We start from the raw sequence: 144,179 nt of genomic DNA, 5'->3' as shown, positions 1-144,179 counted from the left end.
CGGGCAAACAGGCCCAACCCCCATTCTTACACTAGCACACGCCAATGGCATGTACCAGATTCTCAGCAGGCTCTGCTCACACTTACTGGCCTGAGGCCAAACAACACGACACGTTATGGAACACAAAGCCTTCACTATCTCATCCTGGAATATCCAATGCCTGAGGTCATCTGCCTTTGGCCTAAAGAGCAGGAACCTGGACTTCACCAAAGAAATTGGTAATACAGACATTGTCATCCTGCAAGAAACCTGGTATAGAGGAGACGGACCCACTGGTTGCCCTCTAGGTTACAGAGAGCTGGTAGTCCCATCCACCAAACTACTAGGTGAGAAACAGGGAAGGGACTCAGGGGGTATGCTAATTTGGTATAGAGCAGACCTAACTCACTCCATGAAATGAATCAAAACAGGAACATTTTACATTTGGCTAGAAATTCAAAAGGAAACTATCTTAACAGAGAAAAATGTCCTCCTGTGTGCTACCAATATCCCCCCACTCCCCATACTTTAATGAAGACAGCTTCTCCATCCTGGAGGGGGAAATCAATCATTTCCAGGCCCAGGGACATGTACTAGTCTGTGGTGACCTAAATGCCAGAACCGGACAAGAACCTGACACCCTCAGCACACAGGGGTACAAACACCTGCCTGGAGGTGACAGCATTCCCTCCCCCATATGCCCCCCTAAGCACAACTATGACAACATAACCAACAAAAACGGGTCACAACTCCTGCAGCTCTGTCGCACGCTGGGTATGTACATAGTCAATGGTAGGCTTCGAGGGGACTCCTATGCCAGGTACACCTATATCTCATCTCTTGTAGTAGTACTGTAGACTACTTTATCACTAACCTCAACCCAGAGTCTCTCAGAGAGTTCACAGTCAGCCCACTGACACCCCTAACAGACCACATCAAAATCACAGTCTACTTGAACAGAGCAATACTCAATTCTGAGGCATCAAAGCCAAAGGAACTAACATTAAGAAATGCTATAGATGGGAGGAATGCAGTTTGTAAACCTACCAAAAAATAATTAGGCAACAACAAATTCAATCCCTTTTAGACAATTTCCTGGGTAAAATGTTCCACTATAATAGTGAAGGTGTAAACTTGGCAGTAGAAAATCTTAATAGTATATTTGACCTCTCAGCTTCCCTATCAAATCTAAAAATCTTAAATAGAAAACCGAAGAAAATGAACAACAATGACAAATGGTTTGATGAAGAATGCAAAAATCTAAGAAAGAAATTGAGAAACCTGTCCAACCAAAAACATAGAGACCCGGAAAACCTGAGTCTATGCCTTCACTATGGTGAATCACTAAAACAATACAGAAATACGCTACGGAAAAAGAAGGAACAGCAAGTCAGAAATCAGCTCAATGTAATTGAAGAATCCATAGACTCGAACCACTTCTGGAAAACACTAAACACTAAACAAACAACACAAATAATTATCTATCCAAAATGGAGATGTATGGGTAAACCACTTCTCCAATCTTTTCGGCTCTATAACAAAGAACAAAAACATATACATGATCAAATACAAATCTTAGAATCAACTATTAAAGACTACCAGAACCCACTGGATTCTCCAATTACCTTGAATGAGCTACATGACAAAATAAAAACCCTCCAACCAAAAAAGGCATGTGGTGTTGATGGTATCCTTAAAACCGCTTCGGGCTTGGGGGCAGTATTTTCACGTCCAGATGAAAAGCGTCCCCAAAGTAAACTGCCTGCTTCTCAGGCCCAGAAGCTAGAATATGCATGGAGTGGCAGGGTAGCCTAGTGGTTAGAGAGTTGGACTAGTAACCGGTTGCAAGTTCAAACCCCAGAGCTGACAAGGTACAAGTCTGTCGTTCTGCCCCTGAACAGGCAGTTAACTTCTTTGGGATAGGGGGCAGCATTTTAACTTTTTGGATGAATACTGTGCCCAGAGTGAACTGCCTCCTACTCAGTCCCAGATGCTAATATATTATTAGTAATATTGGATAGAAAACTGTTTGAATAATGTCTGTGTGTATAACAGAACTCATATGGCAGGCAAAAACCTGAGGCAAAATCCAAACAGGAAGTGGGAAATCTGAGGTTTGTAGTTTTTGAACTCAGCCCCTATCAAATTCACAGTGGGATATGGGTTATTTTGCACTTCCTAAGGCTTCCACTAGATGTCAACCGTCTTTAGAACGTTGTTTCAGGCTTCTCCTGTGAAGGGGGCGGGATGGGAGCTGTTTGACTAAAGGGTCTGCCAGCAGCCTCGTTCTCAGTCACACACATTTCACATGAGAGGTATCTCTCGTTCCATTGCTTTTCTACAGACAATAGAATTCTCCGGTTGGAACATTGAACATTTATGATAAAAACATCCTAAAGATTGATTCTATACTTCGTTTGACAACTTTCTTCGACCTGTAATATAACTTTTTGAACTTTTCGTCCGACTGGACCCGAACGTGATTTTGGATTTGTTTTTCCAAACGCCCGAACAAAAGAAGCTATTTGGACATAAATGGACATAAATTATAGACATTATCGAACAAAACAAGCATTTATTGTGGAACTGCGATTCCTGGGAGTGCATTCTGATGAAGATCATCAAAGGTAAGTGAATATTTATAATGCTATTTATGACTAATGTTGACTACCCAACATGCCAGATATTTCTCTGGCTGGTTTGGGCTCTGAGCGCCTTTCTCAGATTATGCTTTTTCCGTAGTTTAAAAAAAATCTGACACAGCGGTTGCATTAAGGAGAAGTTAATCTAAAGTTCCATGCATAACACTTGAATTTTCATCAACATTTATAATGAGTATTTCTGTGAATTCATGTGGCTCTCTGCAATATCACTGCATGATTTGGAACTACTGAACATAACACGTTAATGTAAAATAAGATTTTTGGATATAAATATGAACTTTACCGAACAAATCATACATGTATTGTATAACATGAAGTCCTATGAGTGTCATCTGATGAAGATCATCAAAGGTTAGTGATTCATTTTCTGTCTATTTCTGCTTTTTGTGACTCCTCTCTTTGGCTGGAAAAAATGGCTGGGTTTTTCTGTGACTTGGTGGTGACCTAACAATCGTTTGTGGAGCTTTCGCTGTAAAGCATTTTTGAAATCAGACACTGTGGATGGATTAATGAGAATTGTATCTTTAAAATGGTGCCTAATAGTTGTATGTTTGAGATTTCTGTTGATTTGTATTTGGCGCCTTGCAATTTCATTGGCTGTTGGGCGAGGGGTTCCGCTAGCGGAACGGAGTTCCTATACTCTTAAAAAACAACAAATCCAGAATTGATTAAAAACATCTTGGGACAGGACATCATAATCCTACTGGAAACATGGTGTCGTGGAGACATAGATACGCAGTGTCCCTCAGGCTATAGAGAAAGTTTACTAACATCAATCAAACATAAAAATGTTAAACGGGGCCGAGACTCAGGTGGAGTCATCATTTGGCTTAAGCAGGACTTAGCACGGAATTAAAAAAGGTACCAGTCACATTTGGCTAAAACCTAAAAGGTACAATCTATTGTGACAATGAAATATACATATGTGCAGCTTATTATGATGATCAGTTTTTTGACAATCTCCATACAGAAATCATTCAATTTCAGGCAGAGGGTAAAGTGCTTCTTTGTGGAGATTTCAATGCAAGAACAGGTTCTGAGCCTGACTACACTGATGCAGGAGGTAACCACCACATTTGGACACCCCTCCGTGTACAGTAGCCCTATTATAAATAATAGAAACAGTCCTGACCAAATACTGAACAAAAATGGGAAGGAGTTAATGGTAGAATCAGAGGGGACTCTTTAGGTCAGTTTACTTACTGCTTAGCGCTTGGACAAGTGTAGTCGATTATGCCATCACTGACATTGACCCCTCCTCCATTAGTGCATTCACTGTCCGACCACAGACACCATTGTCAGATCACAGTCAGATCAATGTGTTTCTGAAGAAATGAACCGGAAATGTTCATTTATTAAGAACAGCCCAATAAACTCTACAACATAAACCAATCTTACAGATGGGCTCCAAACAGTGCAGAGCGATTCATTGAAACATTAAACTCAAATGAAATGATGAACTCTATACAGTTTTTCAATAACTCACAATACCAAAACAATAACGATGGTGTCAATTCGGCTACTCAAAACATCAACTTCATATTCCAAAAAGCTGCATCGAAAGCGAAGTTGAGAAAATCAAAGAAATGCAACAGCAGAAACAAAAAACTAAATATTTCTGAAAAATGGTTTGATAATGAATGTAAAACAATTAGAAAACACCTAAGACAAAGGTCAAATGAAAAACATAAGCAGCAAAACAACCCAGAGCTACGATATGAATACTTTGAAGCTCTAAAACAATATAAACATACACTGAAACGCAAGAAATTGAATCATACCAACAAGACACTTGATGAAATTGAAAACGCAATTGACCAAAATCAGTTCTTGTCACGTTCGTCATAGTGAGGAGACCAAGGCGCAGCGTCATATGAATACATCTTCTTTAATTAACGAAGAACACTAAACAAACTAACAAAATAACAAAAACGAACGTGAAGCTAATACAACGAGTGCTGACATGCAACTACACAGAGACAATAACCCACAAAACCAAAATGGCAAATGGCAACCTAAATAGGATCCCCAATCAGAGACAACGAAAAACAGCTGTCTCTGATTGGGAACCAATTCAGGCCACCATAGACCGACAATAAACCTAGACTAACAAACACCCCTAGACATACAAAAACCCTAGACAGGACAAACAAGCATACCCACCCTCGTCACACCCTGACCTGACCAAAATAATACATAAAACATAGATAACTAAGGTCAGGGCGTGACAGTTCTGGGACATGTGGAACAATTTAAGCACGACAGAGCCACAATAATTAGCCATACAATATGTAAGAATCTGGAAAACTTATTTTGATAATCTATACAAAAAGACTTACAACAGAACCAATTAGAAATGAAAGAAAAATTGAACATCCTTGAATCAGTAATTAAAAACTACCAAAATCCATTAGATTAACCAATAACCCAACAAGAACTAAATGAAAACCTCAAATCTATAAAAATCAACATCCCGCACTTCAGCCTCCTGGAGTGGGCCAGCCACCACCAGCCTGAGGAGAGACACATGGTATGAGGGGTTAATACGGTAATTAGTGGGTAGCTGTAACCTATAACATACCTCCTTCACTCTCCTCAGGACTTTAAACGGCCCCACAAACTGCAGACCCAGCTTCCGGAAGGGCAGACGGAAGGGCAGGTTTCGGGTCGAGAGCCAGACCCTCTCCCCTGGTGCAAACACCGGGGCCTCACTGCGGTGACGGTCTGCGGACGTGGGCGGCCTCCCAGGTTTCCTCCGCGCGCCGGAACCAATTGTCCACCGCAGGAGCCTCGGTCTGACTCTGATGCCAATGAGCAAGAACCAGCTGATACCCTAATACACATTGAAAGGGAGATAGGTTAGTGGAGGAGTGGCATAGCGAGTTCTGGGCCATCTCTGCCCAGGGCACGAACTTCGCCCACTCCTCCGGCCGGTCCTGGCAATAACACTGCAGAAACCTACCCACATCCTGGTTAACTCTCTCCACCTGCCCATTACTCTCGGGGTGAAAACCTGAGGTAAGGCTGACCGAGACCCCCAGACGTTCCATGAACGCCTTCCAGACCCTTGATGTGAACTAGGGACCCCGATCAGACACTATATCCTCAGGCACCCCATAGTGCCGGAAAACGTGTGTAAACAGGGTCTGCAGTTTGTAAGGACGTAGGGAGACAGGGCAAAGGGAGGAGACAACAGGACTTAGAAAAATGATCCACAATGACCAGGATCGTGGTGTTACCCTGTGAAGGTGGAAGACGGCGGTTGTGGAACAGGTAAGGGTTGTAACTTACCTCTGGGCAGGTGTCTAGGAGCCTTGCACTGGGAGCACACTGAGCAGGAGGAAACATAAATCCTCACGTCCTTAGCTGAAGTGGGCCACCAGTACCTCCCATCAAGACAGCGCACCGTCCGACCTATCCCAGGATGACCAGAGGAGGGTGACGTGTGGTTCCAATAGATCAGTCGGGCGTGGACAGCAGACGGAACGTACAGACGCCCAGCTGGACACTGAGGGGGAGAGGGCTCTGCACGTGATGCCCGCTCAATGTCCACGTCCAGCTCCCACACTACCGGCGCCACCAAACAAGAAGCTGAGAATATGGGAATGGGATCCATGGACCGCTCCATGGACCGCTCCTCTGTGTCATACAGCCAGGACAATGCGTCTGCATTAACGTTCTGGGAGCCTGGTCTGTAAGAGAGGGTAAACACAAAACGGGTGAATAACATGGCCCACCTTTCCTGACGAGAATTCAGTCTCCTCGCCTCCCGGATGTACTCCAGATTGCGATGGTCAGTCCAGATGAGAAAAGGGTGTTTAGCCCCCTCAAGCCAATGTCTCCACGCCTTCAAGGCTTTTACGACAGCCAACAGCTCCCGGTCCCCCACATCATAGTTTCACTCCGCCGGGCTGAGCTTCTTCGGAAAGAAGGCACAGGGGTGGAGCTTCAGTGGCGTACCCGAGCGCTGAGAGAGCACTGCTCCTATCCCAGCTTTGGATGCGTCCACCTCCACTATGAATGGCAAAGAGGGATCCGGATGAGCCAACACAGGAACCGAGTTAAACAGAGCCTTCAGGTGCCTAAAAGCCCTGTTCGCCTCAGCAGACCACTGCAAGCACACCGGGCCCCGCTTTAGCAGTAAGGTAATGGGTGCAGCAACCTGACCAAAACCCTGGATAAACCTCCGGTTGTAGTTGGCAAACCCTATGAATCTCTGCACCTCCTTTACCGTGGTGGGAGTCGGCCAATTATGCATGGCTGCAATGCGGTCGCTCTCCATCTCCACTCCTGACGTGGCAATCCAATGCCCTAGGAAGGAGATGGATTGTTGGAAGAACAAGCATTTCTCAGCCTTGACATATAGATCATGCTCCAACAGGCGACCAAGCACTTTGCGCACCAGGGACACATGCTCGGCGCGTGAAGCAGAGTACAGTATATCAGGATATCATCTATATACACCCTGTCCATGCAGGTCTCTGAAAATCTTGTCTACAAATGATTGGAAGACTGATGGAGCATTCATCAACCCATATGGCATGACGAGGTACACATAATGACCTGAGGTGGTGCTAAATTCCGTCTTCCACTCGTCTCCCTTTGGAATACGCAGCAGATTGTACACACTCCTGAGATCCATTTCAGTGAAGAAGCGTTCCCCGTGCATTGACTCAATCGCTGTAGTGATAAGAGGTAGCGGGTCTCTCCGTGATGCGCACGGTGGAGATCTGATCCGGAAATTCCACCATATCTCACCGTGATTTTATTGAGACCTCGATAATCAATGTACGGGCGCAAACCACCATCCTTCTTCTTCACAAAAAATAAACTCGAGAAGACAAGTGAAATGGAAGGCTGAATGTACCCCTGACGCAGGGATTCGGGGACATATGTCTCCATAGCCACCGTCTCCACTTGTGACAGGGGATACACGTGACTCCTGGGAAATGCAGCGTCTACCAGGAGATCTATCGCACAATCCCCCCGTCAATGGGGTGGTAATTGAGTCGCCTTATTTTTACAGAAGGCGAGAGCCAAATCGGCATATTCTGGGGGAATGCGCACGGTGGAGACCTGGTCTGGACTTTCCACCGTAGTAGCACCAACGGAAACCCCTAAACACCTACCTGAGCACTCTCGCGACCACCCCGTGAGAGCCCTCTGTGGCCAAGAAACAGTGGGGTTATGACAAGCTAATCAGGGTAGGCCTAGCACCACAGAATACGCAGGAGAATCAATAAGGAAAATAATCATATTTTCCTTGTGACCCCCCTGCGTTACCATACACAAAGGAGCGGTGGCCTCCCTGATAAACCCTGACCCTAATGGTCGACTATCTAAGGCATGAACGGGGAAAGGCATATCCACAGGAACAATGGGGATCCCTAAACTATGAGCTAAACTTTTATTAATGAAATTCCAAGCCGTGCCTGAATCTACAAGCGCCTTATACTGGGAGCGCGGGGAAAAATCTGGAAAGGTGACAGAGACAAACATATGTGCAACAGAGGGCTCTGGATGAGAATGGTGCCTACTCACCTGGGGTAACGCCAGAGTGCCCTGCCTGCTGCCTTAATTCCCAGAGGAACCAACCCGGCACCGACCAGCAGTGTGACCTCTGCGACCACATATGGTGCTCGAGCGGGAACCCCCTCCGGTCTCCCTGTGCACCATCCCTCCTAACTCCATGGGTACAGGAGAGAGGGTGCGGGAGGATCGAACAACCAGACCCCGATCTAGACATCCACAAGTAGTCAGCATGTTGTCCAGCCGGATGGACAGGTCCACCAGCTGGTCGAAGGTGAGGGTGGTGTCTCTGCAGGCCAGCTCCCGACAGACGTCCTCGCGTAGTCTACAGCGGTAATGGTCAGGGCCCTGTCGCTCCATCCAACGCCGGCAGCCAGGGTCCTAAACTCCAGAGCAAACTCCTGTGCGCTCCTCGTCTCCTGCCTCAGATGGGTGGGTGGTCGAACACTGTCCTGAAATGGCGGGTGAACTCCTCAAAATGGTCCACCACCGCATCCTCTTCTCCACACACAGCCCTGGCCCACTCCAGGGCTTTCCCGGGGAGGCACGAAACGAGGGCGTAACTCTTCTCACGGTCCGATGATGCTGGGTGGACCGTGGCCAGATATAAGCTTAGTTTGAGGAGAAAACCCTGGCAGCCGGCAGTATCTCCGTCGTACCCCTTAGGCAGAGACAAATGGATCCTGCTGGGTTCAGGCGGGGAAAGGGAGCTGAGGGGAGACCCCGGTTGTGCTGGTGGAGGCGCTGGCAAAACTCCCTGTCTCTCCCAGCGGTCCATATTCTGGACAACGCAATCCATGGTGGCACTCAGATTGTCAATCATCTCCGTGTGTTCCATGAAGCTCTCCTCCACCGCCATGGTCGGGGTACCTTCTCCTGCTGACTTCATTATTTGGTCAGAGATTCGTGTGGATAGGTGGCAGGGAAGTCAGGCACAGGAGAATCAAACTGAGTGTAATGGAGTATTTAATAACAAATAAACAAATATACTCCAAACACTAAATGTAATAATAAATAAAGTGGGTACGAGGACCCGTCGCGCACCAATACAAAAACCAACACAACACTGAATAACAAACAATCTCTGACAAAGACATGAGGGGAAACAGAGGGTTAATTACACAACAGGTAATGAATGGGATTGAAACCAGGTGTGTAGGAAGACAAGACAAAACCAATGGAAAATGAAAAATGGATCAATGATGGCTAGAAGATCGGTGACGTCGACTGCCGAGCACCGCCTGAACAAGGAGCGGCTTCAACTTCATAAGAAGTCGTGACAAAATTGTTCAACATGGTTTTAACTTCTGGCTACTTTCCTGGTGTCTGGAACCAGGGGCTCATCTCCCCTATCCACAAAAGTGGAGACAAATCAGACCCCAATAATTACAGGGGAATTTGCGTAAACAGCAACTTGGGAAAGGTTTTCTGTGGCATTATGAATTCAAGAATTCAAACCTTTCTTCAAGAAAAAAATGTAATAAGTAAATGTCAAATTGCCTTTCTCCCTAACCATCGCACTACTGACCATATATACACCTTACACACACTAATTAATAAACACGTCCAACAAAAAAAGAGGGCAAAATCTTTGCTTGCTTTATTGACTTTAAAAAATAATTTGATTCTATTTGGCACGAAGGGCTATTCTACAAAATTCTCCAAAGTGGGCTTGGTGGTAAGCTGTATGACTTAATAAAATGTATGTACACAGAAAACAAGTGTGCAATAAAAATCCAAAACCAAAGAACATAATTATTTTCACAACGTCAAGGTGTGAGACAAGGCTGCAGTTTGAGTCCAAATCTTTTCAATATTTATATCAATGAATTAGCAGACATGTTGGACCATTCTCCAGCCCCAGGACTCACACTATTTGACACAGAGGTAAAATACCTGCTATATGCTGATGACTTGGTACTTCTATCACCAACCAAAGAAGGTCTTCAACAGAACCTTAATATTCTAGAGCAATATTGCCATAATTGGGCCATAGCAGTAAAAAAAAAAAAAATGAAAATCATGATTTTCCAGAAAAAACCTAGATGTCAGAAACACAAATTCACCCTGAACAACACCATAATTGAAGACACTAAAAATGACACCTACCTTGGTCTGACCATATCTGGATCGGGAAACTTTAATATGGCAGTGAATGCACTCAAAGAAAAAGCCCGCAGAGCATTGTATGCAATAAAAATGAAATTATTAAAATCAACATCCCAATTAGAATTTGGACCAAAATATTTGACAGTGTAATCCTACCAATAGCTCTTTACGGAAGAAAGGTTTGGGGGCCACTCAATAAACTGGACTTTAAAATGTGGGACAAACATTCAATTGAAGCCCTACATGCAGAATTCTGTCAGAAAATTCTACAAGTCCAGAGAAATACACCAACTAATGCATGTAGGGCAGAATTGGGCCGTTTTCCAGTAATAATGAAAATACAGAAAAGATCATCAAAATGTTGGCTACATCTAAATTCAAGTCCAAGTTCAAGTCTGCAATTTAAAGCACTTCAAACCCAAGAGCTGAGGCCAGAAACTAACCCTCTCAGTCAGCTGGTGTTGGACCTAACGAACCAGGCGGACACCAGCACTGCTTCAAAAGAAAGAATTCCAATAAACAAAATCATGAACCAATCAAAGGACTCATATTTACAACCTTGGAAAAACGAAACAAAATCTCAAAGCCGACTAAATTGCTATCTGACCCTAAACAGAGAATATATGAATTGGATGATTATCTCTACTCTGTCAGAGATACGAAGCATAGACAGATCCTTACCAAGTACAGGCTGAGTGACCACCAATTGTCAATAGAAACCGGCAGACATAAAAAGACATAGCTACCCAAAGAGATCACTGCACAATAGGGGAGGTAGAAACAGAGATGCACTTTCTCCTTTACTGTGATAAATATTCCTCACAAAGAGATTCATTATTCACAGATATGACTACATTTATTCAAAATTTTAACTTATTAAACCCAGAGGAAAAACTAAAAATACTCATGGGCGAAGGAGCAATGGCTCCTCTTGCAGCCAAATATGTATTTGCCTGCCATAGCCTGAGGGACACTAAATAATAACATCTGCATAGTAAGCAGTAACTTACTTATTATTACAATTATTGTTATTACTATTATTACTATCATTTTCCATATTTATATTTTGATATTTATTACATTTCTACTATTGACTGTTACCATTTTATTGTTATTATTTTTGTATTTAATTTTGTATTCTTGTTTACTACCATTTTATATTATTATTTGTTATTGTTTATAATTTTATTACAATGTACATTGTATACATTGTTGCTTTGGCAATATTGACACAATGTTTTTCATGACAATAAAGCAGATTGAATATGAATTTGAGAGAGAGAGATAGAGATGAGGAGAGAGAGAGAGAGAGAGAGAGAGAGAGAGAGAGAGAGAGAGAGAGAGAGAGAGAGATGAGGAGAGAGAGAGATGAGGAGAGAGAGAGAGAGAGAGAGATGAGGATGAGGAGAGAGAAAGAGAGAGAGAGATGAGGAGAGAGAGAGAGAGAGAGAGAGAGAGAGATGAGGAGATAGAGAGATAGATGAGGAGAGAGAGAGAGAGAGATGAGGAGAGAGAGAGAGAGAGAGATGAGGAGATGGAGAGAGAGAGAGAGATGAGGAGATAGAGAGAGAGATGAGGAGAGAGATGAGTAGACAGAGAGAGAGATGGTGAATCACTAAAACAATACAGAAATACACTACGGAAAAAAAAGGAACAGCACGTCAGAAATGAGCTCAATGTAATTGAAGAATCCATAGACCAACCACTTCTGGGAAAATTGGAAAACACTAAACAAACAACAACACGAAGAATTATCTATCCAAAATGGAGATGTATTGGTAAACCACTTGTCCAATCTTTTTGGCTCTATAACAAAGAATAAAGAGAAAAAACATATACAGGATCAAATGCAAATCTTAGAATCAACTATTAAAGACCAGAACCCACTGGATTCTCCAATTACCTTGAATGAGCTACAGGACAAAATAAAAACACTCCAACCCAAAAAGGCATGTGGTGTTGATGGTATCCTTAATGAAATGATCAAATATACAGACAACAAATTCCAATTGGCTATACTAAAACTCTTTATCATCCTTAGATCTGGCATCTTCCCCAATATTTGGAACCAAGGACTGATCACCCCAATCCACAAAAGTGGAGACAAATTTGACCCCAATAACTAGCAATTTGACCCCAATAATATGCGTCAACAGTAACCTTGGGAAAATCCTCTGCATTATCATTAACAACAGACTCGTACATTTCCTCAATGAAAACAAGGTACTGAGCAAATGTCAAATTGGCTTTTGATCAATTTACCGTACACCCTAATTGACAATCAAACAAACCAAAACAAAGGCAAAGTCTTCTCATGCTTTGTTGATTTCAAAACAGCCTTTGACTCAATTTGGCATGAGGGTCTGCTATACAAATTGATGGAAAGTGATGTTGGTGGTAAAACATACAACATTATAAAATCCATGTACACAAACAACAATTGTGCGGTTAAAATTGGCAAAAAACACACACATTTCTTCCCACAGGGCCGTGGGGTGAGACAGGGATGCAGCTTAAGCCCCACCCTCTTCAACATATATATCAACAAATTGGTGTGGGCACTGGAAAAGTCTGCAGCACCAGGCCTCACCCTACTAGAATCTGAAGTCAAATGTCTACTGTTTGCTGATGATCTGGTGCTTCTGTCACCAACCAAGGAGGGCCTACAGCAGCACCTAGATATTCTGCACAGATTCTGCCAGACCTGGGCCCTGACAGTAAATCTCAGTAAGACCAAAATAATGGTGTTCCAAAATAGGTCCAGTCGCCAGGACCACAAATACAAATTCCATCTAGACACCATTGCCCTAGAGCACACAAACAAACTCTACATACCTTGGCCTAAACATCAGCGCCACAGGTAACTTACACAAAGCTGTGAACGATCTGAGAGACAAGGCAAGAAGGGCATTCTATGCCGTCAAAAGGAACATAAAATTCAATGTACAATGTAGAACACCAAATAATGCATGCAGAGCAGAATTAGGCCGATACCCACTAATTATCCAAATCCAGAAAAGAGCCGTTAAATTCTACAACCACCTAAAAGGAAGCGATTCCCAAACCTTCCATAACATCACCTACAGAGAGATTAACCTGGAGAAGAGTCCCCTAAGCAAGCCTGTCCTGGGGCTCTGTTCACAAACACAAACACAAACACACCCCACAGAGCCCCAGGACAGCAGCACAATTAGACCCAATCAAATCATGAGAAAACAAAAAGATAATTACTTGACACATTGGAAAGAATTAACAAAAAAACAGAGCAAACTAGAATGCTATTTGGCCCTAAACAGAGAGTACACCGTGGCAGAATACCTGACCACTGTGACTGACCCAAACTTAAGGAAAGCTTTGACTATGTACAGACTCAGTGAGCATAACCTTGCCATTGAGAAAGGCCGCCGTAGGCAGACATGGCTCTCAAGAGAAGACAGGTTATGTGCACACTGCCCACAAAATGAGGTGGAAACTGAGCTGCACTTCCTAACCTCCTGTCCAATATATGACCATATTAGAGACACATGTTTCCCACAGATTACACAGATCCACAAAGAATTTGAAAACAACCCCAATTTTGATAAACTCCCATATCTACTGGGTGAAATTCCACAGTGTGCCATCACAGCAGCAAGATTTGTGACCTGTTGCCACAAGAAAAGGGCAACCCGTGAAGAACAAACACCATTGTAAATACAACCACTATTTATGCTTGTTTATTTTCCCTTGTGTACATTAACCATTTGTACATTGTTACAACACTGTGTATATATATATATACACCTCTCAATTCAATTCAATTCAATTCAAGGGGCTTTATTGGCATGGGAAACATGTGTTAACATTGCCAAAGCAAGTGAGGTAGATAATATACTAAAGTGAAATAAACAATAAAAAATAACAGTAAACATTACACATACAGTAGTTTCTAAACAATAAAGACATAACAAATGTCATATTATATATATATATATATTCAATTGAATTGAATATATATAATATAATACAATAAAGACATTACAAATGTCATATTATATATATATTCAATTGAATTTAATATATATATGACATTGGTAATTACAAATTGAATATATATATGTAGTATGACATTTGTAATGTCTTTATTGTTTTGAAACTGTATGTACTGTATGTGTAATGTCTACTGTTATTTTTTATTGTTTATTTCACCCATTTACCTCCTCTAGATTGTAAATTGAGTCGTCACCAGCTGATATCTTATCAATAGAGATATTCATATCCTTCTCCTGATTCTCCTTAACTGAGGCCACAGACCCCTGACTCCCTTCTACCACATCCCTTTCAACACTCCCCACTTGCACCCCATCACTCGTACCAGGCATTTCCTCCACTACCTGGGAGATTACCTGAACCCCCTCCTGTACCCCAGCACTCGAACTGGCTCTTCAGATCCATCCTTACCTTCTACAACAATATTTTTCTGCTGCATAACATTTCCCTCTGGTACAAGTTGCAACTCCGTGGCCTCAACACAGACAACTTGTTCCTCAGAAACGGGTGCTTGTGGCTGCTCTACCGTTGTCTGGCCCACCTCTCCCTACGTCAGTGGGCGCAGGCGTTACGAGGACCACCTGCGCCCCTCCCTCTACCTTCTCCCTTTTCAGGCAAGCATGTCGCTTATGACCAACATCCCCACACTCAAAACACCGTTGACTACCCGTACTAGCATAAGCCATATACATTCTATTGTCATACATGATTTTAAACGATAACTCCAAAGTCTGCTCCGGTGAGTCCAAAAACATAAACACCTGTCACCAAAACGACATCACCTGTTTCAAAGCAGGATGTTTGCAACCCAACGGGACAATCTTAATTGAACTTGAGAACTTCCCAAACCGCAATTACTCGCGCTCCAATAGCTCACTTGGAATAAACTGCGGTACATTTGAAATCGTTACCCTTGTTGATGGAGAATAAAACGGCGTAACTTGAATAAACATTTCTTTAAGAAGTACGCCACGCTCAATCATCCGATCAACCAGACACTCTTCTTTAAGAAGTACGCCACGCTCAATCATCCGATCTACAAGACACTCTTCTTTAAGAAGTACGCCATGCTCAACCATCCGATCAACCAGACACTCTTCTTTAAGAAGTACGCCATGCTCAACCATCCGATCAACCAGACACTCTCCTTCAAGAAAAACCACCATCGCTTTATTCATCCGTGACGCATAAGCAACATTTTCATATCCTACCTTCTCTCCTACAGCGACCAGAAACTCCTCCACAGTGACAGTAGCTTCAGTAACACACCTAAATCCGTGCCGAAGTGACAGGGATGGCGTCCCCATGTGGGTCGCCATCCCTGCCAAAACCAGGGTAATTTCGACACGAAAAACCATATACTTAATTCTATCACAACAACTAAATAAAAATAATGATAACCTTAATCATGCAGAGGAAGAAAAAAAAGATGGCACCAAGAAAAGGAAACGTAAAAAAATATATATATATCTAACTCTACCCAACACTCGCACTCACTCACACAATTCCCAGCATGCACCAAACACTCCCAGCATGCAGAGAGAGAGAGAGAGAGAGAGAGAGAGAGAGAGAGAGAGAGAGAGAGAGAGATGATGAGATAGAGAGAGAGAGAGAGAGAGATGATGAGATAAAGAGGAAGAGAGAGAGAGATGAGGAGAGAGAGGGAGAGAGGGAGATGAGGAGAGAGAGGGAGAGAGAGAGATGAGGAGAGAGAGAGAGAGAGATGAGGAGAGATGAGGAGAGAGAGGGAGAGAGAGAGATGAGGAGATAGAAAGAGAGAGATGAGGAGAGAGAGAGAGAGAGAGAGAGAGAGAGAGATGAGGAGAGAGAGGGAGAGGGAGAGAGAGAGAGATGAGGAGATAGAAAGAGAGAGATGAGGAGAGAGAGAGATGAGGAGAGAGAGGGAGAGAGAGAGAGATGAGGCGAGAGAGGGAGAGAGAGAGATGAGGAGAGAGAGGGAGAGGAGAGAGAGAGAGAGAGAGAGATGAGGAGAGAGAGGGAGAGGGAGAGAGATGAGGAGATAGAAAGAGAGAGATGAGGAGAGAGAGAGAGAGAGAGAGAGAGAGAGAGAGAGAGAGAGAGAGAGAGAGATGAGGAGAGAGAGGGAGAAGGAGAGAGAGATAGATGAGGAGATAGAAAGAGAGAGATGAGGAGAGAGAGAGAGAGAGAGAGAGAGATGAGGAGAGAGAGGGAGAGAGAGAGAGCCTCATCTAGAAGGGAGCTTCTGTAGAGATAGAACACAGAAACAGAACTGACACCTTCCTTCAGGATATTGAGGGGATAAAACATAAATATAAACGTGTGTGTGTGTGTGTGTGCGTGCGTGCATTGATGCATGCATGCGCGCCTGCAACTTTTGGAATGTTACAGAAAAGGGTTTCTGAATGTTTCCATCATTGTAATGCATAGAAATGTTGAGTGAGCAATCCAAAACAAAATAGTAAAATAACTGTTCCTATTCGTTTAAAAAGCCGAGGCATCCCAATTTGAACAACCTGACACTGAAGTGAACATACATCAACCTACACAAACACATCCACGATTGAGCACACACTACATATGATCACACACACACTCCCACACACTCCCACAAGCACTCATGGCTAATCTCACATTTTCTCTGCCAAGTCTTCCTCCATCTTTCTCCTTGGCTTGTGAAGTAATTGCAGCATGTATTGAAAAGGAGGGCTGGGAGGGGGATGGAGGTGGATGGAGAAAATCTATTTCCCAATACTATCTAACTGCAGCTTTCCACCAATGGACTGGCGTTCCTGGTACTGACTGTGTCCCATTGATTCCTTCCCTGACATCATCTGAAAATCTATGAGCATAAAGGACAGCCAGAAGAAGTACAAACCACATAATGTTCTTATACACTCGCTCCAGAGGACTCTGTCTCACCCACTCTCTCTTCTCTGGCTTATTCCTCTCCCTTCCTATTCACTTCAGCCCTACCCCCCTCTAAGTTGTACCACGGGAGGGATGGATGGAGGGTTGGAAGAGAGGAGTGGACGATGGAGGAGCTTGGAGAGAAGGAGAGGGTCATTGGGGAGAGTCTGTATGGATAACTCTGTGCCGGTTGTGACAATGCATTATACAGTATAGAGCGAAGCCCTCTCCATGTTCACATCACATCCTGTCACCGAGGAATAACTCACTGCCCTCAGTGGAAACATAGCATGAAATAATGGTTCACATGTTCATGGTCTGATGACGATTAGAGCATTTTCAGAACTGCATCACTCACAGTAAATCTCCTCTTTATCCTGAAATGCTCAGCCTATTCAACATTTGCGAGACAACATTTGCTGGACTGATCTTTATGGCCTGCACTCACCTAAACTGATTTGTTCTGTGCCAGACAGCTCACTGCATAAACTTGTGTGTGGGAGAGGGGAGGCTATTCTTTTCTACCTGCCCATCAGGCCTATACTAAGGCTAATCTCTGAAAAAACGATACTTTTTTCTGAGCAACGTCAGAACAACTTCTATCACAGTCTAGAGTCAAATAATCAATGCAGTAAGAGAAAAAAACAATCAACCTTCTTGGAAATTGTCACCACCATGTTCCAAGAGGCTTTATAAACATTGGCGTGTCAATCAGACCCAATACTATTGATCGTCTTTACCACTCGTGGCACCAGATAATGATGATTATTTCCTGACTGTAGGCTGCCTCTGAAGCACTATAGGGAAACATAAAGAGCACTTAAATATTTATGAGTGTGTGGGGCAGGTGGTGGTGGAATACCTCTGGATCTAGATGGTCAACACACATTTAAATCAGGTATATTGTACCATTACAGCCTTTGTCAAAGGGTCTGGGGTTAGCTTGATCCAAGAAAATGTTCATTATTATATTTTCAGACCACAGCTAGTGTATGAAAGAAAGGATCATTGGTACAGGGAAGGGATGCAGACAGACAGGCAGACAGACAGACAGACAGACAGACAGGCAGACAGACAGGCAGGCAGGTAGACAGACAGACAGACAGACAGACAGACAGACAGACAGACAGACAGACAGACAGACAGACAGACAGACAGACAGACAGACAGACAGACAGACAGACAGGCAGACAGGCAGGTAGACAGTCCTCGGATCAGCCACATATCGTCTGCCTTTCCTCTCTGCCGCCACCACTAATTAGTCACAGCTGAGTTCATACGGAGGCGTCTGCAACGGAGACCAGGGAGCGCAATGCAAATATCGCTAGCTCGTTCACACTCACCACACTCAACAGACATTCCTGCAGTGTTGCTTCTGACTGTATCTCATATAAGGTCATCCGAAACATCATTTCAAAACATACAACAACATATTCATAACTTTACAGGCAATCTCATAGAATAACATGAAGATGCATGAGACAGCAGTAAATGTTCATTTGCTGACATGATGCGGCACCATAGCAGGTGTCCATAAGTCACCAGTCAGGAGTAGTAGTGATGTGTAGTCACTCTGTACTCCACTCTCAGCCACTGTTATCAGCCAATGGCAATCGTGATTTGAAAAATCTTCCTCTGTGTGTGTGTGTAACAGTATAACTTTAGACCGTCCCCTCGCCCATACCCGGGCGCGAACCAGGGACCCTCTGCACACATCAACAACAGTAACCCACAAAGCATCGTTACCCATTGCTCCACAAAAGCCACGGCCCTTGCAGAGCAAGGGGAACTACTACTTCAAGGTCTCAGAGCAAGTGACGTCACCGATTCAAACACTATTTAGCGCGCACCGCTAACTAAGCTAGCAGTTTCACATCTGTTACATATATATTCAATTGAATATATATAATATAATACAATAAAGACATAACAAATGTCATATTATATATATTCAATTGAATTTAATATATATAATATGACATTGGTAATTGCAAATTGAATATATATATATAGCATGACATTTGTAATGTCTTTATTGTTTTGAAACTGCATGTACTGTATGTGTAATGTCTACTGTTATTTTTTATTGTTTATTTCACTTTTCTATATTATCTACCTCACTTGCAGAGCAAGGGGAACCACTACTTCAACCACTACTTCAAGGTCTCAGAGCAAGTGACGTCACTGATTGAAATGCTATTTAGCGCGCACCGCTAACTAAGCTAGCAGTTTCACATCCGTTACATGTGTGTGTGTGTGTGTGTGTGTGTGTGTGTGTGTGTGTGTGTGTGTGTGTGTGTGTGTGTGTGTGTGTGTGTGTGTGTGTGTGTGTGTGTGTGTGTGTGTGTGTGTGTGTGTGTGTGTGTGTGTGTGTGTGTGTGTGTGTGTGTGTGTAACTGGTAGCCGGACTGGTTCTGTGTCGAAACCTGTGTCAAGGTGTGGTACAACCCTATGAGCACACGCAACTCCAAAGTCACCTCTCCCAATGAAAGGGTACTACACAGCCCCACCAAGCTATGATTCCAACCAGTTAAAGTCCATACACCACATAAGTGGCATTGCTAACAGCAACCACATGGTGAACTTGTTCAGTTTCCATGTTCAGAATTGGATCAGATCTCTATTTCTATACCCTACCTGCCTGCCTGCACACCAGGTCCTGTGATGAGATGTGTTCTGACACCCTCAACATGCCCACAACATAAGGTGACTTCCTCCATAAAACAGTTATTGAGAAGTTGGCTTCTTGCCACACACATAAACACAAGTAAACAATCTGAGACATCACTGAAGTGCCCTGTGGTTAACAAACATGTCAGAGATGCTGCACAGCACAGTGCCACAGCTGTGTCCAAACAACCAGCCACGTCCTCTGGCTCCTCAAAGACAACACGTCTGTGTCAAGAAAATGACAACCTAGCGCACTTGTCATTTATCGCTACAAGCAGGGAGTTTAGAGTCTGGACTGTCTTGGGTCATGTTGAGCTGTCTAAAAAAGGAATAGACCAGCTTTAGGTTAGTTAGGGAAGGAACAGGGTGTACACAAATAGTTATGGAGGAGAGAGAGGGAGAGGGTGAGGGTAGAGGGAGAGGAAAAGGGAGAATGTAGAGGGAGAGGGTATAGGGAGAGGGTAAATAGAGGGAGAAAGAGAGGGGAGAGGGAGAGGGGAGATAGAGGGAGAGGGTAGAGGGAGAGGGAAGGGTAGAGGGAGAGGGAGGGGGTAGATAGAGGGTGAGGGTAGAGGGAGAGGGTAGATAGAGGGTGAGAGTAGAGGGAGAGGGAGAGGGAGAGGGAGAATGAGAGGGAGAGGGAAGAGGGAAGTGGGAAGAGGGTTGAGGGAAGAGGGAAGAGGGAAGAGGGAAGAGGGTTGAGGGAAGAGGGTAGAGGGTTGAGGGAAGAGGGTAGAGGGTTGAGGGAAGAGGGAGGAGGGTGGAGGGAAGAGGGAAGAGGGTGGTGGGAAGAGGGAAGAGGGAAGAGGGTGGAGGGTAGAGGGTTGAGGGAAGAGGGAAGAGGGAAGAGGGAAGAGGGAAGAGGGTAGAGGGTTGAGGGAAGAGGGAAGAGGGAAAAGGGAAGAGGGAAGAGGGAGGAGGGTGGAGGGAAGAGGGTAGAGGGTTGAGGGAAGAGGGAGGAGGGTGGAGGGAAGAGGGTAGAGGGTTGAGGGAAGAGGGTAGAGGGTTGAGGGAAGAGGGAAGAGGGTGGAGGGAAGAGGGTAGAGGGTTGAGGGAAGAGGGTGGGGGTGGAGGGAAGAGGGTGGAGGGAAGAGGGTGGAGGGAAGAGGGAAGAGGGAAGATGGAAGAGGGAAGAGGGAAGAGGGTGGAGGGAAGAGGGTGGAGGGAAGAGGGTAGAGGGTGGAGGGAAGAGGGAGGAGGGTGGAGGGAAGAGGGAAGAGGGTGGAGGGAAGAGGGAAGAGGGAAGAGGGAAGAGGGTAGAGGGAGAGGGGCTCAAGAGCAAGCAACACATGGTGGTATCAGCTCCCTGCTACAGGCCTTCGGAGAGATGAAAGCTAGAATGGAGAAAGTGTCAAGGAGAGATAGAGGGGAGAGAGAGCTAGTCAGGACAGCGAAAGGGGAAAGACAGTGCTGAACACAGAGGAAGAAGGAAGGGGAGGGGCCAGGGACAGAGACTGGTGTAAAGAGAAGATCCTGTTTTCTCCCTTGATACAGTACACACACTAAATAGTCTTCGCAAGGGATTTCTGAGACAGACCCTTTCCTTTGTTCAGTTAATAGGCAGGCCACTCTAAATGGGCAGTTTTTCAACCCTCTGACACAAAGACACTTTTTCATGACTCCTCAGCACCATCGTTTTGCTGCTCTTCTTCCTCACATACCTCAGACAGAGGCCCCTCTGTGTGCTGATCTCCCACAGAACATGGACACTGAGAAAACTCTCTCACACAGCTTACCACGGCCAGCTCCACTGTCTCTGCCCCTGAACACCCTTAAACACTGCCAGGCAACACACAGATACTCACCGACAGGGAACAATGAGACACAACAGGCTCCTTCCCTGGGTCTTCCCTGGGTCTTCGCTATATCTTCCCTGGGTCTTCCCTGGGTCTTCCCTATATCTTCCCTGGGTCTTCCCTGGGTCTTCCCTATATCTTCCCTGGGTCTTCCCTGGGTCTTCCCTAGGTCTTCCCTGGGTCTTCCCTGGGTCTTCCCTATATCTTCCCTGGGTCTTCCCTGGGTCTTCCCTATATCTTCCCTGGGTCTTCCCTGGGTCTTCCCTAGGTCTTCCCTGGGTCTTCCCTGGGTCTTCCCTATATCTTCCCTGGGTCTTCCCTGGGTCTTCCCTATATCTTCCCTAGGTCTTCCCTGGGTCTTCCCTGGGTCTTCCCTATATCTTCCCTGGGTCTTCCCTGGGTCTTCCCTAGGTCTTCCCTGGGAGTTTGTGAGGCATTCAATGGTCAAATAATTGTCAGTCATAATGCCCAATAGCTGAAGTCAACACTTATCCTCATAAAGGTTTGCTTGTAAAGAAACAAATCAATAACACAAAATGATATCCTGAGCCTGACAGTTAAAGGGTTTCAACTGTTTAGAAAAGACTTGTGTTGACCAAAGCGTTATTCTTCAGAGCCATCATATACATTGTAATGAGGTTGATCCGGGCCCTATTTCGTGACAGTCTCCATTCCACAACAGTATTCCTATGTGAGTAACTGCTCCTACTTAAAGTGGTATACACATTGCCAACTGGAGAAGATCCTCAGGCCTTTTGGCTCACATTGGAGGTGAGTTGAGTCTGTTATCTAATAGTAATTTCCGCAGGTGGTTTTGTGCTTCACTGTTTTTTCACTCACTACATTCCCTCATGCAAACAGGAAATTGGTTATCTCAAGACAGACATGAAATATCGTGTCTTATGGTGTTTTTTCATGATTACTTGAATCCGGTTGCATATTAACATGAGACCAATTGGCATGCCAGTAATTCATATGTTTCCAAAAGGTATCCGATCCACTAACAAATCAAATCTGATGATGTATACACAACGGTACACATTAATGCATCCATGTGGAACTTATTCTAACTCTGACATGATGATGTTTTCGGTGTGTAGGTTAGGCACCATATAGCTCCTTCATAGACCTGTCTGCCGGCTTTTGACAGATCAATCTCCCTCCCAGCAGCCAGACGTCCCCTGGGCCTCCCTCGCCTTATATCTAGCCTCTGCCTGCTTCACACTTCACTCACACTCTGACACTGACGCATCACATTGCACCACACACCACACGGAACCACACGGAACCACACTGCACCACACCACACCGGCTGCTCAATCACACAGCTCCCCTGGACCCATAGAGAACCTCCACACACACACACACACACACACACACACACACACACACACACACACACACACACACACACACACACACACACACACACACACACACACACACACACACACACACACACATAGCTGATCATCACATTTTGGAATTCTCACAGTCAAGGATGTGGAGATAGACAGATGCTGTGTATGACTCCCTCTTCAACATTCTCTCCGCTCTGTGGATCGCACCGTTCCTGGGCCTCCCTCAAGCCCATTCATGCCCTCAGCCAGCATATCAATACATGTACAAGCAATTTGTCTTCCCTCCTCGGAAATTGGGTAAATTCCATCCTCCCCTTCCCTCTGGGTATGAGAACTGCATAACCATTAGTTGTGGTATTTTTGTTTTTTAAGTGGAGCATGTGTTTGTTCTGTCTTTAATGTGTTACACTGTGTCTTCATTGGATTATCACTGTTTCAACTCAGCAGCTCTGACTGCAGGGATCTCAATCTGTGAAACTCAGCCTTTCTCAGCCACAACGTCAACACTATCTGTAATCCACTAGCCATTTCTATGTCCTAAACTGGGGCATGCTAAGTCTCTGCTGCTGGACACTTTCCCGCCTTGCTTCTCCACAGGGACTTTTCATCCCCTGCGATGCCTGGTGGTAACGTAGCGATGGGATTAGGAGAGACCCAGAGCGTGTCTCAGTCTGCAACCAGGGACGACCATAGTCCTATGACCTGCTAACCCCGCAGTCATTGTCCTGCTTCCCAGAGACCCATTCCAGGTGCCAGGCAATAGAGAAGATGCTTTCCCAAGAATGAAACAGACTGACTGAAATAGTTCCTTCCCTCTCTGCACCCCCACCACCACACAAAAAAACTCAACTCTGAAAGGGACACCATCTCCCCTTATTTCACACACACTCTCTCTCTCTTTTAAAGAGCGGCAACAGGAGTGTCCTGCTCTTTCTCTCTCTTTCAAAACTAAATTCTCCTCTTTTTTGAGGTGGTTGGGGGGCTGGTGGGAGGACAGTTGTTTTGTCTCGCTCCATTTGCTGATTTACATCTCCACAGCTTCTCTATCAAAGTGCCTATTGTGACGACTGACCTATGAACATTTCAGAGGACACTGGGGGCCGCACTCCTTTGACAGGCCAGCCAACACACACACACACACACACTCACACAAATATAAACTCTTCTAAGCCCTGTTCTAACACACAAACACACACACACACAGAATCCCACAGACCATCTCTCTTTCTGCTCTTCTCCCTTCACATCCAGAGACCAGAGACTCCAGAAGGGAGGGAGGGGGACGGTTCCTCCTGGAATTAAGGAGAGAGAGCCATTTGCACACCAATTGTTTTTCCTTCTCTCTGAGCCAGGAATGAGAGAAAGACCACCTCTCTCTCACCCTGGGGCCACCGCCCCCCTCCTCCTCCTCCTCCTCCTCCCTCCCTCCCTCCTTCCCTCCTCCTCTGTGAAATCAGTGTGAATGGAGAGCCACATTCAGAGGGGATGAATGGGATGGGGTGGGAATGGGTGGGGGGTCACTCTGACCCCCACAGCCCTCCAATGCCAGAGCCACATGTGCAGCATATTAACATATGAAGCCCTGTCACTGCTCTGTCCACCCTCCCAACTGACCCCATTTACATTCAGACACACACACAGTGAGTGTTTGGGTCACGCACTATACGGTTATATCAGCATAAAGCATAAAGCTCTAAGCTCCAGTACAAACCCTTATAGAGTGTTGCTGCCCAAAAAGAGGAGTGGACGTGTGAGCTGGAGGGACACAGAGGGTGATTGGGGCCAGGGGCAGGCAACAGGGACGCACCAGAAACCGGCAGAAAACAGAATTAGTCCCACAATGGCAATAAAAGACGAGGATTCCACCACCGGAATAAAAATAGGAACCCCTCTGCAATCACCAAATCAGAAAACCATTGAGTTGTAGTTAAGCAAATTGGAAAAACAAGTGCAAAAATGTGAGGAGAGGGCCAAAGAAAACGTACCTTGGGCCTGGGCTGCACAGGGACCTTTTTTAGACTGTTTTTCCTGTTAGAGTTTCCCTCTTCGAGACAGTGCGTCACGTACAGACATTAACCCTTCGTTGGCTACGCACCACACTTCCCTGTGGAGAAACCCATAGTCCCCGTTCTCAGAGTGGATCTGTCTTTACATGATCTTCTGGATCCAATGTGTTTGGACAGAACCTCCACAGAACACTCATCAGGCTGTAATGCATTTCACGGCAGATGTGTTTATTATCATATTACAGCTTGTGGTTTGGGTCAGGTTGTGGTTTGGGTCAGGTTGTGGTTGTGGTTTGGGTCAGGTTGTGGTTTGGGTCAGGTTGTGGTTTGGGTCAGGTTGTGGTTTGGGTCAGCTTGTGGTTTGCATCAGGTTGTGGTTGGGGTCAGCTTGTGATTTGGGTCAGGTTGTGGTTTGGGTCAGGTTGTGGTTTGGGTCAGCTTGTGGTTTGGGTCAGGTTGTGGTTTGGGTCAGGTTGTGGTTTGGGTCAGCTTGTGGTTTGCATCAGGTTGTGGTTGGGGTCAGCTTGTGGTTTGGGTCAGGTTGTGGTTTGGGTCAGGTTGTGGTTTGGGTCAGCTTGTGGTTTGGGTCAGGTTGTGGTTTGGGTCAGGTTGTGGTTTGGGTCAGCTTGTGGTTTGGGTCAGGTTGTGGTTTGGGTCAGCTTGTGGTTTGGGTCAGGTTGTGGTTTGGGTCAGCTTGTGGTTTGGGTCAGGTTGTGTTTTGGGTCAGCTTGTGGTTTGGGTCAGCTTGTGGTTTGGGTCAGGTTGTGGTTTGGGTCAGCTTGTGGTTTGGGTCAGGTTGTGGTTTGGGTCAGCTTGTGGTTTGGGTCAGCTTGTGGTTTGGGTCAGGTTGTGGTTTGGGTCAGCTTGTGGTTTGGGTCAGGTTGTGTTTTGGGTCAGCTTGTGGTTTGGGTCAGCTTGTGGTTTGGGTCAGGTTGTGGTTTGGGTCAGCTTGTGGTTTGGGTCAGGTTGTGGTTTGGGTCAGCTTGTGGTTTGGGTCAGCTTGTGGTTTGGGTCAGCTTGTGGTTTGGGTCAGCTTGTGGTTTGGGTCAGGTTGTGGTTTGGGTCAGCTTGTGGTTTGGGTCAGGTTGTGGTTTGGGTCAGGTTGTGGTTTGAGTCAGGTTGTGGTTTGGGTCAGCTTGTGGTTTGGGTCAGCTTGTGGTTTGGGTCAGGTTGTGGTTTGGGTCAGGTTGTGGTTTGGGTCAGCTTGTGGTTTGGGTCAGGTTGTGGTTTGGGTCAGGTTGTGGTTTGGGTCAGCTTGTGGTTTGCATCAGGGTTGTGGTTGGGGTCAGCTTGTGATTTGGGTCAGGTTGTGGTTTGGGTCAGGTTGTGGTTTGGGTCAGCTTGTGGTTTGGGTCAGGTTGTGGTTTGGGTCAGGTTGTGGTTTGGGTCAGCTTGTGGTTTGCATCAGGTTGTGGTTGGGGTCAGCTTGTGGTTTGGGTCAGGTTGTGGTTTGGGTCAGGTTGTGGTTTGGGTCAGCTTGTGGTTTGGGTCAGGTTGTGGTTTGGGTCAGCTTGTGGTTTGGGTCAGGTTGTGGTTTGGGTCAGCTTGTGGTTTGGGTCAGGTTGTGTTTTGGGTCAGCTTGTGGTTTGGGTCAGCTTGTGGTTTGGGTCAGGTTGTGGTTTGGGTCAGCTTGTGGTTTGGGTCAGGTTGTGGTTGGGGTCAGCTTGTGGTTTGGGTCAGCTTGTGGTTTGGGTCAGGTTGTGGTTTGGGTCAGCTTGTGGTTTGGGTCAGGTTGTGTTTTGGGTCAGCTTGTGGTTTGGGTCAGCTTGTGGTTTGGGTCAGGTTGTGGTTTGGGTCAGCTTGTGGTTTGGGTCAGGTTGTGGTTTGGGTCAGCTTGTGGTTTTGGTCAGCTTGTGGTTTGGGTCAGGTTGTGGTTTGGGTCAGCTTGTGGTTTGGGTCAGCTTGTGGTTTGGGTCAGGTTGTGGTTTGGGTCAGCTTGTGGTTTGCATCAGGTTGTGGTTGAGGTCAGCTTGTGGTTTGGGTCAGGTTGTGGTTTGGGTCAGGTTGTGGTTTGGGTCAGGTTGTGGTTTGGGTCAGGTTGTGGTTTGGGTCAGGTTGTGGTTTGAGTCAGGTTGTGGTTTGGGTCAGCTTGTGGTTTGGGTCAGGTTGTGGTTTGGGTCAGGTTGTGGTTTGGGTCAGCTTGTGGTTTGGGTCAGGTTGTGGTTTGGGTCAGGTTGTGGTTTGGGTCAGGTTGTGGTTTGGGTCGGGTTGTGGTTTGGGTCAGCTTGTGGTATGCATCAGGTTGTGGTTGGGGTCAGCTTGTGGTTTGGGTCAGGTTGTGGTTTGGGTCAGGTTGTGGTTTGGGTCAGCTTGTGGTTTGGGTCAGGTTGTGGTTTGGGTCAGGTTGTGGTTTGGGTCAGCTTGTGGTTTGCATCAGGTTGTGGTTGGGGTCAGCTTGTGGTTTGGGTCAGGTTGTGGTTTGGGTCAGGTTGTGGTTTGGGTCAGCTTGTGGTTTGGGTCAGGTTGTGGTTTGGGTCAGGTTATGGTTTGGGTCAGCTTGTGGTTTGGGTCAGGTTGTGGTTTGGGTCAGCTTGTGGTTTGGGTCAGGTTGTGGTTTGGGTCAGCTTGTGTTTTGGGTCAGCTTGTGGTTTGAGGCAGCTTGCGGTTTGGGTCAGGTTGTGGTTTGGGTCAGCTTGTGGTTTGGGTCAGGTTGTGGTTTGGGTCAGCTTGTGGTTTGGGTCAGCTTGTGGTTTGGGTCAGGTTGTGGTTTGGGTCAGCTTGTGGTATGGGTCAGGTTGTGGTTTGGGTCAGCTTGTGGTTTGGGTCAGGTTGTGGTTTGGGTCAGCTTGTGGTTTGCATCAGGTTGTGGTTGAGGTCAGCTTGTGGTTTGGGTCAGGTTGTGGTTTGGGTCAGGTTGTGGTTTGGGTCAGCTTGTGGTTTGGGTCAGGTTGTGGTTTGGGTCAGGTTGTGGTTTGAGTCAGGTTGTGGTTTGGGTCAGCTTGTGGTTTGGGTCAGGTTGTGGTTTGAGTCAGGTTGTGGTTTGGGTCAGGTTGTGGTTTGGGTCAGCTTGTGGTTTGGGTCAGGTTGTGGTTTGGGTCAGCTTGTGGTTTGGGTCAGGTTGTGGTTTGGGTCAGGTTGTGGTTTGGGTCAGCTTGTGGTTTGCATCAGGTTGTGGTTGGGGTCAGCTTGTGGTTTGGGTCAGGTTGTGGTTTGGGTCAGCTTGTGGTTTGGGTCAGGTTGTGGTTTGGGTCAGCTTGTGGTTTGGGTCAGGTTGTGTTTTGGGTCAGCTTGTGGTTTGGGTCAGCTTGTGGTTTGGGTCAGGTTGTGGTTTGGGTCAGCTTGTGGTTTGGGTCAGGTTGTGGTTGGGGTCAGCTTGTGGTTTGGGTCAGCTTGTGGTTTGGGTCAGGTTGTGGTTTGGGTCAGCTTGTGGTTTGGGTCAGGTTGTGTTTTGGGTCAGCTTGTGGTTTGGGTCAGCTTGTGGTTTGGGTCAGGTTGTGGTTTGGGTCAGCTTGTGGTATGGGTCAGGTTGTGGTTTGGGTCAGCTTGTGGTTTTGGTCAGCTTGTGGTTTGCATCAGGTTGTGGTTGAGGTCAGCTTGTGGTTTGGGTCAGGTTGTGGTTTGGGTCAGGTTGTGGTTTGGGTCAGGTTGTGGTTTGGGTCAGGTTGTGGTTTGAGTCAGGTTGTGGTTTGGGTCAGCTTGTGGTTTGGGTCAGGTTGTGGTTTGGGTCAGGTTGTGGTTTGGGTCAGCTTGTGGTTTGGGTCAGGTTGTGGTTTGGGTCAGGTTGTGGTTTGGGTCAGGTTGTGGTTTGGGTCGGGTTGTGGTTTGGGTCAGCTTGTGGTATGCATCAGGTTGTGGTTGGGGTCAGCTTGTGGTTTGGGTCAGGTTGTGGTTTGGGTCAGCTTGTGGTTTGGGTCAGGTTGTGGTTTGGGTCAGGTTGTGGTTTGGGTCAGCTTGTGGTTTGCATCAGGTTGTGGTTGGGGTCAGCTTGTGGTTTGGGTCAGGTTGTGGTTTGGGTCAGGTTGTGGTTTGGGTCAGCTTGTGGTTTGGGTCAGGTTGTGGTTTGGGTCAGGTTATGGTTTGGGTCAGCTTGTGGTTTGGGTCAGGTTGTGGTTTGGGTCAGCTTGTGGTTTGGGTCAGGTTGTGGTTTGGGTCAGCTTGTGTTTTGGGTCAGCTTGTGGTTTGGGTCAGCTTGTGGTTTGGGTCAGGTTGTGGTTTGGGTCAGCTTGTGGTTTGGGTCAGGTTGTGGTTTGGGTCAGCTTGTGGTTTGGGTCAGCTTGTGGTTTGGGTCAGGTTGTGGTTTGGGTCAGCTTGTGGTATGGGTCAGCTTGTGGTTTGGGTCAGCTTGTGGTTTGGGTCAGGTTGTGGTTTGGGTCAGCTTGTGGTTTGCATCAGGTTGTGGTTTGGGTCAGCTTGTGGTTTGCATCAGGTTGTGGTTGGGGTCAGCTTATGGTTTGGGTCAGGTTGTGGTTTGGGTCAGGTTGTGGTTTGGGTCAGCTTGTGGTTTGGGTCAGGTTGTGGTTTGGGTCAGGTTGTGGTTTGGGTCAGCTTGTGGTTTGCATCAGGTTGTGGTTGGGGTCAGCTTGTGGTTTGGGTCAGGTTGTGGTTTGGGTCAGGTTGTGGTTTGGGTCAGCTTGTGGTTTGGGTCAGGTTGTGGTTTGGGTCAGCTTGTGGTTTGGGTCAGGTTGTGGTTTGGGTCAGCTTGTGGTTTGGGTCAGCTTGTGGTTTGGGTCAGGTTGTGGTTTGGGTCAGCTTGTGGTTTGGGTCAGGTTGTGGTTTGGGTCAGGTTGTGTTTTGGGTCAGCTTGTGGTTTGGGTCAGCTTGTGGTTTGGGTCAGGTTGTGGTTTGGGTCAGCTTGTGGTTTGGGTCAGGTTGTGGTTTGGGTCAGCTTGTGGTTTGGGTCAGCTTGTGGTTTGGGTCAGGTTGTGTTTTGGGTCAGCTTGTGGTTTGGGTCAGCTTGTGGTTTGGGTCAGGTTGTGGTTTGGGTCAGCTTGTGGTTTGGGTCAGGTTGTGGTTTGGGTCAGCTTGTGGTTTGGGTCAGCTTGTGGTTTGGGTCAGGTTGTGGTTTGGGTCAGCTTGTGGTTTGGGTCAGGTTGTGTTTTGGGTCAGCTTGTGGTTTGGGTCAGCTTGTGGTTTGGGTCAGGTTGTGGTTTGGGTCAGCTTGTGGTTTGGGTCAGCTTGTGGTTTGGGTCAGCTTGTGGTTTGGGTCAGCTTGTGGTTTGGGTCAGCTTGTGGTTTGGGTCAGGTTGTGGCGTGATAATTCATGATTGGATTGAAGATTCATTTCTAGCAATACAGTAAACAGATTGCACAACAGGGCATTCTCAGTTGTGGAAGAGCAAGGCAATGCATCCATGCCATAAGGTATGAAGAGTGTACTATATTTACACAACCAGGTCTACATCCTCTTTAAAGGGGGGAAGGGGGGTGGGGGTAAACCTTAAACATCCAGTAAACCTTAATTAGGACCACCCAATGGCTGGCCCAGTGTCATTGGATAATTACGTTTGTTTATATGTTTTTGTTTGGTATGGAGCTGAATGGAGTGAGACAGCAGGAGCGATAGAGGGAGGGAGAAAGGGAGGAAAGGAGAGAGAGAGGGGGCAGGAGAGAGTGAGAGAGGGATTGGAGAAAGAGCAAGAAGGAGAGCAAGAATGGGAGGTGTTCGCCTGCTCTCCTATCCTCTCTCTTTCTCTTTCCCTCTCTCACTTGTTCTCTCTCCCTCTCTCAGCCGCCCCTTTCATCCTATCCCTCTCTCCCTCTCTCAGCCGCCCCTTTCATCCTATCCCTCTCTCCCTCTCTCAGCCGCCCCTTTCATCCTATCCCTCTCTCCCTCTCTCAGCCGCCCCTTTCATCCTATCCCTCTCTCCCTCTCTCAGCCGCCCCTTTCATCCTCTCCCTCTCTCCCTCTCTCACCCTTTCATCCTATCCCTCTCTCCCTCTCTCCCAGAATGGAGGAACTGAGTCTGACCTAAGCACAAACAAGGAACCTCAGGCCAGAGCCACGACTGGAAAGTTTCCCCACAGGCAAGGCAGAATACATTTTTTTACAAAAAAGGAGGACAACAAGCTTTTTCCCCCTCATTCAGTTCAACATTTTGTTCTCCTCAAACATACATGCACGCACAAACAGGATAGCATGCACATGCACAAACACACACTCTAACACACACACACACACAGACGACAACACATGTAATCACACGCACCCTCCATTGCTTCCCTGGTGGGTTTAGCTGTAGTGATGTAGTGTGTGTTGAGAGAGAGAGGCCAGCTCAGGCTCTCATAAGGTTTGGTGTGGCTGTCTGTGGTTATGCCTGTTGAGTCCCTCTGACCACCACATGATGAATCACATCCCTGCTCCGTCCAAATAACATAAAACACAGCCCAGCCAGACCTGCTGCCACTCTGCACAGCCGACACAATAGAAACAACTGTCCTCTTCACTTTGTATACACAGAGATTCATTTTAACAACCCAAGCCCAAGCTCTGTACAAAGGCAGTGAGGGAAGAAAGGGGCAACAATCCACAGAGAAGAGGAGAGGAAAAAGCAGAAGTGAAAGTGTGTGATGTCAGAGCCTCTCTTGATCTCCCGTTCTGTTTCATGCCCTTGGCCAGGTCCGATTCGTGTCCCCCAGATATCTCTGCACACGCCCCAGTAGGCTTGTTAGAGCAGCTCAGTGAACATGCTACATTCTGGCCCCACAAGCCACGGCTAAAACAACAACAAGAAACAAACCCATGAGGACAAACAACAAAATGAGACATTACCAAGTCTTTTTGTTTTTTTCATACTTTTCGTGGTGTTTTTGAAAGTTCTGACCTTTCCTATTTGAATCAAAAGGTAAAAGACAAAACATTACTGACCGTTGAATCAGCCCCTCTCTCTCTCTCTCTCTCTCTCTCTCTCTCTCTCTCTCTCTCTCTCTCTCTCTCTCTCTCTCTCTCTCTCTCTCTCTCTCTCTCTCTCTCTCTCTCGCTCTCTGTCTGATACACCAAGCCCAAGAGGAGCACAGAGAGGAGTGAATTACAGGGCTGAGTAAGGATGAGTAACTTCAGAAAGCATAATGAGATGCCCCCTGAAGAGTGTCCATCAGGCCTGTGGAAGGGGAAGTCTGCCCTACTGTAAGCCACAGTAGCTTGCCACCTTCCTGTTTGCCAATTTGGGAAAAGTGAAAGCAGGATCAGTGAGGGTGAAATAAGCACTAAAAAAGGGGTTGTGCCATCTCAGTGACTAAAAGCAGAAATTTCTCCAGACTGAACTCCGGTCCCACAATGATTTAAGCATTACCTCTAATTGCTCATTCTAATAGACCCCCAGGGACCCAGCGAAGCCAATCACATCACAGCTCACGCTGTCGAGTGGAGAGCAACACACATTTCAGTGAACAGAGAGGGAGGGGGGAAATAAAAGGCAGAAAACAGAGAAAAGGAGAGAGTCATTCACCAAAGGGGTAAATTCCGGTTTCCATGACACCTTGGTAGAGTTTAGGTGCATGGAACGGTGAGTTACCCCCTGTCTCAGCCACTTGGTAGAGTTTAGGTGCATGGAACGGTGAGTTACCCTGTCTCAGCCCCTAGAGCCACAGTCACATGCCCTGGAGGAGCGGAACAGCACTTGGCAGAGCACATCCAGGGGAAAGATGCTCCACAGGCAGAGACTCTAAAATTAGCCCCAGTGTGGGGTACAGGAGCAGGGGACGTGGGTGGGAGAGCGGGGGTGGAGGGGGTGGTGACAGCACACATCTCTGCACACTCTGCACACTCACCAGGCTGTGTCAAATTAAACTGCTCAGCTCACACTTCATAAACACACAACGCTTAACACACAAAACACAGGCTACGCATGCACACATAACATACATTCACCAGCAGACACACACATGTCTACACTTACACACCACCCACACCATTAAGTGATTTACACATTATGAGATCATTTGGAGCCTGAGCTCCTTTCATGAATGGCCCAGTGTCACTACGGAGCATATGTGTCCCAGTGTCCCACTTAGACTCCTGCAGAGCAGAGCGAGGAGCCCAACCTGCTGTTGTGTGTGTTGGAGCAGAGGGCAGACGGGTAGAATCAGATTATAGAGCTGTCTGACCTCTCTCGAGGGCCGCTTACCGTGGCCTGTGCCCAGGGCCAGCACAGAAAGAGTTTGTTGTCGGTATTAGGAGCTAAACGGCTTAACGGTTAACAGACGTGCTTCTGGAGAGTCCAGCACACAGTCTTGACTCGCTGCCAGAATCTCTGAGCCAAGGCGATTCAAGGGCTGTACACAGAGGGAAAGGGGAGGAAACAGAGAGAGAGGGAGGGGGGAGAAATGGATGGAATAGGAATTTGACCATAAAATGTAGATCCAGGTGTGTGAGGATGAAAACATTATATTTGACTGCCTGCTGAAGTTTTTAAGTTTACCCAAAAAACAAGCTGGCCTAATGCTTGAACCATACAGTTTGAGAAGAACTGGGCACAATTCAATCCAAATCTGTAACTGGGTTGTGGAATTAAGAACAGAATTCCTCCTGTAAAAGCAATAACTATGTATAAAAACATTTCCATACATGCCTCCTCCTGTACTCCCTGTTCACCCACGACTGTGTGGCCATACATGCCTCCTCCTGTACTCCCTGTTCACCCACGACTGCGTGGCCATACATGCCTCCTCCTGTACTCCCTGTTCACCCACGACTGCGTGGCCATACATGCCTCCTCCTGTACTCCCTGTTCACCCACGACTGCGTGGCCATACATGCCTCCTCCTGTACTCCCTGTTCACCCACGACTGCGTGGCCATACATGCCTCCTCCTGTACTCCCTGTTCACCCACGACTGCGTGGCCATACATGCCTCCTCCTGTACTCCCTGTTCACCCACGACTGCGTGGCCATACATGCCTCCTCCTGTACTCCCTGTTCACCCACGACTGCGTGGCCATACATGCCTCCTCCTGTACTCCCTGTTCACCCACGACTGCGTGGCCATACATGCCTCCTCCTGTACTCCCTGTTCACCCACGACTGCGTGGCCATACATGCCTCCTCCTGTACTCCCTGTTCACCCACGACTGCGTGGCCACGCACGCCTCCAACTCAATCATCAAGTTTGCAGACGACACTACAGTGGTAGGCTTGATTACCAACAACAACGAGACGGCCTACAGGGAGGAGGTGAGGGCCCTCAGAGTGTGGTGTCAGGAAAATAACCTCACACTCAACATCAACAAAACAAAGGAGATGATTGTGGACTTCAGGAAACAGCAGAGGGAGCACCCCCCTATCCACATCGACGGGACAGTAGTGGAGAAGGTAGTCAATTTTAAGTTCCTCGGCGTACACATCAAGGACAAACTGAATTGGTCCACCCACACAGACAGCGTCATGAAGAAGGCGCAGCAGCGCCTCTTCAACCTCAGGAGGCTGAAGAAATTCGGCTTGTCACCAAAAGCACTCACAAACTTTTACAGATGCAAAATCGAGAGCATCCCGTCGGGCTGTATCACCGCCTGGTACGGCAACTGCTCCGCCCACAACCGTAAGGCTCTCCAGAGGGTAGTGAGGTCTGCAAAACGCATCACCGGGGCAAACTACCTGCCCTTCAGGACACCTACACCACCCGATGACACAGGAAGGCATAAAGATCATCAAGGACAACAACCACCTGAGCCACTGCCTGTTCACCCCGTTATCATCCAGAAGGCGAGGTCAGTACAGGTGCATCAAAGCAGGGGCCGAGAGACTGAAAAACAGCTTCTATCTCAGAGCCATCAGACTGTTAAACAGCCACCACTAACATTGAGTGGCTGCTGCCAACATACTGACTCAACTGCAGCCACTTTAATAATGGAAAAATTGTTGTAAAAATGTATCACTAGCCACTTTAAACAATGCCACTTAATATAATGTTTACATACCCTACATTACTCATCTCATATGTATATGTATATACTGTACTCTATATCATCTACTGCATCTTGCCATCTTTATGTAATACATGTATCACTAGCCACTTTAAACAATGCTACTTAATATAATGTTTACATACCCTACATTACTCATCTCATATGTATATGTATATACTGTACTCTATATCATCTACTGCATCTTGCCATCTTTATGTAATACATGTATCACTAGCCACTTTAAACAATGCTACTTAATATAATGTTTACATACCCTACATTACTCATCTCATATGTATATACTGTACTCTATACCATCTACTGCATCTTGCCTATGCCGTTCTGTACCATCACTCAATCATGTATTTTTATATACATATTCTTCACCCCTTTACACTTGTGTGCATAAGTTAGTTGATTTGATTTAAATTCACACTGAAAAAACTTGAGACTATAAGGTTCTATCTACAAAAAGATGATTCTGAGATAAGTGGCTTTAAAGTTCTTTAAATGTTGTTCTTAATTCCACAATGTTTATCTCGTATTCATTTGAACTTATTAACATTAATTGGGTTATTTAGAGTACTATATAGGTAGAGAACATTGAACAGAAAAGGGCTTTGTCAAAAACGAAATTTCTTCTTGTGGTGTAAAAATTATATATATATTTTTTGGTTTCTGGGTTTGATTGAACTGAGCCCAATGTCTGTCTTCAACAGGGATCAATCATCTACTAGCCTCTTTAGTTCCAGCCCTGTGTATTGTAAAGCAGCTTTGTATCGCCTGTGCATCATCACAGCTAACATATAACCTTCCATAAACATCACTGTGAAGTTTTGCACTCTTGTGGCATCATTGACCACTTCCTGCTGTGCCCTGTGACCAGACTGTCGTGTGTGTCACTTACTCCACTGACTTCCTGTGCCGTTTCTCCTCTTCCTGTCTAGGTCTCTGTAGGTTCAAATAAATATTACAGGTATTACAGACTGGGCCAGGTAGAGGTTGAAAATATCAATGCAGACCAGTTGGTCAGCGCATGCTCTGAGAACGCGTCCTGGTAATCCATCTGGCCCTGCATGTTAACCTGTTTAAAAGTCTTACTCACATTGGCTACGGAGAGCGGGATCACACAGTCATCCGGAACAGCTGGTGCTCTCATACATGGTTCAATGTTGCTTGCCTCGAAGCGAGCATAGAAGATATTTAGCTCGTCTGGGAGGCTTGCATCACTGGGCAGCTTGCGGTTGGGTTTCCCTTAGTAATCCGTAATAGTTTGCAAGCCTCATCCACATCTGACAAGCGTCAGAGCCAGTGTATTAGGATTCAATTTCATTCCAGTATTGAAACTTTGCTTGTTTGATGGTTTGTTGAAGGGAGTAGCGGGATTTCGCTTCCGGATTATTGTCCCGCTCCTTGAAAGCATCAACTCTAGACTTTAGCTCAGTGTGGTTGTTGCCTGTAATCCATGGCTTCTGGTTGGGATTTGTATGTACGGTCACTGTGGGGACAACGTTGTTGATGCACTTATTAATGAAGCCGCTGCCTGATGTGGTAAACTCATCAATGCCATCGGATGAATTCTGAACATATTCCAGTCTGTGCTAGCGAAACAGTCCTGTAGCTTAGCATCCGCTTCAGCGGACCACTTCCGTATTGAACACGTCACTGGTACTTCCTGTTTGAGCAGGAATTAGGAGAACAGAGTTATGCTCAGATTTGCCAAATGGAAGAAGAGAGAGAGCTTTGTATGCATCTCTGTGTGTGGAGTGAAGGTGATCTAGAGTTTTTTCGCCTCTAGTTGCACATGATTGACGGATTTCCTGCATTAAAATCACCGGCCACTATGAGCGTCGCCTCTGGATGAGCGTTTTCTTGTTTGCTTATGGCCTTATTTAGCTCATTGAGTGTGGTCTTAGTGTCAGCATTAGTTTGTGGTGGTAAATAGACAGCCACAAAAAATATAGATGAAAACTCTCTTGGTAAATAGTGTGGTCTACAGCTTTACATGAGGTATTCGAAACTGGTTTCTCTTGTGGGTTGCTCTGGATGGGAGTGTCTGCTGGATGACTGAATGTAATGTACCTTTTGAGCAGCTTCACTGCAGGTAGATTTGTAAGTTTTAAAATTAAATCAAATAAAAACTCAGGCTAGCAGAACCTAGATACTTCTTTAATCAGAGATTGCGCACCAGCTGTTGTTAACAAAGAGACACACCCAATGTTCCCTCAAATGTTTTCATCACTGAGAAAATTTCAGGTCTGCTGACCACAAACTTGAACGTTGTGAAAATTCTGTGCAACTTCCGGCGTGCTTTTACTGTGAACATTTAGGCTGTACGCGCTTTAAGTTAGCCTACTTGACCATTGTTAAAACTATGGGGCTATTTGATCATAATGAAGGCCTACCCGAGTGGCTTACCACCAAAAACAATGGAGAAATGCCTCATTATTACCATACCATTATTACAATCAGACAAATTATGCTACCCTCTGCCTATTGGCTACTTAGCTTATTCAAGCCTGTCTTAAAATAGAACATCGCCGCTTTATGACAAAAAAAGTTACTTACCTGACTTGCTTTTCAAAGATGTCGAGAAATGCAAACGTTTTGTACCCTTGTGGGAAGGAATCACTCCCCCATTGCTGACTACAAATGATCTATAACTGAGCTAATAACTCACTAACTAGCAAAGAATATGAACACATGTACACACGTCGCTACATGTAGCTTTCGATTTTATCTCAAAACCAGGACATCTACACACCACTGCTGATACTGTAAAAACAGTCCAGTTCAAAGTGAATGGCACAGATCCATAAATGGCAATGGACTATTTGCATATAGGCCTAGTGCAGCTCTGATTGGTTATGGCGCACCGTGAAGAGTATGTGCCTGAGTCTGCCTGTCAATGCAGTAAAATCATTCTCCGGTGCGTTCTGCCGACAACAAAATCTCTTGCATAGTTCATTTTGTTTTAGTATGTTGCATTGAAAGTGGCTTATATTGGGCTGATTCGATCACAATTCCCACAGTAAAAAGAAACATTGATAGTGTTAACTAACGTGGAAAACTCTAGATAATTGAGTGAAGTTCAATCTCGTGCTTCTCTGAGCACGTACTCAGTTTAGAGGGAACATTGGGCACACCCTACCCCCCCTGAGTTTACTCGACGTTGTCGTTCTGTCCTGCTGACGTATAGAAAGACCAGCTAGATTTATATTTTCCATGTCCTTCTTCAGCCACGACTCTGTGAAACATGGGATATTACAGTTCTTCAGATCACGTTGATAGGATAGTCTGGAACGGAGCTCGTCCAGTTGTATGGCGAGAAGGAGAGAGAGAGAGCACACTGCTCATAGGGGACAGGCAGCTGGGTTCACAGACAGTAGCAGTTCCTCTTCTGTGTGGATTAATCCTATTTCTCAGGGGGGACTTTAAAACTACAGGCTTGGAGTATACTTACTCTCATAGCATTACATCAGAGTCAATATTTTAGAAGTATCTTTGTTACTATTGGTGCTGAGCTGGGTACTCTAAACAAAGTTAACATGTGTACACAAACTAAACTAAATGCAAACCACGGCCACAGATTAAGTTGAACCACTACAAACACACTGTCAACTCTGCACACAAACGAAGATAAAAAGACCTACAGTAATCCTCACATGGGCCCTAGATTTCCCTAATCTCCTGCTTTTGTTGTTGCTGGAGCCCAGAGGAGGGTGTGACAGGGTCAGGGGTGAAAGTTAAGAGCATGGAGGGAGGGAGGGAGGGAGGGAGGGAGGGAGGGAGGGAGGGAGGGAGGGAGGGAGGGAGGGAGGGAGGGAGGGAGGGAGGGAGGGATGAAGTTTCAGAGTGGGCCATGCCTTTGGCTGGAACCCTGTTTCCCCCATGCCCTCTGGAAACACAAACAATTCTTTGACTCCCAGAGGTCAAGGGTCAATGTGGGAACTTCCAGCAGTGTAACACATATCCCTTTTCTAGAGCTCCTCAAATATACACACACACACACACACACACAGAAACCCTAATGCATGTGAAACTGGGTGTTTTTGCAACATTAATTTAGTTTCATGCTGATTTACTTTCAATTCATTGACCTGAGTGGATGACGAAAGAGCATGCTTTATTCCTGGGTCTTGCAGTAACTTCTGTCCTGCTCCCCACCCTGAGCAGCATTGTGGTAGAAACATCCCCTGTATGCAGATGGACAGGAACCAGAAGAGGTACAAAGAGCAGAGGCAAAAGCAGAGCGAGTAAGAGAGTTTCTCTGACGTATGTCTTCACCTAGTTACTGCCTCCGTCCACACCCACTCTCTCCGTCTCCGCCCACACCCACACTACCTTCCACAGGCTGAGGTGTGAAGATTCTCCCCCTCCAGCCAAATACCTGTAGGATTATAAAGGCAGACCTTGAAACAGGCCTGGCCAATTGAGCCGTGGCTCTGTGTTAAAACAACAGCCAAACCAGAGCAGAAATTCCCTTGCTTTATGTCAGAGGAGACTGTGGGAGATGAAGTTGCACTAGCATGTCTTCTCCTCTGTGACCCTGGGGGGTGATAGGTGGAGAACACTGGCCTGCATTGTTTTCCCATCCCTCCAACCGCCTGCCTCCCCCTCCCAGTACCTCACTCAGCTGAAGATGAAGTTAACTCTTGCCTGCGGTCACTCCACCTCGCTGGAACCCAATCCCTCTCTCCTTTGTGTCTCCTGGGCCAGTCAGCAAGAGGTTAATGCTGTGCTGCAGTCTCTGCCTGCCTGCCTGCCTGCCTGCCTGCCTGCCTGCCTGCCTGCCTGCCTGCCTGCATGGGTGATTCATTACCATAAGGCCTGAATACTGTAGATCAAAAACATAATGAAAAGCTATAGGTGGGCAATTCCAGTGTTATGGATGTGACATTTGCACACAAAATAAGAAACAAAATGCCTCACAGAATTGAGTTATCAAGCATAATTTAAAATTATATGTATATTTGTAGAAATGGCTAGGTAGTTGGTGGGGTGCGTGCTAATAGCGTTTCAATTGGTGACGTCACTCGCTCTGAGACCTTGAAGTAGTTGTTTCCCTCTGCAAGGGCCATGGCTTTTGTGGATTGATGGGTAACAGTGCTTCGAGGGTGACTGTTGTCGATGTGTGCAGAGGGTCCCTGGTTCGAGCCCAGGTAGGGGTGAGGGTAGGGGTGAGGAGAGGGACAACATTCTAACTAATACCAGTAACGGGACACCAAAACTGGACAGATATTTTTGGGAGCAAAATTCTGTGAATCTCAAAGTCTTGGTACTGTAATGGATGTGACATTCTCAGTTATGGATGTGATGCTGTGAAAAAGGATGTGTTGATATATTAAATATTTCTTCACCAAACTTCATAATAATACTTTTCTTGTCATCTGAAAATGCAGTGTACCTCAAAGAACCAAGAAATCACCAGTATCTTGAATGGTTATTGCGTAGGCTATCAAAGTGGTCCTGTCTTAAACAACCATAAATTCACAAATGTGCTAAAAAAAATGCATTTAGAATTCTGTATTTGAACATCTCTATTTTCAATGTGAATTAGAGGGCTGCATACCTCAACAATTACAGAAATATTTGCACTTTCATATTAACACTAGAGGAACATTTCATTCTAGATCATTAATGACAGATGTTTTCTTTAAAATATTCAATGGTATTATCAATCACCTACTGAGTAACACAATAAGCATACAAAAAATCCAACTCAATTCAACATTTTTTTATGAGCTCCTGCTTTGTGTTAATCTCACACCCTTTAATCTGACAGTACAGGCTCTATGAAATGGTACCTCCTCCCCATTGTCCACTAAAGGACACAGGGACTTGACAACTTGACCTGCAGCCACCCAAGCCTTGACGTCCTTGGCTGGCAAGATGTACACACATCCTGTGTGGTCGTTTCTCCTCAAGGACTGAATTTCAACAGCATCAGAGTCAGTCTTTATCTGTTACCAGTCCCACAAACTGCATTTGTAAAGTATTCAGACCCCTTTACTTTTTCCACATTTTAGTACGATATAGCCTTCTTATAAAAGATATATATTTTTAAATGTTCCTCATCAATCTGCACACAATACCCCGTAATGACAAAGCGAAAACGTTTTTTAGATATTATTATTTACTTATTTACATAAGTATTCAGACCCTTTGCTATGAGACTCGAAATTGAGCTCAGGTGCATCCTGTTTCCATTGCTCATCCTTAAGTGGTTTCTACAACTTGTTTGGAGTCCACCTGTGGTAAATTCAATTGATTGGACATGATTTGGAAAGGAACACACCTGTCTATTAGGTCCCAGAGTTCACAGGGCATGTCAGAGTAAAAACCAAGCCATGAGGTTGAAGGAATTGTCCGTAGAGCTCCGAGACAGGACTGTGTCGAGGCACAGATCTGGGGAAGGGTACCAAAAATGTCTGCAGCATTGAAGGTCCCCAAGAACACAGTGGCCTCCATCCTTCTTAAATGGAAGAAGTTTGGAACCACCAAGACTCTTCCTAGAGCTGGCCACCCGGCCAAACTGAGCAATCAGGGAAGGACCTTGGTCAGGGAGGTGACCAAGAACCTGATGGTCACTTTGACAGAGCTCCAGAGTTCCTCTGTGGAGATGGGAGAGCCTTCCAGAAAGACAACCATCTCTGCAGCACTCCAACAATCAGGCCTTTATGGTAGAGTGGCTAGACGGAAGCCACTCCTCAGTCAAAGGCACATAACAGCCCGTTTGGAGTTACCTGTTGTATTCGGCGTATGTGACAAATACAATTTGATATGATTTGATGAAACCAAGATGAAACACTTTGACCTGAATTCCAAGCGTCACGTACGGAGGAAACATGGCACCATCTCTATGGTGAAACATGGTGGTGGCAGCATCATGCTGTGGGGATGTTTTTCAGCAAGCAGGGACTGGGAGACTAGTCAGGATCGAGGGAAAGATGAACAGAACAAAGTACAGAGAGATCAGACACGAGATATATGTGGCATGGTCTACAGACAATCACGGATTACAAAGGGAAAACTAACCACGTCGCAGACACAGATAAACACCTTCTTTGTCCGCTTTGAGGATAACACAACACCGAGGTGGCCTGCTCCCAAGGACTGTGGGCTCTCATTCTCCGTGGCCAACATGAGTAAGACATTTAATCATGTTAACCCTTGAAAGGCTGCCGGTCCAGATGGAATCCCTAGCTGTGTCCTCAGAGCATGCGCAGACCAGCTGGCTGGTGTGTTTACGGACATATTCAGTCTCTCCCTATCCCAGTCTGCTGTCCCCACTTGCTTCAAGATGTCCACCATTGTTCCTGTACCCAAGAAAGCAAAGGTAACTGAACTAAATGACTATCACCCCGTAGCACTCACGTCTGTCATCATGAAGTGCTTTGAGAGGCTAGTTAAGGATCATATCACCTCTACCTTACCTGACACGTAGACCCACTTCTATTTACATACCGCCCCAAAAGATCCACAGACAATGCATTCGCCATCGCACTGCCCTATTCCATCTGGACAAGAATGGGATGCTGTTCATTGACTATAGCTCAGCCTTCAACACCATAGTATCCTCCAAGCTCATCAGTAAGCCCGGGGCCCTGGGTCTGAACCCCGCCCTGTGCAACTGGGTCCTGGACTTCCTGATGGGCTGCCCTCAGATGGTGAAGGTAGCAAACAACACCTCAACTTTGCTGATTCTCAACACAGGGGACAGACAAGTGTGTGTGGTCAGCCCCCTCCTGTACTCCCTGTTCACCCATGACTGTGTGGCCACGCATGCCTCCAACTCAATCATCAAGTTCGCAGATGACACAACAGTTGTAGGCCTGACTAGCAACAATTCTAAGACAGCCTACAGGGAGGAGGTGAGGGCCCTGGCAGAGTGGTGCCAGGAAAATAACCGCTCCCTCAACGTCAACAAAATGAAGGAGCTGATCGTGGACTTCAGGAAACAGCAGAGAGAGCACACCCCCATCCACATCGACATGACCACAGTAGAGATGGTGAAAAGCTTCAAGTTCCTTGGCGTACCCATCACCAACGATCTGAAATGGTCCACCCACACAGACAGTGTGGTGAAGAAGGTGCAACAGCGTCTCTTCAACCTCAGGAGTCTGAAGAAATTCGGCATTGCCCCTAAGACCCTCACAAACTTTTACAGATGCACAATTGAGTGCATCCTGTCGGGCTGTATCACCACCTGGTACGGCAACTGCATTGCCCACAACCGCAGGGCTCTCCAGAGGGTGAGCCCAACACATCCCTCCAGAGGGTCCAGAGGGTCCAGAGGGTCCAGAGGGTCCAGAGGGCCCAACACATCACCCCTGCACACTGCCTGCCCTCCAGGACACATACAGCACCCGATGTCATAGGAAGGCCAAAAAGATCATCAAGGACATCAACCACCTGAGCCACGGCCTGTTCACCCTGCTACCATCCAGAAGGCGAGGTCAGTACAGGTGCATCAAAGCTGGGACTGAGAGACTGACAAACAGCTTCTATCTCAAGGCCATCAAACTGTTAAATAGCCATCACTAGCCGGCAACCACCCGGTTACTCAACCCTGCACCTTAGAGGGTGCTGCCCTTTATGCATAGACATGGGATCACTGGTCACTTTAATAATGTTTACATGTATTCTTTTCTACTGTATTTTAGTCAATTCCATTCCGACACTGCTCATCCTAATATTTATATATTTCTTAACTCTATTCTTTTACTTTAGATTTGTGTGCATTGTTATGAATTGTTAGATATTACTGCACTGTTGGAGCTAGAAACACAAGCATTTCACTACACCCGCAATAACATCTGCTAAATATGTGTATGTGACTAATAAAATTTGATTTGATCCTTGATGAAAACCTGCTCCAGAGATTTCAGGTCCTCAGACTGGGGCGAAGGTTCACCTTCCAACAGAACAACGACCCTAAGCATACAGCCAAGACAACGAAAGAGTGGCTTCGGGACAAGTCTCTGAATGTACATGAGCGGCCCAGCCAGAGCCCAGACTTGAACCCGATCAAACATCTCTGGAGAAACCTGAAAATAGCTGTGCAGCGACGCTCCCCATCCAACCTGACAGAGCTTGAGAGGATCTGCAGAGAAGAATGGGAGAAACTCCCCAAATACAGGTGTTCCAAGCTTGTAGCGTCATACCCAAGAAGACTCAAGGCTGTAATCGCTGCCAAAGATGCTTCAACAAAGTACTGAGTAAAGGGTCTGAATACTTATGTAAATGTGATTTTTCAGGGTTTTTTTTCTTTATCAATTTACAAAAATGTCTGAAAACCTGTTTTGTGTAGCCGTTATGGGGTATTGTATGTAGATTGACGAGATTTTATTTTAATTTGACACATTTTCTAATAAGGCTGTAACATAACAAAATGTGGAAAGAGTCAAGGGGTCTGAATACTTTCCGAATACACTGTACACTGAGTATACAAACCCCATTTGCCCTCAGAACAGCCTCAATTAGTCTGGGCATGGACTCAACAAGGTGTCATAAGCATTCCACAGGGATGCTGTCCCATGTTGACTCCAATGCTTCCCACAGTTGTGTCAAGTTGGCTGAATGTCCTTCAGATGGTTGATCATTCTTGATACACACGGGAAACTGTTGAGCGTGAGAAACCCAGCAGCGTTGCAGTTCTTGACACAAATCGGTGCGCCAGGCACCTACTATCATACCCCGTTCAAAGGCACTTCAATCTCAAAATGTCTCAATTCTCTCTAGGCTTAAAAATCCTTCTTTAACCTGTCTCCTCCCCTTCATCTACACAAATGTTAAGTGGATTTAACAGGTGACATCAACAACGGAACATGGATTTCAGCTGGATTCACCTAGTCAGTGCTTGTCATGGAAAGCAGGTGTTCTTAATGTTTTGTATACTCAGTGTGTACCTCTAACCCTAGACTCAAGGATTGATACACCTATTTCCTTCCCTTGTTAATTTGAGCTATCTGGACTCATTCCTCACTCATCCTTTATCATCCTTTATCATCCTTTATCATCTGTATCATCTTGATGTCTTTCCTAGGCAGGGTTACATTTCTTCATTTTCGTTAAGTGAAATGGCAACAAACAAAAAAAGAGATTAGAACGAATACTGACAAAGAGAGAAAGGAAACCAGTTAAACATCACTTAAGCCTTTGATGAAAGTTAGCTTTGCACAGAAACTTTGATTGCCATCATACTCGAAACATGTCCACAATATCAACCTTTCCTCAAAAACATTACAAATGTGACACTGCCTGTCCAAATCAGCTTTCTATCGTTACTAGATTGTAGAATTCTGTATTACGTGTAAACGTGTTTGATATTGTTTCATTCATCTTCAGACATGGTCAGAAACACAGGGGGACAGATGTGAGTACCAAAACAAGTTCTGTGAGCCATTGCCAAAAGCTATGAAATCTGGTTGCCTGAAAATAGTTATTTTGAGACGTTGTATCCTACTTTGTAGTAACAATTACATTCAATTTAGCAAATATAAAGGCCAAATGCAGTCTTTACTTAAGTCTTAAGTCTGATTGCTCTTAAGTCTTTACAAAATACACACATTGAAGGTAAATATGAAAGTAGTTTAATTAGGAAAAAAGCTATTTCGTTTTTTCATGCTCAGCTTGACCTTACCATGGAATTGCTGAGGTGCTAGCTGCAAAATATGGTTTATTTTTTGTTTAATTGGTGTGCACTGACATGCTTTTTAGTGTAAGCTATCTGTATGTCTTTGTGGTCTGTCTATGTATATATTTGTGTACGTGTGTGTTTGTACCCATAGGCACGTGTGTTTTGTGTTTCCCTGCACACATGTGTGACTGTTTGTGATAGTGTGTACAGAGGGAGCATGTCTCTTTGTCTTGTCCCAAGTGCTAAGGGGCAGAGCAGAGGAGCAGGCCTGGCCATTGACTCATAAATCACAGGAGAGGATGGAGAGTAACAGCTCAAATTAAGATAAAACCTCCTTAATTATCACCTAAACAGCCTGGCGTATCCTCTCTCCCCAGGCTATCTGTCACACACCCAGCAGGCCCAGGCACCAGGGGACAGGTTGCACTGCTCCAACAGACAGAGTGGAGGGAGCTGAACCCACACACACATGCACACGCACACACACATTCTGGGAAAACAAGACTGCACACTAGTGTATAAACACACAATGTCAATACACAATGACAAACAGGAGTAATACATGAACACACAAACTCATAAGGACTAACAAACATACACCAGAGTCAAAAACACAATTGTAAAGAGACTCACGGGAATAAAGAGAATTTAAAACAATCTTTCCCGTTCTGATTTTGCTGTCAGTCAACAAAACAAGTCGTAAATCATCCCCCATTACCTCTCCCCTGCCTACATCCACACCCCCTTTCTCTCTCTGCTTATTCACCCTGCTAATTATCATTAGCCTAATGACTTCTCAATGGCCCTCACTCCTCTCCTTCTTCAAAGAATATCTCTACCTTGCCCTCCTCTCTCTCTCTCTCTCTCTCTCTCTCTCTCTCTCTCTCTCTCTCTCTCTCTCTCTCAATTTGTGTCCTGAGAAGTCCTTAAATTCCAAGCGACTGCCCCTTGTCACAAACACACACACACACACACAAACACGCACACTTAGGCTCCTCTCCCGCTCCCTAGGGATTCCTAATGGAATAGTAGATTGAGAAGTTAGGTGGGCTGGGCCTACTCCTGCTCAGGGCTGGACAAGATCAGTGAAGTGTGGGTGCGTATGTGTGCGCGTGTGCGTGCAAGCAAGAGAGAGAGAGGAAGGGTGAGGGAGGGAGGGATAGGGAGGGAGAGAGCGAGAGAGAGAGAGAGAGAGAGAGAGAGAGAGGGAGAGAGAGAGAGAGAGAGAGAGAGAGAGGGAGGGAGGGAGGGAGGGAGGGAGGGAGGGAGGGAGGGAGGGAGGGAGGGAGGGAGGGAGGGAGGGAGGGAGGGAGGGAGCATTCATCCTTCTCGTTTTTTTCTCTTGGAGGGAGAGTATTGATTTTATATTAGGTCTGAGCTGCCATCTGGCTGCTTTTTATTTCTCTGTTTTTACAAAGCAATTGAGTAAGAGAGAGGGAGCGAGAGAGAGAGAAGAAGAGAGAGAGTGAAAGCAACAGAGTTTAACTCGTTATGAGTTAAATAAAAACAGTGTGGCTGAAACAGAGAAGAATACAGTGTGTGTGTGTGTGTGTGTGTGTGTGTGTGTGTGTGTGTGTGTGTGTGTGTGTGTGTGTGTGTGTGTGTGTGTGTGTGTGTGTGTGTGTGTGTGTGTGTGCAACTAGCTCTCACAGTCTCACTTCAGAATTAGACATTCATTCATGTTTCTCAAACATCAAATTTCAAAGTTGTTGCAAATGTCAAATTTCGAAGTGTTTCAGGTTAAGTTAAGGCATTAACTCCAAAGTCTTACTGTTAGGCATTAATGCCTAATGGTTAAGGCAGGTGTTCCCAAACATTTTTGGCCCACTACCACATTTTGATAACTGAAAATGTTCGCGACCCCAAGCTTGTGAAAAAAATGATGTAATTAACAGCCAATGTTAACTTTGTATTTGGGGCTCTGGCAGTCCATTGAAAAACATTCTAACAGTATTTCTGATTGTCTTCTCAACTCATCATCACAGTCAATTAAAATAAGTCTGATAATGTATCTCATCTCACCACCACTAATGAGATGGGTGTGCTTGATGCATGTCGTGTCATAGCTTCTCTTGGTCAGGGGGCGGACTTGAACCCGATCAAACATCTCTGGAGAGACCTGAAAACAGCTGTGCAGCGACGCTCCCCATCCAACCTGACAGAGCTTGAGAGGATCTGCAGAGAAGAATGGGAGAAGCTCCCCAAATACAGGTGTGCCGGGCTTATGGCATCATACCTAAGAAGACTCGAGGCTGTAATCGCTGCCAAAGGTGCTTCAACAAAATACAGAGTAAAGGGTCTGAATACTTATGTGAATGTGATATTTCACATTTTTGTTTTAAACCTGTGTTTGTTTTGTCATTATAGGGTTTTGTGTGTAGATTGATGAGGGGGAAAAAACTTTGATTTTAGAATAAGGCTGTAACGTAACAAACTGTGGAAAAAGTCAAGGGGTCTGAAAACCTTCTGAATGCACTGTATGTTTATCCCCATTTTCTTCCGTTTTCTTCCCTTTTATAAAACGTTTTCCAACAGAATCGGCCAAATGAATACACCCCTGATTACACGCAAACAGTTCACTTTCATAGCCACATACAAACAGCTTGTTGTATTCCTTCTCGCATCTACGCACTCTCCTCCTCTCACCTTTTCTCTTCGCTTGTGGACTTCAATGCACAACACATCAGCTGTATGTGACCAGGCAAAAAAAACTTTCCAAGACAAACCTTCATATCATAACCACTACACACAGCCTACATCGTTGTCACCATATTAGCTAAAGTAATGTCATAGTCAACATAACTAATAGAACTAACGCGTTAGTAAACTCGCTACAATCATGCAGTACAGTGTACAGTCAGTAAGCAGTTTAGCAGTTACACCTGCAGGCCCCGGTTGCAATAAATTATTAAAACCTAAAGCTTACCTTGACTTGGAATAGTTCCAGTGTTGGATAGTCATGGCCAGCTAGATAACATAGCAATAACATAGCATCCCTCTGTTTGAGCCAGATGTTTGAGTATGTTAAACTAGCTACATAGTTGTATTTGCTAGCTGTGAAAGTGAATGTTTAAACAATGACTCTCTCTCTCTCTCTCTCTCTCTCTCTCTCTCTCTCTCTCTCTCTCTCTCTCAATTTAAGAAATGCAGTGCTAGCTAGTTGTAGTTGTTGGGTAGATAACATGTCTGTTCATGCTGCAAGAGCTCTGATAGGTTGGAGGATGTCCTCCGGAAGTTGTCATAAGTAATGTGTAAGTCTTTGGAAGGGGGTGAGAACCATGAGCCTCCTAGGTTTTGTATTAAAGTCAGTGTATCCAGAGGAAGACAGAAGCTAGCTATTTGTTGACGTGAATATATTTTGTATAGTTTTATCTAAAAGGTTAACTTTTTAAATGTTTCACTTTTATTTTTTTATCAAATTCACTGAGAACGATGGTCCTCCCCTTCCTCCTCTGAGGAGCCTCCACTGCTGTAATATCGTATAGCTTTGAAATCATGACATTACGTACTTTTGAGAATAATAGCCACGTTTCTCTCCATATACACTGACTTTGAGAAGGGATTGCGTGATGATTATCTTAGCAACTGCTTGACGCAGCATGACAACGTGAATGCGATTGATCGACAGTCTGCTGTGTGGGGTGTTATACATTCCTTCACCCTGGGCTAAAGAGGCAGACAAATAGGAAAAATGGGCTCTGTTAAATGACACATTTCTCGAGTTAGGAATATCGCAAAAATATGATCGATGGCTCATTCGAGAGAAGTCATCTTCCCGCATTATGACATTGGCCAGTATTGAAATCTAACATGTATGATAGATGTTTTCATGATCTAAAAGTTGTTTTCCTATTTACTTCCAGTGTAGTGAGAGAGACTTTATCATGGTGCTAGGTCCTACCAGACGGATTTCTGCCTGCTTGAACACCAATAACTCAAACACACATGAAAACATGAAATGACCCAGGGAATCAATAGATAATGACTCTGAGATGCACAAAAACAATTTAACATTCAAAATGGGTGAACCTTTCCTTTAAGGTTAGGGATAGGCTTAAAACAAAAATAACTTTCTATCACCGTACTCAAACTTCCAACCTTTGGATTCAGAGGCAGCTGCTTACACCCATCCACCATCCCTGTCCACAACACCCTAACAAAACTGAAACCTACTTGAAGGTAACAGTGCTCACTCTTGCCCCTAGTGGCAGGTTTCCACGTCTTCTTCCGACGTCCTCAGATATGGATGGAAGTCGAATACTTACTTGTGTCACAGGTGACCTGTATATGTGTGTGTGTGTGTGTGTGTGTGTGTGTGTGTGTGTGTCTGTGTGTGTGTGTGTGTCTGTGTGTGTGTGTGTGTGTGTGTGTGTATGTGTGTGTGTGTGTGTGTGTGTGTGTGTGTGTGTGTGTGTGTGTGTGTGTGTGTGGATGGACAGGGAGACAGAATCCCTCTCTAAAACTACAAAGAGTTGAATTTTCAAAGGAGGGGCTCAGAACCCCGTCCATCCCCGCTCTCCCTCCATCCATACCTACAAAGAAAGAGACCCTTCCCTAGGGAACACCCTGAGTCCTAGTCAGTCAGGAATCCAGATTTTTCTCTACCAAACCTCTCTATCTCTCTACTTGAGGAACAGGGTAAACAAACAGCAAGCATGCAGCCTGGTCTCATTCTTTCTTATAATTTATTGATCCGTTCAATTGATGTGTGATCGTCTGATGACAAATATTTAACATCCTGCTCCATTATTGATTAGATATACCTCAGAGTGAATGAGAAGTTCACACGGAAGCTTTGTTGTTTGAGTTAGGATTCAGCTAGTATTTCACCATACCATCCACTGGCACTGGCCAGAAACCTGAAGACTACACACACGTTTGTACCGTCGATGATTTAGCCTTGGCGATTGGAAAGCAGATAATCAAGATCAAAGCTAAGCATAAACCAACAGAATTATGGTAATTATGGCACGTTTCTTAAAGTCAGAGTCTTTTAGACTGTGCTAAGTTAGTAAGTTAGTGATCGGTTTGAGCAGACTATTGGTGTGTGGGTGCTGTCCCAGCAGTGAAGGAGTGTATCGGAGTCTAAGAGCGGGGTCCTGAGCCAGCTCGGAGGCGAGGAGCTGAGGTGGTGGCAACGGCAGTGCAGTGATTAATGGTAGGGGACACGCCCCACTAATTGTGGTCCCTGACACAGGCACACGTCCCCCTGACACAGGCACACGTGGTGTAATGCTCAATTACCGTCCCCTGGTACCCTGTGTGCTGTGGTAGAAGGATCAGCTAAGGAGAGATCACATAGGATATCATCATACAACCACAGTGAGACAGAGGACACAGCAGAGGAATAAGCTCTTACACACTTGGCTAACATCAATCTAAGTTGGTCCCTCCGCGACGGCAGAGAGCTTCGGCAGGGAGAGAAAGGCTATATATAGAGGGAAGAGAGAAATGTAAAAACACATACGGTAAGGGCAAAGAGAGTAGAGCATGAAGATAGGCAGAAACTGCTTCTCCAATATAAATCCCTGATCACACTTGTAGGTGATGTCATGGTGACATCATGGTGACGTTGGCTCGCTAAGCTCATGCGCAGAAACACATCATCGGGTATAACGGTTGTCTCGCGCCAAACTGTGAGAGCAGACAGGTGGAAGCAGTCATGAATCCCCTTTATAGGGGAATCCAGGCAGCCACCTCCCTCAGCCCAACCATAGGAGGATAGTTTTTTAACATAACCTTTATTTAACCAGGCAAGTCAGCTAAGAACAAATTCTTATTTACATGACGGCCTACACCGGTTAAACCCAGACAACGCTGGGCCAATTGTGCACCGCCCTATGGGACTCCTAATAACAGCCAGCTGTGATACAGCCTGGATTTGAACCAGGGTGTCTGTAGTGACACCTCTTGCACTGAGATGCAGTTCCTTAGACCGCTGTGTCACTAGGAGGTATAGACCACAGAGGAAAACACTCCTCAGAGCGCTGGACTACTGCCACCTGTTACTAGCTGGTGAAATCTGGAATTCTGGCCTAAGAATATTGTACTTTCAATCTTCTGCCTCAATGTTCTCTGCTGTTGCACTTTTACTTGTCTATTTACTTTGGATCTGAGATGACATTGTGTGTTACAAAGTCCTTATTAAGCCTAGCTATATTCTTTATACTGTGTCTTAAGACTCTAAACTTTACACTAATGTACCCCAACCAGGGCCAGCCCGCTCGTTAGGCAAGATAAGGAAGCCGCCTATGGCGGCAGATTGACGAGGGCGGCATTTTCTGAGTTAAACAGACCAAGACGCACCTCCAACAACAATTAAATCCTCACATAACACTGCCCCAAAACAATGACAAATTCTTTCTCAACTATTGTCATATGGGCTTTTTAGGTGAGCACTGATTCCGCCTGTAATAAACAGTACCCATCTTGTCAAAGGCAGTGCCACAAAATATTTATCTTGTCCATTCCCAGCGCACCTCTTCATGGTGACTTGGTCTTTTACCAAATAGGGCTATCTTCTGTATACCACCCTTACCTTGTCACAACACAACTGATTGGCTCAAAGCATTAAGAAGCAAAGAAATTCCACAAATTAACTTTTAACAAGGCACACCTGTTAATTGAAATGCATTCCAGGTGACTACCTCAGTAAGCTGGTTGAGAGAATGCAAAGCTGTCATCAAGCAAAGGGTGGCTACTTTGAAGAGCCTCAAATATGAAATATATTTTGATTTGTTTAACACTTTTTTGGTTACTACATGATTCCATATGTGTTATTTCCTAGTTTTTATGCCTTCACTATTATTCTACAATGTAGAAAATAGTCAAAATGAACAAAAACCCTTAAATGAGTTGGTGAGTCAAAACTTTTGACTTGTACAGTTTATTTTTTACCATTCCACATATTTCGCTCCATTACCATGGGCCAGTTCTCCCAAATTAAGGTGCCACCAAACTCCTGTGCCTACCAGATAGATGGGCATTCCTAAAATGTTATTTCAGGTGACACTGTAAGCTATACTTCAGTAAGCATGGACCGACACTGATGCCTTTTGGACATCTTTTTTTGCAGACGTCTATGTTTAGCTCAGATTTGATCCGGTCTGGGCCAGCCTTTATTGGCCCAAACATAGATGTCTATAAATGACGTATTTTCAACTTTAATTCAGAACCGAAAATTTACCTGATTTTAACATCCTGAAAATACGTATTTTCAAAGTCTGGAAAATACTTATTTTCACCTTTCATTCAGAACCTAAATTGAACCTAACTTCAATGTCTGGAAAAAATTGGTATTTTCAATGTCTTTTCAACATCCTTTTGCTTACTGGGACAATTCTAGTGGGGGAAGCAATTCTTTTGTCTAGCCTAGGGTGGCAGAATGGCCAGGACTGGCCCTGACCCCAACTCTTCATCCCCGTTGTGCGTGCGCGTGCGTGCATGTGTGTATGGCTATCAGAACATTCCAGTGCCGTACCTTGGTCCCTCCAAAACCCCATCTTCCTCAGTCAAGCCATTCAAGGCTGTGCCCCCCTCCGTACCTCTCTGGCCCCCCAGTCCCCCGTGTGCCTCCCACAGAAAGTCCACAATGCTGTTCAAACAATAGACCAAGGGACAAAGAGCACATTTACACAAGTGGAGCTTTCTTGAAAGCAAAAATGCACTGTTTGGAAAAAGTCCAAACCTCTCTCCTGAAAAACCAGAGCCCCCTCGCCCCTCGACCTCCCCTCCAGCAAATCCCTCTGCAAAAAACCCACTGGTGTGCCATTCCAATGATGTGGGAGCCAAATGTACGACGCCAAGCCCCAGCCCACCCCCCCAAATCCACATGCACCCAAATCAGCCAAACCCCATCTTTCCAGGACAAAGGCCCTTTAGAGCCCCAGCGTATGCGAGTGCTCTGGTGGATGCCATAGTGACTTAAAGACAGTGGAGGCCTCTGAGAGGACGACTCTTTCTCCTCCCCCCAATCTCCCTCCATTTTCTTTCTCTCCCTCTCTCCCTGTTCCTCTGCCCTCTCTCCCTGTTCCTCTGCCCTCTACCTTGGTCACTTTCATTTTTATCTATATACATCCGCTCTCCCTCTCCCTCTCCCTCTCTCTCTCTCTCTCTCTCACTCTCTCTTTCCTTCTCTCACTCTCTCTCTATTTCTCTTTCCTCAGTGGTCAAGAATTTGTCAGGCATTGGAAGGTTAAAAAGTTGGGAGAAGAGAGAGGAGAGGGAGAAGGGAGCCAGGGAGGGTAAACTTATGTCAACACAGTGGTATTTTCCCAAAGATGCATATAGCCTCTAAACAAATAAGATGTATTTATAGGAGTGCATGGAGAGCTGCCTGAGAGGAGAGCGTTTGGCTCTGGTCTGTGGACATGGCCCCTTGGCTTCATGGATGGTCTTCATGGCTAGTGAAATTGTTATTCTTTAGATGCGTGTTGGCTGGGAAACACAGGAGTTCTCAGGCTACCACACAGCATTCTCTCCCTCCCAAGATGGCCGCTTCGCAGCCAGACCATTGAAGGAAACCTATACATCTTGACATCAGCCAACATCCCAAGCCCCTCTCCCACAGTGTCCCACAGGGCTAACGTCATTGAGACATGAGGCATGTTCTAGGCTGCTGTGTTTCCCTCATCTACCATCAGCTGGTTACATGTAATGTATTGCAGTTTGTGTTTAAATTCATGAAATGTGTTGTAATATTAACCTTGGCATTTAGGGGCCATCACAACGATAGACCACAGAGTTTCTAAATCCAAAGGTGCAACATTGCAAGACTTCCGGGAATGCTTGCAAAACAGACCAAGCAGACCAGGTCGGGCTTTGGGGTTTGAGAAGTCAATGAGAGAAGTGAAAAAGCATTAATTAGTTGTTAATTTTCTCTAAATCTAAATGCACAACCTAGACCGGAGACAATGTCTTAAGTAGTTGAACATGTTATTACTCCAACCTTGTGAAAGTCGCAAACTGACATGTTTTCATTTTTGTCAAAAAACAACTTTATCGAAGTAGTGCCTTTGATTTGACGGGCTGCACATGCACCGTTCGGCGCGAGACCCGATGATGTGTTTCTGAGCATGAGCTTAGCTAGCCAACGTTGCCATGATATCGACTTCAAGTGGGATCGGGATTTCTACTGGAGAAGCAGTTTCTGCCTATCTTCATATTGACTTCTCCTGGAGGGACAGCCTGGGCAGTGACCTTCTCCTGTATTGCCACCCAAGGACAGGAGAGACAGGTAAACCAGACATACAGACAGACAGACAGACAGACAGACAGACAGACAGACAGACAGACAGACAGACAGACAGACAGACAGACAGACAGACAGACAGACAGACAGACAGACAGACAGACAGACAGACAGACAGACAGACAGACAGACAGACAGAGGTACAGTAAGGTGAGACAGGTAAACCAGACAGACAGTCACAGTAAGGAGAGACAGATAAACCAGACAGACAGGTACTATAAGGAGAGACAGGTAAACCAGACAGACAGTCACAGTAAGGAGAGACAGGTAAACCAGACAGACAGGTACAGTCAGGAGAGACAGGTAAACCAGACAGTCAGACAGCTACAGTGAGGAGAGACAGGTAAACCAGACAGTCAGACAGGTACAGTAAGGAGAGACAAGTAAACCAGACAGACAGACAGGTACAGTAAGGAGAGACAAGTAAACCAGACAGACAGACAGACAGCAAGGAGAGACAGGTAAATCAGACAGACAGACAGACAGGTACAGCAAGGAGAGACAGGTAAACCAGACAGACAGATACAGTAAGGAGAGACAAGTAAACCAGACAGACAGGTACAGTCAGGAGAGACAGGTAAACCAGACAGACAGACAGACAGATACAGTCAGGAGAGACAGGTAAACCAGACAGACAGACAGATACAGTCAGGAGATACAGGTAAACCAGACAGACAGGTACAGTCAGGAGAGACAGGTAAACCAGACAGACAGACAGGTACAGTCAGGAGAGACAGGTAAACCAGACAGTCAGACAGGTACAGCAAGGAGAGACAGGTAAACCAGACAGACAGGGACAGTAAGGTAAGACAGGTAAACCAGACAGACAGGTACAGTAAGGTGAGACAGGTCTGAAACAGGTCTGCTGGCTGGCACACACAGACAGAGATGACAGAGAAAATCCCGCATCTTGGTATGAAGCAACATTGTTCAAGGTTTAGTCAACAACAGAGAAGCTTGAAATGCTGTGTATTCAGTAAGCAGTCACCCAACCCTGACGAATAGGGTTGGACATATCAAGCATCAGACGTCAACAATACTGCCAAATACCAGTCAAACCAGTATCATCAAGAGCTGACGGGCGATCCTTGTCTTAAAGACACACACCTCTGAAGATGCTCAAGGTTGAGTTGTCCCCTATTTTACACTAGTCCAAAAAATACCAAAAGAAGTTTAAGTAAGCCTTGGGCTGTATTGGGACACGCAACAGTGCATTCGGAAAGTATCTAGAGCCTTTCACCATTTCCACATTTTGTTACATTACAACCTTAATCAAAAAAATAATGTTTTTTAAAATCCTCATCAATCTACACACAATACCCCATAATGACGAAGCAAAAACAATTTTCCAGAAATTTTTGCAAATGTATTTTTTGGGGAAATATCAAGGATGTTAGATCAGGTTCAAGTCCGGTCTCTGGCTGGGACAGTCAAGGTCATTCAGAGACCTGTTTCCGAAGCCACTCCTGCGTTGTCTTGGCTGTGTGCTTAGGATCGTTGTACTATTGGAAGGTGAACCTTTACCACGGTCCTGAGCACTCTGGAGCAGGTTTTCATCTAGGATCTCTCTGTAGCTTGCTCCGTTCATCTTTCCCCCATCCTTACTAGTCTCCCAGTCCCTGCAGCTGAAAACATCCCACAGCATGATGCTGCCATCACCATGCTTCACCGTAGGGATGGTGCCAGGTTTCCTCCAGACGTGACGCTTGGCATTCAGGCCAAAGAGTTCAATCTTGGTTTCATAAGGCCAGAGAATCTTGTTTCTCATGGTCTGAGAGTCCTTTAGCTGCCTTTTGGCAAACTCCAAACGGGCTGTGATGTGCCTTTTACTGAGTGGCTTCCATCTGGCCACTCTATCATAAAAGCCTGATTGTTGGAGTGCTGTAGAGATGGTTGACCTTCTGGAAGGTTCTTCCATCTCCACAGAGGAACTCTGGAGCTCTGTCAGAGTGACCAGCAGGTTCTTGGTCACCTCCCTGATCAAGGTCCTTCTCCCCCGATTGCTCAGTTTGGCCGGGCGGCCAGCTCTAGCAAGAGTCTTGGTGGTTCCAAACTTCTCCCATTTAAGAACGATGGAGGACACTGTGTTCTTCAGTGCTGTAGTGCTGCAGAAATGTTTTGGTACCCTTCCCCAGATCTGTGCCTCGACACAATCCTGTATTGGAGCTCTAGGTACAATTCCTTCGGCCTCATGGCTTGGTTTTTGCTCTGACATGCACTGTCAACTGTGACTTTTATATAGACAGGTGTGTGCCTTTCCAAATCATGTCCAATCAATTGAATTTACCACAGGTGGACTCCAATCAAGTTGTAGAAAACACTTAAGGATGATCAATGGAAACAGGATGCACCTGAGCTCAATTTTGAGTGTCATAGCAAAGGGTCTGTAAATAAGGTATTTCTGTTTTTCATGTTTAATAAATTAGCAATTTAATAAATTGTCTAAAAAACAGTTTTTGCTTCATCATTATGGGGTATTGTGTGTAGATTGATGAGGGAAAACCTTTATTTAATCCATTATAGAACAAGTGAAATGGTCTGAATGTGTATGTGGATTGACACTGCTAAAAATAATACATAAGCCACATGCACAATAACACATGAACGCATTAAATGTCAATCTCAACCAAACACTGATCAATATCTCCACATCACATCTATCCGTGTGTGTGTGTGTGTGTGTGTGTGTGTGTGTGTGTGTGTGTGTGTGTGTATACGTTCGAGCACAGTTCACATTCGTATACATTCGAGGACAGTTCACAGTCACACATATTTTTAGGCTGTATGCAGGCAGTGTTGGTGTACATGTATGCATTCTTCCCAGTACATAAGCTGTATAAGACTGATACAGTGTGTGTGTGTGTGTGTGTGTGTGTGTGTGTGTGTGTGTGTGTGTGTGTGTGTGTGTGTGTGTGTGTGTGTGTGTGTGTGTGTGTGTGTGTGTGTGTGTGTGTGTCTCCCAGGCAGGACGATGGTGGGGATGCTGGCTGATCACTAGCCCTGTTAGACAGCATTGACGTCTCCACCTCCCTCAAGGCTGGCACACTGGGGAGCTATTGATTACCATTAACCATCCATGTAGATGGCCCATAAAGAGCAGGTGAGTGAGAGTGAGCTGGGGGGGGGGGGGACAGGCAATGAGGTGGGCCTTTAAAAAATGCTGAGAGGAGAGAGAGGAAGACTATTATTACTAGTATATAATATCTTCATGACAGTTTACTTTGTGTTGTTTTATGCTGCTGATTTAGACTACAGAGTATACAACCTCCCCAGACAAACTTGTCACAATTAATATTTTTGTGATATATATATATATATATATATATATACAGGTATATATAGATATGAGATATCTTCAGAGTATAGCAATATTTCCATTATTATATTATTATACAGTTTTAAATGTTATTTTCATTCATAAATTGCGACTTTGTTATTATGACAGACAAATATAAGGGCACAACATTAATAAAAGCAAGCAATCGTAAAATTCACCATTAACGTCATATTTATTGTTATTTAGTTACTCAATAAAACATATACAGATATATACAATATGCAGGAAAACAGACGACTGCACTTTACATATTATTAAAAAAAGAAAACAAAAAGAAACCGTTGGTAAGATGCCGTCACAGGCCTCCATCTATTGTTTCACAAATTCAAATTCAACAGAAGCTTTATTTAAAGGTTACAAGATTGCCTAACACACAGCAAATGTTCTCTTATTTTACATGTGCAATACCAATATTCCTTTTTTCAATTCCCTTATTAAATGGTTCCTTGACCTCCCCTACAGTTTACATTGGCTGTATTGTATAACTGTGTTGGAGCCCAAGCTAAATAAAAGAGAAAATGAGTGAAAGAGAGGAATTTGTATTCAGGAATCCCTTTTTGCAGATACCCACACCAAAAATAAACTATTTCTCTCTCCATCTCCCTCCCACTCTTCCTCCCCCTGTTTCAGGGTCCAGACCAGTTCTATTGGACCAGGAGGATGGCCTGGTGAGGTTGTGAGGTACAGTGTCTCAAAAGGTCCAAATCTCATCAGGTTCCTGTGTCTCTGGGTAACAATGGGGTTCCAGGTCTGAGGGAGAGGTCCTGGTGAGAGGGCTGCTCTCCTCTCCCTGTACCCCTGAGAGCCATGGGAGGGAGGAAGGGCTGGTTCACACACATATCCTCCAAACTCTGGCTGACAAAGATGACCAGAGTCCCTCAACGGGTGAATATGGGTCAGGGTGGTTCTGCTTGAGGCCATACCCAAGCCATGTCCCAGTGATCTATACACTAGGCTGGGGGCAGGCTTGGTGGGTGGTACCACCTCCAACCCACAGAGAGAACCACGGCTAGGAGGTCACTGAGTACAGGTACAGGGTACAGCTGGTGAGGATGGGGTATTAATCACAGAGCTCCGAAATACTAAGAGACAACTTTCATGTCTAAAGAATGTAACAGAACAGAGACTCAACACTGCTATCCCAATACAGCCAAGGACATTTTGTCTTTCTGTTTTCTCAGTTTGAGTTTTTTCCTTTCCTCCATTGACATTTCTCCTGTTTTCTTCAAAAAACAACAAAAAACCAAAAGGATGATTTGAGGTTTTCCCAGATGTGGGCACCACTGAATAGAGCCCAAGCTGTATAGTCCAGCGATGCATGAGTGAGTGTGTATGTGTTTGTGCCCAAAAGTGTGTGTGAGTGTGTGTGAGCATGAGTGTGTATGTGTTGATCTGTGTGTATGATTGTGTATATGTCCTTCTCTCCCTGAACAGGCGAGAGCCAATGTAGACGCCTCATCATCAATACCTTTACATCATCAATACCTTTACATCATCCTCATTATCAATACCTTTACGTCATCATCAATACCTTTATGTCATCCTCATCATCAATACCTTTATATCATCCTCATCATTGCTGTCGTCTTCATTATCATCTGCCTCTGACTCTCTCCACCCCCTCCCCCCTCTCTCTCTCTTTCTTCTGATCTTCCCTCCATCTCCTGGGCTGCCCTGGTTGTGTTCAGGTCAGGGCAGCCACGAAGGTCCCAAAGCGGTTGGAGATGTCGGAGTGCAGGGAGCGCCAAGAGGAGACGGGCCCCCCTCGGCCCTTACTGTCCCCCAGCTCATCTGTGCAGTGGACGGACAGGCACTGCAGGTGGCTCCCCCCATTGCCCCCTCCGGGCCCCGGGGCCCCCACCCCTACTCCAGCCTTACTCTGAGACAGCTCTGACTCTGCACAGGAGAAACAAACACAGAGAGAGGAGAGGGTTAGTGAGTGGGCCAGCACTGAGGAACATTAAGGATACATTCATTCATCCTCAACAACCAAAATAAACATCTTCAGTCAATATGTCAACACTAGAATTAATCATAAATTAGATCCTAATTCTCATCCCACTCAAAATCGGTGCAGTAAAATGACCTCAACAACCCCTCTCCTTCTCCCTCTCCCACCCCCATCCTGCAGGCTGGAAAACGACAACGCTCTAAACCCATCCCCCACCTTCTCCTTGCCTATGAGGACCACGCACACACACACACACACGCACACACACACACACACACACACACTGTCAGTCCCGGTCACCCGTGCAAATGGGGAGCACTCCTCCCTAACCTCTGGTCATGAGGTCAGAGGGCTGTGAGGAGGCTGACCTTTAACTCTGCATGACCTAATTTACGGGTATAATGACCCTGCTGCAGAATCGACCCCACGTCACCAAGGTGTCAAACCCATATTAAATGGAACCAAGCTTCCAGAAAATCCATATATAGGTTTATCGAAGGTTGTATAAAAATCAGCCGTGCAATTCTAGAGGGACATGGGGAACGCTGCCGGTTGAGATGCATAATCCATCCTCTGAGTCAAATCGCATGTGTTGTGTAAGAAAACATTTGCGAGAGGTAGATTGACGAGGACAGAAAGTGCTAGCCTAAATTATACGCATCTGCCATGATATAGACCAGCAGCATTCTGAGAGAGTAGGAGGGGCAGGAAGGAGAGAAGGGCAAGGAGTTAGAGGTAGAGATGACGGGAGAGAGAGGTTGTCAGACTCTTACTATCGCTGGTTTCAGTAAGCCCCATTGGTGACTGCAGCATTGCATCATGCGTTTGGGGTCTGCCTCCAAGCATGCTCTGAGCATTCTAAAAAAAGAGTGCGTGAACATGGTGGATACCTGCTGTAAAAATCAATCAGGCTATTCCCATCTGTCCTTAGCACTCAAAACACTGTTCTGCTGTGTTCCTCAGCCCCAGGTTGTTACTACTGCTTTGAGTGGGAGCGTAGCCGCAGAGACAGACAAGCTCTAAATAGCTCAGACATGCTGAGGTACAGGCGTCAGAGACAGGAGACTATGATACACACTCTGCTCTAGGCACAGGGCCTGTACATCACACCATCACTACTCTGATCTGCCCACCTCACTACTCAACAAAGTGACAGAACAGAGAGAGAAGAAGAGAAAAGATACTCTGACCTCAAAACAGTCTCTGTGTCACACTTTCCTTTATTATCGCTACTCTGTCTTCCCAAATGCTTTTTTGTTTTTCTCACTCTCTCTGTATATATTTCTCCCTTCCTTTACTTCCCTGGAGCAACTATGACATGGTGTTAACAACACACAGCCAGAGAAACAAGGCCAGGTCAGGACAGAGAGTGAAGGAGGCAGGGTGGACAGGCTAGGGCCGGGAAGGCAGGGAGGTAGTGAGGCAGCCTTGCCCCCCAGCCTGTCTGGGCAGCGACCACTGGAATGGAAAAGCGGAGGGATTTGGTAAAAGGTCACGCAGCCAAGCTCCCGCCGCTCCCGCATCTCTCTCCCTCCTCCTCCGCACAAATCACCCAAGGACTCTGGAGTCTAAGCGGAGCGACGGTGGGGGAGAGAGGAAGGCAGAGGGGGAGGGGACGGGTGTGTGGAGTTGTGGGTGTGGGGATTAGTGGTGATGGTGGCAAGAGCCAGCGTTTGCCAGAGGGCCCTGCCATACACCTCTGCATGGCTGACACCCACACTCAGTGAGCCTGGACCACAACCCCCTCTCCAAGTGCTTCCACCTACCCCCCACCCCCATCCCCAGCACTGTGCCCTCCAGCACCCGCCGACAGCCCATGGTAGCTGGGCACAGCAGGGTCCACACCGGCCTGAATAGGCAGCCAAGCGTTCCCCTGGCTCTCTGCTGACACACAGCAATCTGACAACACAGCCACAAAACACACCGCCAACCACCGCCACTGCTGCCATATCCACACCAGCCCTCAGCTGCCGCTCCACACACAGTCTGCACGGTCCCAAAACAGACAGACATGGCCCCCAGCCTCATACATGCAAGGACAAGGACTGTAAACACACAGTCAAAAGCATCCACTCCCACTGTCCCAGAGCCATGCTCAGACGTGTGCTCATGTGACCACGTTACTTTATTTATCAAAATAAAAACATTAGCATTACCAATGATACTTTCACATAAACAATCATTTACAATGTAGTGATTGCCACCAGTTTCCTAGTTACATTTTTTAAATATTTTTATAATCAAAACACTGTACCTCTCAAATTGTATTATTACAAGCAGAAAAACATTTTCCTTGAAAAAATACAAAGCTCTCCATTTAAGGAGTAAGCCAGTCAATTGTAGTGTATCTGTGGATATTTCTAGGTAATACCCTGGGAGCCGAGAGAGATGGAATTTTGGTGGAAAATCTACACGCTACACTTAAATGTTAAGCATTATCCACGGCACCATATTTGTTCAAAAGTGGAAACGGCAGTGTGAAATTCTACATCACACAGGCCTAAATCCCAAATCACCGTGACATTTTACAAGCTGTGGAATCTCTTTTCAATAAAACCTTGTTAAGGCTGTTCAATGACTCGCATTATTTTGCCATGCAGCGTACTGTTCATATCCACAGTGATATCTCAGTGATAGGCTATTCATCTCAGAGAACAAGTGCTTAGCATCACACAGGGCGAATACCCAATAAAGAAGAAAACAATAATATCACAACCAACTAAGCTGAACCACAAATACAGTTAAATATCCCTAACCATATTACACCTCAAAAAAGGTAACCATGGCAATTCAAACGCTTCGTTTTTTAATCCACCTCTATTCCTCTCCTCTTTCTAAACGTGTGTGATTTACAGTGGGACTCCTCCACGTAGGCTTATAGAGCCGTCACACAGACACACAGACACAGCTCGTGACGATATACACAGATGAACAACGCTTTCCACTAGCGTGCTGTGAAGAGAACACACACACACACACACAGCACACTGCTCTGTTTCGGTTTTTCTGTCTGGCTGACACCAATATGTCGGATGCTGACGGCCTGAATCTAGTGCACGTCTCTAAGTCTGTAAACAACACTGGGAAGGAATCCTTGTTTGAACGACAATAAATGTCATATTCTCACAATCTAACTATAATTGTCAACCTAAACATTTTATTCAACGATTAATGTAAACTGATGAAGCTAATGGTAATTATTATGTTGTAAATGCAGTTAAAAATGAAGTGTTATGATAGTTAAATGCACATTGTGTACCAAGTCCCTGTGCAGATGTGTGCATTAGAAACAAAGTATATACTAAATAAGACTATGTATATGTGTGTCTTGGTGTTCGCTGGTCTCTCTTTCGGAGCCAGAGAATTTCACAGTGGCGTCACATTGATTTCCGAGGTCCATTCTATCCCAAGCTATACCTCTATGACGACACTTCACCTTTAACCCTGTGCTCCCCGGGGCTCGGCCTTACCCTCACCGAACACAAACCAGCTCTCTGGTGAAAACACCTAGAGGCCTCTGCTCCTATGACAGTGAGTGAATTCAGATCAGATTCCTGTAGCATAACAACCATAGAATTAGACATTAGAAGACACATTTCATGTGATCACTATGATAGGATCACTATGATAAAAAACTAACACTAAGGACATGAGAGAAGATTCTAAGTTCGGGAGCACAATGCACAGATACAAAGTCTGTTTTTTCGACAATCTAAGGAGTGATGGTAAAGAACACAGAAAAACGATGTAACATTTCTGTTATCATAGAGCATACTTTAAAGGTTAGTCATTTAGGTCTTTAACACGTTTCCTTGAAGGATCATGGTACCTAAGAGCAGGACATGTGATCCGGCGCCTCTCTACTGCACTAAGCAGACCGACCAGCAGAGCAAGGCTTCACATTAAATCACAATCACCAAAATATATATACAAAATCATTAAGTTATCTGCTTTCAACTAGCTTGGTGAGGGGCTACAGGAATCCCTGTGCGAGGAATACGGGAACTACTGGAGGTATGACCCAGGTATCTGATGGTGGCCTGGGGGTTGGTAGTTGGTGTGGGGGAGTATGGCATGGGAGGCCTTCTCCGACCCCCACTCAACCCCACTGCCACAGGTTGACCTTTCCCCTCAGAGAAGGGTGGATATGGAGGGGGCACATTTCTCAAGCGAGGGCACAGGGGTTATTTTGGTTTGAATTTCCTCTCTGTTCCCTGGCCTGCAACAAGAAGGAAAAAAACTTGCCCAGGCAGGCAGGCCTTGGCCCGGTCGCTCCTCCTCACCCCTTCTCTAGTAAACTCTCTCCCTTCAGCCATCCCCTCGTACACACACACCTCCCCCTCAGGCTGCAAGACGCGCTTAGGAAACTAGACACAAAAGGGAACACGGGAAGTGATTTAGTACCTCCTGCATAAATCAAAACCATGTCCAGGACCTGTCATCCATGTCATCCAAGTAGGTGACATATTGATCTACGTCTCGCTCTCTATTTTGTTTCAGTCCGTCACTACACACTCTGTGTATGTATTTTTGGCCCATTTGGAAACCCCAACCACTCATGAAAACAGTGGAAATGTAGGGATTAGGAGCATCTGCTAGGGAGACGCTAGGAGAGGAGGGGGGTCGGAATGGGTTTAGGGGGCTGACTTGCTCAGCCACAACCCTTAACATATAATCCCTATTTCAGCTAGTCCTCAATGTGGGAAGGTAGCTGGTCAATTCAAGGAATCTTACACTTTCATGTTTTTGTGATAGAAATAGTTTAACACTTGAAATCAAATGACTGAATATAATTGACTGAAATAATAATTATCCTGTTATTAATTAATTAATTGACCCTTGATTGAAGAAAATAAAGATTTACTTGGAAATGTACATATAATGTCTTCAAAATAATTAGCACTGGTTGCACAATTATTATTTTTTATGTCAAATATAATCAATCCTTTTCCATTTCCAAGATAACAACACAAAGTTGAAAAAACACAATGTTAAAACTGTAAATAAAATATAATTATAATTATTGAGTTAAAGGTGATATTGCTGTGTGGTATAATGACAGTATTAAGCTTTAGTGATGACAGTTCCACTGTTGAAAAGACTCAAATGTGCTGTTTAAAAAAATCCAAACCATTGTTTCTAACATCCGAGGATCTAAACTGCCCTAAAAAAAGAAATAAGGAAGGTCCAGAGGATGGAATTGTGGAGAAAATGTAAGACTTATTTTCTCTCTTTCTCTCTTTACAGTGAGGCAAACGACAGCCATTACCATCTTGCTCGACCTCGCAAGTCGAAACCTAAGATGTTCCCAGAAAAAAAGAGAAACTTCTTTCCATCTCTCTCGCTTTCGCTAGTACTCGATCAGTCTCTCCTCTTCTCTCCCAAGAGAAACAGCTCTGGTGTCATAACTCATTTGTCAATTTTTCAATACGAATTAAAGAAATCTGATGACTACCTGTATGCCAAATAATATAACTGCTGCTGGCGTTATGACAACACCTCCACACACACGCACGCACGCACACACACACACACACACACACACACACACACACACACACACACACACACACACACACACACACACACACACACACACACACACACACACACACACACACACACACACACACACACACACACACACACAAAGCCTAGTAGCTTTAGCATGGTACACCTCTGCTGAACAGAGGGAGTGTTAAGGATTATAATCTATTTAATTGATAAAGACAACTTGCATTTCTCACAAACTATGTTAAAATCATCTCTACGGGGATTGTTGGTAGCTACATGTAAAAATATATCTCATTTTCTACAGGAATAGTAGATGCCTTGTTTTTTCCAGTCCCTCTGGGCACTGGCTTATTAAGACACTGGACATTAGGAAACGTGTCACATACATCCAGGCAACCGGAGCCTCCGGTGCCCCCCCCCCCCCCCCCCCCCACCCTGCATCTCCCAGACAAACTCAGCCCTCCATTCCAAGGGGAATATTCACACCCACCCACACACACACACACACACACACACACACACACACACACATACACACACACACCCACACACACACACCCACACACACACACCCACACACACACACCCACACCCACACACACACCCACACACACACACACACACACACACACACACACACACACACACACACACACACACACACACACAAGTTTGATTTTATTTCAGCGCTCTTCCCCAGGGAAAACAAAACACTGCTATTTTGAAGAGTCAGAAATCCAGCTAGCAAAAGGCATGGAACCTTTTTCATCCTTTTCTCTCTACATCAGTCACAAAGACATTTTTTAACACGCCTCCTTTGACTGTCACTGGTGGTAAATGTATTGCAAAGGCCTCAGCATTCAGTGGATACACACATACACAGTAACATCTAGACAATCAAAACTACAAGCAGAACTACAAGCAGAAACCATGTAATGTTCTGTTATGAGCTGCAATATCTATAAGACAGGCGACTACACACTTTTCCACAGCTTAACTATGCTACTACTGCACTCAGCTGGGCCGGTGTTATACATGCTAGCAGTTCATCAGTAGTAGTGATAATTACAAATGTATTGGGGTCTCCTGTGGATGTACTACATACTAGCGGGGATTGTACTTCAAGCAGGCCAAACTGACGTAAAGCAGGCCAAACTGACGTAAAGCAGGCCAAACGGACGTAAAGCTAAAATAAGTTGTGATGAACCCTGACATAACTTGTCAGATAATTTTATCATACTGTGATGAATTCTCAGAGCTGGAACTGAGAGAGGTGTGACTACCAGCAACTATTTCCATTTCACTACAAGTCAGAGAGTCTATTCCAGCATACACCTGAGCAAAGGTCTGAAACCACAAGCCTGTGACCAAGTCTGCATAAATCAAACATGATGTCACACTATCAAGTTTCCATGTCTTCATCACACACACATACACCTCTGGTCCCTCCAGCTGCTAAACCCACACTATCGAGTTTCCATGTCTTCATCACACATACATACACCTCTGGTCCCTCCTGCTGATAAACCCACACTATCGAGTTTCCATGTCTTCATCACACACACATACACCTCTGGTCCCTCCTGCTGATAAACCCACACTATCGAGTTTCCATGTCTTCATCACACACACATACACCTCTGGTCCCTCCAGCTGATAAACCCATTTACATGCGTCTCATATTTGTCTTAGCCCCGGTAACTGTTGATGGGGGGGGGGGGGGGGGGGGGGTAAGGAAGAACAAACACACTTACATGGTGAAAGCAGTCCTAATGCCCACTGATTCATGCTGATAGTGTAGGAATTGTGTGACATTCCTTCAACCCTAGGGATCAATTCACAAAGGGAGACAGAAATTACTTTATGAAGAGACATAAGAAAATAAATGCATAAAAATGAGGAAAGGTCCAACTTAAAATATCTCAAAGTCTGCACTTTTGTGCCGTTTGCGGCTATAGCTATAATATGTTCCTCACAAAAGACACGACACACACACCTCACTAGCCTTCTGTATTCTCACTAGCCTTCTGTTTCCTCACTAGCCTTCTCTATCCTCAGTAGCCTCTCTGTATCTGTCAATAACCAAGTTAACTCACAGAAGGTGCCAGAGGATGAATTGGCACTTTTGAGAACAATATTACCAGGGCTAATTGCTATGATTATGATAATGATTATTATTACTGCAGTATGGGAGAGTGCAGAGAACACTATGCTGCCTGGGTGTGTGTTGTTATGGAAGTCAATACGCAACGCCTTGCAAGGAGGGATCTGGAACATGGACTGCCCCAAGCTGTTTTCTCCTCATTCAAACAAATGTCAATCACATCTATTTTCTGCTTTAAGAAAGGAAAAAAGGGAAATAAAAATTACTCATGTGATTTATGAGTTGTCGCTGGAATGAAATGTCAATACAATAAGTATGATTTTAACAAACGAAGAGAGGTGGGAAGGTGGGGTGGTCATATACGAATATTCTCCTTTCTTCCTAGGTCTCTTTAGGTGGCATGTCTGTTGCACTGGATTAAATTGCCTCCTAATCAGGGTGTCTAAGCATGAAAAGTCCCCTCTCTACCCACTGCTCTCCTACACATGCCAACAGCAAGCCAGCGCATGCTCTACCTAATAGTCACTCCCACCACCACTAGAACAGTCACTCTGATGCATGAGACACCGTATTAATCCAGAGGACAGATCCTGGCACAGTATGTACAAAGTGATAACACACACCGTAAATAACTTTCCCTGTGTGGTCAAACCGGAAGCAAAAACTCCAAAAAAGAAAACCAACTGAATCATTTCCTAGGGCGACAAGTTGCTTGTTATCAAGAGTGTGCACGTCTTTCAGAACAAACCGTCAAGTCCTGGCTATAATATCAGGAGCAGAGAAGGAGGGACGAAGAGGGTACAAAAAGACGAGATAGAGAAAAGGAGATGAAAAAGGAGGGGGAAATGCATTCTCATAATTTTGCTGAAAACGCAACCAAGTACCTTCATTCACATATAGACCCACTGGCATACGGAGGCCATACAGTATATGGGCCTCATGCCTACACTAGACATGACTATGTCTTAGTGAATAGCTTTGGCTGAATTGCAGTTTATCACACAGACAGAATAAGCAACGGACGGGTCCAATGGGGGAAGTTACTGACAAACACATCAGTCTCTAAACAACCACAGTGGAAACTCATACAGGGAGAGCTGAGACACACAGGGTAAACAGACATCAACACAGAAAATACAACACAACACACTCCCAAACAGGCAAGCTGGACTCTCATTATTTATGCTCAATCTCATATTTTTCTTTAACAGTATTGTTTAATGCAACAATATTATAAAATGCCATATACATATGAGGCACTTCTGGCACCACATTCTGGCCTGAAAACATCCCCCACTACCTCCATTAACAATATATATGAGAATACAGTCTGTTCTGTGATCCCAACTCCTGCACTGGCTGAGACCTCACCTATAGTCACAGAGCCCCAAACACCACAGCTCCTGTCCTCCCCATGCCACTACCACCCGCGTACCCCTGCTATAGACACAGGGAGGCCTATTGCCAAATGTCACTTCAACCATCCCCCTCCCCAAATAAACAGAGGCCCATAACCCACCTGTCTCAATTGGGCAGTTAAACTCAACTTCCCGTAAAAACACTGAATGCAGTCTATAAAGCGCCCAAGTAACACAATCACTCAGGACTCCCACTATTAAAGCTGTTCCCAGGATGTAAGGACCTACGCAGCACCCCCCCCCCCCCCCCCCCCCCCCCCCCCCCCCCAGCTTCAGGACACTGTGATGGGGTATAGGACAGGTGCATGAAGACAGATGCCACAATATTAAACTAAATTGGTTTTAGTGGTGCACTACACCTACACGGGTGTCATATGATCAACTCCAAGGGTGACATAGAGAAATGTGCAAAATGCAGAAAGAAACGTAACTTCAATACAAACAAAACCTATGATCAGACCATGTGTGTGTTAAGCAAAATGTGCTGTGTATTCAATTGAAATGTGTGATCTTAAAAGTTTTTATTGATTAGCCACATCATGCAGGAATTATAGAAAGGAACCATGATGAAATTGTGTGAAAAAAAGTGTTATTTAAAAATAATTGTAGACCAGCTATCATTAGCATTATAACATTATTATTATTATTACTACTATTATATAGGATAACTATAAGTTATCTTGTGAACTATACTGAGAACCTTGATAACTAACAAGACAATTCGAAAAAAATTATAATAATTAACTCTTAGGCTCAGGCAATGACCATTAGTGTTCACCTGTTAACCAGCTGGTGGACTTGCAACAAGACATCAATAACAAACATAAATAGATTCCACAACTTAAAAAATACTGACATATTCCTACATTCATCAATATTTTTCTTTCACTTCTACGGAGCTCAAGTTCAAATTTCTATGACAGGGTCATCAAACTCATTCCACAAAGGGTCGAGTGTCTGCGTTTTTGTTTTGTTTTTTTAAGACCTAGACAACCAGGTGAGGGGAATTCCTTACGAATTAGTGACCTTATTTTGTCAATCGTATACAAGGGTGGAGCGAAAACCCGCAAACACTCGGCCCTACACGGAATAAGTTTGACACGTGTGTTCTATGAAGACCAGAATCCTGGTCTTTAGGTATTTTACAAGAGAATATAACTGTTCATCGATTGTGCCTATAGGGGTAATATTTACTAGCCTACTGAATATGTGCAACTAAAACCATAAGGCCCTATTTATCTTTATCTGAAGTGTAGCGTTTCGTTGAATGCATAGGATTTCGCGCGTCTCTTGAAAAACATCCAATTCAATCTCAAAATCCAGCAACACACCTCAACCCTTTTTCATCTTTGCCGTCTGCAGCACTCAAATGAGAAACTGTCAAGATCCGTGATTTGTGCTAACTAGCTATCGATCGAGCCGAGCAGCATGGGTTTTGTGCTTGCAAGGAGCTGAATTGAGGAAGGAAAAAAATGTGCGGAGATAGGAGAGACGAGAGAGAAATACTTTAACAAAATCGAAGTGGCTGTTGCTGTGCATTTTCTGAAGAATAAGTGCGCCTTGCTAAGACATGTGGATCTTGAAAAAATGAACTATGGACAAGGCGAGAATGTGTCTGCCTGGTCTGGTTGACTGCTCTGCCTCCTAAACAATGCGTTATGACTCCAGATTCCGTGCCCTGCGCCCCCCTCTCCTCTCAGCTCCCGCAGTTAGCCAGAACAAAGGGATAGTGAATACGCGCTGGGGGCTACCTATTCACAAGAGAGTTTTGGTGTCTCGTCTCTGGCGGTAGCGATTTAATAACGTCTTACTGCGACCTACCGCCTTTTGCAGCACTGACTGACTATCATTTCATTCTTGCTATAGATTTTCAAATGTCTATAGAAAAAAAGTGGCCTCAGAAAAGAATATCGAGACACAAAAGACATTACAATTGCACAGAAAAATATTGCGACATAAAATACGACATAAATCAGCAATATTGAATTCATAATTTAAATATTTATTTGAAGTAGGTTTTGATTGATGAAGGAGCAGTCAATAAAAAGTAACTTCAGCACTGGATTGAATTGAAGGGGGAAAAAAGTGCTTTAAAAAAAATAATCCAAGTCCCTGTTGTAGCTATAGCACAGTCCTAATATAAACAATAATAGGAAATAATAATAGGTCATAATAATAATAATAATTGTTATTATTATTTTAAATGCATGTTATTTCATTTCCTATTTATGAAATAAAACAAACCAGATGCCTTATGCATGACCGGTAATCCAAAAACAGGATAACATTTTTTGTGTTGTTAATGTCAAACCTTGATTGACAGGATTTCAAACCGCTTACGTAAAATGTTTAAAGTGCCAGCCAGCGTCTCTAATCACACTATACCAATTTCAACAAGCACTTAAAATTAAAGGCGACAACAGTTTTGTGGCATAGGCTACTAGAATACTAGAATTTACATTTGTTCGTGAAAAAAATACGCATTTGTATCTCACGACCAACCATTTTATTCCTGAACCATGTTGGCGAAAAAGTGGTTGGCAATAGTCTACAATAAAACCAAAAGTTTTAAACAAATTAGAAAAAGTGAATGACGCATCCATTATTATTATAGTATTATTTTCTATTAGTATCATATTATCATGTTCAATGAAAATCTGTTCTTCGAGGACACATCATATTTAAGAGAGAAAAAAGGTTCGAAATAAAATAGATTTTATTTATTTATTTATTTATTTTACCTTTATTTAACCAGGTAGGCAAGTTGAGAACAAGTTCTCATTTACAATTGCGACCTGGCCAAGATAAAGCAAAGCAGTTCGACAGATAAAACGACACAGAGTTACACATGGAGTAAAAACAAACATACAGTCAATAATGCAGTATAAACAAATCTATATACAATGTGAGCAAATGAGGTGAGAAGGGAGGTAAAGGCAAAAAAAGGCCATGATGGCAAAGTAAATACAGTATAGCAAGTAAAATACTGGAATGGTAGTTTTGCAATGGAAGAATGTGCAAAGTAGAAATAAAAAAATAATGGGGTGCAAAGGAGCAAAATAAATAAATAAATAAAAATTAAATACAGTTGGGAAAGAGGTAGTTGTTTGGGCTAAATTTTAGGTGGGCTATGTACAGGTGCAGTAATCTGTGAGCTGCTCTGACAGTTGGTGCTTAAAGCTAGTGAGGGAGATAAGTGTTTCCAGTTTCAGAGATTTTTGTAGTTCGTTCCAGTCATTGGCAGCAGAGAACTGGAAGGAGAGGCGGCCAAAGAAAGAATTGGTCTTGGGGGTGACTAGAGAAGATAGGCTACTCTTGTTTATAGTAATATCACTCTTCTTCATATATCCTGACAATGCTGCCCTTTCCAATAGTAGGCTAATCTAAAATCAATCCACTTTCTCCAATCCCGTTTATTATCCCATAGTAATAACAAAAACCAACAGATATGTATGGAGGGGAAGCCCTGCTGTGAAAACGCATCTCAGAAACCCATTAATCTTCCCAGTGTAGTTGTTCACCCTGAAAACCCTGATAAAGCACCACAGGAAATGTTTACTTTTCTCGCGCTGTTCCTTTGAAGTTCCTCAACAATAGAATAATCCATAACACGCACCAAATGATCATTTAATGTTTATTTAGAACCACAATAAATCCGTTTTAAAATGTTTTCCTGATTAGGGCTTTTTTTATTTCGAATAGTTAATTAGCCTGTGGTCCAATAGCCTATCCCCTGTGTAGTCCTATAGGCACACAGAAAAACATAATAAATTATTTATGTATTTTTCTAGCCTACATATAAAACTCGATATACCTGATCTATCTGTTTCCACAGAACAGCTACGTTTCAAATAACTGCAGACATAGGCTACATGCACAAAGGAAGTCCCAACTTATTTTAGACTAGCATTCATATAATGTTCTGCTCATCTGGGATGCAAAACAACATTGGGCTTATGTGCTGATATGTTGAGTGACAGCCTTAGACAGATGTGTGTGTGTGTGTGTGTGTGTGTGTATAAATACAGCAATAAGACAGTACTAATCAGATAGTACAACAAAGTGGGAAATATAACCATAGAGCATATTCAATTACCTTCTTTGCTGTTATTCTGGCTCTTGTTTTTTTCCCAGGGTGCCATGGCCTTGTCGTCCTCTGGCCCATCCATCAGGGCCTTGTCACTGGGCACGTACCAGGTGGCGTGCTGCTCTGCCATCAGAGTGTCAAGGTCAATGGTGCCCATTGAGCCCTTCCCAGCATCCGGGCTGCAGCTCGCCAGCTCATTGTCTCCGTTCTGTGAGAGACAGTCACCACTCTTCTTGCCATTCTTCATGCCCAGAGGCTGGTCCTCTGAGATGCTGAACTGCTGGCGCTGCAGCTGGATCTGGGCCTGCAGTATCTCCAGAGGGTGGATGTCATCCTGGCCAGAGGTGCTGGATGGAGTGCGTACCTGCTCCATCCCAGGTGTGCCCGGGTGACCAACTCCATTGCCACCTGTCCCCACACCAGCACTCAGTCCATAGCTGTCGGGTGTCGAGGTAGTGTGATTGGTGATGTCCTGCATGCCTAGGGGCTTCTGCCCATTCATCAGGCCCTGTTCCCCCCTTTGCAGCTTGGGTGAGCCGGTGATGTGCGGGCTGCGGTTGGGCTTGGAGGCAGGAGCACCTCCTGCATCTGAGCTAGAGGACACCTCATCCTCGTTGCCGTAGTGGGCGCTGACATCATCAGGAAAATCTATGCGCGGTGAGTTACTGTTAGACTTGGTGACACTCTGAATGCCACTGTCCAGAGAAGACATCAGGTCTGCCTGGTCCCCCAGCATAAGGTCACCTCCTTTTCCCCAGGAGGGGGATGGGAGGGGTTTCTCATGGGGCGTACCCCCACCCCTCTCCCCAACGCCAGCTGAAGGGGGTTGCTGGCCTGGACTTACAACAGGGTTTCCGCTGTCAGAGGAAAAAAAGATCCCAGGGCTCACATGCCCGCTGTCCCTTTTTCTCCTCCCTCTCCCTCTCCCGTTCCCTGTTGCTGCTTTCCCCTCACTGCATGGGGTAGCGTCCATGTTGTAATTTGGGGAGAGGGCACTGGCTTCCCCCTGCAGCGTCTGGTTTTGACCTGCAGGTTTAATGTTGCTATTCCCGTTGCCAGGCATCTGGCTGTTCTGGGAAGTGCCACTCTGAAAATACTCAGGACCAGCACTGCCGGTCCCGTTAACTGTGCTGCTATTAATGTCCTGCTCCGTCTGACTCAGTTTTCGCTTGCCCTCATTTTGGTTCTTCTTGTTGAATGTTACGTTTAGGTTGGGGGCCCCTAGGCTAGCTATCATGTTCTGGCAGGCTGTGGAAAGGGCCGCCAGGCAGCTCTGTCCAAAAACATTGTCTTTAGTGCTGGTTTTGCTAAAGTTCCCCAGGGAGAGTGCCCCAAGTTTACTGACAGAGGATCGCTGGCCTGGGGGGAACTCAGACTGTGGAGGGTAGCTCCCTGGTGAGGTGTTCACCCCCTGGGGATTGCTATGTGGTGCCCCCTGACGGTTAACCCCTCCATAAGGAAACGTTGATTGAGATCCCATGGGAGGCCCGGCAGGGAAGTCAGTCGGCCGCCTCTCTGATGGTGCGTTGGGGTGTCCTACCCCGGCTCCGGGGGACTGCATCTGGGAGAGATTGCCCATGTTGTTGCCAAACTGGGGGTGCATACCAGGAGAGTGGAGAGCCTGTACGTGTCCATCTCCAGGTATCCTCATTGGCTCCTGCATGCCCATCCCATTCATGCCCGGCCTGAACATCATACCGACTCCGTTCTGCTGCAGCCCCATGTCGTGGGCTACAGCCTCCCCACCTGTTACCCCCATACGCCGCGACATGATCTCTCCTGGTGGGTGAGAACCGGGGAACCAGTTCTCCTGAGTTATATGAGGGTTCTGACCCTCAAAGTTGGGCATCCTGCCCCCATTCTCCCTGTCAAAGTTGGGCTGAGGCATGCTCCCCACTGGGCCTCCATGAACCATGGGGCCTGGAGGTACGTCGCCATGGTGACCCAGCTGCTGCAGGCTGGGCTGCCTCATCCTCTGCTGCTGGTTCCGAGAGGCCATCTGCTTGATCATCATGGCCGCATTCTGCCGCTGCTGCATAGACTGCTGCTCAGGCCCAGCGTGCTGGAGTGGACCCGGGGGGAAACCATCTGTCACAGGTGGCGTGAACTCCCCAGGTAGGCCAGGGTAGGCCGAGGGAGAGAGGTGGTTCTCCATGCCCTGCACATTGTGCATGCCACTACCCCACGTGCCGCAATTCTCCCCTCCGTGTGCGTTAGGGAACTCAAATCTAGGCCTTTTAGCCATGTTCATATAAGGAGAGTCAAAATGTTGCAGCCTCTGATTCGGAGGCTGTTGGGCGGGAGGAGGGGGAGCCGGCTGTTGCATATTAAACATGGGGTCCCCATAGGGGTGCAGGCCCCTATTTTCCAGTCTGTGAATAGGATATTCAAACTGGTTGTGTTGGACAGGCATCATGACACCACCGTCCAGCATGTTGGGGTTAATGGAGCCCGGCTCAGACTGGGGAGGCCGGGGGAGGCCTGGGGGGCATGAGTTCTGTCGCGCTATCAAACCAGCTTGCTGCTGCTGCATGAGAGGGTGTCTAGCACTGACCCCCAGCTCCATCCCCACGGGAATCTTACGGCCATTCCCAAAGCGCTCAAAAAACACTCCGTGCTGTGGGGGAGGCTGAGACTGCTGGGGCTGTGGGGGTGGCTGCTGGTGCCCTTTGGAGATGCCCTGTATACCCGGTGTCCGAGCCATGGCAGGGTTTCCAGGGAAACTGCCACCGGCCACCGGCCTTCCTGGCCCAAAGTGGGGAAGCTGAGACTCTGATTCTGAGGGGGAAAATACAGGTACTTCAAAATGTCCAGTTGGGGGTTCGCTGGGGAAATTATACTCTAATCCCTCCACAGCACCCTGATTGGGCATCCGTCGAGGCTCCAGACCATGGGTCTCTGAGGAGGAAGAGGAGGGCAGACCATGGAAGGATGCTGCCCGGTTAGGTGACTGGTCCAAGGGTAGACAGGGGGCAGGAACAGCGTGGTTGCCGTTAGGGGGGCCGTTGTGCTGGAACTCAGACATGTTACCAGATCTCTGCTGCTGCTGCTGCTGCTGCTGGGAGAAGCCGTCCCCTGCTTGGCCCTCAGCGATGGGGTCAAACCCCTCTCCAAAGCCCTGCTGAGGCCCCATGCCACTGTTGTTGTAGCCCATCAATCTGCCACCATGCAGACAGGATGATGCTGGGTCTGGGCCTCCAAAGTTCCCATTGAAATGAGGGTGGTGTTGGTGAGGGTGAGACTGGTGGCCGTGGGGATGGCCTTGATGAGGTTGCTGGTTGTTGAAAAATCCATGCATGGGTCCTTGCTGCTGCTGTTGCTGCTGGAGTCCGCTGCCTGCATGCATGTCCGAGTGGCCCCGCGGGTGAAAGCCACCGTACTGCTCCCCATTCATGTTCATATTGAGCCCGAGCATCGGAGGCTCGTTCAAAGGGCCCATGCCCGGCTCTACGGCTCCCGGCGGGCCTCCGGTATGAAAGCCAGGGCTTTTGTAATGGGAGCTCATGTTCAGTCTTGGCTGGTTTATGTTTCTCTCTGACTGGCCAGGGTTTATGCTATTAATCTGAGAACCAAACTGCTCCAGCCCAAACATACTTCCCGATATCAATCCTGCATGACAGCCAGCTCGCCTGGCATAGGCAGTCTAGCTTTAGTCTGGTTTTCTGTGAATCTCCACACAAAAAAAGAGGACAAAAACGAAAATAGAAGAGAATCCCCCGATAGATATTTTGATATCATAAAAGTTCTGATTTAAAACGTAGCCAATGGATCTTAAATCGGTTCACTCACCCAATAAGTTCTCATAGTTTTTTCCAATATCCAACTTGTCCCTAAAGTGTTGTGGCGAAAATAAACCGGAGAGGACAACGAAGCAATAAAATACAGTCTGTCCTTGCTCGTTTCCGTCTATTTCTATAGGCGTTTGTTTATTCCTTTAATTTACAAATGATACAAAATATTTTTCGCTTGCAATGTGACTTTGATATAATATCATATTCCAAAGTTTTCTAAGCAAATATCTTCTTTACAAACTTGACAAAAACCCCTCCTTTGATTTATGATGACAGAGATCACAAGGCTTATGAAAATTGAAATAAACACATAACTATCTTCTTCGTCCACTTCATTATTCCAGTTCGTCAAATGTCCCGGGACGCACAGTTTGGAGTGTCCTTTCAAGATCCCATTCGATAGAAATCCACCGGCAACCTGCACAATTCTAATTGGTCGTTGTTTTGCAATCAAAAGAAAACATTTCCCAGAGTTCTGTGTGAAATGTCTTATTACTGAACTATAAGCAATTTTACATGTCCGGAGGGAAAATCCAGCCCAGTCATGATGGCTTTCTGGAGAGCCGCTTTTGCACCACCGTGTCCCGGAGCCCCAGCACTCACTACCCGCACTCCACCATCACAGAGCGGCTTGACAGCATAGTCCAACCGGCCCTGATCATGTGCCCACCAAGCGCCCAGGAGGCGCGGAACCTCTATCGGCTGTTTCCCTCACTCTCTCACTCTGTAGGCTATAACGCACTCATTTTGCTCCCGATTCTGATGTGGTCTATTCCAACTTGGAGCGATTCAGAGATAGATCACACTCTTGTCTGGCGCTTGGCGCTGTGTGAGATCAACGCATTCAGGGAACCAGCAACAAGTTTTGCATTTCTGCAACCAATTCCATCCATGAGGTCCTCGCCAATCGGAGGCTGCGGAGCGCCAATGCAGAGGGAGGGACCATCTTTTAAGGTGGTCCAAGATGTGGATGAGAAACACAGAACGAGAGAGTAACGTCGTGTATCTTAAAAGAGCGCCGTTCTCAAATAAAGTGTATTCTAGCCCATGTCAGGTGTGTTACTTGCTCCATTATATTTTAAATGTATGATCTATATAGCCTATGCAATTTAAACTTTCATTTTTTGTTTGAGATCAATCTCATTGTGGGTTTTTAGATCACATACACTTGTGAATGAATAAACGCCTATATGTTAGTATAAATTAAGCCTATGTTATTTCCTTAATTGTTGATAGAAATGGAGATGTAGGAAATTAATTTCAACTCAGTCAAAGGGAAATGGTCTCACAAAAGCTTTTCTTAAACAAATGCCGGAGCACAATCACTGGCCCGGAGTTTGTATTGTCAACGCAAAACAGATTAACATTTCCATTCAGATTAACTCGACTATTACCATAAATCTGTTTACTTTATAAATGAATAATTCAAATCGCCATTTATCTTATGTTTATTGGAATGAAGGGGACAGCCGGCAAATTAAACGACCAAGTCAACCTTTCTAAAACCTAGACTCCTGTAATACTTATGTTATTATAAAAACTCTGAAAATAACAATCAAATGTAAATGCATCATGCTATTTTCAGAAGCGTGATAGGCCTATCTATAGACTAATCCTGCAACATTGCCCTCTAGGCTAATCCTGCAACATTGCCCTCTGAGGTCTTTTAAACGGACTGGCCTATTGTTGCACAAGAGGGGGTGTTCTTTGATTTAAAGCCTGCTGCTGAGAGATAAGATGTATCCGATCAAAATACAAGCGCCAGTGATAATAGTGATATATTGATGTTTCACATCCTATCGCGACAACAGGGCTGTAGAACTATTGAAATGAATATGGCCCTATGGACGATTGAATGTTCATGTATTTTAGGTGATAGGCAAGTCAATAGTTAGAGTGTGTGTGCGTGAGAGAGAGAGAGAGAGAGAGAGAGAGAGAGAGAGAGAGAGAGAGAGAGAGAGAGAGAGAGATAGAAAGAGAGAGAGAATTGAAATTTAATTGAAATTGACAGACAAAGAGCATTTGTTTGTTACCCCACGAAAAAATCCCCCTTAAAATATCAATGGCATCGGATCTACTGGATTGGGTTAGGAGGATACCATAATCAATAACAATATTTTGCACTCTATAATATCTCACATATACGTGTTTTCAAGTTTGGGCTTTACGGATCCGCAGGCTTGAAATGGTAGGCTATGAACTTTTACAAAAAGAAAAAGTAATCTCTTGTGAAATATGCACTGTTCAAATAAGTAATGCACGGGAAATAGACCATAAACCACAGTGAACATATAATGTTATTTTACTGGTTGCTAAATATATTACAGCAATTCAAATGTAATGTCCTCATCAACTTTTGTAGCCTACCCTATATATAGTTCTAATAATAATGTGTTTGAAAGAAGTCTTCAAGATGATTTACCTTTTTAAATTAACTCTCATTCAAAAGACATCCAGCTAATTGCCCAAGTTAATGTTTTTTTCTAAATATCAATTTAGACAGGCGCATCTGCAATTGCACAGGATGCACTTTGTCGATCATAAAAGGACTCGTCCGACAAATTTAGACATAAATGGAAATAGTTAATGAAAAAAAATTAAACTCCAGATTCTGCTTTGTTTTCCTGTGGTGCGCTTGGGTTCTGATCTGGCGCTCTTTGACGCGTTGGATCTAAATGGTCACACCGTGGGATTGAAAGATTTCAGCAATGTTGGTGTTTTCCTTTTGCAATTTAAGAATAATTGTAGGGGATGAAGTATTAATTTAGCTGACAGCCTACTCCTCCTCTTCATTGGACGATGTTTTCACTCAATACAAAAAAATAAATGAAATAGGCTACATGAAACCATATATGACTAAAGTAGTTTGTTGTGAAATATGCAACAATTTGAAAGACAGTCAGCTCCGTTGTAGGACAGTTTTTCTTATCTTATGTCTACCATACCCTGAGCGTTTTTCTACTACTCTCCCATTCCTCGAATGTATAGTTAATATCGAGCTAGAACGTATCTGAGATAAATATATGGTGTTGCATATTTGTATCTAATCTGAGATGATATGTTCTAGGCTACTACTGGCCTACCAATAGGCTATTGCTTATTCATTTTTCAACGCATATATCATACTCTATTCATGTGTTTTATATATAGGGAGTGGAAAACATAGCCTACCACATATGTAGGACTAACATATCCATCCTTGTGAGTTTCTCGAGGGGTACGGTGGTTTTTTGTTGTTGTCTGCATAGGACTAGTTCCTCGAGAGGTGAATAAGAGCGAGTATTTCACTTCTATCAAAAAGGCACAGTGCCACCTAGCGCTAGACATCAGAACAAGGTATTGAGACAGCATCAACAGTGTATGAGGTGAAGGCAGGAATAATAGACTTTCGGTTTCGCCTAAAATTATGTTGCTAGTGTTAGACCTATATCAAATAATCTTTGAAATAAAGTTGATATCATGGTATCTACATTTTAAAGCCTGCTCTGTTTTGACTTAAGTGATAAAGCGATGTACAGTACACAGTTAAGGCCTCCTTTTAGAGAGAGCGAGAGAGAAATAAATAGAGAGAAGCAAGCGGGGAGTTTGTGCTATCACGTTTCCTGCTCCCTTTGAACATTGAACTCCTCCTAAACAAAGAGGGCTTTTGCCAGGGGTGAACCCACAGATGAATTTCAACCAAAGAATTGTCATTTTACCTTGCTAAAATGATTAAGATATGATATAATTAACTAATTTGGAAGTGTTTTCACAAAAGCAGACTTTTCTGGGAAAAGCCCCCACTTCATTTTATCCACAAGAGGGTTTGTATCACCAAGTGTCTTTCCCACAAACTTCACCCCTGATCCAAAACTCAAGTCAAAGCAAATGTGTGCTATGAAACTAGCCAGTAATGCAAGTGTCTGAAAAAAAAAATTATATACAAAATGTCACTGAAACTCAGTACATGCACTGTCATCTAGACAGCATTTTCTCTCTGCCTGAACCCCTTAGGTATAGTTGGCCAGGTCTGAGATGTCAGACGAGTAGATTCAAAAGGTGGACACCTACAGAGGGGACGAAAGGGAGGCCAGGTTAGGGGTGAAAAGGTGGGGTATCGTTTTAACATGGCCGTGAGGATTGTAACTCTAGCAGACAGGTGAAAGTACAGGAACAGGGAGCGAGGCAAAAGAGAAGAATATAGCAGGAGTGGACAGATTTTCTCACACAAATATTCTGCAGGGAAAGAAAATTGGTCTAAAGTATGCTGAAGCAGGCCCTCCATCAGACCCTGCCTTCCGCCCAGGGGAGCAGGCTGTGTGCCAGGGCAGGGGTTATGGGCAGAGTGGTGGACAGGCCAGGGGGTGCCAGGGGTAGGGGCAGGGGGCAGGCAGGCTCTGGGGTGCTTGGGGCACACGCCAATGCAGCTGACAGGATGTTATGTGAAGGAGAGGAGCACAGCGCTCGGAGAGAGATAAACAGAGCAAGAGAGCTAGAAAGAGAGAGAGATGTGAGCAAGTGTGTAGCTGTATACTGCTCGTCAGGGAGTTTGGAGTATGCTTGATGATGAATTCACTACAGAATGAAGGCTGATGGAAGAGTGTAGGATCCTGAGATGTTGCAGCATCACCTGGGTTTTACCATAGCAAACATCATACACTCTTAGCACTGGGTTTTACCATAGCAAACATCATACACTCTTATCACTGGGTTTTACCATAGCAAACATTATACACTCTTATCACTGGGTTTTACCATAGCAAACATTATACCCTCTTATTACTGGGTTTTACCATAGCAAACATTATACACTCTTATCACTGGGTTTTACCATAGCAAACATTATACACTCTTATAACTGAGTTTTACCATAGCAAACATCATACACTCTTATTACTAAGTAACCTTTTACTGCAGTGGGCCAAATCGGGGTCATACAGAATGTGTCTTCGTAGTCTTAAACAAATCTACTCTGAAACAAAAGTATACAGTTTACACACATGGTTATGGGCTTAGAAAAAGTACACAAATGTAACATGTCAGATACAGATTAGAAATGTTTTCAATGTTAAGTTTGCATCCCAATATTACACTTTATATACTGTACATCACAGAAGACTGAAATATAACAAAACCTTTTGACATAGAAACACAGAATTTTCTGTGTTCTAATTTATTTTACTTGATTATGAAATAATGAAAAATATGAATAATATTCCACCCATGAGGACACTAGAGAGCAATTTGGTCATGTGACTGCAGGAATTAAAGTGAGCTTAAAGAGCAACTTGGACATTTTGTCTTATAGGAGTGGTTTATTCATAATGAGTTATTCTTAAATTCCATGAACTTGGATTTATTTCCATTTTCCATTTCAGTATTTCTAACGTGCCTTATTTCTAACTGCTCAAAATAATTGTAAATCTGACCAAACTTAACATGAAGAAAAAACACCAAGATTAGTCAAACAAACTAAACTTCTCCTTTACCCTCAGAGTTCTCTGTGATGATGAATCCAGCATGACAATGGACAGTCCTGAGGCTGGTCACCACTGTCACATTTCCACACATTTCTATAGTGATTTAATAGCCAATTTGTCTCAATATTCTGCTCAATAAGACAAGATAGTCAAAGTAAATGTCCCTCATTGCCCCTTTTTTAATGGCTGGTGTTAACACGGCTCTTCCTCAGTTAGACATATATCACCAAGGGGGGGCCGCCCAAAGTGACAGTTCCTTCCCTTTTTAGGGTCAGCGTCCTGTGCAGTTGGGAACTGTGCAGCAGTCTCTCTCTGTCCTCAGCTGTTCTGTCAGTCAGCCTGGCCATCTCAGCACACAGGGTCACCAAGGGTTAAGCAGCATCTGTCATCCAGAGGAACGCCATTCTGTTGGGGGGAGGAGGGGTGCGGTGGGCAGTGAGGTCCCTGTCTGTTTTAAAGGTCCCCACCTCTTCCACCTCTCTCTGCACAACAGGAAGCTCAGGAGAATCTCAGGGTCTAGACTCAGCCCAGCTCCAAAGATGAGGAAACACTGACATCATTGCCATCCAAACCAGGCCAAAAATAACTCCCCACCCCTTGAAGACCTGTGGCCCCTGCACAAATACAGTCCCAGGGGGGTCAAAAGATCAAGGCATGATGCAGGGACTGAGTCAGTAGTTAAAGGCTCACCAACCATGCCTCTTCCTCTTAAACACAGCCTCTCACCCTATATGGGCAGTCTAGTGGAGGGCACAGTGCAGCAACTTGCAGGAAACATTTAGTCTTCCTTCAGTGTATTAATTTATGGACAGTATATACACCACCTGTTTAAGGAGAACTTGTTTTTTTAGAAATAGTACTGAGAATGGAGGTGAGGGGTCAGCCCATTACATTTTTGCCATATCCATGTATTTTGGAGTCAGCATTCTAAATCAATAGCCCCTAACAGGCACCTGGTCCATAGCCCCTAACAGGCACCTGGTCCATAACCCCTAACAGGCACCTGGTCCATAGCCCCTAACAGGCACCTGGTCCATAGCCCCTAACAGGCATCAATCCCTGGTCCATTCCTGTGTTCGCCTGTGCGTGCGCTTGGGTGTGAGCTGCCTTAAAGTGTGGTTGACTCTGCCCATGTCCCCTTTTAGAAACTGTATTATTTGCCTGTTTTGGTACAGATATGACTTTTTTTCCATCCACATGTGACCATTCTCCACAAACAAGAATAAAACAGTGAATCTCTCCCGGCAGACCTTCTGCTCTTCCTGCTCTCCAGCGCCGACTCTTGTGGCTGCAGCACTACTGACCTCCAGGAGATGGATGTGGCGGTCTGGAGTCACAAATACACTTTCTAACACTCCCAAGGAAGTGTATGAATGAACTAGATGCGACTCCAGAGGTTTGTGAGCAAACTTCTTTAAGAGGGGAGAGAAAATATTAATTTAGACTTACAACAGTGACCATTTCCACAGCTCTTTGACATGTTTTTATTTTCTCCATTTTCTCCATTCAAAACCAGTCTATATTTACTTGATCAACCATTGGGAATTTTGATTCTAATCTGAAACCATGTCATCCATATGTCCAACATCAGAGCCTTCACATGTACCTCATGGGGGGCAAGGAGAAAAAGACAGCATGAAGGAGGCACAAATATAAGTAAAACATTGACAAACACTGCTAGATGCCTATAGCTCATAGATAATCTCTTACCTGAAAATCCACAGCGACCATACAGTGTGGCAGAATACGAAGGTGCAAATCAACTGACGCTACCTTGTTAGTCAGGCAGTTACCCATCTATTATCTATGCAGACTGAACACACCAGGGCTGTACTCACTTCTCCACATCGTATCAACTGACGCTACCTTGTTAGTCAGGCAGTTACCCATCTATTATCTATGCAGACTGAACACACCAGGGCTGTACTCACTTCTCCACATCGTAGCAAAATTGTTCATGTAGTTCCTCCCCGTTTCGGTCAGTTTCCTTCTGTTTGGTTTCTAGACCCAGTACTCTCAAAATGAATGCCATTTATTAGGCTTCAGTCACACAAACGCGCCCCAAGACGTAGAATAACGAAAGAGATTAAAAGAAACAAACTAGCCAACAACAGACCATTGCAGAATAAACCACACAAAAGCAGTCCATTTTGTGTTGAAATTTATTAGGTATTTCGATACATTGTGTAGACTTTCTGTGGCAGAAAAATCGACAGACAGAAAAGGCTAAAGAAAATGTCATACATTCACTACCATGTCCCCTGAATTTCAACAGATCAGAAACATTTAAAAGCATTTTTTAAATTCTTCTAGAAATGTAACAGTAGATTTAATAAATCATGATCATACTGTACAGTTTTTCTTGTAAAGACCATCTCCACTCTGTCCTTTCCCCATATCATTGTCTCTACAGTACAGGTCGTAAACCATTGTCCTCTGATACACAAGCTGGGTTGCATCATAAGTTACCATAAGCGTACTACTCAATACAAGCAAGAGGCTGTAGACAGACCTTAAGGCATGAATCATATTCAACACTCCTCTCTTACAGACTTTCTTTGAATGCAAATAGTAACTGATGGGAAATCTGGACTTTATAAGTCCCATTATGGCCTTTTCATGTCCTGTCAGTGACTGACACCGACATGGGTACTCATGATATATCCTCTCAGTTACGGGGTGCAGGAGAGTTCAGCCATCTTAGTTGTCTATCCGCTGGTGAGTTAGTATTGCCCCTCGGAAGTGTGGGGTTGAGCTAGGGTGGAACAACCCATGTAAACAAATGACATCACCCAGATCCATTCATAATCTTTGGGTGAGCACTAAACCCATAACTGAGAAGGTTCTCACAATCCCCCTGTGAGGCTTACATAATATAAAAATATACTATCAATACTGAGCTCTTCATAAAAAATATTTCATCGGACTTGGCAGCAAGCACGTCTGTTTATAAAAAGAGGCTGAACGGCTGAGGTTGAATGACGAGCTAAGATACACATGATTGTTTATTGTCCCAGAAGCACGCCGACATGCACACACTAACATGAAGGCACTTACGTGCTTAAACACACAGAGCAGCATTCAGGCTTTAGCATGGCACTGTCTGACTGGCTTGCTGCTGGGGAGTCATGTCTACATCAGTACAGTATCACTGAAGGGAATAATCACCCCACCACAGCCCAACAGAACAAACATACAGTACATTAGTGCCATATATAAAAGGACCTTGAGAACATAGTGAGGTTCGGTTAAAATAGAGGTCATAAAGTCATTGCAAACCGATCAAGCCTAATCTAACCCCCTCGCTACAATGGATGAATACCCTGCTGATCAGTGTCCTAATAGTAAAGCCTAAATGACCAACTGGTGCCAGTGTGGAGCCAAAAGGAAAGGCATGGTGGTGTAGTAAGGCACAGCGTGGTGCTGAGTGAGTAGGGTTGAGTAGAGTGAATAGCTGCTCGCTCTGTAAACAGGCCCAGGAGAGGCCTGGTATGGGCCAGGGTGGTGGCCTAGGCGGGCTGGTGGTCTGGTGTGGGTTAGGGTGGTGCTGGGTGTCTGTTTACCTGCTGCCCATGCTCAGCAGGATACAACAAGCAGTAGAATTCCATCCCAAAGAACCACAGGAATAAGGCAGGCAGGCTACTGTTGTGGTGGTGTGGTGGGGAGCAGGGCGGTGTGAGCAGGGCGTGACAGAGACTGGAGGTGTGTAGCACCATCTATGACTGTTTTTCAGTGCGGTTTCTCTCTGGGGGCATCCGCTAGGGAGGAGCGGAGTGAGTATGGGGAGTGTGGGAAAAACAGTGAGTGCAACCAACACTCCAAAAACAGACACTTCCCTTCAGTTGAAGGAGCCTGCACGGATCTGCCCAGTGTGAGCTTGGGCCAGATCAGTCACCGCAAAGGCATTCACACCTGTGAGAGTGTGTGCGTGCTTGTGTTTAAATGTGCGTGTTTGTACAGGTGTGTGTTTGTGTTCATTTGCATTGGAGTGAGAGTGAAATACCTGTGTGGACAAGATTGTCGGCGTTAATAAGAAGCAGTGCAGAGAGAGGGGGAGAGATTAGGATAGGCACAGGCGCCAAGGGTGTCAGTAATCTCTTAATGAATGCCATGGCAGGAAGGGACATGTAAATGGAGAAAAAAACAAAAACTGACAGGCTCTCTCTCGCCAGCTAACGGAAAACCACAAAGTTATGAACAGCTAGAAGAGGACTGAGGAGAGAAAGGACATTGTCTTGAAAGGAATGATCTGGAGAAAATATTCACAAATACAAAGGAAAACTAAAACTGGCAAAGGCAAAAGGCCACAGAGGAACGATCCTCTTTGACTAGAATAGCAAACTACTTAGACCAACACCTGCCATAATGCAATCAGGCCAATTAAATGCTTAAAAAATATTCATCTCTATATCAACAACCAAGCAGGCCTCTAAGCATCTATCAAGAGAAGATATAGGGACTAGTCTTTCAACAACATGGAGGTGGTAGCTGGCTTTACAGAGGACATTCTCGCTTGATATCGTTATTAGCCTAGGAGATCAAAATGAACTGGAGCCTTATCAGCTAGGATCGTGTCACTTTCAACAAATTAATTATTCTGTGGATAGAATGTCTATGATTGGGTGCCGGCAGGTCAGGGTGCTGGTCTATTGATCAAGCGGAGCAGAGCCCTCATCCTCCACATCCTGAATCAGTAAGGTAAAGGTGGAACGCAGGGAGCCCGCTTCGCATTCTTCATCATCACCACCTACACTCTTCATCGCTGTCGTTGTTCAAAACCCTCAGTCTCATTCAGCATCGGCAGCACTGGTTCCCCGTACATTACCGTGTTTGCGAAGCTGAGGCGGAGGAAATGGGAGTGGGGAATGGGAAGAAATAAACAGACATTTATTACATCTCTACAGAGCCCAAACATGTGGAGGCAGGTTCTGTGAGAGCATGCGTCAACAAGTGGAATTCTGCAAGGAGAAAGGGTGTTTGTAGCTGTGAGAAACTGGGATGGATGTGGCTGAGAACGCCCATCATTCTGTTCACTGACGAACATTAAGTATATCTCTAAAAAATGTACACGTTTCCCTTTGCAAACTGCAAACTGTTTTTTTCTCCAGGAGAACGTTTCTAAAATGGTTTGTAATCAAGCCCTTGTTTGTCTTGTAGGTAGATCAAGTCATTGTTTTAGGTCCTCACACCCTAAGGCGTTAGAAAGTCAATTAGTGGCTGAATCTGATAGCAGAATACCTTAATGGAACAGTCTAACCACACACTGGCCCTAAACAGAGGACTAGACATCTGATGAAATGTGCATGAGGATTCTACCTACCACTTCTCCATCCTTTCTTCCCTCCCTCCCTCTTTCTCAATCACAGCACAGGCTCCTTTTCAATTGCAGAATTCCATTTGTATGTTAATGAGGCAAAGGAAGCCATGAAGGGTTTTTCTCCCCCACCCTCCATCCCCAGCACCTCCCCTCTCCCGCCACCAGCCAACCCGTTAGCCCACAAGCAGACAGACAGGCCTGTTAGTGCATCATCTCCAAACCATGGTTTCACACTCACAGTGTAGTCCAACCACAACACTTTTGGTCTAAGATCCTGATACACCATTACTACACAACCTTTGCTTGAGCCTCGTTCACCTGAAGCACATGTTCAAAAGTCTATATATAACCTAAAAAGCTTTCTCAGCAATTGAGCTGGACCATCAACAGGAGTTGGGAGTGTTTTGTTGTGGAACTGGTAAAGAGTAGAAACTCTATGCTAGTCGTTATAATGGTATTCCACTCCTACATATGGGTGCTGTCCTCTGGAGCCTTACAGTACTGGCACAGTGTGACCCTGGCGACCCCTCAGTTCTGTGGCCCAGGCTAAGCACTCCTCCATGCCGAGGGCCTCTTTGATGGCACCCGCCCGTTTACTTACTCCAGGAGAAAATGGGAAACACATGCAGGATTGGGCAAGATGTAGAGGAAGAAACAGAGCTCAAAATGTTCAGCATTGGTGCCAGGCCAGGAATGCTCGAGCCTGGCCAACTTTGGCCCGTCCGGCCCAGATTCCTAGATTTTTTCGCCATGTACGGCCAAAAGCGCTCACATTGATATTTCAAGTGGGGCCAAGAAGGAGCCAGTAGTAAGGCCTTACTGAGAATGTAATACACAGACAAATGAGTGTGCCAGAATAAGCTGCTTTTTGTGTGTTCCTTCTCCATATTCTCTATGGCGATTTTTGGACTACAGATACAAGGCCAGAAACCAGTACTGACTTTTTTTAGTATGGCTTTGACTAGCTGCCAAAGCCTTTTTAAAACCTGCTCTCTCGCCTTGGTTTTGAGAACAGGCTGCACAGATGTCTGCCCTCACATGGGGAGATTGAGTAGGCACTTACACACTGTTCAAGGCAGAGAGCTTTTTGCCATGTCAGCAATACACTTAACGATCTGGCAAATGCTACATATTTCACTGAGATCTGGTGTTATTGATTAACTAATACAGTCAGTTATGGAAGTTCACGTGAGAACACGCATACATACACACTCACACAAACCGTGGCCCATAAAACCTTGTTATGCTCTAACACCACTGTATAAGGAGTGAAAGCAGTGTAGCCATGCAGCAACACAAAGATAACCCAGTGGGAGGAGGAACTAACATGGCTGCTATCAGTTCAACTCCTCCACCAGTTGCACTTACACAGTCTCCCTCAGACCTACACCTGGAGCAGCTACTCGTCTGAAGCCTTCGTGCCTCGCACAGAGCCCTTTCTACGCATCTAGATTGTAAATGATAGAATCAGGGAGGCCTGTCAGAGCAGAGTTTGAGAATGGGGGAAGGGAGCAGGTTCCCACACAAGTTACATTTCTAATGTCTACAACTTTTTAAATGACTAAATGGATGAAAGTATAGTTTAAATTGGTAATATTTATATTATCTAATAAACTCTCAAAATGGACCAACACCATGCCTGTTCCAAAAGGGAGTGGTAGGCTATATTTAAATCATCATTATTTCTCATCATAGTTGAGGCAGAAAATGTGTTTGAAAATAACACATTTCCCAGTTTTTTCCAGAATAAACAATGTGTGGGAACTCTTGGAGGGGGGTTAACAGGGAAAAGACAGACAGACAGGAGAAGGGGATGGGGGCAGCAAATGACAGGAATGTTCAATTCCAGAACCATATCTTTGGGCCAGCAGTGATTGTACACATGGTCAAATCAAACATTAACACAAGGTAAAAAAGGGCTATCAGTAGGGGGCAGGTACACAAGAAGACATGTTTGTAATCAACATTCATTAAAAGATCCAATGCAGCCATTTTTATGCCAATATCAAATTATTTCTGTGTAACAATTATGTACCTTACTGTGATTTTCAATTGAAAGTGTCAACAACAAAAAAATCTTAGCAAAGAGCAATTTCCCAAGCTAGAATTGTGCTAGGGCTGCAGAGTGGTCTGAGTTTAAATGGGAAAACTAACAGTTATTGGCAGATGTTCGGGAACTATTTCTTATTGGTCTCAGTGTGGAAATATAAATATATATATATATATATATATATAAAAACAGAGGAAAATCTAATTTTTGACTGCACTGGATATTTAAAGAAAATATGGTCATTAAATGAATCAAGAAAGAGCAAAAACCATCATGTAATATTTGCAATATTATGACAAGCAGTAAATTAATTCATAAATGTGACAAATTGCATTCAGAAAGTATTCAGACCCCTTGACTTTTTCCACATTTCGTTACATTACAGCCTTATTCTAAAATGGATCTAAATAAAATGTCTTTACCCCTCAATCTACACACATAACAGGTTGACATTTTAGCCATTGTATTAAAAACACAACTAAAATGTCACATTTACATAAGTAATAAGATCCTTTACAGTACTTTATTGAAGCACATTTGACAGTGATTACAGCCTTGAGTATGACACTGCAAGCTCCTATGTTGTCTTGGCTGTGTGCTTAGGTTCGTTGTACTGTTGGAAGGTGAACCTTCGCCCCAGTCTGAGGTCCTGAGCGCTCTGGAGCAGGTTTTCATCAAGGATCTCGCTGTACTTTGCTCTGGCATCTTTCCCTCAATCCTGACTAGTTCCCCAGTCCATGCAATTGAAAAACATCCCCACAGCATGCTGCTGCCACCATGCTTCACCGTAGGGATGGCGCCAGGTTTCCTCCAAACGTGACACTTGGCATTCATGCTAAAGAGTTCAATCTTAGTTTCATCAGACCAGAGAATCTTGTTTCTCATGGTCTGAGAGTCCTTTAGGTGGCTTTTGACCAACTCTAAGTGGGCTGTCAGGAGTGGCTTCCGTCTGGCCACTACCATAAAGGCTGATTGGTGGAGTGCTGCAGAGATGGTTGTCCTTCTGGAAGGTCCTCCCATCTCCACAGAGGAACTCTGAAGCTCTGTCAGAGTGACCATCAGGTTCTTGGTCACCTCCCTGCTCTTCTCTCCCGATTGCCCTGTTTGGAATGATGGAGGCCACTGTGTTCTTGGGGACCTTCAATGATGCAGACATTTTTTTGTACCCTTCCCCAGATCTGTGTCTCGACACAATCCTGTCTCGGAGCACTATGGACAATTCCTTCGACCTCATGGCTTGCTTTTTGCTCTGCGTTGTCAACTGTAGGACCTTCTATAGACAGGTGTGTGCCTTTTCAAATCATTGAATTTACCACAGGAGGACTCCAATCAAGTTGTAGAAACATCAAGGATGATCAATGGAAACAGGATGCACCTGAGCTCAATTTCGAGTCTCATAGCAAAGGGTCTGAACACTTATGCCAATAAGTTGTTTTTTCTTTTTAATATATTTGCAAAAATGTCCAAATACCTGTTTTGTTATTATGGGGTATTGTGTGTAGATTGAGGAAAAACAAATGCAATCCCTTTTAGAATAAGTCTAACATAACAGAATGTGGAAAGAGGGAAGGGGTCTGAATACTTTCCGAATGCGCTGTAAGATGGGGAAAAATTACATCATAAACATCATACATGGTTTTAGTTTGTCATAAAAACATGAACAGCTGATTTATTTACAGCAGTGTAAGCAAGGGGATCATTGATTTGACATTGAAATAGATAAACAGGGTGTAAGAATAATATTCAGAATTTGACTGGGGAAAAAGCATCTAGGGAGAGATAAGAATTAAGAGTGAATGTTGTGGGTTTCAGCACCACAAAAAAACACAAATGAAGAAGAGGCCAACCAGCATCACTCCCAGAGGTCCAACTGGGAGATATCTGATGACTATTCTAATAAGCTTCCAAACATCACCACTCTGTCTCTCTCAGAGGGATGACACCACAGACCGATCAAGACAGCCTGCTACCCAACCATGGTCAAGACCAAGGTTGCTAAATCTCCTGGTTTCCCAGAAATCCTGGTTGAAGGATTCCGGATTTCCTGCTTATTCCCTCCTGATTCCGTGAATCTTCCAACCAGGATTTCGGGAAAACCAGTGCATTTATTGAAGGCAAACACCACACCCACACTGCACAGTATGTTGGGATCTGCCACCATGACAATGCTAAAGAGATGATGCCTAAAACGGTTTGGGAGGTTTTGAGCGTTGTAAGCCCTGTTAAATATTGAACCCTCCTCCTGTTGGTAGTCATATATACACATATGTTCCTTTACATACCTCCTCCAGCTCCTTTTGTGTCTCCGCCTCCATCCGCCTGATGTCTTCCATAGTCAGCTCCACCCACTTGTCGATCCAACAGAACAGCTGGCGATGGAAGTTAGTGAAGATACGCTTCTCTTGCTGGAGGAGAGAAGGACATGTAAAAGAGGCATTTAGAGGGAAAGAAAGCAAGATTACAAGGAAAAGGGAAGAATGTGTCAGATAGTGACAGAAGAAAAGGATGAAGAAAACAACATCCTTACCTTGTGAATAAAGCTCTCCACCTTGTTCTGCAGGCCCCACCACTTGAACTTGACCGTGACCAGTTTGTAGGCACACATCTTCGGGCAGTCAGCCTTACTAACCAGCTCTTTCTGTTAGTAGCAACACAACAGGAGAACAGACACTGAGCAAACACTGCACAGCAGGAAGACACACTCAATCACACATCACTAAATCATTTACGTTGACACATGATATTACAAAACTGAATATGCAAATAGGCAAAGTTTATGTAAACTTTCCAATAATGGAACTCTCAATGAGAAGTAGAATGTGATTTGAGAAAAGAAAATATCGATTTAGACCAATCACAGCTGTATTCCAACCACTAAAATGTCATTAATACATAATGCTTTGGAAACGAAGCTTGCTAAAATAATTATCGATATGAGAATATGCAGTAGACGGATAAAAGTCCTCTCATCTACAAAACAGTTTTAAATCCATCTGTAGCTTGCACTCTGTCTCCCTGAGAGGAAGAGGAGAGAGCGATGAGGAGGGCGAGAGAGCAAAGTGGATAAACTCCAGATGAAAGGACCATTTCTCTCGCTCCACCCTGACAGTGACACTGTTCCCGTACAGGCAGGCCTTTTGTGGCTGGGACGCCGTTATCGCATCACGCAGCGATAAGAGCGTCTCGGCACAAAGCCGGTTCCAATATTAACACCCAGGACCTGCTTGCCCCCAGAACACACCATCCCAGAACACCTGTTTAATTAATCACTTCATTCTAGTGCTGCACACAGGGAGAAATGCCTCAGACCCACATCCCGTCACTGTTTGATGCTCCCATCACGGAAGGGAGAGGAGAGGGAGAGAGAGAGTGGAAGGAAGGAGAGGGAGGGGGCAATGAAAAACATTCTACATACACGTAGGATTTAGAAGTTGTCACCGCTAAAAGAGAACTTCGGATAAAACGGATCCCACATCAAAACACTTACGGTGACATTTCTTCACACCGGCTTTCGTCGCCCTGCTGAAAGGAGCAGGAGATTTGAGAAATACAAAGTGTGACGATACGTGTGCATGCAGTGATAGACTTTTACTGCTCTGAGAAGCTGGCACCAATTGTTTTCTCTTATGTTACTTTAGCTATGATTTTTTTCTCTCTAATTTCTTTCCCCAAAAGAAGTGTTTCCATGTCCAAGGCTGGGAGAAAATGATCTAATTAAAAACCCAAAATAAAACGTTGATATTATTTATTCAGACTTCATAAAGCTGTTCAGCAGTCTTTAATCTGTGCAAGTTGTCACAGTACAGGGAAACTTTCACACGGTGAAACTCTGAGGGCTCTTTTTCTGGGTGGAGATTCCAACTTGTCTGCCATTAAACAGCGTGATCCTGGGTCTGTTTGTACGGCTGTAGATGAGGGGTTAGGGACGAGACCACTAGTGTCTCTGGATGAGCCGTTTTCATTACCTCTCACTTTTTTACAAACAAATACCTCCCAGACTCATTTTACTGAACTGTTCCTAGCTCAAACTAAGATACCACACACAAATCCCGGAGAAGACAGCCACGTACATACACACCCTCTCCTGGCTGGCTGAAAAGAGAGAGTATGAGGACGTGGGCTGAGACAGGAGGGCCTAATCTGACCTGATCCCTTGTGATTTCTATTAGGTCCAATTAGAGCAGGGAGAGCGGTGATTTGTCTTCATCAAACTGCAGCCTACAGCTCTGCCACTCAGTCCTCCCTCTCCTCCGCCCTGTCTGAGGGACTCCTTCTGTCTCACTCACACACGCTTGTCCAATACTAGCCATACACTCCGTGGCCAATTTATTACCCCGTTTGTGAAAATGATTTGCTCCTACAGTGAGTCACGTTGAGTGGGATGCTATATATAAAGGAGGCAGACAGGCATCGAGGCTTTCAGTTACTGTTCGATTGAATGCTAGAATGGGCAAAACAAGTGACCTTAGTGGATTTGAGCATGGTATGATCGTCGGTGCCTGTTCCAGTAGCTTAGGTACAGCCGGGCTCCTGGGCTTTTCACACACAACAGTGTCTAGTGTTTACAGAGAATGGTGTGACAAAGAAAAAAACATCCAGTCAGCAGCAGTCCTGTGGGTGAAAACAGCTGGTTGATGAAAGAGGTGTTCGGAGAAAGGCAAGAATCGTACAAGCTAACAGGCGGGCCCACAAACAGGAAAATAACGGCGCAGTACAACAGTGGTATGTAGAACAGCATCTCGGAACGCACAACTCGTCGGTCCTCGTCACAGATGGGCTATTGCAGCAGATGACCACACCAGGCTCCACTTCTTTCAGCTAACAACTAGAAGAATCGGACTCAGTGGGCATGCGATCACCATCACGGGACAACTGAGGAGTAGAAAAACATTGACTGGTCTGACGAATCTTGGTTACTGTTCAGTCATGCTGATGGCAGAGTCAGAATTTGGCATAAGCAACATGAGTCCATAGCACCATCCTGCCTAGTGTCAACGGTACAGTGGCGTAATGGTGTGAGGAATGTTTTCCTGGAACACATTAGACCTCTTGATACCAATATATCAACATTTGAACGCCACACCTTGTAGAATCCGTGCCCCCAATAATTAAGGCTGTTCTGAAGGCAAAGGGGGTCCGACCCGGTATTAGATGTGGGCACCTAATAAACTGTCCATGAGTATATACTGTGTGATTGTGCCACGAGTATACCACCCCCCAAAAAAATCCATATTCATTTTGGTAACATTACTTAAAGTGTTATATTTAAGGCTTGGAACCGGTTCAGGGAACAGAACCCGAAAACCAGATTATTTTTTGGAAGAAAAACTGAAAACCGTTATTTTTAATAAACAGAATCATAACCGGGAATGATAGTAAAAAAGATTATTTTAAAAGCCTGGGATATGGTTAATATCGTTCTGAACTTTATTTTGCTGGTTAGAACAATGGAACGGAACACAATTATGTTTCTGTTCAGAACAAAACGACTGGAAATTAATTTAGGATCCAACCCGTGGTTACATTGCCAACAAGCTCTTTCCCCTCTAACCCAGAGTGCTTCAGTGAGAGGTGTACCTTCCAATTAGGTCCCAGGGGCCCTCTACCAGTCTTAGCTGACTTGAACAGAGCAGGATCCTCCTCTGCCTTGTAGTCCTGGAAGAGAAGGATAACAGTTAAGACTATTAAATCAGAACAACAAAACAATTCCAACACATCTGCATTCAACATTAGTGATAGAGGGCCCTTGAATCCCCCTCTAGCCCATGTGTCTGTGGGGTGTATGTGAGCGCTGGCCCTGCACTAATGTTGACCGCCCTCTGGGCAAAGGGGCAAGGGGAGACACTGCCATGGTAGTCTCCCAGGCTAGGTCTGCCCCCCACAACTAAGCCTGGCAGCCCATTTGTCCTGGCCCCAGGATGCAACACCAAAGTCCAGCCCTGTGCCCTGCCCAGTTCATGACCTGCACCCTGTCTGGGCTGAGCTGAGTAGGGTCTGGGATGGAGAGGCTGTCAGGTTGGAAGTTGTTGATGCCACCAGCAAATGGCTGTGCTGAGATTACAGATGGCAGGAGGACGCTGGCTGATACCAGTGTTTGCGAGTGTGTACGCATGATTGCATGTAGGGCAGCTGCCTGCCAACAGCAGATGACCTAGTGGCCCTTGTCTGACTCCTCCTTCAAATCAGGGCCAGGCTGAGGAGAGACTGCTCCTAGGCACAGGGCGATCCTACTCACGTCTTGCGACACACTGTATCATGATGCTGGGGGCACAGTGGCACTACTAAACCTCTTCACTACCACAGCCAAACATACAGTTCTAACTAACTCACTAGTGCAGAAGGAGAATAGATTCACTTTTTCAGAGACAGCCATGTATGCATTTAAATGAAAACTCTACCCAAAACATTAGTACATTGTTGACATAAGTCTCAATGTTTTGCACATCATTAATCAAGTTTAAGATATCCAACTTTCAAAACCCCAAATCTAGCCGGTATGATGCATTTTGATGCAAAACGCATTATAGTGGCCAGATTTCTGTATTGTGAAAGTTAAATATCATGACATTTTGGGTGGAGTTTTGCTTTAAATGAACCAATTTGACTGTTTTTACCAATCTAAGCTACATAATGGTAATCATTTATTTGAATGGTAAATCTCTATTGATAAACTGGATAAATCTAGATGTACCCTAGTCCTTTCACAGTACAGGTGAATGTATATTTCAATAGGAGTGTGTGCATGCATTGAGTTATTGAGCTTGTTTTGGCTGATTTCATAGAGCTACAGATGACAACCAATTGTTTCCGTTCCATGAGGGACTTATTTTACTGATCAACAACATCCACATAGTAGTAGCTTATTTTATAAAAGTGTGACTCTTTTTAACCAGTGATAACTATATGTACGAGCTATGAGTGGTGCTGATTGTCGGAGCCCCAAGTTAGCAGAGGCAATAAGTCTTCGACTGAGGGAGAGACGTGAGGGAGTGAATACGTTTTTGGTGGCAATCAGCTTTAAAATCAGAATATTTTAGCTTGATCACCAAGAAAGTACTAGGGTAGTGAATTGAGGTTAGTTTCAGCTGTAAGCTAGCAAGGAATGTTAGCCTAAAAAACAGGAAGCTACCAGTATCTTATTGCATTGTAAAGTGTTCTAGACTGTATAGACATTGTTTTGCGAACAGTAATGAACCGTTTCAACATGCCGTGTTGCATTATTCAAGTGTTTTTACTTCTGCTCAGTATGAGTGGAGAGCGTAACATGATGCAGCCCAGACTCCCAGTGCAGGCTAGCATTGAGTTTGTGGAGCAGGCACGGTGCGCTCCGTGGGGGACATCGGCAGCGCTGATGCAGACTTGATCCATGAGACACATTTGATAGAAGTATTGAAAGTAACAAATTCTAGTATCGAACCGTTTTTCATCTTCTAGTTTCGGTATACCATGCACCACACACACATCTAATGGTCTTAATCTCTTCTGGTTGCATTATTCACTATAAAGAGCTCAGAGAGAGAAGTGCAAAGTCAACTGGTGTGGAAAAAAATTACAAAACAAATAAACAAAATGCCTTTCAAATAAATTACCAACAGCTCAAGGGCCCAGCAATTTTAAATAAATCATGATGCGCCCGCAGCTAAAAGCTGCTTTTCAGGGCTATCAGCCGACAGGAGGGAGCCAAACGAGAAAAAAACGGGAGAAACACAAACACACTTATTCATTAGGCCGTTTTAATGCAGAAAGCTCCTTCACTATAACAATATACTGTGCTGCTTTAATGAGTCTGTGAATCGATGTGCCTGGGCCGAGGAAGAGGAGCTGCTGCTCACTGAAGGGGTGTGTGTGTGTGTGTGTGTCATTGACCAGCGTATGGAGCGCTGTGAGCCTTAATTACACTAACAAACTCATCTGTGGTCCCTTGGGGGCCCAGGTCTTGCAGTCATGCCTGAGGCACAGAGCTGATAGGGCCCTCAGACACAACACTCCTCCAGCAAGGCAAACACATCCGCCTCGTTAGACACCTACCACAAACACACTACTGCAACTCAGGCAAATAACCGCACGCGCTTCACTTACCAACAGACTCCGTGAAATGAGGCAATGCCATGCTAAATAATAGCAACGAACTACCCACCATTGGTACAAGGAACCCTTTGGAACCCTTTGGATTTGAAAGGAAGAAATTTAACCATATTAATTCTAATTGCAAAGCTTCCAACGTCATAGTGAATTGAGGGGTTTCAGAAGCTGCAGAGAAGAACCTCTGCACTATAGCTTCCTCCCTGGTAGGTAGTGCTGGGCGGTATACCGGATTTGACTATATACAGGTATTTGATGCATGGACCGGTTTGGGTTTTCACTTTACCTTCTACAGCGGTATTTCAATGTTTGGTTTGTTAAATGTGATACGCCACTCCCACGCGTGTCATGTACATTTGTATAGTTTACTCTGTTTGCTACTTGAGTCATCCCTCTCCTCCTGCATGCTGCTTCCCCATGCACCTCCGACACCAAGCCCTGCCCCCTGTCACTCAAAGAGAGCAAGTTGTTGCTTTTAGTGATGGGAAGTTCGACTCTTTTTACTGACTCGGATCTTTGATCCTATATGTACTCAGTCGGCGCAAACGTAGCTAACTAACAAAGCTGGCTCTCAAGAGAAGACAGGCTATGTGCTCACTGCCCACAAAAAGGTGGAAACTGAGCTGCACTTCCTAACCTCCTGCCAAATGTATGACTATTAGAGACACATATTTCCCTCAGATTACACAGACCCACAAAGAATTTCAAAACAAACCCAATTTTGATAAACTCCCATTTCTATTGGGTGAAATACCAGTGTGCCATCACACCAGCAAGATTTGTGACCTGTTGTCACAAGAAAAGGGCAACCAGTGAAGAACAAACACCATTGTACATATAATCCATGTGTAATCCTTTTTGTACTTGAACTATTTGCACATCTTTACAATACTATATAGAAATAATGACATTTGAAGTGGCCTTTGAAACTTGTGTAATGTTTACTGTTAATTTTTGATTGATTACTTTACCTTTATTTATTATCTATTACACTTGCTTTGTCAACGTAAACATGCCAATAAAGCCCTTTGAATTGAATTGATAACGAAAACTCATATTACATGTAACATCTAATTAGGGTACACTGGGAAACACTTGACCAACACTTTGGTTCCTACCCTGTGACAATACTTTGTCCCTGGCTTTTTAATTTGTTGTCAAACAATGTATTTAAAGTGCTGCCCCCTATATTCCAACTACATAATTAGAATAATTACTATATTTTCATGATTCCAACAGTACAGTGCTTTGATCTAATTCGCAATAGGCCTATTTTTTTGCCCATATCATCAAGCCCTACCATATAAAGCAAACAGAATGGAGAAAACCCCATTGAAATAACTTAGGATGTATGTGTTGCACCCTAGGGTCAGGCGCCACTGAAAGCATATTTAGAACTTAAAAAAATTGAACTTAATAAAATAAAAATAAACAAACAACAACTGTCCCAAAAATGTTGTGTGTCGTGATAGGATATTTTGGCCATAGCACCCAGCCCTACCGGCAGGTGAATACAAAACATCAACTCAGGAAAAGATTACCAGGAATGTGTGTATTTGACATTTTAGTGTCATATCTGAGCATATTCGGCATGCTTTGCAATGCCAAGTCTCTCCACATGATGTTGCCAAACAGTACTTTCCAGGGCTTTATTGAGTGTGGGACTGTGGCATGACAGCAGTATCAGAGGGGAATACTCACAGCAGGGGCCACTTGTTCTCCATCTGCAATGTCAATGGGCACCACCTCCACGCTCTTCCATATGGGCGTGTCCAGCTTGTGCACCTGCCAATCAAAGCCAGGCATAAGCATGCAAGCTACAATTTAAAATGTACACTTCAAACTCGATATTAGCTGACGCTTCATCTGGGACACAATTCATAGACTTCTCTTTATGAGAATCTCACTGTAAATGCAAATGGTCATTAATCAAATTCATTTTGAATGACAAAGGTACTCACGTTTTCTAATGTGCCAAGGTCAGGTTTGTGCCATGTCTCAATCTTAATGATGAAGTCATCTTTCATATACTCATTCTGGAGGAAGGTGGTGGGAAATCATTAAAGCAAGGCAATAAAACCCTCTAAAGTACCTAGTAGATTTACATTGCTAGTAATGTCCACAAGAGGGACCTCCTACCCAATAAATATGTACATGCATTGGCTTAACTGCTACATTTCTCATAATTGAAGCAGTAAGTTATATTCACAAACACTGACGCACATTCACACAGACAAACTATCCACCCACCCACACGCACAAACTACCATACAACCAGTGAGGTAGAAACTAACAGAGGGGAGGGTCATTTGAAGCTACTTACCGTTACAACTGGTCCCAGGCGAAGCATGAGAAGACACCAAAGAGAGATTAAATTGTTAGATATGAATCCAAAACAGGAAAAGAAGGAACGAATCATGCAACTCATGTAGGGCTGAACCCAAATAGTTGACTGGTCGATTGGCTTTTTTGTTGTCAAGGAGTAGCAAATACATGTTTGTTTTTTATGGCACACGAGACACCTGTCTGATTCCCGCCCATCTCAGTGAACTAATCCCTTGCGGAGGCTGAGACTAAACCATTGTGGAGGCCGTGTGGATGGCACAGTCCAAGAAGGGGAGTGTGGCTAAAATGCACATCTCTCTCCAGAACGCGCTCTCTCCACCAATTTGTGCACATTCATTGTTTCATAACTTCATTGTGTGAATTGTTTGCCTTGATTGTTAGTGTCTATAAAAATCACCATTACATACATCACCAGTAGTAGCCACATTTACCGTTAATTCCTATCATTTCAAATTTACAATGTTGGTTTAGTAATTTCTGTTAATGCATTCAATATACACTGCTCAAAAAATAAAGGGAACACTTAAACAACACAATGCAACTCCAAGTCAATCACACTTCTGTGAAATCAAACTGTCCACTTAGGTAGCAACACTGATTGACAATAAATTTCACATGCTGTTGTGCAAATGGAATAGACAAACAGTGGAAATTCTAGGCAATTAGCAAGACAACCCCAATAAAGGAGTGGTTCTGCAGGTGGTGACCACAGACCACTTCTCAGTTCCTATGCTTCCTGGCTGATGTTTTGGTCACTTTTGAATGCTGGCGGTGCTTTCAGTAGTGGTAGCATGAGACGGAGTCTACAACCCACACAAGTGGCTCAGGTAGTGCAGCTCATCCAGGATGGAACATCAATGCGAGCTGTGGCAAGAAGGTTTGCTGTGTCTGTCAGCGTAGTGTCCAGAGCATGGAGGCGCTACCAGGAGACAGGCCAGTACATCAGGAGACGTGGAGGAGGCCGTAGGAGGGCAACAACCCAGCAGCAGGACCGCTAACCTCCACCTTTGTGCAAGGAGGAGCAGGAGGAGCACTGCCAGAGCCCTGCAAAATGACCTCCAGCAGGCCACAAATGTGCATGTGTCTGCTCAAACGGTCATAAACAGACTCCATGAGGGTGGTATGAGGGCCCGACATCCACAGGTGGGGGTTGTGCTTACAGCCCAACACCGTGCAGGACGTTTGGCATTTGCCAGAGAACAACCAGGATTGGCATATTCGCCACTGGCGCCCTGTGCTCTTCACAGATGAAAGCAGGTTCACACTGAGCACATGTGACAGACGTGACAGAGTCTGGAGACGCCGTGGAGAACGTTCTGCTGCCTGCAACATCCTCCAGCATGACCGGTTTGGCGGTGGGTCATTCATGGTGTGGGGTGGCATTTCTTTGGGGGGGGGGGGGGGGGCCGCACAGCCCTCCATGAGGTAGCCTGACTGCCATTAGGTACCGAGAGGAGATCCTCAGACCCCTTGTGAGACCATATGCTGGTGCGGTTGGCCCTGGGTTCCTACTAATGCAAGACAATGCTAGACCTCATGTGGCTGGAGTGTGTCAGCAGTTGCTACAAGAGGAAGGCATTGATGCTATGGACTGGCCCGCATGTTCCCCAGACCTGAATCCAATTGAGCACATCTGGGACATGATGTCTCGTTCCATCCACCAACGCCACATTGCACCATAGACTGTCCAGGAGTTGGCGGATGCTTTAGTCCAGGTCTGGGAGGAGATCCCTCAGGAGACCATCTGCCACCTCATCAGGAGCATGCCCAAGCGTTGTAGGGAGGTCATGCAGGCACGTGGAGGCCACACACACACTACTGAGCCTCATTTTGACTTGTTTTAAGGACATTACATCAAAGTTGGATCAGCCTGTAGTGTGGTTTTCCACTTTAATTTTGAGTGTGACTCCAAATCCAGACCTCCATGGGTTGATAAATTTGATTTCCATTGATCATTTGTGTGATTTTGTTGTCAGCACATTCAACTATGTAAAGAAAAAAGTATTTAATAAGAATTTCATTCAGATCTAGGATGTGTTACTTTAGTGTTCCCTTTATTTTTTTGAGCAGTGTATTATTATTCCAGTCTTTTACCGTTCTCGTTGTCAGAGTGGACACGTTGGTTTGCAGAACCCACAACCTATGCTACACTTGTGGGAAACAACTTTTGGTTTTAAATCACTCCATTTCCGAGTGTTGTCAATTTAGTCATCGTCTTTTCTTTGGAGCACTACTGTCAATGTTGAGTAAGGACACGCACCTGATTATGCATAGGAGTAGGCCTATAGACTGCCTGGCCTGCGGGCAAATGTAGACTTTTGTGCCCATTTGGGGGATCTGATAGTATTTCTGATTGGCTTAACGCACCATCACTAATGAGCTGTGGACCATCTCAAAGTAATGTTTTCACCTCAAACAGCAAGCAAACAGTCTATTTTTACATCCATTGAGAATGACAATGTCTTTCCAGCTCTCTCCCTTTCAATAACCACTCAGCGTGAAAGGGAAAAATATCATGGTCTGATCGAGGCCTATCTGATGAACTCTTATCCCTTGCACAAAATAGCCTACAGCTGTGTCTCTCCTGAGCTCACTGGCGCAGGATACTGAGGGCCGAGAATATTTTATACAAGTTTACTAATGGGAGCTTGGGCTGGACCCAAGTGGACAGTTGATACCTGCGGCTGCAATGTTTTTATTTGTTGGCTTTATGTAGGCCATTTTTACATAGCTGGCAATATAAGTTACTTTTTAGGTTTGTATCATTTTCATTTGGATAGAATTTTGATTAACCACATGAATGATTTAGATACGAAGGCATTATAAAGTAAATTGATGAATGAAAATGTGCATATAACTGGCACGCAGATAGGTAGAAATTGTAAGATAAATTGGCATTCCATATGAGAAAGGTTGCCGACTGCTTGTGTAGCCTGTACCAGCAACTTCAGGAGAGTAACAGCAGAATCTGCGAAAGAGTGTAAGAGCGGGAAGAGGAGGTTTTTCCTCTTCTGGTTATCTTGATCCCTCTTGAGTAATTTGTGCTATCTTCTTTAAACAGCATCAGACAATTATATACAGCAGTTGATTTTATTAAAACACATGAGAGAAAAAAAAAATAATATATATATATATATATATATATATATATATATACACACACACACACATACATACATACATACATACATACAGTGGGGCAAAAAAAGTATTTAGTCAGCCACAAATTCTGTCCTCCACCTGTTACCTGTATTAATGGCACCTGTTTAAACTTGTTATCAGTATAAAAGCCACCTGTCCACAACCTCAAACAGTCACACTCCAAACTCCACTATTGCCAAGACCAAAAAGCTGTCAAAGGACACCAGAAACAAAATTGTAGACCTGCACCAGGCTGGGAAGACTGAATCTGCAATAGGTAAGCAGCTTGGTTTGAAGAAATCAACTGTGGGAGCAATTATTAGGAAATGGAAGACATACAAGACCACTGATAATCTCCCTCGATCTGGGACTCCACGCAAGATCTCACCCCGTGGGGTCAAAATGATCACAAGGGGGGACCTAGTGAATGACCTGCAGAGAGCTGGGACCAAAGTAACAAAGCCTACCATAAGTAACACACTATGCCGCCAGGGACTCAAATCCTGCAGTGCCAGACGTGTCCCCCTGCTTAAGCCAGTACATGTCCAGGCCCGTCTGAAGTTTGCTAGAGAGCATTTGGATGATCCAGAAGAAGATTGGGAGAATGTCATATGGTCAGATGAAACCAAAATATAACTTTTTGGTAAAAACTCAACTCGTCGTGTTTGGAGGACAAAGAATGCTGAGTTGCATCCAAAGAACACCATACCTACTGTGAAGCATGGGGGTGGAAACATCATGCTTTGGGGCTGTTTTTCTGCAAAGGGACCAGGACGACTGATCCGTGTAAAGGAAAGAATGAATGGGGCCATGTATCGTGAGATTGAGTGAAAACCTCCTTCCATCAGCAAGGGCATTGAAGATGAAACGTGGCTGGGTCTTTCAGCATGACAATGATCCCAAACACACCGCCCGGTCAATGAAGGAGTGGCTTCGTAAGAAGCATTTCAAGGTCCTAGCCAGTCTCCAGATCTCAACCCCATAGAAAATCTTTGGAGGGAGTTCAAAGTCCGTGTTGCCCAGCAACAGCCCCAAAACATCACTGCTCTAGAGGAGACCTGCATGGAGGAATGGGCCAAAATACCAGCAACAGTGTGTGAAAACCTTGTGAAGACTTACAGAAAACATTTGACCTCGGTCATTGCCAACAAAGGGTATATAACAAAGTATTGAGAAACTTTTGTTATTGACCAAATACTTATTTTCCACCATATTCATTAAAAATCCTACAATGTGATTTTCTGGATTTTTTTCCCCTCATTTTGTCTGTCATAGTTGAAGTGTACCTATGATGAAAATTACAGGCCTCTCATCTTTTTAAGTGGGAGAACTTGCACAATTGGTGGCTGACTAAATACTTTTTTGCCCCACTGTGTGTGTGTGTGAGTGAGATATATATATATATATATATATATAAAAATACACATTTAAAAATGTTGACCAATCAATTGGTTGGAAGAACATACGATTTTCAGTGGACCAAGAAGTTTTTCTGTCGGGGACAGCCCTAAACTCATGCAAACAATACCAACAATGAGTCAAATTAAAATGTCTAAATACATAAGGCTGTGGGTCAGAGTGCAGGCAGGACAGGGGAGGGGTGGAGGGAAGGGCCAGGGCAGGAGAGGAGAGAGGAGGAGAGGACTCACTGGTTCGGCAGTAAGGGTAAGCGTTCCAGGCCTTTTCATGGAAGACCAGAGAGCCCTCAGGAGCAATCATCTTGACAAACGCAGGGACTTTACTGTGAAAGCCAAGAAGAGGGGAGGAGCATAGATGAATACACACATAATCACTAACTCCAGTCATACAGGTTCTACAGTGGGATATCTTCATGTCATGGTCTTGAAGGCCTCTCAGGAAATATAAACCTACAGTAAGACAGGGATGACTACACTGCCACTTGGTGGCAAGATCGTGTTGGTGCACTTGGAACATTCTGTGTGTGTGTGTGTCTCTTACCTCTTCAGATGGTAGATTTTGTGTGTGTACTGTCCTTTCTCGCCATCCTTCTCATAGGGTTCATTCTTGAGGACCTCAATGCCCTCTCCTCCACCTGTCTCATTCTTACTGGCCACTGCTACAGAGTACAACTGGCCCACTTGATACTGAAACAAACACACGTTACCGTACCATTACAATACAACAAATACTTGCACTCATGCAGGTCAAAAACAGTCTCGAAAACCAGACTATAGGCAACAGTGACTTAAAATGTTTTTAAGTTAATTGGTATTGGCTTTTTTGGGTCCTCCAATAAAATCGGTATCGGTGTTGAAAAATCATAAAAATCGGTCGACCTCTAATGTAAACTTCTGACCCACTGGGAATGTGATGAAAGAAATAAAAAGCTGAAATAAATTCACTACTATTATTCTGACTTTTCACATTCTTAAAATAAAGTGGGGATCCTAACTGACCTAAGACAGGGAATTTTTACTTGGACTAAATGTCAGGAATTGTGAAAAACTGAGTTTAAATGTATTTAGCTAAGGTGTATGTAATCTTCAGACTTCAACTGTAGGCAGTGACATAGATCCTCTATGCCTAAAGAGTGTCATTGAAACCAGGGTTTTTCAGAGACTATAAAAGACATGGATAGCAACTAAAAACATAAGGAATAAATAAAAACATTAGTTATGGACTATCAGATGACAGAGAGTGCTCATGTTGAATAAGAGCTTGACTAACAGGATGGCAGTATCCAGCATCATACAGGGTTATCAAAGTTGGGAGAGACATGGTGGCCCCTACTAGCATCCCCAGTCCCCACAAGAGACCGACACAGCCCAACAGAGAGCCACTCTTCATGGTTTTGATTTAATAGGATTAGGGGGAGGGGAGCGTGAAAACAGCCACAGTGGGGGGCCTACAGTACTGGAGGGTCTACATAACTGGCTGTGTTACTGTGCGTTTGTGTACAAAAGAAAGATTGTGTGAGACAGACTGCATGTGTCAAGCGTTTGTCATCTATGGGGACTATAAAAACATCACTGCATGTATTCAGTGTTCATTGTTTCAACATGGGTATTGTGCCAACCAAAAACAAGGTATTTTTAATGCATCGTCTCCTAACCACAACAAGCAGGAAGAGTAGGCAAAACAGACAAATTGTCCAGAGAACAGAGCTCTGATCAAGAGTTTTACTGTCCGTCTCCTCTCTGTTCTGGGCCCTGTAGAGGGCAACACATTCCTTTCACATCAAAAGGCATTCCCTCTTACTCGCCCAAAAGCATGCAGTCACACACACATGCATGCACACACCAACTATGTTAATTAACCAACATATGGCCCCAGATTAAATGAGACATTCAAATTGTCCTGAATTAGACAAAGGAATTTAAACAAGCACTCAGTTTTTCAACTAGTTGATCACTGTTCATAAACATTAGTGTAATTAATGAAACAAGCCATTCATGATGGTGCTGCAGGTCTGTTTTTATGCCATGCTTATACTGTGGAAACTAAGCCTGTATCAGATCAACTCAAATCAGTATCTGAAAGCCAGGGTATTTTTGTTTTGTTCCATTCACTACCAGTCTTCCAGGACGTTTTCCTCATCACGGTAGTGTAGTAATTACTGAATGCAGTATTTATGACTGTGCATCGTGCTACTACTGTGTATCGCGCCCTTCAGTCAGCCATTTAAATTTTTATTTTATTTTATTTTACTAGGCAAGTCAGTTAAGAACATATTCTTATTTTCAATGACGTCCTAGGAACAGTGGGTTAACTGCCTGTTCAGACTTCTTTCACTGTTAGTTTTTTTATTTATGTACTGCCCTCTGCATCATTCTGATTGGTGAAGAGCAATTAAAAATATATATATTACAGTGCAATAGCAAAGTGTTCAGACCCCTTGACTTTTTTTGGATTAAATATATTTTTCCTCATCCATCTACACACAATATCGCATAATGACAAAGCGAACACAGGTTTTTAAGCAAATTTATTACAAGTAAAAAAAACTGAAATCCCTTATTTACATAAGTATTCAGACCCTTTGCTATGAGACTCGAAATTGAGCTCAGGTGCATCCTGTTGCCATTGATCATCCTTGAGATGTTTCTACAACTTAATTGGAGTCCACCTTGTGGTAAATTCAATTGATTGGACATGATTTGGAAAAGCACACACCTGTCTATATAAGGTCCCATACTTGACAGCGCATGTCAGAGCAAAAACCAAGCCACAAGTTCAAAAGGAATTGTCCGTAGAGCTCCGAGAAATTATTGTGTCGAGGTACAGATCTGGGGAAGGTTACCAAAAACGTCTTTGGCATTGAAGGTCCCCAAGAATACAGTAGCCTCCATTCTTAAATGGAAGACGTTTGGAAGCACTCTTCCAAACTGAGCAATCGGGGGAGAAGAGCCTTGATCAGGGAGGTGACCAAGAACCCAACGGTCACTCTGACAGAGCTCCAGAGTTCCTCTGTGGAGATGGGAGAACCTTCCAGAAGAACAACCATCTCTGCAGCACTCCACCAATCAGGCCTTTATGGTAGAGTGGCCAGACGGAAGCAACTCCTCAGCAAAAGTCACATGACAGCCCGATGGAGTTTGCCCAAAGGCACCTAAATGACTCTCGGACCATGAGAAACAAGATTCTCTGGTCTGATGAAACCAAGATTGAACTCTTTGGCCTGAATGCCAAGCGTCACGTCTGCAGGAAACCTGGCACCATCCCTACGGTGAAGCATGGTGGTGGCAGCAGCATACTGTGGGGAAGTTTTTCAGCAGCAGGGACTGGGAGACTAGTCAGGATAGAGGGAAAGATGAACAGAGCAAAGTACAGAGATCCTTGCTGAGAACCTGGTCAAGAGCGCTCAGTCTGGGGTGGAGGTTGACCTTCCAACCTGACAACTACCCTAAGCACAGAGCCAAGACAATGCAGGAGTGAGTTTGGGACAAGTCTCTGAATGTCCTTGGGTGGTCCAGCCAGAGCCCGGTCTTGAACCCGATCTAACATTTCTGGAGAGACCTGAAAATAGCTGTGCAGCTTACTTATGAAAATAGCTGTGCAGCTTACTTATGTAAATGTGATCGTAAAAAAATAAGTGTTAAACATTTGCAAAATTTTTTTTTTTAAATAAACAACTTTTTGCTTTGTCATTATGGGGTATTATGTGGAGATTGAGGTAAAAAAAAAATTTGAATCCATTTTAGAATAAGGCTGTAATGTAACAAAATGTGGAATAACTGAAGGGGTCTGAATACTTTTCCGAATGCACTGTATGTTTTGACTCTCCAGATATGCGAAATATTATTAGAATAGTGAAATAAAAAAATGCCCGTCCCTACTTTATAGTTAATTTCCTAATCATTTGAACATACAGTGACTTCAGAATGTATTCACACCTTGACTTTTTACACATTTTGTGTTAGTGGGATTAAAAATGTATTTAAACTCGTTTTTTTTGTCAACGGTCTACCCAAAATACTCAGTCAAAGTGAAATAAACATGCTAATATTTGTACAAATATAAAGTATGACAAATGAAACTAATATACAGTATATTGATGAGAATTATTCCCCGCCCCCCCCCCTTTGCAGTGATTACAGCTGAGTCTTTCTGGGCAAGTCTCAAAGAGCTTTCCACACCTGGATTGTGCAACATTTGCCCACTACTCTCCAAAACATTCAAGCTCTGTCAAATTGGTTGTTGATCATTGCTAGACAACCATTTTCACGTCTTTCCATATCTTTTCAAGTAGATTTAAACTGTAACTCCTCCATGGGGTGATGCACAATTGGCCTAGTGTCGTCCGGGTTAGGCCGGTAGGGATATCCTTGTCTCATCACGCATACAGTGTTTCCGCCGACACATTGGTGCGGCTGGCTTCCGGGTTGGATGCGCGCTGTGTTAAGCAGTGCGGCTTGGTTGGGTTGTGTTTCGGAGGACGCATGGCTCTTGACCTTCATCTCTCCGGAGCCCGTATGGGAGTTGTAGCGATGAGACAAGATAGTAACTACTAATAATTGGATACCACGAAATTGGTGAGAAAAAGGGGGTAAAAAAATATTTAAAAATAAAAAGAACTTGGCTACTCAGGAACATTCACTGTCTTGGTAAACAACTCCAGTGTAGATTTGGCATTGTTTTAGGTTATTGTCCTGCTGAAAGGTGAATTAATCTCCCAGTGTCTAGTGGAAAGCAAACTTAACCAGGTTTTCCTCAAGGATTTTGCCTGTGCTTAGCTCCATTCAGTTTCTTTTTTTATCCTGTAAAACTACCCAGTCCTTAACGATTACAAGCATATCCATAACATGATGCAGCCACCACTATGCTTGAAAATATGGAGAGTGGTACACCGTAATGTGTAGCATTGGATTTGCCCCAAACCTAACACTTTGTAGTCAGGACGAAAAGTTCATTACTTTGCCACCTTTATTGCAGTATTACTTTAGTAGGTGCTTTTAGGTGCGTGTTTTGGAATATTATTCTGCAAAAAAGGTGTAAAAATAGTATGTTTTGGAATATTATTCTGTACAGGCTTCCTTCTTTTCACTCTGTCAATTAGGTCAGTATTGTGGAGTAACTAAAATGTTGATCCCTCAGTTATATCACAGCCATTAACTGTTTTAAAGTCATCATTGGCCTCAGTGAATTCCCTGAGCGGTTTCCTTCCTCTCCGGCAAGAGAGTTAGGAAGGACGCATGTATCTTTGTAGTGACGCTGTACTGATACACCATTCAAAGTATAATTAATAACTTTACCATGGTCAAACAGATATTCAATGCGTTTTTTTTTTTTTTTACCCATCTACCAATAGGTGTCGTCCTTTGCGAGGCCTTGGAAAATCTCCTTTGTCTTTGTGGTTGAATCCGTGTTTGAAATTCACTGCTCGAGAGGGACCTTACAGATAATTGAACATGTGGGATACAGAGATGAGGTAATCATTTTAAAAAATGCACGCAATTTACTGTGACTTGTTAAGTAAATGTACTCCTGAACTTATTTAAGCTTGCCATAAAAGGGGTTGAATACTTGAAAACAATTCCACTGATATTATTATTTTTATTTAACCAGGAAGGGCTCATTGAGATTTAAAGTGTATTTTTCAAGAGCGTCCTGGCCAAGATAGGCAGCACCAAGTCATTACAAAAATTACAGACAAACATGAAAAACTACAAGTCATCTAGTAAAAACCATAGAATTCACAAGAGTAAAACAAAATCAAAAACAGCAAATTAAAACATTGACAGGTCAGGGAATCAGTCTCAAGATCATTCATCAGTGATTTTAAAAATACCAATTGAAACAAGTTCTTCCAGTTTAAAATTATTTTGTAAGGCGTTCCAAGACGATAGCGCAGAGTACATAAAAGCACTTTTACCAAATTCATTTCGGACATTTGGAACAGTTAGCAGGATAAAGTCCAGCGAACGAAGAGAGTACCCACCACATTTCAGAACAATAAAACTGCACCAATAAAAAAGTAGTAAACCCAAAATGGCTTTGTAAATAAAAGTATACCAGTGCCTGAGCCTACGAGTGACTAGAGAAGGCCAGCCAACCCTGGTATACAAAGTGCAGTGGTGCGTAAGGGTTTTGCAGTTTAAAATAAATCTCAAAGTGCCATGTTAAAGGGTGTCAATTGATCTCCATGCAGTATTGTGTGTAGGCCAGTGACAATAATATAAATTGAATCCATTTTAAAATGCAGGCTGTAAAACAAAATGTGGAAAAAGTCAAGGGGTGTGAATACTTGGAAGGCACTGTAACTATAATCCATTCCTCAGTGAACACACACTTCATTGCCATATAAGGACAGTGTGCGAGTCAGAACATTTTATAACAGTAACCCATACAAACAAGAGCAACAAGTAAGCTACCTCCATCCTCTTCATACAAAGGAATCAAAATATTTACTAACACTGTCAGATTCCAATAACCATAGAGAGATCGAAAATAATGCTTTTCAGCCTAATCATTGATGGAAATACCAGTCGATGGAAATACATTTGACTGGTTGTGTTTATCGGTCTATAGGTCCATTTGCATAATGTTGTGGAATTCAATTGCAGTGTGTATATTTGTTATGCATCTTATGAGCAGAAAATCTGTCAGTGCAAGAACTGCTGCTACAGCGCGTCAATCAGCTCTTCCTTTCCTGCTGGAGTTAAACATGCGCTTTTACAAGCCCAATTAATGCACAACAACTCTAAATGCAAATCACATTATTAAAGGTTGATGGCCATGATTAAAAAGAGCTACTATTTCTCTCACTCAACTGGTAAATGAAGCACGCTTCCCATTTGCCATTCAAGTGCATAGGCAATGGAAGGCAGGCTACATCAGTTTGTGCTGTTTTTCTTGCAGACTGGAAAATGTTCCGGGATTCTTCCATGGCATTGAGGAGTACACCACATCAGTCACTGGTCTCATCAATGACGTCGTCCCCACAGTGACCGTACGTACATACCCCAAACCAGAAGCCATTGGTTTCAAGGCAACATCCGCACTGAGCTAAAGGGTAGAGCTGCCGCGGTCAAGGAGCGGGACTCTAAACCAGACGCTTATAAGAAATCCTGCGACGCTCTCAGACAAACCATCAAACAGGCAAAGCATCAATACAGGACTAAAACTGAATCCTACCACACCGGCTCTGAAGCTCGTCAGATGTGGCAGGGATTGCATACTATTACAGACTACAAAGGGAAGTACAGCCATGAGCTGCCCAGTGAGACGAGCCTACCAGACGAGCTGAATTCCTTCCATGCTCGCTTCGTGGCAAGTAAAACATGCATGAGAGCACCAGATGTTCCAGATGACTGTGTGATCACACTCTCCATAGCCAATGTGAGTAAGACCTTTAAACAGGTCAACATTCACAATGTTGGCAGGGCCAGACGGATTACCAGGCCGTGTATAAGCATGCGCTGATCAACTGGCAAGTGTCTTCAATGAAATTTTCAACATATCCCTGACCGGGTCTGTAATAACTACATGTTTCAAGCAGACCACCATAGTCCCTGTGCCCAAGAACATAAAGGTAACCTGCCTAAATGACTACCAACCTGTAGCACTCACATCTGTAGCCATGAAGTGCTTTGAAAGGCTGGTCATGGCTCACAACACCAGTATCCCAGAAACCTTAGACCCACTTCAATTTGCATACCGCCCCAACAGATGATGCAATCTATATTGCACTCAACAATGCCCTTGCCCACCTGGACAAAAAGGAACACCCATGTGAGAATGCTTTTCATTGACTACAGCTCAACGTTCAACACCATAGTGCCCTCAAAGCTCATCACTAAGCTAAGGACACTGGGACTAAACACTTCCCTCTGCAACTGGATCCTGGACTTCCTGACAGGCCGCCACCAGGTGGTAAGGGTAGGTAACAACACATCTGCCACGCTGATACTCAACACGGGGGCCCTCAGGGGTGCGTGTCCAGTCCCCTCCTGTACTCCCTGTCAACCCATGACTGCCCAGCCAGGCACGACTCCAACACCATCATTAAGTTTGCCGAAGACACAACAGCGGTAGGCCTGATCACCGACAACAATGAGACAGCCAATAGGGAGGAGGTCAGAGACCTGGCCGGGTGGTGCCAGGATTAACAACCTCTCCCTCAACGTGATCAAGACAAAGGAGAGGACTGTAGACTACAGGAAAAGGAGGGCCTAGCACACCCCCATTCTCATCGACGGGCTGTAGTGGAGCAGGTTGAGAGCTTCAAGTTCCTTGGAGTCTCCAACAAACTGTCATGGTCCAAACACACCATGAAAGTCATGAAGAGGGCACGACAACGCCTATTCTCTCTCAGGAAACCAAAAAGATTTGGCATTAGCCCTCAGATCCTCAAAATGTTCTACAGCTGGGCCTCCCGGGTGGCGCAGTGGTTAAGGGCGCTGTACTGCAGCGCCAGCTATGCCACAAGAGACTCTGGGTTCGCGCCCAGGCTCTGTCGTAACCGGCCACGACCGGGAGGTCCGTGGGGCGACGCACAAATGGCCTAGCGTTGTCCGGGTTAGGGCGGGTTTGGCCGGTAGGGATATCCTTGTCTCATCGCGCACCAGCGACTCCTGTGGCGGGCCAGGCGCAGTGTGCGCTAGCCAAGGTTGCCAGGTGCATGGTGTTTCCTCCGACACATTGGTGCGGCTGGCTTCCGGGTTGGATGCGCTCTGTGTTAAGAAGCAGTGCGGCTTGGTTGGGTTGTGTATCGGAGGACGCATGACTTTCAACCTCTCTCCCGAGCCCGTACGGGAGTTGTAGCGATGAGACAAGATAGTAGCTACTAAACATTTGGATAGCACGAAATTGGGGAGAAAAAGGGGGTCAAATTAAAAAATATTTAAAAAAAATGTTCTACAGCTGCACCATCGAGAGCTGCCTGGTATGGCAACTGCTCGGGCTCCGACCGCAAGGCACTATAGAGGGTAGTGCGTATGGCCCATTACATCACTGGGGCAAAGATTCCTGCCATACCAGGCTTCTTTGTTATTGTTAAAGTATTTACTAAAACTGAATGACAGATTTTTTATTAAAAGTGCATTGTTTTTAACCATTTCACTGTAAGGTCTAATATAAACCCGTTGTCTTCGGCGTATGTGACAAATTATTTAATTTGATTAATGCATCACACACATCTTTGCAATGAGCTGGACATTGAGCTGAACATATACTTAATTGTTTGAAAACTGAAAGTTTTACTACATACGAGGCATGTCTTACCTTGCTTCAAAGTAGCCTAGCCAAAGTCTGACCATATCATGAGGCAATTTTTTTTATAAAGACTTCCATATGCAATTGAAACCAGTAGCCTATTTATCTCATGTTCTATTGGTTTTCAAATTAAGTTTCTTTCATTGTCCAGTAGCCAAAGGCATAATTCTAGCCATATTAGCACCCATGCTAGTTGTTGCATCTTTAGATCGCCCCTCTTTCTACATTTGTAACAGATATTTGAATCTCTGTCAAATGAAACACTTGCATGTGCAGTGTGCTTTTGGCAACAATGTTTTCCCTCTAATTGCATTATGGAACAAACATTTGCGCATAGCCTACTTACTGCCTTGTGCACATTAATGCGCTTATGTGACGAATTTGTTTATCAACATTTTAACCTAAAACGGTCTGATCTGCTGCATCAGCCTCATTGCTTTAATGACGTTTTTTCTGTGACCTACACCTACTGGTTGTATAAATGTAGGCTCTATGTAGGCTTTTGATGATTTGAGAAAGTCGCAAAATAAGCTTGCGCTCCGTTCCTGGCTGCACAGCGGTTCGCTCTTCAAGTGATCATATTTTCACCCATCACACTATTCTCAATTTAGTCTTTACTAATATGTCAAATTAGTTTAGATTTAGAATGGCCCGTTATCAAATGGGCAGAAACAGGGGCAGGGGAAATAAGACATGTCATCAGTATGCACACAAATAGCGAATGGTGTCTTCCCGTTTTCCGGCCGGTCCGTTTTTCAATGATACTGGGTAGGCTACTTATGTTTTTATAGCAGAGCATGTGCTTAATATGAGCAGCTGAGAAATAAAAGAACACATATCACTCCAGTATCAACCACTGTTTGAGGAGCATGCCCTTGCTGCGCGACAGGTAATATTCCACCCGAAACTCTGTATGGTCTCTCCAACGTGTTCCTGCAGCTACCCAGTGCTTAATTTGGGAAACCAAGTGAAATCTGTTCTGGAAAATCGATAGTAACATATTTCACTAAACTATGGACAGCCCCTCTGCGTGCTCGAGAAAAGAATAAAGTAGATTGAAACGCATGGTGGTATAATATTCTGTATAGCTAAAAGATAATGTGTCAGCCTTATAAAAATATCAAAAGAATACCTACTACTAAGCTACTCAAATTTGTATTACGTTTCTTTTTTTGGTGGTGGGGGGGGGGGGGGCCTTGGGCTCACAAGCCAATATGCATAAACTCTAAAATGCGTATGGGTGTTTTAATTAAGCATCACCTTAGAAAGCGATGTCCATTTTGTTGTGTTTATGCTTTGAAACAACATCCACAAGGACCATATTTTACACTCAACCTGCTGTTGAACTTTTTCTTCAAAATGAGAACAGTGAGGTCAGTTTTAAAAGCACAATACTGTTTTACTGATAAGTGTGTGTGATTTTCAATCACATTTGCAATGATATCCGTGTGGTTAGAGGGAACAATAGAGCCCCGAGTACCCGGCCATTAGGACCTGATGAACGTTAGCAAATTGGGTACTACCAAAGTCTTTGAATGTCCTTGAGTGGCCAAGCCAGAGCCCGGACTTGAACCCCATCAAACATCTCTGGAGAGACGTGACAATAGCTGTGCTGTGACGCTCCCCCATCCAACTTGACAGAGCTTGAGAGGATCTGCAGAGAAGAAGAGGAGAAACTCCCCAAATACAGGCGTGTCAAGTTTGTAGCATCATACCCAAGAAGACTCAATGCTGTAATCGGCTGCCAAAGGTGCTTCAAGAAAGTACTGGGTAAAGGGTCTGAATGCTTATGTTATTTCAGGTTATTATTACTTTTAAATATAAATTAGCAAAAAATTATAAAAACCTGTTTCATCATTATGGGTATAGAGGTCCTGGTATAGAGGTCCTGGGTGGTAGAAAGCTTGTAACTGTACTCAGCCAGTGTAGCCTACCGAATCGGTAAGAGAGACGTTAATTTAGCTCCTTAATTTGCATAGGCTAGCCTACTAATAGGCCTAGGCTTTTTGCCGATTATCTGTAAATAAATTATGAAAACATTCGATGAACAATCACTGCAGGAACAATAAGTAGCGGAGAGCCTCATTCGGGTCCAAATAAAATAATTAGAGCCCTCGTGGAAGCCAGGCATTAAAACGGAATTCAACAATAAAAGATGTATTGACCTTAGGGAATCAAATAAATGTATTGCAAATGAATTAATCTGCCCAAGTTTATATGTATGTCGGTCTGTGTGTCATTTAAAATGGTTAAGTCTTTCTACACAATACCACAACACATTTTTACAATCTGGGAGGTAAACTCGATAAAGTATTCAATAATTTCGCTGTGTATTTCAGATGGAACCTTTTGCGATATATCGGCATTGATGCACGGACCGGTTTGGATTTTTACTTTACCTTCTATAACGGTATTTGAATGTTTGGCTTGGCAAATGTGATTCGCAGTGTAACGTTCATTTTTATAGTTTACTTCGCTTCTTGAGTCATCGCTCTCTCCATGCCGCTTTCCACACAGACCTAGACCTAGCCCCGGCTCCTGTCACTCAAGGAGCGCACTTGTTTTTCCTCCACCACGAGACACTTGCGTTCAGTCTGCATGGTCTATGCAGCTAGTTTGTCTTTTCTTAGCAAGTTGTTCCTAAATCTTGCTAATCGCTAGCTAGCAAATTGCCTGAGTAAGAGCAATTAGCTATACAGCCTAATAACAGTGAGTGTCAGAAGTGGAACCCAGGCTCGTTACAATATTTTAGCTACATGAAGTAGTAGTAGAAAACATTCAATGTAACCAAAGATTATAGGGTCCCCTAGGAAACACCTATCAACACTTTAGTTCCTACCCTGTCACAATAACTCCTCCCTGGCATTTTTCATTCGTTGTCATGTCAAACACTATTAAAAGTTCCCACTATTATATTCTAACTATATAAGACATTCTATTTCAATGATTCCAACAGTTAACCCAAGTGTTTTGCTCTAAATCGCAAGTCAAATTGCAACATTTGGTAAAAATTGCTTGCCCATATCATGTAACCCTAACTGGCAGTTTAGAACTGATCTCAAATGCAGAAATGGATGAAAATTACTTTTGGGGGGGGTTGAAGTTGAACAGTATAAAACAATCTGAAATGGAGAAAGACCCATTGAAATCACTTTTAATGTATGTGTTGCAACCCAGTACTCATCTAGGAAATGTAGAACTTTTATTATTTAAAAATATAAAACACAGTAAAAAAATAAATAATAATAATACTTTATTTTTCAAATACCATAATATAATATTTTGGCCATATCGCCCAGTCCTAACAGTGGCCACCAAAATGTTTTTAACCACCCCCAGAAAGTTTTAGGTCTTGTGAGCAGAAACGTGAACATTGTGCAACTACCGGTATGCATTTACAGTGGACACTGAGCCTATACCCTTACAGTTTTAGACAGTAGCTAATAGGCTATTGTGGCTATTTATGTACAATGTAGCCCTGCCAACAAAACCAACGGAGCAAATCCCATAACATTCACATGGAAATAGCTTTGATTTCTATGATATAGCCTACAGTATGTGGTGTTCATTGCAGGCCTACATTGCATGGGACTTAAAAAGTTCACATTATGAAGGGCTCGATATTAATTCAAGATTTTTTTACTTGGTCTGTAACACCATATGCCAAATAAGTGACTGTAAATTGCATTGTGCGATGCAAGAAACCACTTTACAAAATACAATGAATTATTACTACCATACAGATAGACAAAGTAGGCTACCCCTTCGCCTATTGGCTTATTTGCATATTCAAGCGTGTATTAAAATACAACCCCTTTAAATTAAAACAAACTTTTTACCTGACTGGCTTTTCAAAGACAGCTTGAAATGTAGCCTACACGTTTTGTGCTCTTGTAGGAAGCAGTAACTCCACATCGCTGACCTATACTTATCTATAACACGCCAACGAGAAAAGAATATCAACAAATGTGCACACGCGCAGCTCTGAAATGAAAAGCGCATTCACTCGCGGGTGATTTAAAGGCCGCTCGTGGGCTACCTCCACCAATAGAATTCTACTCCGTTGCGCTCTGGCTCTGCCTACAACAAAATCACACTCAATCTTGCAAAGTTAGATTTGTTTTGGTTTGTTGCATTGAAAAGAGCCTGATATAATGTTGATTCGATCACACAAAAAAAACGTTGATCTATATAGCGCAAAATAACGGGGTGAAGTTCAATCTCTTGAGTCTGCGCTGCACGGCATTTCTTCTGTCCGGCAGTCCTGGAGGTGGTGCGCAGCAGTGCACAGCTTAGAGGTGGACATTGGTCAAAAGCTTCACGTTCATCGGCATTCACTGACAACGTGAAATGGTCCCCTCCTAAAGACAGCGCAACAGGACACTTCAACCTCAGGAGGCAGAATTTTTTTAAATTTTGTTCAGGGGCAAGATTTTTACATTGTCAGCTCAGGATTGGATCTAGCAACCTTTCGGTTACTGACCCAACGACCTAACCACGAGGCTACCTGCCACCCCAAATTTGGCTTGGCCCTAAGGCCCTCACAAACTTCTACAGATGCACCATTGAGAGCATCCTGTCGGTTTGTATGGTACAGCAATTGCACCATCCCCAACCGCAGGGCTCTCCAGGGGATGGTGCAAACGGCCCAACACATCACCGGAGGTACACTGCCTTCCCTCCATGACATCTACATCAACCAGTGTTACAGGAAGGCCAAGAAGACCATCAAGGCATTCAGCCACCTGAGCCACGGCCTGTCCACTACCATCTAGAAGGCGGTACAGATTAGAGGTCGACCAATTATGATTTTTCAACGCTGACACCGATTACCGGAGGACCAAAAAATATCTGATACCGATTAATCGCCCGATTATTTTTTTTAATTTATATTTGTAATAATGACAATTACAACAATACTGAATGAACTTAACTTAATATAATACATCAAAATCAATTTAGCCTCAAATAAAATGAAACATGTTCAATTTGGTTTAAATAATGCAAAAGTGCAATATGTGCTATGTAAGAAAGCTAACGTTTCAGTTCCTTGCTCAGAACATGAGAACATATGAAAGCTGGTGGTTCCTTTTAACAGGAGTCTTCAATATTCCTAGGTAAGAAGTTTTAGGTTGTAGTTATTATAGGAATTAGAGGACAAGCTCTCTCCGTATTTTATCTAACGGGTGGCATCCATAAGTCAAAAATATTCCTGTTACATTGCACAACCTTCAATGTTATATCATAATTACGTAAAATTCTGGCAAATTAGGCAGCACAAACTGTTGCATATACACTGACTCTGCATGCAATGAACGCAAGAGAAGTGACACAATTTCACCTGGTTAATATTGCCTGCTAACCTGGATTTCTTTTAGCAAAATATGCAGGTTTAAAAATATATACTTCTGTGTATTGATTTTAAGAAAGGCATTGATGTTTATGGTTAGGTACAGCTTGTGGTTAGGTACAGTTTGATTGTGCTTTTTTCGCAAATGCGCTTTTGTTAAATCATCCCCCGTTTGGCAAAGTTGCCTGTCTTTGTTAGGAAGAAATAGTCTTCACAGAGTTCGCAAAGAGCCAGGTTAGCAGGCAATATTAACTTAAATATGCTTGTGTATTGATTTTTATGGTTAGATACACATTGGAGCAAGACAGTCCTTTTTCGCGAATACGCACCGCATCGATTATATGCAACGCAGGACACGCTAGATAAACTAGTAATATCATCAACCATGTGCAGTTAACTAGTGATTATGATTGATTGTTTTTTATAAGATACGTTTAATGCTAGCTAGCAACTTACCTTGGCTTCTTACTGCATTCGCGTAACAGGCAGTCTCCTCGTGGAGTGCAATGTAAATCAGGTGGTTAGAGCAGTGGACTAGTTAAATACATTTTTATATATTTTTTTATTTAAATCGTCCAAATCGGTGTCCAAAAATTACGATTTCCGATTGTTATGAAAACTTGAAATCGGTCATTCCGATTAATTGGTTGACCTCTACTATAGATGCATCAATGCTGGGACCAAGAGACTGCGAAACAGCTTCTAACTCCAGGCCATCAGACTGTTAAACAGTGACCACTACCCTTAGTCACTGTTTTAGTCAGCTACCACCCAGTACTCTACCCTGCACCTTAGAGACTGATGCCCTATGTACACAGTCGTTGAATACTGGGTCACTTTAATAATGTTTACATACATCATATGTGTATACTGTATTCTAGTCATGGCTCATCCTATATAGCCCAACTACTGCTGCACACACACACACACACACCTGTCCATACTGTCTTTACACAATCTCTTTTTTAAATGACACACAGCATTCTGAAAGTAATCAGACCCTTTGACTTTTTCCACATTACGACCTTATTCTGAAATGTATTAAAATTGATGAAAAAATACAATCTACACACAACCCATAATGACAAAGCAAAAACAGATTTTTTAGAAATGTTAGCAAAATTATTGAAAAATTGAAAAAACTTCAATAATCAAATTTACAGAAATGTTCAGGCCCTTTACTCAGTACTTTGTTGAAGCACCTTTGGCAGCGATTACAGCCTTGAGTCTTCTTGGGTTTGATGCTTGGCACACCTGTATTTGGGGAGTTTCTCCCATTCTTCTCTGCAGATCCTCTCAACCTTTGTCAAGTTGGATGGGGAGCGTTGCTGCACAGCTATTTTTAGATCTCTCCAGCGATGTAAGATCGGGATCAAGATCGAGCCACTCAAGGACATTCAGACACTTGTCCCGACGCCACTCCTGCATTGTCTTGGCTGTGTGCTTAGGGTCGTTGTCCTGTTGGAAGGTGAACCTTCGCCCCCCCAGTCCGAGGTCCTGAGCAGGTTTTCATCAAGGATCTCAATGTCCTTTTCGCTGTTCATCTATCCCTCGATCCTGACGAGTCTCCCAGTCCCTGCCGCTGAAAAACATCCCCACAGCATGATGCTGCCAGCACCATGCTTCACAGTATGGCTTGTTTTTTGCTCTGACATGCACTGTCAACTGTAAGACCTTACATATAGACAGGTGTGTGCGTGCGCCTTTTCAAATCATGTCCAATAAATTAAATTTACCACAGGTGGACTCCAACCAAGTTCTGGAAACATATCAAGGATGATCAATAGTAACAGGATTCACCTGAGCTCAATTTCGAGTCTCATAGCAAAGGGTCTGAATACTTATGGAAATAAGGTATGCTTTTTATTTTCAATACATTTGCATAAAATATCTTACAACCTGTTTTTGCTATGTCATTATAGGGTATTGTGTGTAGATTGAGGAACATTTTTATTTAATAACTTTTAGAAAAAGGCTGTAACAACATTTTGAAAAAGGGGTCTGAATACTTTGAATGCACTAAATATTTTAGTCATTGCTCGCTCCGATAGATCTTAATTTTTTACCCCCTGGATTATATGTGTATTGTTTTTTCAATGTTTCATTGCTAGGTATTACTGAAATGTTGGAGCTAGAACCACAAGCATTTTGCAGCACCTGCAATAGCATCTGCAAATCTCTGTACACAGCCAGTAAACTTAGATTTCATGGTTGACTAAAAGCAAATGTTGACAGTTATTCTAACATCTTCAATGTGCGCATCGGAATTCGGTAAGGAGGACACGTGGTTGAATCCTCCAGTTGCATGTTCTGTTAAGATGAATTACCCATAATCTAAATTGTGATGTACTCACCTCCTCCACAGTACAGGGTAAGACCACACGGCTGAAAGAGAGAAGAGCAGAAAGAGAGATGAGACACGGTTCTATGGAGAACACTGACTGACACTGGCCATCACAATCACATCTAGGCCTGAGTCGACAAATGAGTGGGATATATTTAGTTCCAATAGGCATACAAGCCACATTTGTTCTCTACTAGCCTCGTGGAATTCGGAATTGGTTGCTGTTTTGATAAACAGATTTGACTAGAGGAATACTTAAAAAAAAAAAAAATTAAAGTGAGACTTGATACCCTTGCTTTCTTTTTGGCCAAAGCAGCTATAATAATTTTCATTGTGCAAGGCCATTGCCTCATGACTTTGTGACTGAAGTAGCCCCCATCAGCCTGTTTGATGATGGCAGCAGTGGGCTCAGCTTCCATGAGAGGTTCCCTCAGTGCACAGGAACAGGAAATGACTCCAGGTCACTCTTCCTGCGTCACATGACATGAAGGCAGCTCCAGCTATAACCTACTGCCTGACAGTCAGGACACTGCCAGGTTCAGCTAAATGGAAACCAGAGAGACTACCCAACAGCTCATCCAGCCACAGAGGGTGTTGTGTGCAGCGTTGCCCCACCCAATGACCACTAAAACCAGACAGGAATATCAGAGAAAGGAATGCAGAAACAGTTTTCCGTAAGAATATATTATATACTCTCTCTCGTATATAAAAAAGGGTGGTAAGCCTATTCCATCCATATGTAGCTCTACTATCAGGAAGCTCTTTGTTTTCTGTTGATCCAAGGTTAACCTTAAACATAAAAGAACCAATGAGTTACAATCATTTACCAAACAGTGCTGTGGTACACACTCTAAAATAATACCATTGACCATAGCCTTGAAAGCAGTAACAATTCAAGAATAGCATTTAGGGATGCACGATATTAAAATCGGTAAGCATATCAGAAATCAGCTGATATTAGCTAAAAATGTCGGCATTGGCCTGACGTCTAGTTTAACACGGATGTACAAAACCGATGTCAACGCTGACGTGCATACCTATATAACGTAGGTAGATGACGTTATGACGCAACAAACTAAAAAAAACGCTACACGTGCAACACAGCATTCCTAACCGAGCCCACAATGTCTGCTGTGTAGTTTTATTTTGAAGATAAAGGTGATATGCAACGTTTGTGCTGCTATTATTTAAAAATAGAGAGTGAAAGTGAAATCTTTCAATACCACAAACCTAATTACTCATTTGAAAGTGCATCACCCCCAGACGTTCAGCGACTACTTAGAACTAAAGCAGAAAAAAAACTAAGTGCACACTTCCATCAACAAGTTCAAGTCGAGCAGTCATTTGAAAGAGTAAGAAGATTTCAGCGAGACAACTCAAAGGCGAAATCCATTAACGGCAAGATAATGGAATTCATTGCCCTTGACTATCAACCGTTCCCTGTCGTGGATGATGTTGGCTTTCGCCGACTGGTCGAGCACCTCGAGTCCCGGTACACACTACCAAGTAGGCACTATATTTCAGATGTTGCCCTACCGGAGTGGAACAGTATTGTTGAAACACACATCCATGAGCTACTTGCTATGGGCGTCACTGCTATTAGCTTCACGAATAACATTTGGACCAGCGATGTCAGCGCAATGAGCATGAGTGAGTCTGACAGCACAGTGGGTCGACGAGGGTTTCGTACTGAGGAAAGCCATATTGCAAGCTCAAGAATAGGGTTGCCAAGGGTCGGAAATTTTCCATGGGAAGTTAAGCCCGGGAATTTGGGGAATTTTGCTTAAACCTGTTAGGGATGCGGTGAATTTTCGCAGCTTTTTGTTAAAAATCGCGCAACATTTCAACGTCCTGCTACTCATGCCAGGAATATAGTATATGCATATGATTCGTATGTGTGTATAGAAAACACTCTGAAGTCTCTAAAACTGGTTAAATCATGTCTGTGGCTATAACAGAATGTGTTTAGGAGTAAAAATCCCAAGGAAAACTGTTCACAAAAAACACCAAAAAAAATATTCATCCGCCAGTCTACGTATTGTCTATGGCAAGAGAAAATAGACAGAGTCCCGTTTACAATGCCTACAGCTTCCACACGATGTCGCCAGTACTGGCATTTCATTGCTAGTTTATCCTTGGTGTGATGACGATTAGGCACTTCCTGTCTTGGGGTACACCAGGGAAGTTATGAAAGGGAAAAAATTGACTATGATTTCAAGACTTGCTGCTATCGAATACAGATCGCCCCGTGATCAATTTGATCGATTATTAACGTTTATTAATACCTAAAGTTGGTTTACAAAAGTAGTTTGAAGTGATTTGTAAAAGTTTATAGGCAACTTTTTTAATTTAAAAAATGACGTTTTTTTCCTGGATCAGACGGGCTTCATAAATGGACATTTTGGGTATACAATGACGGATTTAAAATCGGGAAAATGACCCAATTGTGATGTTTATGGGACATATAGGAGTGCCAACAAAGAAGCTCGTCAAAGGTAATGAATGTTTTATTTCTGCGTTTTGTGTAGCGCCGGCTACCGCTAATTCTTTTGTTTACGTCTCGTTCAGGTATTTCGGGGGGGTGCATGCTATCAGATAATAGCTTCTCATGCTTTCGCCGAAAAGCATTTTACAAATCTGACATGTTGGCTAGATTCACAACGAGTGTAGCTTTAATTGAGTACCTTGCATGTGTGTTTTTATGAACGTTTGAGTTTTATCGAGTACTACAGTTGGCGCTCTGAAATTTCCGCTGATTTTGGTCCCTGTACCGCAGCCGTAAAAGGTTCGACACTAACAGTGAACCTTTTTGTGGGATACACTTAAGGCAATTCTAGGTCTTGTGGCATATTTTGGTTAAACTATCCCCAATTCAATGGAATTGTAACCCTATGTACAGCTGATTCTCAAGATCTTGCACACTAAATGAGATGCTCAAGCCCACACTACTACACTGTCTGAGCCAAGGACTCCATGGCTTCTGGTAAGTTTTGATTACAATACTGGGTGGGGTGAATATATTTAATATGACATACATTATTTTTTGTTAACTAGTAAATAGTAGTTTACAGCAAAGTGTGTTTAAATCCTTTATAACTTGTTAACAATTTCTGCTAGTTAGTTTTTGCTACCATGTTGTGTTTAGCTTGCTTGAGCCTGTTATTAACTGCGGAGTGTTAATTCACCCGTTTCCATACGTTTCATAATTTCTTTTTCAAAGGAGTCGTTTAATCTAACTGCTTAATTATTTACCTGTACATGGAATTATATTTGTTTTTTTTACTAATCTTTAAAGGAAAATGCCACTGGCACTATCTGATGTGTGGAGATATTTCACTGCAGCTAATGTAGAAGGAAAAGCTGTGTACATGTGCAAATATTGTGCCAAATCATGTGAAGAAAGCAACAAAGATGCAGAATCATCTGGCCAAGTGCATCAAGTTCCCTCAATTCTCACAAGCGACCTCTGACAAAAGTCCCTCTATTTCTATGAGGTGAAAATTATGAATCAGACACCTTATCGAAAGCAACAGCTCATGGTCCTCCTAGAATCAGAAGTTTTTTTTGGACTCAATGGAGGAACGTAGTCAGAAATGCTGATGAATGTCTTGCTCGAGCTGTGTATGCAACTGGTTCACCTCTGATGCGCACAGGCAATGTGTATTGGAAGAGATTTCTGAATGTTCTTCACCCAGCATACACCCCTCCAACCAGACATGCGTTACCTACTCAATTGCTGGATACAGAGTTCAACAGAGTTTAAGTAAAGGTCAAGCAAATCATGTAGAAAGCAGACTGTATTCCAATCATCGCTGATGGGTGGTCGAATGTTCGGGGGCAAGGAATAATTAACTACATCATCTCCACCACTCAACAAGTATTTTACAAGAGCACAGACAAGGGACAGACACACCGGTCTCTACATTGCAGATAAGCTGAAGGCAGTCAATGACCTTGGACCACAGAGGGTATTTGCACTGGTGACAGACAATGCTGCGAACATGAAGGCTGCTTGGTCTAAAGTGGAGGAGTCCTACCCTCACACCACACCAATTGGCTGTGCTGCTCATGCATCGAATCTGCTCCTCAAGGACATCATGGCACTGAAAACAATGGATACACTCTACAAGAGAGCCAAGGAAATGGTTAGGTATGTGAAGTGTCATCAAGTTACAGCAGCAATCTACCTCATCAAGCAAAGTGAGAAGAATAAGAGCACCACATTGAAGCTGCCCAGCAACACCCGTTGGGGTGGTGTTGTCATCATGTTTGACAGTCTCCTGGTGGGAAATGGCCATATCAGTCTGCCGATATGGTCAGCCCCATCAAGAGGATCCTCCTGGATGATTTGCCTTGGGAGAGAGTGGTAAGCAGCCTGAAACCTATAGCTGTAGCCATTGCACGGATTGAGGGAAACAATGCCATCCTGTCTGAAGAGAAGAAATCCGTACTGCCCTGCCCACTTCACTGTTGCACCAAGCAGAGAAAACTAAAGTTCTGAAATAAATCAGTGTGACTTCTGCCACAGTGTACATGTTAGACCCCAAGTATGCTAAAAGAGCATCCTGTCTGGTGCAGAGATCAACACCTCGCCACCTTGGCCTGGATGAGGGCAAGGTTCTTGGCAGTCTGGTGAAGTACACTTCCAAGCAAGGGCTTTGGGATGAAGATGCAATATGGCAGTCGTGCCAACATATCTCATCAGCCACCTGGTGGAAGGGATTTTGTGGATCTGAGCCTCTTTCCCCTGTTGCCTCCATCATCCTCCAAATCCCACCAACATCACCAGTCTCAGACCGCAACTGGTCCTTGTTTGTGAACACACAAACCAAAACACGCAACAGTCTGACCAATACAAGGGATGAAAAATTGGTGACCATCTGGGCAAATTTGAGCCTGACAACGAGCCATCCGCAACAAGGTTGGAAAGTAACAGTGAAGATGAGGCCTCAGAGTGATGTTGAAGAGGTGGACATTGAGGAGGTCCAGAGAGAAGACATGGAAGCCTGAGAGGAAGACAACCAAAGCCTTAGTCTAGAAACTATCATTTTACAGATGTAAGTTGAAAACATTTTTGGGAGATGTGATGGATCATTCAATATTCCCTTTATTTTGTTGTTCAGTGAAATCCTCCCAAGTGTAGAGTCAACTCATTTAATTACATTTCAATTTGTAACTAGTGTTTTTTTTATATTGGAAGGATTTAATTATTTGCAATTATGTCTACTTATGATAAGGTAAAAGGTTTAGGTTTCTGTCTCCATATGATAAATATATCCAATGCAAACATCTACATTTAAATGGTATTAATATTAATTTGTAAATATATTTCCGTTAATTCCCATGGAAAGTTTCCACCTCTGAATATTCCCCAAAATGTGCAACCCTACTCAAGAATGTGCTGGTTCTCATACCGCTGCTGTCATTTCAATGGCATTTGAGAACATGAGCACACTCCTAGCTCCATACGAACAACTGACTCGAGAAATAAGCTCATCAACTGCATCTGCAGCAGACGTGATACCCTCTGTCATGGCATTGAAACACCTGCTCAACAAAACTGCTGACACAGACCGTGGGGTTAAAACTTGTAAAAGTACTCGAGGCTGTGAACAAGCGATTCGGTGGCATTCTCTCTGAGCCTCTATACTGTGTCGCCACCATGCTTGATGCTAGGTACAAGGACCGCTACTTCGATGCAGACAAGAAACAGGGTTTACGTGAAATGTTACAGACACAGCTGGACAAGATGGAAACGGACACAGTGACAGTGCGCACCGAGGAAGAGAGGCCACGGACCGACAGAGCTGAAACTTCACTGCTTGACAAGTATGATGAAATCCTGGTTGAGAATGAAACGACTGAACAACGAAACCGCAAGTAATTGAAAGAAATAGGTATTGATTGTTTTACTGGTAATCACATAAAATGTATTTGTCACATACACATGGTTAGCAGATGTTAATGCGAGTGTAGCGAAATGCTTGTGCTTCTAGTTCCGACAATGCAGTAATAACCAACGAGTAATCTAACCTAACAATTCCAAAACTACTACCTTATACACACACAAGTGTAAAGGGATAAAGAATATGTACATAAAGATATATGAATGAGGGATGGTACAGAACGGCATAGGCAAGATGCAGTAGATGGTATTGAGTACAGTATATACATATGAGATGAGTAATGTAGGGTATGTAAACATTATATTAAGTAGCATTGTTTAAAGTGGCTAGTGATATATTTTCCATCAATTCCCATTATTAAAGTGGCTGGAGTTGAGTCAGTGTGTTGGCAGCAGCCACTCAATGTTAGTAGTGGCTGTTTAACAGTCTGATGGCCTTGACACTGAAAAACAGCTTCTGTCTCTCGGTCTCAGCTTTGATGCACTTTTACTGACCTCGCCTTCTGGATGATAGCGGGGTGAACAGGCAGTGGCTCAGGTGGTTGCTGTCCTTGATGATCTTTATGGCCTTCCTGTGACATCGGGTGGTGTAGGTGTCCTGGAGGGCAGGTAGTTTGCCGCCGGTGATGCGTTGTGCAGACCTCAATACCCTCTGGAGAGCCTTACGGTTGTGGGCGGAGCAGTTGCCGTACCAGGCGGTGATACAGCCCGACAGGATGCTCTCGATTGTGCATCTGTAGAAGTTTGTGAGTGCTTTTGGTGACAAGCCACATTTCTTCAGCCTCCTGAGGTTGAAGAGACACTGCTGCGCCTTCTTCACGACGCGGTCTGTGTGGGTGGACCAATTCAGTTTGTCTGTGATGTGTACGCCGAGGAACTTAAAACTTACTACCCTCTCCACTACTGTCCCATCGATGTGGATAGGGGGGTGCTCCCTCTGCTGTTTCCTGAAGTCTACAATCATCTCCTTTGTTTTGTTGACGTTGAGTGTGAGGTTATTTTCCTAATCAGGACGTACATAAATGCCAACAAAATTACTTTTTGGTCAGTGTGTGTGTTTCAACTATTTAACGGTATTAGAATGTTTAAAAGGCTGATAGAAAAATAGATCGGTATTGCGTTTTTTGGCAAGGAAAATATTGGATATCGGCCAAAATGTTCATATCGGTGCATCCCTAATAGCATTACAACCAGTGACCATCTTACAGAGGCCGGTTATCCATATACACAGGCAACAAGGGTGCTTTTCAGTTCGGAAGATGACTGCTGTATTGACTGCTGTAACAGGCTAGCCTGAGACTTTATGCTCTGTCACACACTAAGCCATATTGAGAATGGATAGAGACTTAAAATGCATTTACTAGAAGTGTGCTCAGTCCTCAAACTAAACGAGTATCGTAACGGATATGGAGAATTTTCCAAATACGATTATGACAAGTATTTTTTGCAATTATCATTGATCAGGAAAAAGTATTTTTCGGCTACCAGCACGCATCTTTCACTCAAACAGTATGAAGTGCTATGTGCTCTAAATAACTATTGGCTAGTGCTTCTGTATGCAAAGCAATGGGCGGGGTAAAGGTTGAGCCTGCTGCAATGATTGAATTAGAACAAGACGCTCTCCACCGACTCTCATTTTCCCAGACAGACCCACACAGCAACTCGTCTCAGGCCACAAGTTTCCCCTTCTCCAAACATCGTGTATGAATCCAAATCCGTAGCTAGTCATTGTTGTTCAATCTAGTTATTTCCATTCAACTTTGCTGAGACTATATGGTTGTTTTTGTCTGTCTACTTGGCATTGTTAACTAGGCCTACTTTGTCTGCCCATATATTAATCCATTGCTGATGACGTCTGTCATTATCCAAGCCCATGCTTGCTGGATATTATTATTATTTATTCTCACCCAGGCATGTCTACTGAGCGACAGATCATTCTAAAATAAAATGACAAATGTAGATTTATTTTTTGATTGTACAAATGTGGCATAAGTGTCAGGAGAGAAAAGTTTTGCTTCTCACTAAAGTGAAACAATATATGGGACAGGCAAGTTAGCCTACCTTCACCTAAATCTGTGTCTGTAATAAATGCAGGCAGTGTATTAAGCTATTTATTAGCCTATGTCGTTGATAACTGAATAGGACTAAGTAAGTAAATCATGTACATGTTCATTTGTTGGTCGTTTAACAATGTGTGTGAATGAGTGAAGGAACATCAGATGTGCTCTGAGATGCATTCCTGAATGGGCACTTGAGGTATACGCTTTACCGGCATTTAAAGAGCACATCTGTGGTTTTCAGATCGCGAGTAAAGAAGGCAACGAGGAGAGACCTTTCCTATCCTCTACAGTGACTGACAGACAGGGGCCGTGAAGGCCAAACTGGTGTAATGCAAGATTTCACTGTTTGGCATGTAACAAGGTCATACAAACCACACCACTTATTGAAATATGCTAGATTAGGCTATTTTATTAAAATAAAAGACAGATGAAACTACCTCTCATAACAAAAATGAGGCTATTGAAGACAGGATGTCTATTCTCAGCCTTGTGAGCTAACAATTAGTGACATTGGCCTAAATCTGAGTGGCATGTGCATGAGAGCAGCCACACAACTTCAGTGTGGATCTGCAGTAGGCTACACGCTCACAAATTCAGAACATGCCTAAGGGTTTGTTTCTCAAAGACTGTGTTTCTTAACTCTGCAATAGATTAGTGTAACAAAGATTAGAAAATAATCTCCCTACTAAATCTTTTTTTTTTTTTTTGTATTCTGAATGTGGTGAGGTTACTCCACACACATGATATGACATGATATGACTACTGATCCCCCCCCCCCAAAAAAAAGTATAGCCATAAGCTTAGTTTAGTAGGCTTTTATACGAGGCAGGGTATAGCTGCATTAAGAATCAATGATATGGATCACATCAAGTTGAATAAAAATGTATAGGCCTACTGACAATCAACACAAATTGGGGTACATTCTACCTCTTCAGACATACAAACGTCTTCCTGAATCAGACTGGATTAGGCATACTGATTGTTTCAACTGGGAACCATTGGCACACCAAGTGTCGGTGCAGAACGTCCGATGCACCCTTGTTATTTCTCTCACAAGCAGATTTGTCCTTGGTCAGCAGTTTGGTCAAAGTTCATAAATCACTAGCCTGCCAGGAAGACTTGAGCACCGGCAAAGTTGGCAACCCTGTTCAACACACCAGTGTCCTGTTTCCCAAACGCACCACAAGGCTACGTTCATCGTTAAAACCGGTTCTAACGATGAACTTAGCCTTAAGATACTTTTGGGAAACTGGGTTCTACAGGCAGTGGACTGAAGTTGTGGTACGCGTGCACTTTAGTCTCCCTTCCGCTAGGTAGCTAGCTAGAAAGTTACCATTATCGACAGTAAGCTACAAAAACGCTGAACTTTCAACTTACACCAAACAATATACGGTACATTGTTAGCTAACTGGGAAGTGTACTGTTTCGATACTAGATCATCGAAAAATATTCCATAATGTTGTACTTTAATATCCAGCTGGCTAGCACAATAGCAGTGAAAAGCCGAAAGAAAGGTGCGTCGGCTAATGTTAGGAGCCTATGCTGACTCGCTGTCATCGGGTAGGCCGGATCTGAACAATCCCACCCTACCAAACAACGTTTTTATTTGAGTAAAAACATCTACGAAGAATCGCAGTATTAAAAAATATTGTATATTATCACACACATTACAGTAAAATCAAGAAAAGTTTGGACTTACTATTCCTTGATCAGGACCATTGTCACTTTTTCCGCTGCGGCTGCGTACTACAACTGACGTCATGTGCCATTTCAACAACTCCCATATTGGCCCCTTATCGTCTGTGATTGGTGAGAGTGGAGATACTTTGCGTGACCTCAAAGTGGATAGATAGAACTACTGTCATTATAGAACTACTGAAAAGTATCATTCATTTGTGCAGGATTTTGCAAGATTCTGCTGGTCTGTTTCTCATTGATAACACGAAAACTATTCAACCACACCCTAAATCACCTTATTGAACCAATACATCTTCTTCTTTTTCCTCCTCTTCTTCTATTCACAGAGCAGTACAATTATTTTAGATTGAAAGAGTTTGACTACTCAACAACTCAAATAAAATAAAAATTGAATGAAGTTATTTGTCATATGCTTCATAAACAACAGGGGTAGACGAACAGTGAAATGCTTACTTACAGGCCACCCTTCCCAACAATTCAGAGAGACAAACATGTAAATAAAATGAAAATAATAGCATGAGGAATAAATACATAATGAGTAATGATGACTTGGCTATATACACATGGTACCAGTATCAAGTCGATGTGCAGGGATAGAAGGTCATTGAGGTAGATAATGTACATATAGGTAGGGATAAAGTGACTAGGCAACAGGATAGATAATAAACAGTAGCAGCAACAGTAGGCATAGTATGTGATGAGTCAAAAAAGTGGAAAAAGTGTCAATGTAGATAGTTAAATAGTTAACCAATACCTACCCGACCCTCTGTAGCGCCTTGCGGTTGGATGCCAAGCAGTTGCCATACCAAGGGGTGATGCAACCAGTCAACCAGTATGCAACCAGTATGCCAGCAGTGTACCACCCTGCTGGCTTACTTCTGAAGCTAAGCAGGGTTGGTCCTGGTCAGTCCCTGGATGGGAGACCAGATGCTGCTGGAATATGTGTTGGAAGGCCAGTAGGAGGCACTCTTTTCTCTGGTTTAAAAAAATATCCCAATACCCCAGGGCAGTGTCACTGCCCTGTGTAGAGTGCTGTCTTTCAGATGGGATGTTAAACAGGTGTCCTGACTCTCTGAGGTCATTAAAGATCCCATGGCACTTATTGTAAGAGTGGGGGTGTTAACCCTGGTGTCCTGGCTAAAATCCCAATCTGGCCCTCAAACCATCATGGTCACCTAATAATCCTCAGTTTATGATTGGCTCATTCATCACCCCCCTGTAACTGTTCCCTGGGTTGTTGCTGTAAATGAGAATGTGTTCTCAGTCAACTTACCTGGTGAAATAATGGATAAAAAATCAAAAAGATGCTCTCAGCAGAAGGGCCTATGGTAAATATTTTCAGCCTCCTGATGTGGAAGAGGCAGTGCCTTCTTCAAGACTGTGTTTGTGGACCATGATAATTCCTTAGTGATGTGGACCCTGAGAAACCTGAAGCTCCTGACCCGCTCCACTACAGCCCTGTGGATGGTGGAGAGCTCAGCCCTCCATTTTATGTAGTCTACGATCAGTTCCTTGGTCTTGTTGACGTTGAGGGATAGGTTGTTATCCTGCCAACACACTGCCAGGTCACTGACTTCCTCCCATTAGCTGTCTCATTGTCGTGGGTGATCAGGCCAACCCCAGTCGTGTCATCAGCAAACTTAATGATGGTTTTGGAGTTGTGCACAGCCACACAGTCGTGGGTGAACAGTGGTGGATGTGTTGTTGCCTACCTTCACCACCTGGGATCCAGGATCTAGTTTCAGAGAGAGGTGTTCCGTCCCAGGGTCCTGAGCTTGGTGATGAGCTTGGAGGGCACTATGGCGTTGAACGCTGAGCTGTAGTCAATGTGTTCCTCTTGTCCAGGGGGGAGAGAGCAGTGTGGAGTGCAATAGAGATTGCATCATCTGTGGGGGGAAAAAGCAGACATTTAAAATCCCTTTGAGCATGGTGTGATTAATTACACTTTGGATGGTGTATCAATACACCCAGTCACTACAAAGATACAGGCATCCTCCCTAACGCAGTTGTCAGAGAGGAAAGAAATTGCTCAGGGATTTCACCATGAGGCTAATGGTGACTAATACAGTTAGAGTGATAGGAGAAAACTGAGGATGGATCAACAACATTGTAGTTACTCCACAATACTAACCTAATTGACAGAGTGAATAGAAGGAAGCCTGTACGGAATACAAATATTCCCAAACCTTCCATCCTGTTTGCAATAAGGCACTAAAGTAATACTGCAAAGAATGTGGCAAAGCAATTCACTTTTTGTCCTGAATACAAGTTTTATGTTTGAGGCAAATCAAATATAACACATTACTGAGTACCACTCTCCATATTGCTTTCCAACAGACACTGGGTGATGAATTCACTTTTCAGCAGGACAACAACCTAAAACATAAAGGCCAAATCTACACTGGAGTTTCTTACCAAGAAGACACAGAATGATCCTGAATGGCTGAGTTACAGGTTTAACTTAAATCTACTTAAACATCTATTGCAAGACCTGAAACTGGTTGTCTACCAATGATTAACATCCCATTTGACAGAGCTTGAAGAGTTTTGAAAAGAGTAATAGGAAAATGTTTCCCATCAAGTTCTTAGAGACTTACCCTGAAAAACTCACAGCTGTAATTGTTGCCAAAGGTGATTCTACAAAGTATTGACTCAGGGGTGTGAAAACCTATGTAAATTATATATTTCTCTAATAGATTTTCAATATATTTGCAAAGATGTCTTAAATTATGTTGCATTTTGTCATTATGGTGCATTGTGTGTAGATAGGTGAGATAAAAAGAAGTTTGTTTTATCCAATTTGAATTCAGGCTGTAACACACCACTTGAGGATTAAGTCAAGTGGAATGAATACTTTCTGAAGCCACTATATATATATACAGTTGAAGTCAGAAGTTTACATACACTTAGGTTGGAGTCGTTAAAACTTGTTTTTCAACCACTCCACAAATGTCTTGTTAACAAACTATAGTTTTGGGCAAGTCGGTTAGGACATCTACTTTGTGCATGACTCAAGTCATTTCTCTAACAATTGTTTCCAGACAGATTATTTCACTTAATTCACTGTATCACAATTCCAGTGGGTCAGAAGTTTACATACACTAAGTTGACTGTGCCTTTAAACAGCTTGGAAAATTCCAGAAAATAATGTCATGGCATTAGAAGCTTCTCATAGGCTAATTAACATCTGAGTCAATTCGAGGTGTACCTGTGGATGTATTTCAAGGTCAACCTTCAAACTCAGTACCTATCTGCTTACATCATGTGAAAATCTAAAGAAATCAGCCAAGACCTCAAGAAAAAAAATTGCAGACCTCCACAAGTCTGGATCATCCTTGGGAGCAATTTCCAAACAACTGAAGGTACCACGATCATCTGTACAAACAGTAGTACGCAAGTATAAACACTGTGGGACCACCCGCAGCCGTCATACCGCTCAGGAAGGAGACGCGTTCTGTCTCCTAGAGATGAACATACTTTGGTGCGAAAATCCCAGAACAACAGCAGAGGACCTTGTGAAGATGCTGGAGGAAACAGGTGCAAAGGTATCTATATCCACAGTAAAACGAGTCCTATATCGACATAACCTGAAAGGCCGCTCAACACGGAAGAAGTCACTGCTCCAAAACCGCCATAAAAAAGCCAGACAACGGTTTGGAACTGCACATGGGGACAAAGATTGAACCTTTTGGAGAAATGTCCTCTGGTCTGATGAAACAAAAATAGAACTGTTTGACCATAATGACCATCGTTATGTTTGGAGGAAAAAGGGGGAGGCTTGCAAGCCAAACAACACCATCCCAACCGTGATGCACGGGGGTGGCAGCATCATGTTGTGCAGGTGCTTTGCTGCAGGAGGGACTGATGCACTTCACAAAATAGATGGCATCATGAGGACGGAAAATTATGTGGATATATTGAAGCAACATCTCAAGACATCAGTCAGGAAGTTAAAGCTTAGTCACAAATGGGTCTTCCAAATGAACAATGACCCAAAGCATATTTCCAAAGTTGTGGCAAAATGGCTTATGGACAACAAAGTCAAGGTATTGGAGTGGCCATCACAAAGCCCGGACCTCAATCCCATAGAAAATTTGTGAGCAGAACTGAAAAAGTGTGTGCAAGCAAGGAGGCCTACAAACCTGACTCAGTTACACCAGCTCTGTCAGGAGGAATGGGCCAAAATTCACCCAACTTATTGTGGGAAGCTTGTGGAAGGCTACCCGAAATGTTTGACCCGACTTAAACAATTTAAAGGCAATGCTACCAAATACTAATTGAGTGTATGTAAACTTCTGACCCACTGGGAATGTGATGAAAGAAATAAAAGCTGAAAAAAATCATTCTGTCTACTATTATTCTGACATTTCACATTCTTAAAAAAAAGTGGTGATCCTAACTGACCTAAAACAGGGATTTTTTACTTGGATTAAATGTCAGGAATTGTGAAAAACTGAGTTTAAATGTATTTAGCTAAGGTATATGTAAACTTCTGACTTCAACTGTATTTACAGTACCACTCAAAAGTTTGGACACACAAACTCATTCAAGGGTTTTTCTACATTGTAGAATAATAGTGAAGACATTAAAACTATGACATAACACATATGGAATCATGTAGTAACCAAAAATGTGTTAAATAAGTCATTTTTTATATACAGTGCCTTGCGAAAGTATTCGGCCCCCTTGAACTTTGCGACCTTTTGCCACATTTCAGGCTTCAAACATAAAGATATAAAACTGTATTTTTTTGTGAAGAATCAACAACAAGTGGGACACAATCATGAAGTGGAACAAAGGTGCGGACTCCGGCCGTCAAACCTGACTCTAAAGGGGAGGGTCCTGGTGGGCATCCCTTCACGGTGGCGACTCCGGTGCGGGACGTAGACCCCCCTCCGCCCGTAGATCCCTCCGCTTTGGTGGCAGCAAATTACTCGCCAGACAACTTTAAAAAAAATGTGAGTGACTGAATGATTCACAAAGTTAAATCTGCATCTGGGGAATTACTTTCTTCCCCCAAAGACATCAATGACAGATTCCGTCAGTTTTACGAGACTCTATATACATTCCTGCCCTGAACCAGGAAGATTCTAACTTCCTGAATAAGGAAATATCCCTTGAAGAAATTTGAGAAACAATTAAATCTCTAAAGAGTGGCAAGACCCCGGGCCCAGATGGATACCCTGGTGAATTCTATAAAACATTCAGCAACATGCTCTCTCCCTACCTAAACAAAATGTTGGTTCAGGCCAATGAGGATGGAGCTCTCCCACCTACTTTGGATGAAGCGTTCATTCCAGTTATACATAAGAAGGGTAAAGATCCAGAAGAGGTAGGGTCATACAGACCAATATCTCTCCTTAATACAGACCAAAAGATTTTAGCAAAAACTCTGGCTAAGAACCTTAGCACTTTAATTGGCAAATTGGTCCATTCGGACCAGACAGAAACTCATTCTTCAATCTCAGGCGCCTCTTCAACATTATGTATTCTCAGAGGTTACCCAACGTGGACCTTGCCGTTATATCTCTTGACGCCGAAAAGGCCTTTGACCAAGTTGAGTGGCTCTATCTATTCAAGGTACTACAGAAATGTAATATTGGAGATGGGTTCATAAATTGGATCCAGCTTTTATATAGGAACCCCTGTGCGAGAATACTCACTAACCAATCATTGTCTCCCCGGTTTAACCTTTACAGAGGGACAAGGGAGGGTTGTGTGCTGTCGCCTATGCTCTTCGCCCTAATTATTGAACCTCAAGCGATTAGATCTCATGCAGCAATACATAAGATTTACCTATACGCAGATGACATTCTCCTCTATGTAACAGAACCCCAGGCTAGTATTCCAGCTATTCTTGATGTGATTAATTTATTTGGTACCTTCTCGGGATACAGAATACATTGGAACAAGAGTGAATTAATGCCCATACGGTTGCAAAACACCTCCTGGCTAGAACATCTCCAGTTGTCATCTTCAAAAAAATTTACCTACCTAGGAATTATAGTTACCAAACAATACTCCTTACTATTTAAAGAGAATTTCCCCTCTCTGATGCAAAAACTCAAGGCAAACATACAATTTTGGAGAACTCTCCCAATTTCTCTGCTCAGAATCCCAGAGCAGTTGTGGGAAAAAGACCATTTTAATGGCATTAATTCTTCCGAGCAGAGAAATTGGGAGAGTTCTCCAAAATTGTATGTTTGCCTTGAGTTTTTGCACAGTCAACTTAGTGTATGTAAACTTCTGACCCACTGGAATTGTGATTCAGTGAATTATAAGTGAAGTAATCTGTCTGTAAACAATTGTTGGAAAAATTACTTGTGTCATGCACCGACTTGCCAAAACTAGTTTGTTAACAAGACATTTGTGGAATGGTTGAAAAGCGAGTTTTAATGACTTCAACCTTAAGTGTATGTAAACTTCCGACTTCAACTGTATCTGTTGTATGGTGAACTTGGGCTTCATTAAGGTTTATTTGTGATAATAGCCCATGCCTACCCAGCCACTGACCTCACCACACGTCACTGGAGCACAGGGCCTGTATTCATAAAACATCTCAGAGTACGAGTGCTGATCTAGGATCAGTTTTAGAGCTTAATTATTAAGATTACATGTAGAGGGAGGACCTGATGCTAGATCAGCACTAATCTTACACTAACATTTTAGTTATTTAGCAGACACTCTTATCCAAAGCAACTTACCATTAATGTGTTCATCTTACAATATCTCGGTGAGCACTTCTACTCTGATGTGTAATTGCACTGCCCACAGTAATCTGTGTATTGTGGTCACAAGATTTTTCCAAAGTCATTAATGCAGTGATACAGCATTTTCGTAAGCATGCTAAATCGTCAACGCAATAAAATAAGGCTAAAATATTAGAAAGCAAACATGATTTTTATTGAAACAGGTTTACTGATAAATGACAGAGATGGTTGTCATGACACTTCTTTGTTTAATTTCCAAAATCATGGACAAAAAAGTCATACATGGTACTTAACATTGAATAGCAAGGGAATCCATGCTGTGGAGCAGACACTCAATTCACAAAGAAATCAGGCAAAATGCCAGTTTCTATTTCAATAAAAAATATGTAATATTTTTTATTTTGTTTATTTATCCATCTTTACATGGTACAATTTTGTTAACTTTTTTATAATATAAAAACACGTAATACTGATTGTGAAACAATGGATTTAATTTACAAAACAATAATAATTATAATAATATTAATATTAATAACAAACAATAATAATAACAATAATCATTAAATTGAAACAAAAATAGAATGGAGGAGACCAGTTGGAGCGGTTTCATCTTGGCCCACACAAATAGCACATTTTTTGGAGGAAATACCGATTGGCATTGAAGTCTACCTGACACACACACACAAACAAACACAGTATCAGGTCTTTGAGTATTTCTCATTGCCATTGACAGTGTTATGGGTACAATGACGAGCCTTTCTAAGCATTCATGAGCCTCTGAGGGATCACTCTCATTGGCTGATTATGTACTTTTCATTGTCAATCAAGTTCGGTGGGCCAATAGTGAGCCTCCAGAAAGTGCCCAACTCCCCCAGTACAAAGGATAACAAGTGGTAGGCAAAATACAGGAAAGAGGACATTTAAAGTGTCTCAGCATTTGGAGGATGGGAAAAACCTGCCAGGGGAGAGGAACTTGTATCCATTGCCGGCAGGTAGTCTGATAGAGCGAGCACCAGGGCTGCTGCTAGTGGAAATAGAGGGCGAGGGGGCCATCTTTCTGGGGTTGTGTCCATTGGAAGGGTTCTTGTTGCCCCCGTCCAACGACTGCAGCCCCAGCTCCCGCAGCTCCAGGCTGTCTTGGGCATCGCTGGGGGAGCAGTGTCGTGGGGAGAGGTTCAGAAGGCTCAGCACATCTCTCTTGGCAGAGACCAGGGGTCCTGGGGCGCCACGGAGAGCCCGGACTGGACCCAGATGCTGCTGCTGTTGCTGGGACGCTGTGTTGGCCCAGAATGTCTTCAGGTTGTGGATGGCCACAACCTTCTCATCGATGACGCCCCTCCTGAGGCGGTCCAGGTCTGGGGCATCGGCAGGGCTGGAGCAGGCAGAGCCCGTGGAGGAGTAGGAGAGAGCTGGGGATGGGGCACTGCAAGCCGGGGACTGGTGGCCAGAGCTGGGGGACACGTTACTGGGAGAGCGGGAGATGTGACCACTATAGGGGGAGCTGGGGTATTTGAGCTTGAACTGGGCGTGGCTGTCCAGGGTAGGGGAGGGGTGACTGCCATCCTTTAGAGAGGTCTCCGAGGCTGCAGGGCTGTTGTAACCAGAGCTGATCTTCTGCAGGGAGGAAGAGCGGGAGGGAGGTTTGGGTCGTGGGGAGGACTGGGCACGGACACTGGCGCTGCTGCTGGGACGGCTGAAGGCGCTGGTCTCTGAGGAGCGGAAGGCAGAGCTCCTGGCTGAGGTAGCTCCAGCTGCAGCCCCCTCAGCCCCAGCCCGTTGTAAACTCCCCACCGCCCGCAGGTGGCTCTGGGTCTCCTCCAGAATCTTCTGGGCTAGCTCCTGGGGGTCCAGAGGGACAGTCTTCTCCTCCTGGGACTTGACGGTGCTATCTGTCTCAGTGCTGGACTGGTCCGACTCACCTGTGTCTGAGCTGCTCACCTTGCCTGGCACCTTCTGGAGGGGAGGGTTGGGGCTGGGAACCAGGCTGGTCTTGACCGGGGAGGTGGGGGTGCTGACACTGCCTCGAGACGACACAGACACCTGGTAACCCCGCCCAGTGCCCGAGCTGGAACTACTGACAACACCCCTGCCCCCACGGTGGAGATGGCGCTGCCCGTGACCCGGAGGTAGAGGCAGGGAGTCACAGTGGCTTCCCAGAGGCTCACTGCTGATGATGGAAAAGCCTTCATACTCCTCGTCATCTCCCCGGCCCACACCTGCTGCTGCTGCAGCCGCCCCGTGAGGAGAGGAGCGACTGCGGGGAATGTGCGGGTGCTTGTGGGCAGAGAAGTGTGCTGTAGCCCCACCACGCTGTCGATGGCCCAGGAAGTCACACTCTGATTTGGAGGCAAAGCTCATGGTGGAGGCCACGGAGCTCAGGCTGTAGACGGAGATGGCGTCTGAGGCCAGACTGTCCAGGCAGGGTGGGGAGAAGGGCAGGCTGGGGTAGCCCAGTGGTACGGGGTTGGAGACAAACTGGGCCGAGGCCAGAGACTCCAGGGAGGACGAGCTGTCCAGGCTGAGACGCTTTGGCAGCTCTGTGGAGTCTGGGAGAGAGGGGGAGAGCCAGGGGGAGGGGGAAGAGTGGGAAATTATTGTAAGGGTAAACATGTTATGGTATACATTAATGTATCATGTATCAGTCAACTATAATCATTAATCACTGTGTATCTACAAATACAATACATACCAAACAGTGCCAGCAGGGACTGGAGGGCAAAGTGCATGGTGCGGCGGTTGGCTTGCTTGCCCGTCTTCAGTACCACCTCCTCCTGACCCACCTCACACAGGTCAAATCCTGCACACACACAGGACAGTTACTCTACCAGCCTAGCACACATACAGCACACATACCTGCCTAGCATACATACAGCACACATACCTGCCTAGCATACCTGCCTAGAGCACATACAGCACACATACCTGACAAGCACACATACCTGCCTAGTACACATACAGCACACATACCTGCCTAGCATACACACAGCACACATACCTGCCCAGCATACATACAGCACACATACCTGCAGCACACATACCTGCCTAGTATACATACAGCACACATACCTGCCTAGCATAGATACAGCACACATACCTGACTAGCATACATACAGCACACATACCTGCCTAGCATACATACAGCACACATACCTGTCTAGCATACATACAGCACACATACCTGCCTAGCATACATACAGCACACATACCTGCCTAGCATACAAACAGCACACATACCTGCCTAGCATACATACAGCACCCATACCTGCTTAGCATACAAACAGCACACATACCTGCCTAGCATACATACAGCACACATACCAGCCTAGCACACATACCTGCCTAGCATACATACAGCACACATACCTGCCTAGCACACATACAGCACACATACCTGCTTAGCATACATACAGCACACATACCTGCCTAGCATACATACAGCACACATACCTGCCTAGCCTACATACAGCACACATACCTGCCTAGCATACATACAGCACACATACCTGCTTAGCATACATACAGCACTCATACCTGCCTAGCATACATACAGCACACATACCTGCCTAGCCTACATATAGCACACATACCTGCCTAGCATACATACAGCACACGTACCTGCCTAGAACACATACAGCACACATACCTGCCTAGCATACATACAGCACACATACCTGCCTAGCATACATACAGCACACGTACCTGCCTAGAACACATACAGCACACATACCTGCCTAGCCTACATACAGCACACATACCTGCCTAGCATACATACAGCACACGTACCTGCCTAGAACACATACAGCACACATACCTGCCTAGCATACATACAGCACACATACCTGCCTAGCATACATACAGCACACGTACCTGCCTAGAACACATACAGCACACATACCTGCCTAGAACACATACAGCACACATACCTGCCTAGAACACATACAGCACACATACCTGCCTAGAACACATACAGCACACATACGTGCCTAGAACACATACAGCACACATACCTGCCTAGAACACATACAGCACACATACCTGCCTAGAACACATACAGCACACATACCTGCCTAGCATACATACAGCACACGTACCTGCCTAGCACACATACAGCACACATACCTGCCTAGAACACATACAGCACACATACCTGCCTAGCACACATACAGCTGCTCCTACTACTGACAAATTAGGAAATTATATCCATTTGGATAATTATTTTATTGATATACTGTATCTCACCTAGTGCAGCCAGAAATTCATGGCAGCCTGGCAGTCTCCAGAGCTGCACACTGATGGACACTTGGATGGGCAGCAGAGAGAAGTCCTGCTCCTTCTCCCCTGTCTGAAGCTGGACCAGCACCTGGTGGAGCTGGAGGGACAGAAGAGGAGAGAAATACAGGAGATCAGACAGGAGTAAAGGAGGAAGCTATATACCTTTAACTGGTCTATACCAACTTTTATGGACCTGAGTTGTTGATGGGATCAATTGCTACTGATAGACCAAGTGGATATACTTTTTAAGTAGTGAAGTAGAACAAAACTGACAAATGTGTGATGCTTGTGATCAAGTCAACTGTTTTCCTCCATACACCAGTGTCATAAAATGACTTCCACCATGCCCATCTCTGTTGTGGCAGAGGAATGTTCATTTTTGGCAGGTTTAGTAACTCTGCCTCTGCCCTTTGACCCTGTTGATGTTAGTTCCTAGGGGATTGGCTCTTCAGCCTATCAGAACTACAGTAGCTTTACTGTGGAGTGTGGCCCAGGGTGATTTAGATTAGGAGAGAACCATCTCCTCCTCCTCTGTGGGATTTTAACACGTGACCCCCGGGCCACACTCACCCTCACTGTTTAGGGATTATTCAGCCTGGAACAGAGAAACCTTTGTCAAACTGACCTGAAGTAATGTCACCACTTGATTAACATGCCCTCTTCTCTTTCTCTTCTCTGTTCATGCTCTGTTTGTTTATACGTGGAATGTTCATCCTTTCAACCTGACCTTGAGTGAACCAGGGTTGTAAACCCAAGAACACTCATAATGCTGCACTGCCCAGCAGTGGAATGTTGGCCCAAACAGCACTATAAACTTGGAGCTAGTAGAGGTCAGCAACTGGAACTGCATGAGACATGTTTAAGTTTCATTTATTTGCACCAAAGAAAAGAAGTGATAGACAACAATACAGATAAAAACAAATAAAGGTGAGATTGGAAGCCCAAGGGCTTATATGGAAATCACACCACAAGAAAACTACATACAGTACATACTGTAAGTGCTAAAGAACAGAGCGTGCTTCACATGCATCTATTGCTCAGTTAAAGTTGATGCAAGAGGATTGTGCTAGGTGGTTTAAAGCAGCAGTGAAATGTAGAGGGGTGGGATGGGGTGTAGAGGGGGAGGGGAGGCACACTTACCATTCCCACCATATTTTTAACAGCCTTCAGGCCGCAAGTTAGAGACAGGGGCAGGAGAGAGAGAAGAGGCTTTTAGTGCATGCATACATGACAGGCCATTCACAAAGAGCAGAGGAGACCAGGTCCAATGGGGACACAAAGGGCACACAGGGAAACAGAAAAACACAACTGATGGGTAGTGTGCCATACATTAGACACATATTACACAAAACCATTGAATCACCATGCATAGTTGCCTATGCGGTGTGATGTCAGGAATACCTCATGTATCATACATGCTTGGAATGTTTCAAATGTTATGGTCACCACCAATGTTGAAACAAAAGCCCAAATCCCTTTCTGGATGGATGGCAACAACAACTGCCCGAGTTACACCAGGAACGCACAATCCCTCCATCAGTGCTCAGACAGTCCACAATAGGCTGAGAGAGGTTGGACTGAGGGCTTGTAGGCCTGTTGTAAGGCAGGTCCTCACCAGACATCACCGGCAACAACGTCGCCTATGGGCACAAACCCACCGTTGCTGGACCAGACAGGACTGGCAAAAAGTGCTCTTCACTGACGAGTCGCGGTTTTGTATCACCGGGGATGATGGTTGGATTTGCGTTTATCGTCGAAGGAATGAGCGTTACACCGAGGCCTGTACTCTGGAGCGGGATCGATTTG

At 44.2% G+C, this 144,179-nt stretch overlaps 3 protein-coding genes across 7 annotated transcripts in view; all 3 read right to left on the bottom strand.

Annotated features, from left to right (window-relative positions):
- Window positions 1-58,253: 58,253 nt before the first annotated feature.
- Window positions 58,254-77,826, bottom strand: LOC109895904 (transcriptional activator MN1). 3 transcript variants are annotated; one of them, XM_031830064.1, is made up of 3 exons: window positions 73,184-77,826; window positions 67,320-67,390; window positions 58,254-59,996 (listed from the first exon to the last, which is right to left on the bottom strand). In XM_031830064.1, exons 1-2 carry the CDS (start codon window positions 76,764-76,766, stop codon window positions 67,350-67,352), a joined length of 3,624 nt encoding a protein of 1,207 aa, XP_031685924.1. In that variant the 5' UTR covers window positions 76,767-77,826; the 3' UTR covers window positions 58,254-59,996; window positions 67,320-67,349. The 3 variants fall into 3 exon arrangements, with proteins under 3 accessions (XP_031685924.1, XP_020345582.1, XP_020345580.1); XM_020489993.2 differs by lacking the exon at window positions 67,320-67,390 and having other exon boundaries at window positions 58,254-64,418; XM_020489991.2 differs by lacking the exon at window positions 67,320-67,390.
- Window positions 77,827-84,568: 6,742 nt separating this feature from the next.
- Window positions 84,569-131,494, bottom strand: LOC109895905 (phosphatidylinositol transfer protein beta isoform-like). 2 transcript variants are annotated; one of them, XM_020489995.2, is made up of 12 exons: window positions 131,393-131,494; window positions 121,739-121,769; window positions 105,320-105,465; window positions 105,010-105,101; window positions 100,197-100,204; window positions 99,835-99,909; window positions 99,575-99,658; window positions 95,369-95,446; window positions 92,319-92,429; window positions 92,074-92,196; window positions 89,110-89,188; window positions 84,569-87,262 (listed from the first exon to the last, which is right to left on the bottom strand). In XM_020489995.2, the coding sequence occupies exons 1-11, from the start codon at window positions 131,410-131,412 to the stop codon at window positions 89,141-89,143; spliced, it is 816 nt and encodes a 271-aa protein (XP_020345584.1). In that variant the 5' UTR covers window positions 131,413-131,494; the 3' UTR covers window positions 84,569-87,262; window positions 89,110-89,140. The 2 variants fall into 2 exon arrangements, with proteins under 2 accessions (XP_020345584.1, XP_020345583.1); XM_020489994.2 differs by lacking the exon at window positions 89,110-89,188.
- A 6,781-nt stretch (window positions 131,495-138,275) lies between these two features.
- The window catches only part of LOC109894908 (tetratricopeptide repeat protein 28), a 216,204-nt gene continuing 210,300 nt past the window's right edge, over window positions 138,276-144,179 (bottom strand). Inside the window, exons 21-24 of one of the 2 annotated variants that reach the window (XM_031830060.1) lie at window positions 143,514-143,537; window positions 142,341-142,470; window positions 140,791-140,898; window positions 138,276-140,647 (exon numbers count right to left, since the gene is read on the bottom strand). In XM_031830060.1, coding sequence (XP_031685920.1) covers window positions 139,032-140,647; window positions 140,791-140,898; window positions 142,341-142,470; window positions 143,514-143,537 — 1,878 coding nt within the window. In that variant the 3' untranslated portion in view covers window positions 138,276-139,031. The remainder of the gene's footprint in view (window positions 140,648-140,790; window positions 140,899-142,340; window positions 142,471-143,513; window positions 143,538-144,179) is intronic. The other variant, XM_031830061.1, reaches the window with a different exon arrangement.

Source organism: Oncorhynchus kisutch, linkage group LG8 (assembly GCF_002021735.2).
Source record: "Oncorhynchus kisutch isolate 150728-3 linkage group LG8, Okis_V2, whole genome shotgun sequence".
NCBI lineage: Eukaryota > Metazoa > Chordata > Actinopteri > Salmoniformes > Salmonidae > Oncorhynchus > Oncorhynchus kisutch.
The sequence above is the reverse complement of the archived record's forward strand: the minus strand, read 5'-3'. Positions and strand labels throughout refer to the sequence as shown.

Excerpts from the sequence above, each read along its gene's own strand:
- LOC109895904 (XM_020489991.2), bottom strand. The coding sequence starts at position 76,766 with ATGTTTGGGCTGGAGCAGTTTGGTTCTCAGATTAATAGCATAAACCCT. Across the intron at positions 59,997-73,183 it reads CCAGAATAACAGCAAAGAAG|AGTCAGAGCTGTCTCAGAGT; the intron begins GTAATTGAATAT and ends TCTCCTGTGCAG.
- LOC109895905 (XM_020489994.2), bottom strand. The coding sequence starts at position 131,412 with ATGGTCCTGATCAAGGAATA. Across the intron at positions 92,430-95,368 it reads CCCTGGGACCTAATTGGAAG|AAAGAGCTGGTTAGTAAGGC; the intron begins GTACACCTCTCA and ends TGCTACTAACAG. Across the intron at positions 92,197-92,318 it reads TGGAGAGCTTTATTCACAAG|CAAGAGAAGCGTATCTTCAC; the intron begins GTAAGGATGTTG and ends TCTCTCCTCCAG.